A 144179-nucleotide genomic window follows, 5' to 3' on the forward strand; every position below is an offset into this window, starting at 1 on the left:
CTACAGCAGGTCTTACAGCCTTAAGGCAGAGTGCATCATATTAAAAGTGTGGTCATATCTGCACGAGAAGACATGCCCTTGTGCTGTCTAATTCAATTACTAGATAGTGAAACTGAACAGGTAAGCAATCTTAAGTACATGTACTGGGCTCTGGTTATTATGAGTTCCCCAGCCACACGATGGCTTCACTGAAACATATGGTGTTTGGTATCAAACACCTTGTCTTAATAAATCACTACTGAAGCCAGTAGCAGATTTATTAAGACATGCACCCAGACGGCACCTTAGAGGTGCCCCCTGAAAACCTACAAACCTCTAGAGTACTGGCGGCTGACTAATGTAAACCAGCCAGCCACCAGCCAGCCACCAGCCAGCCACCACAGATAAGTTTTTGACCCCCTGCAGGTGAGAGCGATTTGCTCTCTGAGGGAAGAAAAAAACACTGCCCTGGCAGGAGGTGTTGTCACCTTCTCCAAGCAGGATGGCTAGTAATCAGCATATCAAGGCAAGAGGCTTCAGACAGGGGAAATGCAACCCCCTGCCCAGGGCCCATTTGGCACCAGGATAGGTGGGTAAATTAGCTAGTCAGGAGGCGTGCTCACTATCAGGCTAGTTACACCCCCAAGACGGGCCACCTGAAGTAAACACATAATGTAGAATTCCCCCCATCTTGGTTTTTGGTGAAATTACATACACTGGGTGAGGGTTAAGCCACTCCCCACAGGAACTGGTAACATAAGGAGTGTAGGCATCCCAAAAGTAAGCAGTCCATTGGCTACTACCTTACACTCCCCTTAACGCCCCGAAATTGAGTATTTAGATGACATCCCTGACACCAGGGACTCACATTCGCTGGACACAAGGAGAAGAGGACAAAGAAGAGCAAAGAAGCGAGAAGTGAGGACCAACTGCAGACGTTTTGGAGCACCATCCCCGACAATCGCGACAAACCAACTGGTCCCTCTGCTGGGCATTTGCCAAGAACCCTGGTGGACTGCCAGCACTGCACATATTGACAGCAATCTTCCCTGGAGTAGAAGAACTATTGCCCTGCAACTTGCAGGCACCAAACAGCAAAGTCCGGCCCACCATTCTGCTGCTCCCTGGAGCAGTAGCATAACGAAAGTTTAAGGGGCCCTCCTGCAATGCACACGTTGGGGCCCCCCGCCAGATTTAATCTGGAGCGCTCAGGCCTGAGCACAGTGCTGAGGGGGGCCGCTGCAGCTCGGGGGATGCGGGGGCCTGTGTTACGCCCCTGCCCCGGAGTGGAGCTGAACAGCACCAATACTCGAGGTGCCTGACCCCTTGCAGCAACCAAAGTCTTTTTGAGTCCAATTCGGACTCCAACAACTCCATGACTGAGTAGCCGTCGAGGGACATTAGCACCGCAGAGACCCACTTCAATAGTGGCCCAGCAGTCCTGTTTTTGTCCCCTCAACCACCGAATCTGACAACCGTGAGTGCCTGTGACGCACAAGCCCTTCTGACCTAACCACTCTGCACCCCAGCGTCCCAGCCTGGGTTCCCAAGAACAGACTGTGCTTCCTTGCTCCTAGGTTCCTCACGAACCGATCCCCCCTTTGTGAGCTCCTGGACTTGTTCCCAAGTCCCCATCTGGAGCCTATTTCTAGGTGCCCCTCCACCTCCTTTGGTGTAGCTCGCAAAGCTACCAACCTGACTAACACCCCTACACCAGGACGCTCCAAGGCTGGTAAAGACTATCTGCTGGTGGTTCTTTGGACATTGGCCCCCCTACTACCTTAAGTCCTGAAGGGGACCCCCAGAAACCTCTTCCAAGTAACTGTATGCAGTATATAATTTTTCCCATACAAAAGCATTACCAAGTAAAGACGCTTTTAGTGAACATTTTACCTGTAAAAATCAATATCTTGGAAAGTACTTACTTATTACCGCAGTTATTGGTGTTGAAATTTCCATAGAAATATGTGCTGTTTTTCTAAATATTTCTTGTCTTTATTCTTGAGTGTGTGTCTCATTTATTGCCTCTGTGACTACAACAAATGCTTAGCACTACCCTCTGATAAGCCTAAACTACTCGCCCACACTACCCTAAAAGAGAGCATTTAGGTTTGTTACTATTGCCTCTGTAAAACAATAAAGGTTGCCTGGACACTCTCCACAGTTTCACTCGGCTTGGTGCACTATGTAGAGAGCCAACTTCTTAAAGAAGTCATGGTTAAATACCTTCAGTCAATTAGGCATGCCTGTTAGCCATCCACTTCTGGGAGCCATGCCTCAGTCAGTCACACCAAGTGAACCTTCACTTCCTTTGGCATCCAATTTCTTACATTAACCGTTTTACAGAAGGCATGTTTCATCACCTTCAGTCAATCAGGTATGCCTGGTGGCCACTTTTGGTAGCTGCTCCTTAGTCAATAACACCAGTTGAAACTTTACTTCCACTGGCCGTGCTTTAACATTAACCATCTTTCAGAAACCATGTTTCTTTACCTTTAGTTAATCAGTCATGCCCGTTGGCCCCTAGTACGTACTTCAACAGATGCAATCTTACGGCAGCCATGTGTAATTCACCTTAAGTCAATCAGGCATGCTGGGTAGTTTCCCATTTCTAGTAGCCGTGCTTCAGTCAGTCAGGGGCTCTAAGTGGACTCCCACTTTCAGTGGCTGTTCTTCGCTTACCTTTGCTCTGATGAGGCCTATCATATAGCAATCCCACTCCTTATTCATACACCCTATTCCCGCTGAACATTGCCTGGTATATTTTATCCCTCCCTCCATTTTTAGGTTCTCCCTGAGGCCGTGTCTGTCATGACCTCTTGCACAGCCATGTTTTCCTGGGAGCTGCCTCTTCCACTGAACTGATGGCTGACCTTGTGGGTTCAGTGGATCAACTTTTAAGTTGAATGTAGCAGCTGCTGAGACAAAAACAAAAAACAAGTTAGTTCATGCTTCCTTAAGAACTCTGTTGAATGGAATTTTCTTGTCATTGCGTTTGGGGCGGAAAGGTGGATTTCACACTACCTTTCTAAAATTGAATAGAGAGTTCCAGAGGGTGTTAGAGGCTTAATAATCTTAGCCTCCCCATTTGCCTCCCTGAGGTTTGGATGGAGTCCCTGGACCAGCCTGAAAGTTCCAGATGGGTGCTGATCCTTGCAATGACTGGAGGCATACCCTGCCGCTTCATATGTGGAGGGTACAGTTACCAAAGTAATATGGTTGCACCCTTGGCACCAGTCCAATTAACATGTTTCACAGACAGAGGAATAACAGTGAAACGAAAGCAAAGCAGAGACAGGTGTGTGCAGCCCCAAGGAGTCACGGCATGAGTGCAAAGGAGATTGGAGAAACTTATAATTGTTGAGATCAATCAATCAATAATTTTAAGTTAATAAAAACCGTTACAATAGTTCTGCGTACAAGCATTTTATAAAATGTATGAAACCTCAAAGTTCACACTGTATTTACTGTTAAAATTCTTTGTACAATACTTTGGAGTTTGTCAAAAAACATCACAATAGTGTTACATACAGTCATTTCATAAAACGAATAGGACCTCAAAGTTCGCACTGTATTTGCTGTTAAAAGTTCTTTGTAAAATACTTTAGAGTTTCTAGGTCGATCGTGAGTCGAGTAAGATAAAGTGCCATTGTGTGTACTATAAATGTCTTACTTGATGAGTTGTTCAGAACTTATTTCTAGGCGTCGGGTAGTGTTCTTTTAGCCTAAAACCTCACCTGGGAAGTCAAACACTGTTGATTTTATGGCACGACACGGAGGCCAACATTATGCAATTAATCCTTTATTGCTTCCACTCAGCAGCACAAGAAAAAAGGTTCTCAGAATATAGAATACAGAACCTTTTTACAGCATTCCAAAAAACAATAAAACTCCTCATCATCCTCTCTTCTTCCTTCTTTTATTGCTGCTGCTCAACAAGATAAGTATTTCTTAAACTTACTTTTTATTGAAAGGAAAGTTTAACTTTGGTGGATTTTTTAAGTGAAAATTATTATTATCCATTGAAGTTTGAGCGTAATTAATATAATTAATGTTTAAGAACGTTTTATTTATCTATTCTATTAGATCGATTTTTTAAATAAGTGCATTTATAGGCAAAATATCTTTGTAATGTTTTAGTAATTGAAATTTTCTAAAGATAGGAAGCATATATTGGTTTTGGATTTACTTCGGGGGTTAAAGTATTGGTTGTTGACAAGATAACGTTGAGTGGTTTTTCATTTTGAAATATGATTCCTGTAAAATTAGAGTGGAGAGAGCGTGTGAGCTCGCGCGTACACACGTAAGAGTTTTCACTTCGATTTTGAGGCTTTTGACTATCAGGATTCGCTGTACACACTGGTTTCCAGGGTGATGGCCTATTTCAACAGAAGTTTGTTTCTGAGAGGATCGGTTAATAGCGTATGCTATTAAGGATCGTGAGGGGAATTTAGGACGGTTTTTGTCAATTGCACAGGAGGTTTTTATGGTGGAGATTTATTTTATCAGGGAAAGTCAAAAAATATTGGATAGGTTAGAAAGCTTATTTTTTGGGTGCTTTGACTGAGTTAGACAAAATAATGAATTAATACTAGGTTTCAGTAGTATTTTAAGGGAGAAATTAATAAAATGGAGCAAGGTGAAGGATCATTTGAAGAAAAACTGAACAAGGCTATTGAGAAGATAACCTCTGCGGTGTCTATTTGTATGGAAAAGAAATTAGAACTTATTGCTGCATTTAAGTCAGGAAGACAAGAGGAAGAAAGGTTTTGGTCGGCAGCAGAAAATGAAATGCACATGGCTTTTCTAAGAAGGCATCTTGTAAAAGAATACAAATTGCATCCAGTGCGCAACTGGGAAAGAAAAGTAGATCTATTATGGTAGAACATGTTTGCTGTACAGACAGGCAAGTTGATGATGCCATGGGCATGCAAGAGGGGCAAGAAAGAGGCCCGCGTGATGATGCGTCAAAGAGGGGGCGCAAACATAAATCAGTTTATTGTGAGGAATCCTCTGGAAGTGCAGAGGTTGAATTAAGTTGCAGTTCTGATTTTGATTCATATAATGATTTTGTGCAATCTAAAAAATCTAAAAAGGATGACATCTCATGCTTGAAAGCAAAACGATTTTAGACCCACTGGATGGGAATATGTTTGATCCTTTGCTCATAAAGCAACCCCTATCAATAGAATGGTCTCCTTCTGATCATGTGGCAGAGTATCTTCAATAATGGGTCAGAAGGGAGATGCCAAAAGAAGTGCGTGTTAGGCTCAGATCTGAGTGCGCACAACCATCCATTGAAAACAAAGTGTTGGTAACTCCGGAGTTAGACACTAAGATGATCGCATTCATTGCAAAAGGGGGTCGGGACCCAAGAAAGGGTATTGACCATGGATTAAAGTCCTGTCAGGACAGATTATTGGATATTGCCGGGCCTTTGTCGAAGATTTTTGACATGGCAGAGGAGGCATATGTATGTAAGTCCAATATTGATGTGCAGGAGTTACGTGAGTGGATACAACGTGTAGCTTGCTTACTTGGCAATGCTAATACGGCGCTATCCATTGAGAGGAGGAAAAGTACTTTACTTAGAATAGATCCAAAATTGGTGGAATTAGCTACAAAGGAAGAAGGGCCTTCGGCAAGGGGCCTTCTCTTTGGTGAAGAGTTTATTAGGGATCTATCTAGATACGTAGGAGCGTTCAGCACTCTGCAAAAATCTCAGAGAGAGATTAGAAAGGTTTTCTGTGATAGTGATTTTGGATCGGCTGGAAGAACGAGGATTTGGTTCCCCATCCGAGGCCAGGGCATCACGAGAGGCTCCTTTTTACGTGGTTATGGATTTAGAGGCTATCAAGGACAGCAGTTTTTCCACTGAGGCGGATTTTATCCCCAGAGGCAACGTTCAAGGGGAAGATTCAACAGAGGTAAAAGACGTGGAAGAGGTTTGTCTGGTAAGTCAAGACCTTTCTGTTATCCAAATAAAATTGGGCGGCAGACTTGCCCAATTTATTCACGTATGGAGGTCAATAACAAGGGACCCTTGGGTTTCAGAAACCGTATAGGGTTTTCGGATAGAGTTTGTCGCACATCCAGTTCAGAGGATTTTTCCAAGAAAAATGTATTTTCATGAAAGTCAAATGAAATTAATAGACTTAGAAGTAGAACAATTTCTAAAGAAAGGAGCGATAGAAGGAGAGAGAGATCTGGTAGAAGGTTTTATCAGCAACATATTTTTAGTAGAGAAAAAGGACAAGGGTGGTATGCGTCCTGTGATAAATTTGCGAGAGTTAAATGATTGGGTGGTTTATCACCACTTCAAAATGGAGGGGATTCATTTGCTAAAGGATGTGTTGCTGAAAGGAGATTGGATGACCAGGTTGGATTTGAAAGATGCATACCTTACAATTTCTATATGCAAAGATCATCAGAGATTTCTGAGGTTTGTGTGGAGAGGCAAGATGTAGAAGTTTGTCTGTTTGCCTTTCGGCCTGTCGTCAGCTCCACGGTGCTTCAAGAAGGTGTTACAGCCAGTGTCTGCATTTCTGAGAGAGAGGGGTATTCGTCTGATTATTTATTTGGACGATATTTTGATTATGGATCAATTAAAAAAAAGACTCTTCTTTCTCACACAAGTTTAGCTGTGGAATTACTAGAGTTGCTGGGTTTTGTGGTAAACAGGAAGAAATCACAATGTATTCTGAATCAACAAACACAGTTTTTGGGATTGGTTGTGGATACAGTGGAAGCAGTTTTGAAACTACCAAAAGAGAAATTAAAGAGAATACGAAAAGAATTGAAAAATGTTTTAATGAAGGATTGTATTTCTTTTAGGATGTTAGCATGTATTGTTGGTCTACTTTCTTCAACAATACAGGCTATTTTTCCAGGCCCTTTACATTACAGGGCCTTACACAGATTAAAGGCTTTGCATTTGAGGAATGGTTTGAAATATTCAGAGAGTATATGTCTTTCTCAGGAGGCAAGACAAGAATTGATTTGGTGGCTGAGAAATATGGAAGCATGGAATGGGCGTGCAATTTTTGGAGTAACTGCGTATCTGATTGTGGAATCAGATGCGAGTTTGGAAGGCTGGGGTGCAAGGTGCGGGTATCAAAGTACTGGCGGACGTTGGACAAGACAGGAATGGAAGCTGCATATAAATTGCTCGGAATTGTTAGCTGGTTCTTTTGCAGTAAAATGTTTTGGGGAACAGGCTGCCAGATGTTCAGTGATCTTAAGGATGGACAATATTTCTGCGGTGAGGTATGTGAACAGGATGGGAGGTCCAAGATCGAAAGGTCTAGCGGATCTAGCTAGGGTGTTTTGGCAATATTGTCTGGAAAGGAACATTTATGTTTAGGCGAAGCATATCCCAGGGAATACAAATTCAGTGGCAGATTGGTACTCGAGGAATTTCTATGATTCCAGTGACTGGACTCTAGACAAGTTCGTATTTACAAAATTAAACCATCTTTGGGGTCCTTTTCTCGGTAGGCAGAATAAACACCCAGCTAAAGCAGTTTTTCAGTTGGCATCCAGATCCAGAAGCGTTGGGGATAGATGCTTTCCTGCAGGATTAGAGGGGTCTCCGTCCATATGCTTTCCCTCCTTTTCCGATGATCAGCAGAGTAACAGGGATGATTCGGAAATGGAGGAAAATGGTGGTGGTGATTACACTGTTTTGGAGTTCTCAAGCATGGTACCCAATGTTGTTGGAAATGAGTGTGGATTGCCCAGTACTTCTTCCGGATTTTCAGGGAATCTTAAGAGGTCCTGTGGGAGAGATTCACTGGTTGGTGAAATCGGACCATCTTCAACTAATGGCTTGGAAACTTTCAGGAGAGTCTGGCGAAAGCCAGGACTTTCTTCTGAGGCTTCGAAACTCATTGAGGAATCATGGGCATACAGGACTAGGAAGGCATATGAATCAGCATGGAATGAGTGGAATGGTTGGTGTATGGAAAGGAACCTGCATCCCGTTTCAGCAGATGTAGTTCAGGTGTTGAACTATTTAACTGGTTTGTTCACAAAAGGATTGGCTTACAGATCAGTGAACTTACATAGGTCTGCTATTTCAGCTGTTCTGGGGAATGGTATTACTGTTGAACAGAATATTATGGTTAGGAGATTGTTAAGAAGCATCAGGTTAGTAAAACCCCCAGGTCCAAGATATACTTCCCTTTGGGATGTGTCACTGGTTCTGTGTTTTCTAGAATCTTGGAATGACAATATGGATTTGAATTTGAAAGATGGACCCTACAAACTTACGATGTTGTTGTGCCTTCTTTCATTCAGGAGAGTATCTGATGTTCGTTCGTTAGAAATCTCAAGTAGGTGTTTTACTCCTGAGGGAATTTGCTTTTACGTTAAACAGAGAATGAAAACTAATTCTTCTACTATATTTTATCCATTCATGGTTGAAAAAGAAAAACTTTGTGTGATGCGTTGTGTGAAAGAGTATGAACGTAGAACGAACCCTTTAAGACCTGTTGGGGTGGATCAATTACTCATTGCTTTCAGGTATCCTTATAAAGCTGTTTCTTCACACACTTTGGCTAAATGGGTGAAAGATTTTATGAGGATGGTAGGTATTGATATAAGTATGTTTGGAGCACACTCTGAGAGGGGTGCGGCTGCTTCTAAAGCATGTGTCTTAGGTGGTAGCCTGCAAGACATTCTACGATGTGCTGATTGGTCTACTGATTCAATTTTTAGAAGGTTTTATTCTAAACCGATTGAAAGTGCAGCTAACTGTCAGGTTAATATGGGGGGCGTGGCTTGGCTGCCGAGCGGAATGGCTGCCTGAAACCGCAGCTCCGCCGATCGAGCACAGAAATCCTTCAATTATTTGCTGAACTGGGGTGCGAGCTCGGACCTCCCCGCCCGAGACGGTAGTCCAGGGTGTCCGCCCTGTGCTCTGGCTGTTCTGACCCCGTCGGAGACGCGTGGGCGGAGAGCGGCCCGCGGGAAGCACGGAGACGCGGCGGCCTACAACAATCGCGAGAGCCGGGGCCTTGCGTGTGGAGGGCCCGAAACCTGTTCGAGGGGTGAGGCAGAGGCTGTTCGATCGCCCCAGGAGACGCGCGCCCCGCCGGATGTTCACCCCCTTCGGCTGAAACAGTGAAGCTGAGACAGCGGCGGCTGGTGTGGAGGGACACCGAACGTGGACTGGAGGTGATCCTAGGAGAGAGGCCCGAACGCACTGCGGCGCTCTGGGAGCTAGCTAGCTACCGGGGACGGCGCGAAAGGTCTTGATGCTTGCGATCGGCAGGCGCTGCTGGGCCCTGCTCTGGGTCTGGGAGCACGTGTTGCCGAACCTCATGGTCTGAGACTCTGATCTGTTCCTTTCTCTCGCCTGCCCCTGGGTTGCATGCCGGTGAACAGTGACGGGCCCGATCGGATGATTGCAGTGGCGGCCATTTTCCCTGAAGCCGTAGTTCTATGGTCGAAGGTTCCAGGGCGACGATCGGGGAGTCGTGGTCGGCTGCCGTACATGCCCCGACCATACTGCAGTGATGTTGGGGCGTTGACCTGGGATGCGGACAGTGAACGGCTGTACTAGTGTTGGCCTGCTCCGACGGCCTGCGTTGTGACTCTCCCCGCTTGGTCCGTTTCTCTGTGCCCGGTGCGTGCCCCGCCACTGGGGACCCAGCCCTCTTACCTACCAACGAGGCCTAACCGCCCTGCTGCCCTTGACGAGACGCTGGTGGCTGGCGACTGGCGGCGACTGGTGCAGTGTGAGGAGTTCGCGGCTCGGCCGCCCACACATACTACCGGCGCCGGGTGGCGTCCGGTGAGCGGCCATGGGCAAACCGGACACGCGGCAGCCGAAAATCACCTTCGACAAGTCCAAGCAGAAGCCGCCGGACCCAGACCCAGACCTCCGTGAGGCTGAGTCTTCTCGAGCAGACCGGAGTGGTGCTCAGGATGTGGACATCAAAGCCATGTTTCAGGAACTGAAAACAAGTTTACATGGCATTGATGGCAAAATGGATGCGCTGGCGGCCCGTATGGACGGTATCACGTCTCGCATGGACAAACAAGAGGGGAGAGTGGAATCGCTCGAAACATGTGTGGCCGACACGGAGGAAAATCAGACCGGCCTTGCCGGCCAATTGCGGGGCATGGATAAGATCCTGACACTCATACAACAGAAAAATGAGGATTTGGAAGCGCGCTCGAGGCGCAACAACGTCCGCATCACGGGTGTGGCGGAAACGACGGACATAACCAACATGGAGCTCTTTGTTGAACACATGTGTAAGGATCTGTTTGGGTCGGGTTTGTCTTCGATGTTCCTGGTCGAGAGGGCTCACAGATCATTGGGGCCCAGGCCTAAACCAGGTGCACCGCCCCGGCCTATTATTGCACGAATCTTAAATTATAGGGACCGGGACGTGATCTTACGAATGGCAAGAGACATGTCAGACGTGCAATACAAGGGCAACCACATTGCACTATATCCAGACTATACGATGCAGGTTCAGGCCGCTCGAAGGGAATTTTTGCCGGCGAAGAAACAGGCGGGCACCAAATACTCCCTCATCTACCCTGCTAAACTCCGGGTCCAAGGTCCCGGTAAACCGTCCTTCTTTGTTGACGCGAAGGCGGCTCTGAAATATGCCAAACAACTGTTAAAGGACCAAAAGTCTCAGGCACCTGCAGATGACCCGGACCAGCGGGACAGGCTAAGTGATGTTGAATGACTGCTCCTGTATGCTTCTTGTTAAGTCGCTGGGTATTGCCTGTCCGCGCTGTGCTGGGCCATAGAGAATGTTTAATTCCCTGGAGTACCAATTTCAGATGCTGGTAGGGAGCTGAGCAGGACTGCGGGACTGGGGGGGGAGGGTCCTTGAGCTGGTACACTAGGCCCGCGCTCGATCACCCTGTCATGAGTACAGGGCTGCGTACCTCAAGGGATGATTCCCATTCATTGTTCACATCTAGGGACTGTAGTTACAGTTGTCGTAGTTGGGAGGGGGACCTGGGAGGTCATTGCACAACCTGATTGGGGGGTTGGAGCGGGTGGGGTAGGGGTTTGGTCGTGGTTGGGCGTTTTTGTTGAGTTCTATTTAAGTTTCAGAGCTGGGTCGGAGGAGGCGAAAACTGCTATTGAATCGCACATTGTGCACTGCACGCTGCCATGTCGACAGTCACCTAGCAAGAGGTGTTCTGGCATTTGCCGGGCAGGCTGCCCAGATGGCCGGGTGGGATGTGTGCTGTCTGTCAGAGAAGGGTTGCAGGAAGTGACGCAACGAGGAACAGGACCGTGGCCTGATCGAGCTTTATTCCAATGCTTGTTGCCGTGTGGAGGTTCCCTACCTCGTCGGCGGGCTTACGGATTGCTGAGGCATGGCCGCCCCCCTCTGTTGAGACCCGCTGGGTTGGAAATGCTTGCTTCGAGATTTGGCAGGAATTGGCCGGGTGACTGGGGGGTTGGTGTATGTCTGATGCTTGCCCGAACTTTGTTAACACGCCTGGTGCTGTGAATAGCATAAAGTGTATTACCTGGAATGTACGGGGCATGAATGATAGACGGAAAGTGAGACTGATACAGGCCTTCCTAATTAGAAAAGGTGCGGACATTTGCCTTCTGCAAGAGACGCACCTGACGGCCAATGCTGCGCAGCTGCTCAGGCACAATCGATGGGGTGAGGTAGTCCACGCTCACTATTCTAACTACTCTAGAGGGGTGGCGATACTTATCAAAAAGGGGCTTCACTGGAGGACGCATGAGGAAATTAGGGACGCAGGGGGCAGGTATGTTCTGTTGGTCGGTTCGCTGTGCGGCACGAGAGTGATTCTGGTGAATGTGTATGGCCCGAATGACGATAATCCAGAGTTCTACGAGGAATTGTGGCATAGGGTGCGGACCTGTGGACCTGCGGCGATATTGTGGGGAGGTGACTATAATGTGGTACTGTCAGATACTAAAGATAGGCAGGGCACAACTCGGGAACATCACCCCAGGGCGTCGGAGGCGCTTGGCCATATTATGCAAGAGGCAGGGCTGGTGGACTCCTGGAGGACACTGCACCCTGAGGCCCGCGCCGGTACGTGTATCACAGCTCATCGTGCGGCCTGGTCCAGATTGGACTTCTGGCTGCTGTCCAGAGATTTGCACTTATCGGTGTTAGAGGTGACTCACTTGCCGCGGTCTCTTTCTGATCATGCCCCGGTTTGCTTGACGCTATCCACGCCGCCGCAGTACATTCAGCCGTTTAGTTGGAGGTTCCCCTCCCGTGCGCTGCGCGACCAGGTCTTCCAGCATTCTTTGCGGGAAAGATTGGAGGAATACTTCGCACTCAACGAGGGCTCAGTAGATTCACCTGGCGTGCTCTGGGAGGCCTGTAAGGCAGTAACCAGGGGTCATTGCATGGCGCTAAAAACTGGGGTTCTGCGCTCCATTAGAGATACCCTGAGCAAGTTGGAATCTGAACTAGCCCAGCTTGAAGCTGCGATGATGGCGGCCCCTTCTGGTGGTGCGAGTGCAGCCTTCAGGACGAAACTGACCAAGCATCAAGAGGAGGCGGAGAGGGAGGTCGCGTTCTTGTCCAAAGATTCTCAGGCCAGACGTTACGGAGAGGGTGATCGAGCTGGACGAACACTAGCAAACATGCTGCGCCCGCCACGTGGGTCGGAGCATATTCTTGAGCTACAAGGGTCAGGGGGTGAAGTGATTCGAGATCCTCCGGCTATACTGACAGTGATGACAGATTACTATAAGGTCTTGTATACCTCTAAGGTGACACCTGATGACACTATTATTAGTGACTACCTGGACACCATAGCACGTGCGTGGTTCAGTAATAATGCCCGACAATATATGGACCTACCCTTCACGCAGGAGGACATTCGAGCGGTGATAGCCGCTATGCCACTCAGCAAGGCACCATGCCCCGACGGGCTGACGGCGGCCTTCTACAAGGAATATGCAGACCTACTGGTCCCGCGATTGCACAGTGTTTTTGAGGAAGCGATGGAGTTGGGCATCCTCCCTACCTCGATGCGAGAGGCCCTTATCATTACGCTGCTTAAACCTGGCAAAAATCCTGTTACCCCGGACTCATATCGCCCACTCTCGCTAATTAATCTTGACGCCAAAATTTACGCGAAATTACTTGCTGACCGTCTGAAATTTATGCTGCCACAGATAGCGTTGTCCGATCAGTCGGGCTTTGTAATGGGGAGGTCCACTTCCCACAATCTCAGAGTGCTGTTTGGGCTCCTGCATTATTTGGATCCCAAGGTACAAGCCGCGGCCGCATTGCTTGACGCCACTAAGGCGTTCGACTCATTAGAGTGGAAATTCCTACGGGCGTTATTCACTCGCATGGGTTTCAGCCCCTCCTTTGCCAGGCGTATTGGAATACTCTATAATCACCCGACGGCTAGGGTGCGGGTTAATGGTCAGACGTCTGCCCCGATCCCCATAACCAGAGGGACTCGGCAGGGCTGCCCCTTGTCGCCATTGCTGTTCGCCATTGCGACGGAACCGCTGGCGGCTCGTTTGCGCCAACATCACACTCATCGCAGTATTGGCTTCACATCGCGTGGCCTGTTGGTGTCTATGTACGCCGACGACATAACCATATATATGATGAATCCATCGGACAACTTTGACCCACTGATGCGCGAGGTGACAAGATACAGTGGCCTCACAGGTATCGATATCAACTGGTCGAAGTCGGCGATGTTCCCGCTGACGGACGGTACGAGTCAATGCCATACGGAATTCCCGATTGACTGGGTCACTGATGAGATTAAATACCTGGGCGTATGCTTTAGCCGATCGGTGCAGGACATATGGCTGGCCAATTTTGGTGTGGCCGTGGAGTGGCTGGAGTGTAAGGTGAGGCGCTGGAAGGCGCTGCCGCTATCACTGATGGGCCGCATAGCAATTGCTAAAATGGTGGTCGTTCCTAAGTTTCTTTACTTATTCGTTAACATCCCCCTGCCACTCACTAAGTCGTTCTTCCGTCGGCTTCGCTCCGCCTTGCTTGAACTGGTCTGGGCGGGTAAGCAGCCCAGAGTGGCCTGGAACCTCCTCACACTTCCCTTCCGTCAGGGAGGCCTCGCGGCCCCGGACATGGAGCTATATGCGTACAGTGCTCAGGCCCAATACCTGCACTTCTGGCAGAACCCGATCCCTTACCAGCCGCACGTGGCTATCGAGATGGATGTTGCGGCCCCCTGCCCCCTTCGTGCAGCGGTGTATCAGAGATACAGACGCTCCCGGGATGACATTGATACTGTTGAAATGGTCCGCTGGGCCTGGTCAAGCATTGCCAAACGTGCGGGCGTTGAGGATTTATATGCGCCGAGCATGCCCCTTGCGGATAATCCACTATTGGGGCCATTGACGGACGCGGCGGTGGTGCGGCGGGCGCAGGCCTGCGGCCTGAAGGTGGCGGGAGACTTGTACCCGGACGATACCTTCCTTGCATTGCGGGATATGGCGGCAGCGCCGGAACCGACGGCCTCGGAGCTTCTTCTCTACTATCAACTGCGGTCTGCATGCAAGGGCAGGTACCCTATGTTTCCAGATGCTCCGCCGACGCTTGCGGCCCTGGAGGACGTACTCTCGAATTCCTCCGCGCGCAAACTGATCACACGTATCTATAGAGCTACTCAAAACACAGCTCCGGTTGTCCACACTGACTCTAGATCCTCGTGGGAACATGAAGCGGGTATATCTATTACCGAGAAACAGTGGGAGTACTGTTGTTCCCAACTTGAAAACCTATCCCCTAATTATAGGCTGCGGTTGGTACACTTCAACTATCTGCACCGGACTTACTGTACGCCCATGCAACTGTGTAGGATGGGGCTGCGGTCTGATGCGAACTGTTGGAGATGCGGTGAGAAGGAGGCCGCGTTCTATCACCTTGTATGGGTGTGTAGTCCCATACGCGACTTCTGGATTGCAGTCTTCAATACCGTGGGGCAGATTGTGGGGGTAGAACTGGAGCCGGACCCACTTGTGGCCCTCTTGGGATTCGTTAGAAATGTGCCTAAGGCCTCACGTAGGCTTGTGGCCCTTTTACTATTACTTGCTAAGCGTCAAGTAGCGCTACACTGGAAGAAGGCGATGCCGCCGAAAGTGGCGGCCTGGATAAGATCGGCGGTGTACTGTAGGGAGCAGCTGACCTCATACTGGGACCAGCTGCCACAGTGCTCGCGGCCTGTAGATATATGGCAGCCACTGGTGGATTGGTTGGCTAGAACGACAGCGTTGGAAGATGACTAGGCGGTCTGATTGTGGCTTTGGTGACGTGGCGAGGTTGGAGTTTGACTGTGGTGCGCTGTACGTGGTGATCCGCCTGACATAAGTGATCTGGGGTTTGGGTCTCGCTTTCGGTGGGGGGTTGTCAGTCGATTGCGTTGTCTGGGTGGGCTGTGGGCGCAGTGTGAGGGTGATTATGACATTTCGATCATTCATTGTTTGCTTCCTTTCGACTCGGGCTCTCTGTTAGTTTTGTTTTGTTTGGTCCATTGCAAAATGTTGTATTGCTGTTCGAATGTACGACCTCAAATGCTTGGGCGGAGTTCCGCCTCGCAAACTAGCTGCCTGCCTCCGGGTTGTTGGCTGAATAGCAGTGTACTCTTCGATGGAACAATAAAGGTTTTGGAAAACAAAACAAAAAAAACTGTCAGGTTAATATGCTTTGAACTTGTATAATGTTGGCCTCCATGTCGTGCCATAAAATGTATTTTTTCCACAGCCACGGTGGGCTGAAAGTCTGGATTTTATTAAGGACACGGAGGCTAACAATGCAGGTCAAAACTAGGACTTGTTGGATTCATTCACATCTCATCATCTCTACGTTAATGGAAGCAAGAAGATTTCTTTGTTTGTTTTAATTGGAGACATAAAGACTGAAAAAGTTTATTTGTTAGATGTTTCTCCTTTTCGCAGGCAATGGAAAGAAGGAAGAAGAGAGGATGGTGAGGAGTTTTATTGTTTTTTGGAATGTTGTAAAAGGTTCTGTATTCTATATTCTGAGAACCTTTTTAGGTCTCGCCTGGCTATCGCGTAAGCGATCGCCCAGCGAGACTTATGTAGGGGCTTCAGAAAATGCTCCCAAAGGCTTCCCAGGCGGAACGGGTGGCGGTTACGCGCACAACCACGCGCATTCCATTTGCCACCAGCTACTTCCTGCGCGTGCGCTGCCTCACACATTCAGAGAGATTTAGTAAGGGGCACAAGACCTTAGGAATGCGGTTTATGGCCAGTGCATGTGAGGCATTCAAGCGCGAAGCTGGTATCTGGCATCGGACTTGAAAGCAGCAGACTGCTTTCGCCAGCGCGCACTCGGCCTCACTTCCTGCATCCCCTCTTACAACAATTACCTTTCGTTATAACTCACACCCCATATGCTCGTTCCCTCCCACCCTTCCTTTGATCTCCGCTTTTCTTGTTCTTTACAAACCACGCCACACACTGCTGCACGCCACACACTGCTGCACGCCGCACACTGCTGCACACCGCACACTACCGCACGCCACACACTGCTGCGCACACTGCTGCATTACACACTGCTGCATTACACACTGCTGCACGCCATACACTGCTGCACCCCGCACACTGCTGCACGCCTCACACTGCTACACGAAACACTGCTGCACGCCTCACACTGCTGCACGCCACACACTGCTGCACGCCACACACTGCTGCACACCTCACACTGCTGCACGCCTCACACTACTGCACGCCTCACACTGCTGCACGCTGCACACTGCTGCACGCCTCACACTGCAGCATGCCGCACACTGTTGCACGCCGCACACTGCTGCACGCCACACACTGCTGCACGCCGAACACTGCTACACGCCGCACACTGCTGCACGCCACACACTGCTACACGCCACACACTGCTGCATGCCGCTGCACGCCACACACTGCTGCACGCCACACACTGCTGCACGCAGCACACTGCTGCACGCCGCACACTGCTGCACGCCACACACTGCTACACGAAACACTGCTGCACGCCACACACTGCTGAACACCACACACTGCTGCATGCCACACACTGCTGCACGCCACTCACTGCTGCACACCACACACTGCTACATGAAACACTGCTGCATGACACACACTGCTGCACGCCACACACTGCTGCATGCCGCACACTGCTGCACACCACACACTGCTGAACACTGCTGCATTACTCACTGCTGCATGCTGCACGACACTGCTGCACGCAGCACACTGCTGCACACCGCACACTGCTGCACGCTGCCACATGAAACACTGCTGCACGCCACACACTGCTGCACGCCACACACTGCTGCACGCCACACACTGATGCACGCCACACAATGCTACACGAAACACTGCTGCATGCCACACACTGCTGCACGCCACACACTGCTGCACGCCGCACACTGCTGCACGCCACACACTGCTGCACACTGCTGCATTACTCACTGATGCATGCTGCACAACACTGCTGCATGCAGCACACTGCTGCATGCCGCACACTGCTGCACGCCGCACACTGCTGCACGCCACACAGTGCTGCATGCCTCACACTGCTACACGAAACACTGCTGCACGCCACACACTGCTGCACGCATGCCGCACACTGCTACACGAAACACTGCTGCACACCACACACTGCTGCACACCACACACTGCTGCACGCCACACACTGCTGCACGCCACACACTGCTGCATGCCGCACAATGCTACACGAAACACTGCTGCACGCCACACACTGCTGCACGCCACACACTGCTGCACGCCGCACACTGCTGCACGCCACACACTGCTGCACACTGCTGCATTACTCACTGCTGCATGCTGCACGACACTGCTGCAAGCAGCACACTGCTGCACGCAGCACACTGCTGCACGCCGCACACTGCTGCACGCCGCTGCACGCCACACAGTGCTGCATGCCTCACACTGCTACACGAAACACTGCTGCACACCACACACTGCTGCACGCCGCACACTGCTGCACACCACACACTGCTGCATGCCACACACCGCTGCACGCCGCACACTGCTGCACGCCGCACACTGCTGCACACTGCTGCATTACTCACTGCTGCATGCTGCACGACACTGCTGCAAGCAGCACACTACTGCACGCCGCACACAGCTGCACGCCGCTGCATGCCACACAGTGCTGCATGCCTCACACTGCTACACAAAACACTGCTGCACACCACACACTGCTGCACGCCGCACACTGCTGCACACCACACACTGCTGCATGCCACACACTGCTGCACGCCGCACACTGCTGCACGCCGCACACTGCTGCACACGCACACTGCTGCACGTGCACACTGCTGCACACCGCACACTGCTGCACTCCGCACACTGCTTTTATGCAAGTTTATGCTACTGACATTGTAAATGACAATGCCTTTTATTTGTTTTAAAACCAAAACATAAATAAAAGGCATTGTAATTTTACAATGCCAATAGCTCAAACTCTTATAAATGCGAGACGTATTGCATTGCAAATGATTGTTTCTTGTGCTGCTGAGTGGTGGCAATAAAGGATTTATTGCATAATTTTAGCCTCCGTGCCCTTAATAAAATCCAGATTTTCAGCCCACCATGGCTGTGGAAAATCTACATTTCTTTCTCATGCAGTCACAGAAATGTGAAGAGTTCGCTATTAATCTTAGGGTCCTTAGGGTCTAGGCACTTGATTATTGCCATCGCACATGTTCTAATCCCCCATTCATTGAGTGCAGGTTTCAACAGTAGAAGTTGCTGTTGTCCTAAGGCCGGGCAGAACCAGACTAGATGGATTATGTTTTCCTTCAAAGCACCGCAAATTCTGCACGAGGTTAAGCCTTTGTTTCTCCAAACAGGCTGATCGGCCAAGGATAGGAGAGCTCCAAATCGAAGTGTCATTACCTTTCTTTTTATGTATGCCGATTAAGTCGTACTCAGGTATTCAGCTGGCTTTAAGCTGTTATATGATTGGACCACAATCCAGGCATGCGATCAAGAGGTTAGTTTGTACTTATCCTCTATAAGGAAGTGCAATTTGGCTACTTTGTTGATGGCTCAGCAGAATGTAGAGTGTGGCAAAATCAGATCCCATAGGTTATTGGTGTCTGTTTCAAGTAATGAGGAACGCTTTACTGTATATTGAGTCATTGTCATCTTCCAGTGACTGCCATAACGCACTAACCAGTGGGTTACTTAGGTTAGTCCGTATTTTATGCCACGTTTTAATAGTTGTGTATCTTCTTGCAATGCCCGGTTTAATTAAGCCAAATTCCAGACGAACTTGCGCTGGAGAAGTACTCTGAGGGAGGCCAAAGATTCACTTTTTGGTGTTTGTTTGAATTTTCTCCAAAGTTGGGGAGTCTTTTCCATGCATGACCGCACTAGTGAAACACACTGATAGGTCCGTCCATTTTCTTTGCAAGCGCACTAAAGGAATATGTAAGCGCCTTGCTTTTTTTCCCTATATATTGTTTGTGCATCATGAAATTTAGCTTTTTACCTATGGTGAAACCCAAATATTTATAGCTGTTGACTTCCTCTAGGATTACAATGTTTCATTTGATCCGTAGAGGGGTTCCAATGTCGTAACCCATGGTCATTGTTTTTGTTTTAGTTGTGTTGGGGTGATTTCTAGATTATTTATCATGGCGAACGCCTAGAGTTCCTCCATCGATCTTTGTAGGCCCACTCTGGTGTGGCTACGCAGCATGATGTCGTCAGCGTATGCCAGGTGCGACAGGGGCAGGGATCCTAATCTTGGAGGATGCAAATTTACTTGATCAAGGCCCTGGGACAGGTCGGATATAAATATGTTGAAGAAGTGTGGTGCCAGGGCACAGCCTTGTTTGAAGCCGGTAGTTGTATGTATATGCCTGGGCAGCCGCGACCCTTCCACTAACTTAATTTGAATCCATATGTCTGTGTACAGTTGTTCTACTGCTCTGACAATACTCTCTTGAAGGCCCCACCGCCTTAGTTTACTTATAATTGTTGATAGCTTTTCATGCCCCACGTCGCCACCGGCGGTGACCAATGCCTGACGACTTCCAGAATATGCTCAGTCACGGGATTAGCTACCATAACATGATACTGTGCAAACATAAAAGGGTTCTGGCTCTTATCAGTAAGGCTAAGACCAATAATCAGGAAGCAACAACCAACGTGCCAATACTGATGGTTCTTTCTTAAATTACTTAGAAGTCACAAATTAATCACTTCATGTGACCTCAAAAACAACTTTGTTTCAATGTACTTTATTATATTTCAATACAAAACTATTCATATTCTTTTTAAAAGTAAACATCAGTATTGGCACGTCGGTTGTTGCTTCATAACGTGATACTGTGCAGCACTCCTGGATTGGCCAATGTCCCAACAAGGCTCAAATCTTAGGTCACATTCACATATTATTTACCAATCCATGACGAGTGCCAGAATATGTTCATCCATGGGATTCTCTGCCATGGCGCCGTGGCCATCGTAGGTGAGGGGAAACCCCTTTGAAGCAAAGTGTTGTACAGCAAGCACTCATTTTTTAGGACAAGCACACAACTTTTGCCAAATCAAAATATTGTACTCCTGTTCACCAACATGTAGGCAGAGACAACACCTCTATGTTGTACTAGTGAAAGCTCTTTTTTAGGTTGATCATAGGCCTGGGGATAACTTGGCATTCAATCCAGATCTAAAGAACTCAAGAAAACACCACAACAACACAATACACTACCAACACAATAAAATGGCAACAAACAGCACAGAACTCTACAACAACATCGTAACATAAAAGAGTGCAAATAGACAACAGAATGCACCACAAACATAATACAATATCACAGTGCAGATAATACAACACATTATTATCAGAATAACACAACTTAACACTGTAGCTTAACAAATAGACTATCAATGTGATCATAATAATATTTGCTTACAACACAAAAACTATGCAACAACACAAGGTGCCACAAAAAAAGACAACAAAAGTACAAATACCACACAGCACAATAAAAGCATAAAATAACAGGACACCACTCTAAGGTCCACATAAAATTTGTGTTTCTGTATTATGTTGCTTTGTCTTGTTTTTTTGTGCTGAATGTTTTTTTTAGAGTGCTGTTGAATTGCGTGCTCCCGTTTTTAGTGTGGTCTGCCGGTGTGTGGTTTTATTTTGTTTGTGCATTCGACTGTGTTGTGCTGTACACTTGTAGTTGTGCTGTGTATTTATTCTTGTGTTGGTTTATTGCGTTTTTGTACGGTATTGCTGTGGTTATTATGGTGTGTTATTGTAATATGAGGTTTTGTTGACATATTGTTGCTGTACCTCGTCTGCAGACCATATTCACAAACGTTGTTGCCACATATTACAGCTGCACAAGTATATTTTCATGATGTAGTGTTAAAAGGGTTTACCCAAATAACTGCACTATTTTCAAATAAAAAAACATATAATACCATGCCTAACAAATGCTGTCAGATCTAGGTCAAAAATATCTTTGGTTGAAGCTACTACATGTCCCTAAATAAGGCAATTCTTAGGGTAAACACGTTTTGCCACTATCTATTATGAAATCAGAATATGGAAGAGGTAATGTGTGACAAGAATATTTGTTCACATTTAAGCTGACAATCTACAATTGATGTACAGCATTGCAACACAATACCACATAACAATAACACACAACACAACAACACAACTCATTAAACCAACACAACAATGCAACAAAAATAGACATATAACACAACACGTTACAATGCACCAACAAAATGTAACGAAAGAACAACACAATTGCAATACAGAAACACATCTCAAAAACTCAGCAACCCACCTAATGTAACACATCATGCCAACATGATATACTGACAAAACTACACATAGAGACACCAACATAAAACAACAGCATAATTTGCCATTGTGTTGTATTAGGTGGCATTATGCTTTATGTTTCTGTGGTGTTACTGTTCAGTGCTGTGGGTGCGCTTTTGTTGTATATTCTTATGTTGTGTTGTCTTCTGGTTCCATGTTGTGAGTTGTAAAAGCATGTTATTGTGTTATTGCAGTGTATTTTGGTGGTGTGATTGTTATGTCACTGTCTTCTGTTGTGTTGTTATTAAACTGTTTCAGTGCCTTACTGTGTTACATTGTGTTGTGTTATTGTATTGTTTATACTTATGCTGCATTGCTGTTATATGTTGTTTCGCTTATGTTGTGTTGTTATTTTCCTTTGTGTTAAATTATTATGTTTTGCTCTTAGCTACTTAAAGTCATGAATGCATCCTGCTATACTAATGAACGGATAGTGAGGCTTTTAAGTAGGTATGGCACATAGACCTCAACGGTTGTGGGCTCAATCCCACAAAGCCCACTAGTGATACAAAAAGAAACTAGGTTTTGAGGTCACGTTAGGTACATAATCAATTCACCTGACTTGTTTTAGTTGATTGCAAAATAAGCAATACATTTTATTGTTTGGGTTGCGAGAATTACTAAAGAACAAGAAACATTGCACCAACACTTGTTTCCCGACACACTTTGCTTCATCAGAGCTTTTAACAATATCTAAATAAAAATATATATTTTGCAATTAATAACCACCAATTTGAAGACAAAGTGAAAAGGAAAATAAGGAGGTAACATAAATGAAACGTGGGGAGGAGAGATACAACATAGTTACAATCAGGAATGGTCCTACAAGTGACTGTTAGTCAATTCTTCACTTTTATTTTCATTTACAGAGAACGTAAAGAAGGAAGAGATAATGAACCAAGGTTTGAGTCAAAAGAACCCTTGCCTTCAATTAAAAGTAAATGCTGAAAAGAAAAATAGAGGTAGGAGAGACATAAGGGGGTATATTTAGGGAAAGATTTGTTTAGAAAAACCGTACTGGATTTACATATATTGTGCCTATCATGCATATCTGCAGTCTATTAGTCATTAAAAAAAACAAGGTTTTGCAATGGAAAAGGTCTCGCATTACTGAAAGTTTGAGCTATTGGTGTTGCATTGTTATTTGCAACGCCAATAGCTCAAACTTTTAGTAATGTGAGACATATTGCTTTGCAAATGCTTGTTATCTTAGCTGCATGGTGCGAGACAGAGAGAGAAGGAAGTTGGGCGAGCCACACCAAAGTACAGAAAGGCACAGCTGCCATTGTCAAAGTTGAAGGTGGTGAGCCGTGCTGTTTATGAAAAATTACAATATTGAAAAAATAGAGTTTGTCGAGCAGCGTCGAAGAAAAGAAAGGCATGGCTCGCCAAACTCTATTTTTATAATATTGTACGTTTTTCGTAAGCAGCGCGGCACACCGCCTGTGATGCGCTGCTTACTAAAAGCATATAATATTTAAAAAACAGACGTTGGCGAGCCTCACTGAAGAACAGAAAGGCGCGGTTCACAAAATTCCATATTTCCAATATTGTATGTTTTTCATAAGCAGCACAGTACGCCGCCTGTGCCGTGCTGCTTACTAAGAACATATAATATTGAAAAAATAGAGTTTGGTGAGCCGCACCAAAGAAAAGAATGGACTGTGAAGTCTATGCTGTGCTGCAACTTGGGGTGCACGTAAACAGGGGGGAAATATTGTGTCCCCCTAACTGCATCCCCCTGGTGGCGGGGACCTTTGTTTCCCCACTGACAGCCTATTCAGGGCAATGAGCCCACCATGAAAAGGTGGTGGTGGGGAAACTTGAAATATGCTCGCCAGACCGCAGCGGTCCAGCCTTGCATATTGAATCACTGCCAGGGAACAGTGGTTTCCTGGCGCACCAGGCGCAGTGGTGGAGGGTCCAATAAGCCGCCTCGTAATTCCACGGCCGCAGGACTGCCACAGGGAGTCTGGAGATCAAAGACTGCCAGATTTGAAATCGAGCCATACATTTTTCGTAAGAAGCGCAGCACACTGCCTGTACTGAGCTGCTTACTAAAAGCATATAATATTGAAAAAATAGAGTTTGGCGAGCCATGCTGAAGAAAGGAAAGGCGCTGTAGGAAGCTGGCTCTGTATATGCTATACCAAAGTGAGGTATAGTGTGCACAGAGTCCCGTGGAACCCAAAAAGTAGGCAGAGGTAAAATAGATAGCACTTCACTCTCTATTTGTGGTAGTGTGGTCGAGCAGTAAGGCTTTATCTGAGGACAGTGTTACAGTGTTAAGCATTTGTTGTACACACTCAGTCAGCAAATGAATTCACGCACTCAAAGACTAAACTTCAGACCAATTGTTTTTGGATAAAAATATTCTTTTAGTTATTTTATTTTCTAGAACCAAGCAAGCCTGGCACAGGTAAGCAATAAATACTTTTCAATAGTAATGCAGTTGTAACACAGTTTGGATTGCAATTGTAAATGTACTTTGAATTTATTTCAATAGTGTTACTGATAATGCAGTGCTTTTCAGAATACAGTACATATACTTTGTATAGGAGTTTTAGTAAAATATCATGTTACTTTTCAGATTGCTTTTCTTACACAGTGCAGTATGCCTGGATGCTGCTAGGGGACACCTCCTGTAAACGGGTAAGTTAAAGCGTTTTGGTTATTTAGTTACAGTTTTAAAGAATTTCTTAGATTTTCCAACTCCACACAGTCAATGTTATCCTACGGAGGAAAATAGTGTTATTGGTTCAAAGGTAAGTACTTTGTTGTGGGAGTTGGTATTCTAGGGTTAGACTCAGGGGTCCCCTGGGATCAAGGATGCACTCTTGTTACACCCTCAGCGGCACTAGGACGGCCGGGTGCAGAGTGCTGAGGCCCAATGTTATCCAATGGGGGATAGGGTGCCTCCGATCGATTGCTGCTGACAAGCAGATCACTGGGTTGTGGGAGCAAAGCTCCTGGACTTAAGCTCAGGGCAAATAAGGGTTTAGGCCAGCACAAAAGATGCCCCCTCAGTGGCACTGGGGCGGCCGGGTGCAGAGTGCTGTTTTGGCGTTGGCAGCCCTGTAGCTTTCAATGGGGAGTCTCTGGTTTGCAAAAGCACTGCAGACTCGGAGACGAAGGTCTTCTGGGTGTGACTACCACTTGGGGAGTTAAGTTGGGATCTTGCGGGCAACACAAGGCCGTGGGGCGTCGGGTGCAGGGGTGCTTTTTAGGGTCAGATCTTCTTACCGGCTCTTGGTCGCGATTGGGAGGACCTTCCGGTTTGAGGCTGCAGGCGTCAGCTGGAGGCTTGAGGCATGTCAGGGATCACCCGGATCTCGAGTCAGGATCACTGGGGAGACCTCCTCTTGGTGTTGGGCCACTCAAATTCGGGCGTCGGGTGCAGAGTGGTGCAAACTCGCGGATCCTTGCGGAGCTGGAGTCTGTTGTTTGAACAAATCCAGTGTTCACGGGAGACAGAGTCTTTGGGATTGAAAGCAGGTAGGTCCTCCGGGTTTCTTGAGGTTGCTGGCTGCAGGGCACACCGGGATTTCGTTGGAGCAGATTCGCGGTGGGGACATGCGGGTAGAGCTGGGGCCAAGTCAGTGGGCGTCCTCCTCTTGTTAGTTTCAGCATGGCTGTTCGGTCCTTCTTCTTCTTTTCTTCTTCTCATTTCTGGTCTGAGAAAGCAAGGTACAGGGGTGCCCCTAAATACTAGATTTAGGGGTGTTACAGGTAGGTAAAAGGTTGGGACTAACGGGTCCCTTCCCTGGGGTGGGTACACCCCCTATTATTCCATAATAGGGGGTGGGGGTGGGGGGCAAAAGCCTTTACCTGTTTGGCTGGGTCCCCCCATCTGCAAGATGGTGGGGACTGAGAGTTGAGCTTCACCTCGCCTCCCCCACCTGAGAGGTGGAGTTGGCAGAAGTGGGCACACCTCTCTTCCTCACTTGTTTTTCCTACCGGTTCTCCTGCCCAAAGTGGGGGTCAGAACCAGCAGGGACCAGTTGCTGAAAGCAGCAAGTGGCCTGGAGAAGCTCCCAAAGGTGGCAAGCCTTTGAAGCTTCCCCTTCGTGGACCCTGCCAATCCTGGGAGAGGAGGCTTGGCACCTCGCCCCAGGATGTACATTGTTTCAGGCCCCCGAGAGCAGCAGACTCTCGACCAAGGGGTCCAGAAACATGTCTGGTGGTGGTAGCTGAAAGCACCTACATAGCCTGGACACTAGTGGTAGGTCGTTTTTTCAGGTGGCATCTCTAAGATGCCCTCTGGGCATTTTTCATTAAATCCCACACTGGCATCAGTGTGGGTTTAATGTGCTGAGAAGTTTGATACCAAACTTCTCAGTTTTCAGTGTAGCCATTATGGTGCTGTGGAGTTCATAATGACAGACTCCGAGCACCATATACTTGTAATGGCAGCACTGCACTTACAATGTCTAAGAATGGACTTAAACACTGTAGGGGCACAGGGCTCATGCACCTGTACCCTCATCACTGGTATAGTGCACCCAGATAGAGGGGTGACTGATATATGCAAGGGCAGTAGGTTGTAGGCATGGCACATAGGGTATGCCATGTCGACTCTTCACTTTGTTCTGCACCAAAACACGCAGCCTGCAAAGGCAGTGTTTGAGTGTAAAGGTACAGGACTTCTAAGGGTGGCACAAAAAGTGCTGCAGACCTCAGAGGCCTTCACTGGTCACAGTGCACTGGGTACCTGTGATACCATTTACCAGGGGCTGGCCTGTGGCCAGAGACGCCAATTCAGTTTGGCTTAGCTTTGGGGAAAGAACACAGGCCCTGGGAACCTGATTGGCAGGGACGCAGGGCACATCAAGTCAAAGTGCATCAGTAGTCTGGCAAAAAGTGGTGGGTTACTGTAACAGAAACCCAGCTTCTCACAGGCGCGGCTGCCATTGTTAAAGATGAAGGCATGCCTCACTGCTTAAAATTAGGTTGTGTGCAGGGTGTAAGTGGGAGAGCTTGTCATGCCTGCAACAGCAGCTAGGAGAAAGTAATTAATAAAATTGTGATCACAGACTGTAAATAAAACATACCGAGTAACAAAACGTGTTACAGGGGCAGTCCTCATGGGAGGTTACCAAAGGAGAGAAGGTGGTAATAAGGTGGGACTACTAAGCCTATTCATGATTCAAAAGCCACCATATACAAAGGACAGTAAGAGGAGCCAATTGAAAAGATGTGGGGAAAATGGGCGGAGCTTCAAGTCTCAAAGAGACAGTACAATCGCTGCCTAGGCGAGAGCTAAAAAAGAGGAAGGAGTAAAAAGGGAATGGAAAATAATTGAAGACAGAAACAAAATTGAATAATAAATGTCAACCTTTTTGTGCTTAGAGTGTTGGGTAGTGAAAATACTGAAGTGATATCCAGGGGTGGTGCACAGGAACAAAGATTTGCAGGTGAAAAAACGAATAGAAAATATAAATTATATTTAAATTAACATAATCATTTCCAATTTATGAGAAGGCCTATGATTTTGTGAAAAAACATATAGTTACACAATGCGAAATACTATACTTACGACAGACAAAATTGTGCATATCCTAGAGCTTGTGAAGCGAAATATCAATCAAAAGATGCTGATGCCAGAACAGTGTTAATAATCAATGGGAGACTAAAAGGAAATTAAAGGAATGTAGTGTTTTTGATGTACAGGGCAAACCGAATTAGAGTGTAAAATACTGTTTACAGAAGTGGGTTTCCTGAAAATCTTACTGACTATTTTAAAATACTCAATGTAAAGTGTATAATCTAAATAATGAATGAAATTGTTACTATATTCCAAAGTGAGTTCAATGTTACGGAAATTATGGCTCAGAACGTTATGTAATTGTATTAAGGTTGAAGCACCACCCTTCCAAATAATAACAAGCATTGGCATAGCCAATAGGTCTCGCCTTTGGGACCTTATAAGTGTTTAGCCATGCAACAGTTGCATAACTAAACACTTATAAGGTCCCAAAAGTGAGACCTATTGGCTATGCCAAGCGGCTGCAAAAGTGAAAGTGATCGCTATTGCGATCAAATATCAAAGTAATCGCGGTAAAAGTGGCGTGCGCGCCCGTGCACATGCACTGTAGCTCTAGGCTGGCCTGGTAGCACTTTTTGGAGCCCTCTCAATAAGTCTCGCCAGACCAGCGCATGCAGCTGCAAATACCTGAAAGTCGGGTGCTTTTAATATTGCAGTGTTACATGTTTTCATTACATTCGGAAGAAGAGCGTTCCCAGGAGCAGAGCCTTGCTGATACTGTGATGTGATCTCACTGAGCTGATCTTTACGGTATGGGGTTCCCCATTCAAGCCTAGAGACCTTTTACTAGTCTAATAATAATACTATTAGTTTGCTAGAGAAAGGAAGGTGGCTTAGATCCACTGTCATTTTAGTATGATTACTCCTTTAATTTGCGATGGTATTGTAACTATGCTGATGGTTTTGATTTTAATCATTTGTCTGCTTATGTTAGCCAAACTGCTGCATCTTAGGACACGAGGTTTATAAAATAAACTCTTTAAACTTTTACCATGTCTCTGTTTATTCTGTTGTGGACTGATATGAGAATAATTACGAAAAGGTATTTCTGATTCCCACCATTCCTGAGATATACACTAAGTCGCTTGTTCTGGGTTGTCTATACTTTGGGACCGCCGAGCTAAACCTCGGATAACGAATGGGACACTGATACTGGTCGGATAAGGGGTTCTGGGTTCTGACGTGAGTTTTTGGTACACCACAATTCACGGAGGGTCCGGGTTCCTGCGCATAGTTCTGTGCATAAGCAGAATCCCTGCTGGTGAAATGTTGGCATAGCATTCCTACTAATCTAATAACTCAAAAAACAGACCAAACTGCCAATAAGTAAGTGCCTTCTCTGCTGCAAACCTTTCAGCTTTCATGTTTTTCCCACAAATTAGACTTTTTTCTAGAAATCGCAGACATTTAACTAGCAGTGTTTATTCATCATGAATCTGCACTATTAATAAGACAGTCTTCCTTCAGTGAAAAATACTTAATTGAAGTGTAAACCCTATTTGCATAAACAGTTGTTTGAAAATGCATCATGTGGCGGAGCAAGGATGCCAGATGCCCTATTGCAAACAAAATCATTCCCCATTACCCTGGTATTCTACTGAAATATAGCCATAATTGAGGTGCAGAGGGCCCCTAAGATCTCTAAGCCCTGGTGCCACTGCACCTGCTGCACTTTTGACAGCTACTCTCCTGCACTGAAATTCTTTTTATCAATTTACACAAGTGAGGGTTGCAATGCTCCTTCTTGCTCATTGAAATGCCTCTTAGCTCTGGGTCTTTTTCAGGAGGTTACGGCTTCATCAATTTGTGGGACCGTGAGTGAGAAGAGTGTAGCAATAAGTCTTATGATACACCTGTCTGCGTCTAGGCTTAACAAAGGATGCTCTCAACTGAGCCTTATTGGTCTCAGGAAGAGCACCAATCCCAATCTGGGTGCTCTCAGGAGCACAAACACCACCTAATACAGAGAAAGGACAATGCACTACAAACTATTCAGTAAGCCCTCATGTTCTGAATAGAGAAGGTAACTGTGACACAGAAACAGGCCAATCCACTGGGACTGAGAGTGAGGCTAGTGTGTGTTTTAATGCCACTAAGAGGGTAGACACTTCCTGCCAAAGAGCAAACATTTTAGTAGGAAATGTCAAGTTTGAGCTTGATGCCTGCAGGAGAGCAGGGACCATCTGACACAGAACAGGACATTCCCAGGGACGTAGCTTCAGGGGGGAGTGTTTGGGCTGTGACACCCCCCAAATAAATGCATATTTGGCTTTGTAGTTGAGTCTGGAGGCACAAAGTAGGGTCTGCTATGTCTGTGTCAGTTTGTATCGTCATGCACCAAGAATAAAAGACAAATAAGTGACCTTTGAGGTTAAACAGGCGAGAGACAGTGCTATACCTCTCTGTGGTATCTGGTGCCTGAATTTCATAATGTGAACCCAGATAGCTGGAATCAATACCACCTTCCCAGCTTGTCCAAATTGTGTGATCCAAAAGCATACGGGTTATTTCACAGAGCCTCCTTTTACTTTATCATCACATAGGAGAGCCCTTTTAAATATGTGAGTTCAGGATGTGCACACTACAAGCACCTCTTATATTTGATTTAATAGACTAGAATGTTGCTTCTTCTGTAATAAGAATGAAGGCTACGTTTAGACTTTATGCGACTACTCGCGTGCCACAGTTTACTAATGCCATTGTCATGTTTATAAGTTCATTTTTAAAATTTCTGTCTATGCAATGATATAATCTGATGTGCTAAGGTGAAATGCTTCCACATGTTAAAGAAATACACAATGTATCATATGTTTACATTATGTTTGTTGCACGATGTACGTGGCAAATGTTTTCATTACTTGGCTTATACATGGACTCTTAGACCCAAGCCAGACCCTTGGCTCAGCTCTCGATCTGCTTGCCCTTTTAATTTGCTGGCGTGACCACCTCTATTTGCAACTCGGGCTTAGTACATTGGGCCGTCAGTCACTTGATAAAATTATTTATAAAAGATGAGGACTGGAAAGATGGAGCCCTGCTTACAAGCATAATTATGACAACTCTACCATCAAGGCTTCTCGTAGCAGAGATGAAGAAGAGTGTATGCAGTGAAAATACATTTAAAATAAGTGATCCCAGAGCAGGGATCACTTATTTTATGTGCCCATTGTGTTGTAAAAGATCGTAGTCAAGAGTTTCCTGCCAGAACTATGAGGCCCAGGTGGGATGGGCAGGGGTATAGCTTTGGGTGGTGGATGTCTGCATTTTTGGCCTTGTAGTTGGATTTGAGGGCCATAAGTTGGCTCTCCTATGTCCGTGTCAGTTTTTCTTGTTCTCATTTCACTAATAGTTTTTAACTTGAATGTATGTAGTGACTGTTTTACCAAACAAATAATAAATCTTGAATGGGTGCAAATGTACTACTTTTTGGATTTCACAAACATTGGAAGTGGTAACAGGCTGGACCAGCTGTAGCGGGCATCTGGCGTTTCCCCCGGGAAGCTGGAAGGGTGGGGGAGGGGGGGGGGGGGGTTTAGTGGTGGGGACTGGTTTTGTTAGCAGTGCTGAACTATCGGCCCCAAGTAAAACAAGCATTTGCAATGCAATAGGTCTCGCATTTATAAGAGTTTGAGCTATTGGCATTGTAAAATTACAATGCCTTTTATTTATGTTTTGGTTTTAAAACAAATAAAAGGCATTGGCATTTACAATGTCAGTAGCATAAACTCGCATAAAAGCAGTGTGTGGAGTGCAGCAGTGTTTCGTGTAGCAGTGTGTGGAGTGCAGCAGTGTGTGGCGTGCAGCAGTGTGTGGCGTGCAGCAGTGTGTGGCATGCAGCAATGAGTAATGCAGCAGTGTGTGGCGTGCAGCAGTGTGTGGCGTGTAGCAGTGTGTGGCGTGCAGCAGTGTGTGGCGTGCAGCAGTGTTTCGTGTAGCAGTGTGTGGCATGCAGCAGTGTTTCGTGCAGCAGTGTGCGGCGTGCAGCAGTGTGCGGCGTGCAGCAGTGTGTGACGTGCAGCAGTGTGTGGTGTGTGTGGCGTACAGCAGTGTGTGGCGTGCAGCGGCATGCAGCAGTGTGTGGAGTGCAGCACTGTGCAGCGTGCAGCACTGTGCGGCGTGCAGCAGTGTGCGGCGTGCAGCAGTGTGTGGCATGCAGCAGTGTGTGGCGTGCAGCAGTGTGCGGCATGCAGCAGTGTGCGGCGTGCAGCAGTGTGAGGCATGCAGCAGTGTTTCGTGTAGCTGTGTGAGGCGCGCAGCAGTGTGCGGCGTGCAGCAGTGTGTAATGCAGCAGTGTGTAATGCAGCAGTGTGCGCAGCAGTGTGTGGCGTGCGGTAGTGTGTGGCGTGCGGTAGTGTGTGGCGTGCGGTAGTGTGCGGCGTGCAGCAGTGTGCGGCGTGCAGCAGTGTGCGGCGTGCAGCAGTGTGTGGCGTGGTTTGTAAACAACTAGAAAAGCGGACATCAAAGGAAGGGTGGGAGGGAACGAGCATATGGGGTGTGAGTTATAGCGAAAGTTAATTGTTGTAAGAGGGGATGCAGGAAGTGAGGCCAAGCGCGCACTGGCGAAAGCAGTCTGCTGCTTTCAAGTCCGATGCCAGATGCCAGCTTCGCACTTGAATGCCTCACATGCACTGGCCATAAACCGCATTCCTAAGGTCTTGTGCCCCTTACTAAATCTCTCTGAATGCGTGAGGCGGCGCACGCGCAGGAAGTAGCTGGTGGCAAATGGAATGCGCGTGGTTGTGCGCGTAACCGCCACCCGATCCGCCTGGGAAGCCTTTGGGAGCATTTTCTGAAGCCCCTACATAAGTCTCGTTGAGCGATCGCTTACGTGATAGCCAGGCGAGACCTAAAAAGGGCGGACACATTACACCAAATAAGTTGGCTAAGACATCTTAGAGTCACCCTATTGAATATGGGTATGAGTTCTCTATGGGAGGATCCCAAAAATACAATCTTTCCTTCAAATCAGATCTTGAAGGCAAAATACTGGGAAATGGTCCAGACCGATTTAGTGAGAAACTGTGAGCCCTCTTCCCTTACAGGGTGTTTCCTGAGTTGTAAATCCATACCTTAGCTAGAGCAATATTGGGACATTATTACTATGCCCTTTGAGCGGAAATTATATTTCCAGTTCAGGGTTGGCACACTGCCATTAAAAGCTTTTATTAGCAAATGGTCCACATCCAGTAATGATTTGTGTCCGGTGTGCCAGATCGGCAACGAATCATTGGCCCATGTATTGTTTGAATGCAGTGGTTATAAAGCTCCGTGGCGCACCTGTTTGTCCCCAGTATGCAAGCGTTTGGGAACAAGAAGGGCGCAAGAAGCTGAAAGAATCCTCTGAAGTGACACAATTGAAGCGATTGTTGTAGCCATGGCAAAATTCCTGGGGTGGGTGTGGGCAATTAGAGCAAGGTCCCATAAAGAGATAATGGTTTATTAACATATATGCCTGGCTGTAATGCATTTCGGTGTAATCAACTGCTCTTTAGTCTGACTGTTAATAAAGGTCGTTTGTATAGAAGTACACATAAAGTTTTTAGCTAACTAATTTTTATATAAAAAAAACATATTTACCTTGTACATAGTTTTTATGATATACCTATCTTTCCATCCTAGAGAGCATGCATTGATTCTGCAAAGACTTTCCATGAATTGTTTGTACAAGTTTCGTGTATGGTTTTTATATGTAAGTTTTGTGCTTTTATGACCTAATACGTCGAATAAAGCTTTTTGGATTGGATTGGAAACAAGGCTACAAGACATTGACAAAGCCAATAACTCTGAAATTGCCGAGGCCTATTAGCTTTGTCAATGCTTCTATGGCGCAGCTGTTGCCAGAAAATAATGTAAGCATCACTAGAGAGATGTTCGCTCCACCCACATGTTGTGAGCCAGGAGTACACGTTTTGATTGGGCAGAAGTTGTGTGCTTCCAGAAAAAAAAGTGCTTGTCCTCCACCAGCTTTGACCATTTTATTTATTTATCCATCTGCCGTAGCTTTATCTTTTAGGGGCACACACATTAAATTGGACAGCTTTAAAGTGTTTTGGTAATTTATGTTGTTTTTTCTGTGGCGGCAACAGGGATGGGAGGGTAGTAGTCATTCATCTACATGGATTTTTAGGTCTGGCTTGACAGTGCATGCGTCACTTGACCTTTTAAACTACACTAATATTCTACAGTTCTTTTCTTCCACACAAACACACATCTATGCCCATGCTATTTACATGTAATGCTTCACATTACCATGCAATTTACATTTAAAACCAGTGCTACTGGCATTGCCCATGCTTGTTAAATGATTGTGCGAGCCTTCTTCCCAAAAGGTTCTCTGCGTAGAAACAATAGATGTTCCAACGTCCAAATAGATGTTTGAATACTTATAAATGTTAAAAATTGTATTGTTCACTAGAAGTCATTTAAAATTGTCTCCAAACACACACAGAGCTCTCCAGGGTCTCACTTATTATTTCACTTTTGACAACCTCCAGCCAACACTTGAGGATGCGACAACAGCTAAACATTGTATTGTCCTGTAATTCTAGAACACTTACTACCTCTGAGAAGGCTTTGAAGCACTTTATTTTTGGTAACACGCATCTCCATACCCAAAGTTAGTGGTTAGTTCAGTGGTTATTCATTGTTGTTGTAAATGTGCTGGTTATTGTGCTGGTTATTGAGCTAGTCTTGTGCTCGGAGGAAACTGAAGTATTTCCTCTAGTTTCTATCGGCAGATAAAGTTAATAGGATGGGTGAAATTATTAGTGGGTTCATGCAAGTGGAAAAAAACCTTTTGAAGCAGTAGCTTTGTGTATGAATTTCAGCAAAGTAAAAATCAAAGGCTCCCTCCCAGCAAAACGCCTCCTGAAGTGACATCGAATGGGGCTCTCCTTGAATGGATAATGTTGTGTCAGGTGCTGGAGTCGTGGTGGTGGCGCGACGATGAGGATGGTGGTGGAGAGACAGTCATGGGTGGAACAGTCAGGTTCCAGCACCTGAGCGTTCGGACCATGCATCAAACCGCGCTGAAAAATAGTAGTGATGTTTTGACACCTGCGTGAAAACCCTGGCGCAGGAAGACGTTGTTGTCACAGTGACTATTCTGCTTTGCGCTCTTGATTACTGTGATGTGATGCCTGGACTGAGGTGAAGCTCTGATGTGGGGCATTAATGGAACACATCTCCTATGTGGGGGTAGCAGGAGGGGGGGAGGAAGCATGGAATTTGAGTTGGCGGGTCTTAGGACAGTGGTCGATTCTGAATCTGTCTTCCTGCTCTCTCTTCTCACCTCTAGGCCTCTGGCTGGGGTGGGGGGTGGTGGCGGGGAGGAATAACAATTTGGGTCAGGTCTACAGTTAGATGTGATTTGAACAGGCCTACCGATGACGTAGATCAATATCACACTGATATGTGACCAAACAAAATGAGAGTATGGTGACCGCAGGTTACACGTTATGCAAACATATTAAACCAGGTTTTGTGCGGTCCCTGAAAGTTATCGACCACAGAATCCGTCGTTTTCATGCAGCTTCGGAAGCTTCAGTGTTTAAGCTGCTTGGATACAAGGCAAGGAATTGAGGGTTCCGGCACTAAATGGAGCAAAATTGTATATATTTTTTAAGCTTATGCACATGGTGGCTGTGCGTACTATTTTCAATGCATAAGATGCTTCTACCGAAGAATGCAGAGTGAACAAAGCCCGGCGGGGCGCGCGCGCGCTTGGGGGCGGGGGAGCGCATTCCAGGCGGGGGAGCGGACCCTTTGAAGTGCTCCCAAAAAGCAGATTGCATGGCGGCACGATGCGCGTGATTGTGCGCGTGCTAGCCATGCAATCCGCTTCCATGCAGCACATTATCCCATGAGCTGTGCCACCACGTATTGAAGAGGTATACAATTGCTGCATGCTGTGTACCCTTGTAAGCATTATCCATATGCAAATGGTCTGATTTAGCACCGTGCCACAAAAAAATTGATTGCTTCTGACAATATTACAATGCCTCATCCATTTTCAGCCCTTCCCCCAAACACCTCATGACACCAACAAAAGACTGAATGAAGAAAGGCAAGGTCCAGCAATATTGCCCACCGCCGGTCCCCTCGCAAACATCCATGGAAAGGTAATAAAAAATCCACTTACGTTCCGTTTATTAAAATGGCAGAATCCCTGCGTCCTTCTTGTTTTTGCTGGCACTGGTGGCGTTGGTGTATAGGAGCATTTGTTTGATCTCCACACCATCCATCCACTGCTCTGCAGCTTTGGCTTCTCCGGTCTCATTTCCGCTTGCTGTGCTCTAATTTAGAAATGGTTTTTGTGATGCGGGTGGCAAAATATATCATGTTTAAGTGCTGCCGCTGACATTCCTGTGTGCCGCAGTCTGCGGAATGTCAATTATGGATAAGGAGGTATGAGAAGTAATTCAATGAGCCCAACGGAGCACAAAGTTTGAAGACCCAAATACCTGCAGCACGTGAAATGAAAACTTGGCAAAAGTAAACTACGCATAATAAAACTTTGCCTTTTGCCAGGTGTTTCGCTGCTAAAATAAACATTACAAAGGCCCAAACTATGTACTGAATGTCAGCTTTTGGCAGAAGCACAACTAGAGCCATTTTTTTGTGGGGTTTACTAAAAATGTGTGGGGGGGGGGTAGGGCAGGGCCGTATCTTCCAGAATATGCAGAGTGGAGCTGCAGGAGCTCTAAAGAATGAAAACACAAAGCCTCGTTAGTAAGTGAATGCACTTATAAAGACCTGTGAAGTACTCGGTGCGGCTGTGTGTGCCCGGGAAGCTGTCTCAGCCCGGACTGACACACACGACTTGGGGGGATGGGGGGGGGGGGGGCTGGCTAAAGCCCTTTGAGCCCAATGGGCGTTGCGCGCCTTGGTTTGGGATGTCCACTGCTGCCGAGTAGCTGCTGAGCAGGGAGGCAGATAGATGGGAGAGTTTGGAGCAAACTTCCAGACTTATAATGTGACGGGGAGCAAAGTCCTTAGGCCTATGCGGAGCATGGTGAGACCACCAAAGGACTGTTTCCTGCTGTGTTTGTGTTCAGCTGGCCACAAGAAAACAAAGCCAAATCACACTGTGATTATGGTAAACGCTTGGAAGTCATACTGTGCACTATATAATGGCGCCGCGATGCTTTACTAATAGCAGTGTGGGCGATTTACAGGTGCTAATTAATCAGAACATATCCTTAAATTATTCCTCACTCACATTGCACGTATGACAAAGACCGTGTAAGTGCCTGTAACAAGATAAACTTCTCACAAAGACCACACAAATACTGAAGATCCCCTCCCACCTTTTGGAAGACAGGGCAGCACATTGTGCATTGCCTGTTGTCCAGCCCCCACCCCCCCAACCACAACGCGTGGCCTGGACACGGCAGGCAGCAGCGCCCAGGGTCACTCCTTCCTTATTGGCACCTGTGCGTTATGTGGCTCACTGCATCTAAACATCCTGTTATCCAATGCATACACCGAGGTACGTCAGCTACAGGGAGCATGGGAGAGCGATGGCTGTACGAGTGTAGGAAATGCAGTAAAAGATGCAGCGAGCAAGAGAAAGTGAGTAAAAGAGAAAAACAACGCAAGGCAGATTTAAAGAAAAGGGAGGGAAAGAGAGCCAGGCGATGGAGTTTAGGAAGGCAAGGCTAAGGAGCGAAAGAAACGACAAGACCAGAGGGGTGAAAGAAAAGAAAGGGACTTAGAGAAGTAAGGTTTGAAAGTAAAAGTAAGACAGAAGGGGAGATAGAAAGTTACGGCAAAGTCAGACAGTAACAGACAACAAAAGCCAGGAAATGGCAGAAAAGCTAAGCGAGGAGAGAAAGAGAGGCGAGAAGTGAATGAAGATAGTGCGAGAATATGGAATTAGCAACTGCATGAAGACAAGGCCTGGTAAGGAAGTGGGATAAGGGAGGGGGTGGCAAATGGTGTGCACTTTCGCGGGTGCTTTGATGTTCTCAGTGGCCGCGCGGCTCACTGAGAACATCAAAGCGCCCGCGAAATGTACATGCAGGCTGCCAAATGGTGCGCGTGCCTGGCGCACATGCACTGTAGTTGGGGGCCTGGAAAGCACTGTTTGCACTTCCACATCCCCGTTTTCAATAGCTCTCGCCAGAGCAGCGCTAAAGCGCTGGCTCAGGCGAGACCTAAAAAGTAGCAGTGCCTCACACTCTCACACCGGCTGGTCTGACAAAGTTGCCAGAGCTGCTTGGGATCCCCAGTCCGCCCTGAGTAGTGGGCTTGGAAATTTGTCAGTCTCAGGGTTCCAGGCATACTATTGGCAATTAAATACCCAAAAGGTGATGGGATGGTGCTTGCAAATGTCTAACCAGTGACAATCACTCGGGTAGCATTCGACTAGATAGTGACCAGCACAGGTTCTGATCAGAGTAACACAGACAGTCATTGATAAAGAGATAGAGGACTTTAAAATTGGAAGTGCCCAAGAGATTCTGATACACCTGGAAAAGAAAGAAAACCCAGCACTATGCCACAGGCAGAGAGGCCTTGCTATGGGCGAGTGAACCCTAAATGTTTTCAAGATCCCCAGAATTCCAGAATGCTCCTGGAACATAGAGAATATATTCAATGAAGAAATCCTCATTTGGGGCCCTCCGTAAAAACAAACAGTCCCTGCTATACAGAGAGCATCTATATTTTGGTGGGTAAATTATGATGGAAAATGCTCCACCCGGAGCCCACCTTGTGCATGCTTTTTACGCATGCGCGCACAAGTGCGAAGTCAGAGCTATTGGCATAGCCAATGTTAATTTTAAAATTTCGTTTCCCTTTAAGACCCTCTTTGCAATGTCCGCACCTCCCCCCGCTGTCCCTCATGCAGCTCGAGCCCACACTGCTTCCCCTCCCCCGCCTTCCCACGCCTCTGCGCCGCAGCCGGCCCGCCCAGCGGCCTCTTTTCATTCCATTAATCACAGTGGAAACTGCAAAGATTAGAGTTCACGTCAGACGGCAGAAAGGGGAAACACGGGCAGACTGAAATAACAGCCGTTTTGTCGGTCAAAAGTCAGTGGACGACAAAGAAGCGGGATTCCCCTAAGAGATGAAACACTGTTCTACAATATTCCCCTTCAGCAGGGCGCAGCTCAGCTTCGTTTTCGTACTCTGACAAGACACAACATATAACAAAGAAAGCGCCCTCGTCCATGTTTTCAGGACAAAACTCAAGTCACAGCCTAGCAGGTGTGCACGTGGAAATATTGACTCAGAAAATACTGATTCCGAAATGCGTGTAGTGTCTTTTTTTGTTACCGAATTGCGTTTCAAAACCGCTACCAGCATTGTCTTTCAGTTCGCTTTTTCGTCCACGCGCATGGGTTTCCGAGTGCATGCATGAGATGCGTGTGCATGGCAGTGCCTACCAAACCTCCCATGGAGTGGACCCGTTACAAGTAACGAAAACAGGCCAGGACCGAAGTTACTACACATTTCTCGTCGCCAAAGCATAGATTTATACAGTCCTCTCTGACTCCCCCCACAAAACTTCCTTTATGTGCCGTATAATTCAAACACTGTTGCAAACTCCTGTAAAATACAGAGGTTGGCAGAGTGAGTAAAATGAACATTAGTATTAATTCCTTATCACCCATTCTGACCTGCAGAACTCGTACCGAGGAGCATCGCGTGGCTGTGTAACACCGAATACCATCCAGGGCTGGCTTTAGCCCTGGTGGCGCCCAGTGTGACAATGTTTGTTGGCGCCACCCAATGACCACTCCCGTCACACCCTTTAACAGTGCCCCTCAAGACTCCATAACCACTCTCTCTCAGATGCATTAAGTTTTATTGTGCCACTCATACCAGTGTAGCGTGTCAGAGCCCTTCACATCATAAGACGTACATTAGCCAGAGGACTACAAGGTGTGTTAGTCACATGTCAATCCGTATTGGTAGGCAGTATAGTTTAAGAGTGCTTGGTCTGGAGAAGCTCAAACTCAGAATTTAAAACGTACCACCATGGTTGAGGGTTCTCTTTAATACGAATAATTAATTTCTACCATAATGAACCCTTTTTGCAACATTAGGATAATGAGAGACGAGAAAAAATCATAACCTGAAATCTATTCCTTGCAGTTCGTGTGCAGCTCTTTGATGACAGTTAATAGCTCACCGTTCTATAGGAGCATTTAAACCTATAAACTACAAGTAACAAAACGATCTCTCAGACACCAGCAGTAACCCACTAACCTATTTACATTATCACACTAGACAAAACTCATCTCTCTCCAGGAAGAACATCAAACACCGGAGTTATCTTGGCATTTTTATTGTTGCCTGAAAATTGCTGGAGGCAAGGGTCTCGGCAGCAGGTGCTCTTAAAGCCATAATCTACTTGCAAACAGGGGCCCTCACTCGAAGTCAATGCCCGGTGCGGAAGCCCTGGTCGCATCGCTCTAGAGCCGGCCCTGATACCATACACCTTGGAATGAGCCTTAGGTTAAAGTTTTGCAACCACCAGTATGGCAGTGGCCCTGCCTGCCCCGGCGGCGTCTGAGATCCCCACTTGCTGGATGGGGGTTTGTTTGTTGGCTGTGTTCTCGCTGAAATGTCAGGAGCACTTTGGCAAAAATCTGATGCCAGCGGAGTGCTGTCATGGCTGCTACTCAGCATATTTTTTGATTCTTCAGAAACAAATGCTCAAGTGGGGATTTATTTTTGCAACCTAAAATTAAATTGCCCTGACACGCCTCAAGTTGGATGGGTGAGCCCTGAGGTTGGTCCCGCGCTCACTTGGTCACTCGAACCAAGCTGCACCTGAGTGGAAAGGGCCAAATAGGTCGGAATTGGCTTGTGTCCTTGTTCAAAGGGAGTCGGGCCTGGCAGCTCAGACTGGATGGGTAGCTTGGGCTGGACTGCTCCAGCTGGAGCAGGATCAGGACTGAATTGCATATGGCTGGTTCCTGTCTGAGTTGGCATGGTGGGCAAATATAACTGATAGATTGAAATGTGGGTCAGAGTAATTACCAGTGGTTAAGATTAATTCAAGCATTCCACCCATCACTTTTTGTGTAGCTCAGTGGGACGCCTTCATCTAAGCACTGCTGATCACCCTGATGGAAAAGCTATCTCAAGCCAGAAGGGTGGTGAAAGTTCATCATTTGTCAAAAAAAGGCTTGGGCTGTGAAGTGCTGAATCAGCACTGTGCCATCAGCGTGGCTCCGCAGACCCAGGGGAAGAGAAGAGCTGGGTCATAATCCACGTCTCTGCGTAGGGATCAAGGCTCAGAAGGAAGGACGGACTCTGGATGAGTGCAAGAAAAACACAAAAGTGATCCTGGGAGGAAATGCGAACGTGTACTAAGTGCAATGAGGGAGAAGCCCACTAATACAAAGTTGTCAACCAATGGGATTTAGTCTGAAGCCTTTAAGGATCACTGTTGCCTAGAGAGAACAAGTTTGGCGTTTTCCTATTGGTTCCAGGTTTGAGGACACAGAAATGAGATACAGATTTTCATTTTGGAAGGGAAGCGTACCCATCAATCATCCAAGAACAATGTCCTGCTCCGCCACTACAGACAGCACCCTCCTAGAGATCTCATACTGTGCAGCAGAATTATGTTTCTTCTATGACAGTCCTTCAGCCGCTAACTCTGCACAAGCTCACGGTGATAACCTACCAAGATGCAGACTCTTCTTTACAGCAAGGTGGTTCCTGACAAGTAGGCCCAAAATGGTGCACTTTTTAAAATGGGTGACTATTGTCCACATGACCAGACCATGACACAGCTAGCAGTTGGAGACAGCTTAGTAATAGTTGTGAGTTGAGGCTTTTTAACTACCCCATAGCAGGGAGACTGCTACCTAGCATCCCTGTGTATATCTGTGTAGCATATCATGACAGGATCTCTTATTACCCCTGGTTGTAAGTGTTGTGCCTGAGAGTGATTGGGTATGAGAGTTGGGGAGTTCCATGGTTGGAGTCCCCAATAAAAAAAATTATACAGTATATTGGTAGTAGTCTGCCTGCCTTCATGCACGGCTCATTTTTATTAGAACTAATTGTAAAGGCAAGCACACACATCTGGGCTGAAAGAATGCAACAGGAAGATTTGTTGTGACCCAGCCAGATCCAGCTGGTCAGCCTGTAGCAGGAGAGGAGCAGCACCTGAACAAAGGCTTTAATCAAAGAGTGGCTCAAGCTCCTCACCATAGGAAAAGAAGATGGGAAGGCCCTCCATCTCCTACGTCTTGTGTCCGGTCCAACTGAAGATGGCAGAACTCAGCGATGTCTAATTGGAAGGAGGTTGTTTGATTTGTAATCCACAACCTGAGAGAGACACTTCCCGGGTACGTGGTTGTCATGGAGTTGCGGTCAATTGGTTCACTGACAAAATATCGAAGTTAAAAATATAGAAGTAAAAAAATTGATGTAAAAAAATATAGAATGCAAAAATATCGACTCTCTATACTTAAACAGGTAAGTACAAAAATACTGAATTAAAAATATCGATGTAAAAAATATCGATTTAAATATATATATAAAATAAAATAATGTATATTAAATATATTAAATATTATTTTAGCAAAATAAATTACATTTAATATACATTTTTACAAAATATGACAAATGTAATTAAAACAAATAAAGGCACAAACATAATAATTTATACATATTCATATATTTACTTTAAAATAATTAATAAACTATTATCTTTAATTTATTAAAAAAATTAAATTATATAAAAATTAAATGTATATATAAATAATTTAAAACATTAAACTATAAAATAAAATATTGAAATTTAAATTGCCCACTACAATAAGTGCAACAGTTGGGAAAGTGTTGGATAGCAAAATAGTTAAATTTACTATTCTAACTCCAGTGAGTGCAACAATAGGGAAAGTGTTGGATAGCAAAGATGTAAAATTATAATAACCACTCCAGTGAGAGCAACAGTAGGGAAAGTGTTGGATAGCGGAGGGGAAACAATTACTATTCCCACTCCAGTGAGTGCAACATTAGGGAAAGTGTTGGATAGCGGAGACATTTTTTTACTATTAACACTCAAACACAAACAAAAAAATTCATAAAAATATTATTCATTCATTAATTATAATTTACTTTACACGTTTAACAATATAACATCTCAATCAAACAAAAATTATTAAATTAAGTTAATAAATATTAATAAATACAAATTAATCAATACATTTAATATAATAAAATTGCTTTCCACCCTATTCCCCTATAAACCCACAACCTGTTACGGAACAAAAACGCAAAATTCAAACAAAAATAAATTATTAAGTTTAATATAATTAAAATACTTCCCACCCTATTCCCCTATTAACCCACAACCCGCAACCGAACTAAAAACGCAAAATTCAAATAAAAAAATAAGTACTAAAAATGTAACACATATATTAAAAATACAAGCAATTCTTATACAAAACACATACATATAAAATATATACTAAAATACATAACAATAACAATGATATTAAACACTTCTATATTTTTTAAATCGATATTACTTACCTTAAATTTGATATTCTTGACCACGATAATCTTGAAGTCGATATTTCTGACCCACGATATTTCTGCCTCGATATTTGTGCAACTCAATATTTATGACTTGACATTCTGTCTTTGCACTGGCCAGTTATCTACTGAATATAACACGGCCACTTTTGTTTACCCAGTATTCACCCTTTTGCTACGAAGAGTTCTTGAAGCTTGTGCAAAGGAAGGACCAAGGAAAATGCTCTACTTCTCCAAGGCAAGGAAGGCAGATTAGATAGACTGCCCAAAATGGAGATAATCTGCCTTTATTTGGGACAGTTCCTGATCCTGCTGTTGTGAGGAGCTTGTGAGAATAAAGTCTACCAAAATGAGAAGCCAGCAACCAATGTCCACCCCTAGCAAGAAACCCAAAGAGCTACTCTGAGTGAGAGTTTGAGGGCCTCTGTGCCTCTACACCCACTGCTATAAATGTTCCCTCCTGCTGAGTGATGCTAAAAGACTATGAGAACCATTGTACCTCGCCACTCGGAAGTGGAACATTTTCCACACTCTGTGGCACCGCAAGAGGACAACACCAAGTGTACCTGAGCACCCACTGCTGGAATTAATTCCCCCCCTGAGCTGTGATGCGAGGATGTGCAGGTCCATGTACCTCTGCTCCTGCTACCACACCAGTTTTTTCCCAATGACCTGTGCGTAGAGATTGTGTGGTCCTATGGGCCTTCACACCCACAGTTACACCGAAGCAACATCTCCCGATTTGAGAGTGTGAGCCCATGTGGAACTGGCATCAGGTTTAATTTCTAAGTTCACTCTCCCTCATCAAGAACTGCCACTTCATCCACATGTCCTCTAAAAAGTAGACGTTGAGAAGTCAAGAGCCAAAGGAGCCACAATACCGCCAGAATATAGTGAACTATCAGCCTGCAGAATTGAACACTTTATGGTCTCATAATGTGATTTGGCTAAGAAGTTAACTTTACATTTGAAACTGTATCAATGCCAAAGATGCGCCCAGAAGTCTACACAATGCACAATAGTTACATTGTGAGCCCGATGTGTAGCAGGGCAGTGATTTCTGGTACTAGACTTCCTAAAGGTGCTAAGCGCGTCCCTTCATGTAAATAAATCTTATCACACTCTACATACAATGTATCACTTGCATCATATTTATTGCAAAAGGTACATGTGCTGACTGTAGTTGGCACTGAGTCCTACACCAGCCTCCAAGAGCAAGCCTCTCTGAAAACAGAAGCCCAATTTATTGAGCTCACAGTAGGGTATGGCTCCAGCGGGTCTCTCAGAACAATAGAAGTATGTGTTACTGGAATTAGGCAATTGCTTTCCAGTGCGCAAATCCCTTTGTGTTCTGCACTTAATTCCGATCGCCTTTTAGGAGGTTGTGATCTTGTGTCTTCCATGCAGATACTGATATTGCAATCACTCAACAACCTGTTTGAGTGTGTGGAGAATAGGTGTGCATTTAATAATTGTCTGTATCAAAGGGCTGTGGTGCATGGTATATTGCAGTTCACTGTCAGTATTTACGTTGATTGCATGTATCCTTCATCTCGGTCTGGCAGGAGGTGATTTGTTTCATGGTTCAGTGCTAGTCCCGATGTAGTTCAGAGAGGCACTGTAGATGTAGGCATGCCAGCAGGCTTCTAATCTCCTCCCCCCACCATGCAGAATGATGCTAGAGTTGCATTGTGTGCTGTAGTGATGGTTGGTACAGTATTGCTGTAGTGTGGTAGGGTGAGGGGAAATGAGTTGTTGTATGGAGTAGTGTAATGTGATGTATAGCGGTGCTTCTTAATGCATTGGTGTGGCGGTAGTTTGCATGCTGTCAAGTACTGTGGGGTAATTCCCTGTTTCCGTGTCTTGCAATGACCCTCTTATGTTGGATAGTAAGATAGGACCGCTGACCAATGATTAAGAAGGATCTGCACACACTGTTGTGCTAATGTCGAAGGGCGTCTCAGGAATACAAGAGCATGGTAGTATGGTGTGATGGAAGAGGAGGAAAGATGAGGGAAATTAATGCACTAAATCTGGAGCAGTTTGTTGTGGTACGATGGTAAAGATGTGATGAAATGCCAAATAGTTCATCATGAGATAGAGAATCGTGAGGGAAAGCTTTATGGAGGAATTGTAAAATTCTGTGTGGGCGGAATTTAGTTTGAAAGTGCAGAGGGTTCGCTTTTGTCCAGTTAGTGGGTGTCGTAAGTGCGATGGGAATTTAGATGTTGTGATGTGATCTTCATGCGCAGTGTGATAGCATATAATGTTTGGAGAGGTGAAATATCTTGTTGTCAGGTGTAACCCAAAATAATGTGATTTTGTTTGGTGTGGTGGTGTGGCATGGTGCAATGTGGTGCAGTCTTCTGTTGTATTGTGGGGAATGGTGTGGTACGTTAAAGTTGGGTGTAGCAAGTAGAGAGATTATGAGGTGTGCTCTCTACATACTCAGCTTCTCTTGAAGTCCTCATCCTTGCTTCCCCTTTCTCACCATCTTCCCCTCTTATCCTAAATTGGTAGGTGAGAGGGGACAACACAGGAAATCATGAATCATCCATGGAAACATTAACAGATCCATCTAAGATTCAGGTTGATGAACCCGATGAGATACATGGTAGTTAGTAAAAGTGTGTACTGTGTAGGGAAGAAAATTGACAGGAACATTTGCATAACAAATATGCATTCAATGTGCAAATACTGAGGTGGCAATGAGCAGTGTCTGCCCCACATTCAGCAAAATACTAGATAGAAACTTGAGAATATGAACAAAAGGCAAGAGTTACCAGACCATTTCAAGGACATGCATTTCAAAGTGAGCACTAGAGAGCAGCACATAATGATCACAAGTCATTTTTCACCCGGTATTTGCTGATACAGTCTTGGTATTAGTAGAGCCGTAAATTACAGATTTAACTATTAACAGGTGATAGGCACTTTAACAACCTCAGACAGATGAACTGTTGATTTTGTACTGTCAGCTCCCGCACCTATAACTTGAAGGCTGCCACCAATACCCCCAAGTGCCATCGATAGAGACAGCCAAACAACCCACGGTGTTCTACACACTCAGTCCGCTTCAATATGGTCACTGTGCTAGTGTTTTTTAAACATTTTACTTTACACTTTTAAATGCCTATTTTGTTGTAATTTTGGTTGGGTATTGATCTTATTAGACAACCACAATGGCCCTTAAATGGAAGTTTTATTCAGCATTTCTTTTGGTTTTATATTTTAATATAGTGCTTTAGATTGCTTGTATGCCTGAAACCAATGCCCAGTTCCCTACCTGTCTGTACCTGTTGGGTCTGACCCGAGTCATGTTTGAGGGTGCTAGCACAGGATAATATAGCTCTCAGCTAATCCATATGCACACTCCCCCGTCCCCAGTTGCTTCTGGACATGCCCACTGTTCATGACCAGCAGTATCCTCGCAGTGGTTGAGACTTTGGCCATGCCCTGTGCTCTCTCCTACACCCAGCGCATGATTGACATGACATTTGATGGTGTCCTTAACCCCTTCAGTGCCCATGACGAGATAGTCTCGTCATGGAGCGCGGTTGCGCTGTGCCCATGACGAGACTATCTCGTCATGAACCCCGCCCGCTAATTCAACGCCCGGCACAGGGCGGGGCACACAAGGGGTTAATGGTCATGCACATGATTGACATGACATTTGATGGTGTCCTTAATGGTCATGGCACTGGAAGTAGTCTTTCAACATGTGCTTTTTCTGTTCACCCTAGTCAAATAACATTTTTATGACGAGCAAAATCCGCCATCTTCACAGATCTTTCACCATTGTACGTGCACTTTATGGATTCACAAATATATGGATAGGTTTTGGCACAGAGAAAAAACAAAATAAGCTTTTATGTGCTTGTGACCATTTGCCCACCACTATAATTATGATCAGAGTAAAATTCAACAACTGGTTAACTAGATACATTTCTCTCCCTATCTTTAACTCAATTAGTCTCTTTTCTAAGGAAATGAAACAAAATTGTTTAATTATCCGAAGAACCTGCACCCCTCCTTCTAAAGCAGAAGGCTGAAACTCTGGAGGATGGTCTGCCTTCTTCCATCCACGCTTTATCTCCTGTCTCACTAATATCATCTATGGCAGCAGATAACTGTAGAATAGTGAGTTAAGCCATAAAAAAATGTTTTTTTAATAATTGCGCAATGTCTCTCCAGACTAAATGCATTCATAGAGTGCCCTAATCATATCTGAAATATAATTTAATTCAAGTACTCCTGATTGTTAATCGTTATGGTTTGAAGATCGCTTCACTCAATGGGGGATTGCTACTTGTTTGCACGTACATGATTTGTAGCATATTACAGAAAGGAGCGCATAATTAGGACTTGAAGTCCATAGGGTGCAAGCCACTTTCTGTAGTTGAAAGTTTCAGAAATATGAGTTCTTCTAAAAGTTTTTTAAATCATAGAATGGTATCAACAATTGATTCTAATTGTCTGAAAAACTCTGACCCAAAACATGGAGGCATACTACACAAAACAAGAATTTAGAGATGACATATTAAGATGACGTTACACATACCTATACATTCAGTTCCCTTGCGGCAACTCTCATCTCGGTCTTTAATATCTTAGGAGAACAACCAGCATAACATGGTATGACTGATTGCATGGAAGCCAACACAACTTGCTGGCAACGTATTTTCAACCTGATTGTAAAGCAAGTAAGGCAGGACTGTCCTTTTAATTTTAGGAGAAATTATGAGTAAAACATAAATATCTCCTTGTGTTTTTTAATTCAATAGCATTACAATTGATGCACAAGGACCACAATTCCATGTGGACTATTGAAGAGGAAACCGGCTCCCAAAAATGCTAGGGTAAGTGCCACACTACCCGACCAGAACATGCAAGCGGTTTGCCCCATATGGTGTACAATGTAGAGGTACTCAGTCATTGACTCACTACACCAATGAAAACTTGATAATATAATTTCCTCGTAAAGATGGAAGTTAAGAAATAGTGTCTTAAAATAAAGTCATGAAACCAACAGGGAGCAGAGGGTTGCGCTAGCAGCACTGCTCCACCAGGCTCCCCATATCACTCTACTTCTCCAGATTCCTTGCTCGACTGCTGTGGCGGCGTTGAGGAAGAACCCAAAAGTGCCAGTTCCTCCTGAGCAGACCTTTCCTAATGCCCTCAGTTCGAGTTCTAGGTTAACACTAAGGGGCCGATTCCAAAGTCGGACGGACTCAGGTCCGTCCGACATTGGTCAGGAGCCGTAACCAACCGATCTGCTGTCGTTGGTTACGGCCCTGCTAGTACGATGTGACCGAACAGGGTTCGGTCGCACTCGTATACAAGACAATGCAGGCATGCATTCCGAGCGGAATGCATGCCTGCATCCTTGAAAGCAGGGGTGCAGTTCATCCCTGCACCCTGTGGGCGGCACCCCAAGGTACCTTTACCGGGTGCAGGGATCCACAGAGGGGCACCATAGGTGTCCCCAGGCCGCCATACGGCAGCCTCGCACCCATGGGGGCCCTACTGGGGGCCCCCAAAGACAGTTTTTGACTGCCTTTTCGTGCCGGAAAAACCGGCACGAAAACGCAGTTAAAAACTGCCATCGTACTCCCTCGGTCGCAAAGAGGCAGCCGGGTGAGTACTGGGAGATTTCCGGACCACGGAGGGGCTCTCCAAACCTGTCGTCCGCAATCCGGAAATCCGTGTCGGATTCCTTTGCGACCGAGCCCATCGGAATGGCTCGGTCGGAAAGGAATCCGGCCGACATGATCCGAATCAGTCGGAAGGGCTCCGACCGTCGGGTTGGAGCCCTTCCGACCGAAATCGGAATCGGCCCCTATATAGAATGCAGCCGGTGACAAAATCTTGACAACCCTGAAGGAAGGAACTTTGATTGAGTGGGCCTTTGTCCTCTTCAGTCGTTGATTGCAGGGGCCCTGCACAGCCCACCACACTCCCTGCACTTCGGAAATCTCCCTCTTGCACCTGCTTATCACTACCCATGGCCTGTACTTTGCTTAATTGTGCTGGAGCTCTGCAGAACAGCAGTAATCTACTGCGCTCATCTTTATTTTAAAGCAGACCTTTGGATCCACCCTTACGTTCACTCTAATATCAACCTTCCTGACTCTGTTGTCCCTTGCGCTTCACAACTGTCTTTGCGCCCCCTGTGGAAAATCACTTTGTCCTGCCTTCCACATAATACTAGTACTTCACACACCACTTTCTTTCCCAACCATACCATCTTGGCATAAAAAATGCTACTTCACATTCCACCTGCAGATTTCAGGAACTGTTTTTGCTTACTTACTTTCCAACGCATAAAAATCGTTTGAGACATCGATGGTTCTGTAGTCGATAACTTGACTGGGTACAGATCTGGGGAAGACCTGTCTAGAACTTGATTCAAGTCCTAATCAAACATTATAATTTTTCCAACATCCAGCAAAACATATATAGCTACAGTCAGAACTGTATACAATACTACAAGTTTTATTGTTTTGATCATTGTTATATCTTCACATTTTCTACAAAGTGCCATAAAGATCACATTGTCTATAGAAGCACTCTCCAGCACAATAAGGTATATTGTACATAACAATCATTGCATGTCACATATACACAAGACACCCATATATACAATGCCATTTCAACTGAAAAATGCATCACAATTTAGGTGATTAGCTTTAGACATATTCACAGTTCTATTTCCATCTCATAGGATGTACAGGATTCTGTGGTTTACACAGAAAATAAAAATTCAAAACATTATGTTTCAAATGTATGAAGCATTAACAGGCACAATATGGGCTACATTTCCATGGGAACATGTATCGTTTCACCTTCTCACAAATTACATTTGGAGATGAATGGGTGTTAGTAAAACAGTGCATTGACTGTACAAATCTAAAATTATAAGATAATAATTAATTGATATTACTGTATATCCAGTATTAGCAAAGTTACAGCTCGGCAAGTTATGTACACGTTTTGGTATAGATTAGATATTCTAGGCTACTGAAACTAAAACCTGGTTAGGGGTAGTTACAAAGATTGGTCCTCAGTAGTTTGGCAGAGACTTTTTTTACAGTTGTTTTTACTATCTTAGTGAGTTCCATTAAGCTTGTCAAGTTTTAAGAAAAATAGTATAAGAAAACGTCAATTGAACTTAGAATTGAAAATAGAAAAACTAGGCAAAAACTATTTTAGGAGATTTCTCACAGTTGATAAACTTTGCAAACATTGCAAACGGTTTGAAGTGCAAAATTTGAAACTTCGCTCACCCCTTGTTATAGTACCCTTGCAACTCGGATAAATGAAATGTTAAGTCAGGGAGCGTGAAAAGTAAAAGGGCATGGCAATACTAGCGCTGATCTCTTTACTTTGGTGATGGCATCACACTTAAAGAAAATCTGTAATTACATAATAAAAAAGCAGCAAAGTGTAAGTGATCCTCAATCAGTCAAGAAGTGTGTGCTAAAAAACAGCTATTTCTTTCACATCATATCCTGTTCCCTGGATCCAGCCATGGATCGGAAGGGTATGGAGCACACTTCACAAAACACATACATTGCTAAAGGTGTGAACACATGATTATTTTCACTGGATCTACTGCACGCATTTCATGGAATGTGTGACAAGGTACGGATCCTGCTTGGCATGGATACAGTCCATGCAAAACATCAGCGTAACCATGGCAGAGGCCTCCAACTCTCCACAAAGTTGCATTATTAGCATCTGATTTTCCTTCCAGTGCCGTTTGATGCTGCATATCTACCGTCAGCCACTTCATATCCAAGGTACACATCTATATCTGTGGATGAGAATACAGACTAGATCTGAGAAATGAGGGAAGAATGCTGAATTTGTAGTCTAATGGGCCAAAGTCACTCTATTGCAATGTATACATCAATGCCTGGTAAAATACCTTAGATAGTTCTTGAACTGCAATATCTGAGAGGCATTGGTCCTGTTACTGTTCAATGCATGTGACACAGTAGACCATGCTGATGCTTTCATGTACTCCGTGGATGGGGCACACAGTTATTTTTAGGGATGAGCATACAAAATATGGTAATATTTCTCCTGTTTCAAACCAATGTGCAGTGTTCAAAAACATGGATTTGAATTGATTGTGCTCCCTACATTAAATCTTTGACAGTATTATGAGTCAGGCTATAAAGAAGAGACTGAGCAAAACCAGCTTGATCAATCTTGAAAATAAACGTAACACAATTGTAATAATTATATTAACAAAAATTAATTGTGGCAGCCCGGAATTTGATTCTACATTGATGTGCATGAAAAGTGTTGACATAATCGAATTCATCTTTATGGAACCCTGTTCCAGGAAGCTGCAATGCAGGCACGCTGCAATACAATGGCTGGCGTAAGACAAAATGAAGGGGCCCCCTGCACATTGTGATTAAGGGCCCTAGAGTCTTCCATATCTCAGAAATATTCATTGACCTTGAGTTGAATGGGGCTCCCTTTAAAGGGTTGGGCTACCCCCACACTTCAAGGGCCTGATTAAACCTCTGATGCAACATCTGGGAGGTGCCGAAGTACAGAGTGTCCAGCATTCCTTAGTTTCTTCAGTTTCCTAAATCCACCCTGGTGAATGTGTAACAATGACTTTCTCAGCAAATGGTCAATGTACCATTCATCTCTTCCCTCTTGCACAGGTGTGGAGCAAAGTGTGAAATGCATTTAAGGAGTGGAGAGCATAAAAAGTCTCTTTAGCTTTTGAACTTGTCTGATATGAATTAAAGATTTAGCTTTAAATGTTCTTATTTCTTTCATATCTTGTGGACTTTTGATTTGTCCTTCGTTATTATACAAATGTACGCATTTTAAAAGATTGATTTTCACTAGAATACAGATACCGGGTAACAGTATGCTTGTCATGTATGACAAATACAGTATCACTTGAATTAATTTGACTGTAGAAGGTAAAGCTTCCCTACATTTCAAACATTAGCCCTCTATGAGCACCGCTTGAATAGCTGTAAGGAAAACATTCTAAGTCAAGGACATAACATTAGCAGCAATAACAACAAGTTGTAATCTTTAAATAAGTTGCACATAGCTCAAGGTAGAGCCTTAGATACATGACAAAAGTGATTTTCTTAATGGAATTGATCCATTTCCATGCTTGTCAAGAAATATTCGTTCTTCAGCCACCAACTTGTGTGTCCTCCTTCTCGAACAAATGTCCTTTCACATGTGGTTACTTGGATAGTACATTAACCAAGACATCACAGACCTTAATCAAAAGTGCTGGTAGTCCAGAATCCTGAATTAACAGCATTGGCTACTGGGGCTTTGCTAGAAAGGAACCATCATGCTACAGGCATCTGATTTGTCCATAGCCCACAAACTTTGAAGGATCACTACAGGTCCTCGTTTTCTACCTCCGGAGGACCCCTGACAATGTTGAAATAGCCAGCTAGAGCTCCCAGGTCCAAAGACAAGGATCGCTGCCTCTTCAGAACATCGGACTCTTCGCTCATAAATAATGAAGAATCTATAAAAGGGTACAAAATATTTAATGGTTATATTTAGGGATGCATTTCTTCTGGACAATGTACAGCAAATTTTGCACATCAACATTTATAAAGTTTATAATTCCAAATCACATTTTTCTCCATGCTAAAAGCATATTTTAACACTATTCAAATCACAGTGGGCTTGACTTGTGCACCTAAATGTACCTTAGTTATATAAAAAGAAGTTCTATGCACTTCAAAAGTTTCAAAGTGTATGCATTAAGCATGGTAGAAAAGCTTTAGTACGGTGGGTTTCAAAGCACTTTACATTTTAAGTCAGAGGCGAGTAGGGGGAATCTGCAAAATGCAGTGAACATACATACGATTTGTGGGTATATTCTTGCAAAACAAGAAAAACGATTTACCAAGCAAGAGGCTGCCCCCGGAAGTATTCCAGTATCTGGAAAAGGTGGTGGGAATACTTTGGGCCGGAAGTGGACTGAGAAAGTGCTTGATAAGGAATCACAAACATAAGATATCACCATGTAACCTGTATGATGATGCCAGAATTACATACTTTATTTGGCTTTCTACAAAATCAATAGAATTGATTTATAGAAAAAAATAAGACTTGTGGGTATTCACAGTCTTATCCCAGATACACTTCCATCCTGTAAAGGCATGTACAATGACCCATAAAAGACACAAGTTAGTGCCTTTCAAGGTCAGAAACATAAGGACAACTCACATATTGCATGAGAATGTAGGGTAAGGAGTTTCTGCAGATGGAAAACAACATGTGCAAGTGTATGCTGCGCATTGATTCACTGAATGAGAGCTGCTCACTGACTGACCAACATATTTGTAAAGCACCCACTACCTAACTGGGCCTCACTGCGGTCCGGGAAATCTAGGAAAGCAGCAGATTTCTAGGTGTTTGCCCATTACACATTACCAATTTCCAATGATCATGCCATGATATGAAATGTCAGGTCCCTTGGGATTCTCAAATTGGTCCTGGCCTTGGTCACCTAAGACCACTTTAAGCTAGTCAAACTCAAATAGAATCAAATGTGTCATTTAACATGCAATGTTAGTTCTATGTCATATTAGTTACAAACTCTCTTGACCTCAATCCCCCAAACCCTAGACATTACATTTACACTGTTTGATCCTTGCCTGATCCTTGCAGCATGCTGTATGGAAAAGTGTTTGAAAGATTGAAGAAAGTCGTACTACCACTGAGAAATTCTAACTTTGCATTCAGGTGCTCATGGCCCTCCTTGAGTTTCCTACATCTTTTTAACACTTGTAGTCCATTCAGCTCTACTCCATGTTACAAGTGCCATTTGATTTCACACTATAATGCCAACCCAGTGGTAAGTGGCACATTACACAACAAACAAAATTAATGTAATTCTGTAAGCACATTCAAATTAAGAAAATACATATTGTACCAATAATATTTTCAGGCAATTCCAGCTCCTTCCTTAGTAGCCTTTTCCTTTCGAACAGGGCTGTGTCTAGGCTCTGGCACCGCGGCTGATCCTCTGGCGGTGGATGCAAAGCCTCGTGTCTCAGTAACTCGGTAGCAGTGGACCTGTGATTGGGATTCCTCTCCAGAGATGCTTTGATCAGATCCCTCATTGTAGGGCTGCAGTCCTCAGCAATGTCTTCCAGCGGTGGAGCCTGCTTGTGTATCTACAAGGCCCCACAACAAAAATCAATGTAAGTATGGACTAAACATCAGGTATGGCAGCTCCTAAAAAACAGATGCATCGTTCCTCAGCAAATCGTCATTAAGTGGAGTAGTAAGTAATCCAGAGCGTCTGTACATGACGAACCATGTGCATTATTGTTTTTTGCTTATTGTTTGTTTCAGTTCATTGTTTGCTTGCTCTCTTGATCTTTGGTTTTTGAAATTATTCCGGCTAGGGTAATTCAAATTTTTGATTCAATTGTGGTAATAAAATTGAATACTATTTTCATTGAATCTATTTATGGAACTGATTTTTGTCTCCAGAACAACTGTATTTCATTTCTTGCTAAGGGGCCGTTGTCTCTAGAATATACTTATGTGAACAGCATTTGTGGGTGCGTGAAGGACAATTAATACATTCTAATACATAGTCAAAGTGGGTCGTTTGTAGTATGTAAGGTGTTTTGTAATAGCAGGAAGAACGATTAGGGATATTTTTTGAATAGGTATACTTTGGATTTTTTTCACCAGTCTTTTTGTAGCCAAAATCTATCATCCATTAAAATAACATCCTGAATTTGTGCCTTAATCATGTACAAATAGGCTGTTTTTCAAAATTCAGATTCAGATTGGGTCGCAATAAGACCTGCCTCATTAATATTCAAGCAGTAGGTCGCAAATTGCTGCTTAGCCCGACTAGAGCACATGACAGGGATGGTAGCCTGCTGGAGGCAGTATACCAACACGAATGTGAGTACCTTTCAAAAGACTTTGTTTTTTTAATTCAACCAGTTTTCCCTAATGGAAACAGAGCTGCGTTTGAAAAGAAAAGCTTACTTTTATTTTGTTTGTTCTTTAACAGTTGGAAGTGCTACCATGGACCATGCCCTACTTTCCAAACAACTTTTTTTCCCACATTCGCAAAGTAGAAGTGGTTCCAAGGGGACCTCTTCCATTTTAAGAATGGGTTACTACCTCAACTTTGAAAAATATCAGTAGTTTACAATTTCAATTTTGGTCCTAATCAATTCAAAGGTATGGACAGGAATAACTATTTGGAAGGAAGATCAACAAAACGCCACTTCCAAATAGTGCTTTTTTATCCATTTCTAAATTCATTTAAGAATACAAAAAAAACGAACTCCTAAAATGGGTATAGTATAATTCAAAAACAATGTTGGGCCTGCAAACTCAAAATTGGATCATTTGCAAACACAGAAATGCTTTGTACATCTGGCCCAAAGTGCATTAGGCAGGGAAGGTGTTGAATTTCCCCCCTGCCTGCTGGTGTGACGGAAGGGTGCTACAATGATCAAAGTTAGATTATCAAAGCTGGCTCTGAGGATCCTGGTGTCTCTCTCTCTCTCTCACCTCCAGGAAAAAGAACAGACATATTGATTCTGGCTCAGAGAGTAGTCAACATTGACAAAACATTTCGGATTTTCTGATTCCTCTGGATGTAATGCTCTTATTGAATGTTTAAAACCTATCCCACTTCCCATTAAGCCCCCAGTGGGTACATTTAAGGATGCAAATGGTATGTGTCATATTTAAGTAGCATTAAACTACAACTAATCTATTCAGCCCTTCTTTATAACCTTTACAAGCACCTGCTTTACCAGTTTTTCATACTCGGCTCTGACAAAGCCATGCCGTTACCAAGAATTATTGGGGCATTGACCCTTTCCGAACTTCATAGCGACTAGGAATTACAGGCATTGGCAAAGCCAATTGTGCTTGACTTTTAGTTTTGCCAATGCAGACCTATTGCTTTTGCCAGTCGTTTTTGCCGATGCTCTTCAGTGTCTGCAAAAAGAAAAAAAATGGCTATTACTGATGCTGAAAAGCACTGGCAAAAACGGCATAAATATGTATACTCGATCATGCATCATCACGCTTGCACAAGCATGTCTCATGACCCGACAGCGCAGCCATGTGATGACGTACAAATATGCATCCATATGTCATGAAGTGAAAGACTTTGAAAAAATTTATTGACTGCTCCAAGATGACAGAACCCAATATTGGAGCAGTAAGTTAAAAACAAATATAAGCAAAAGCACATGAAAAACAAAGGAGTGAACTAGGAGTTAATTGCGGCTGCTAGGTCCGCCAAACAAGTTTAAGAAAATAAAGAACTCAGCAGCATGAGGTGGGGTACAAATGGCAGAGCAGGTGTTGGGAGAAGTCAACGGTGGAAGCAGCAATGAAAGCCGGTGGTGTCGGGGTGGAGGAATCAGGTGGTTTAAAAAGAAAAGAAAAAAGCCAGAGGGGTATAGCTATGGAGGAAAAGATTGCAACAAGGAAAGGAGGGGGTGGATTCTAACACATGACTATTATTATGCCACACTTTTCTGGGGAGTTTGCAATGAGATTTGTGGTGCATATACCCGCCATAGTGGTCTAAAGTTATTCTGGAATGATATGGCCTGGAGCACCTCAAGACAACTGGAGCTTGAGCAGTGCTTAATTTGAGCAGATGCTTTCCGGTGCTCAGCACCGGCTCCTAATCCTCAGCATCGGTGCTTATAGCACCAGTTAAGGACACACTCATTTGGAAGGCACATCCTTTTCTACAAAATCATAGTATTTTGAGCCACGGCGAACCTCAAACCGGGTTCCCCAGCTCCGAAATCGGCAGCTTAAGCCATTAGGCTAAGTCCTCCCCAGAATAATAAGTGCCAGGGTTCTAGTCAGGAGGCAGTTTGAACCAGCACATTTCTAATGTTAGCTCTGCCTCCGGAGGAGGGCCCCGGCACTTTTTATCTTACAAATTAACCACTGAGATACAAATCAGCAGAGTACAGATTCAACACCCAAATGTTGTCGGTCTATAAATACCTTTGGTGTCTCACCCGGCACAGTAATGCATATAAAGGATTTAATCTGAAATCAATGCACTGGGGTCTAGTGCAGCATGCTCATGAATGGGCTCGCTATAATAATACTTACTATATAAAGGTATGATGGATACGCTGAACGTGGATACCGTTTCACCCAAGGTGGGCTGCCAGTCTGCATGTGGATGATGGTTGCCCCCATGCTGTAGATATCGGTTTTAGTTGAGTGACCTCTGCAATGTATCACCTCTGGACTCATGTAAATCTGTAAAAGTAACACAATGTAAGAGGGCGTAATTCTCTGCCTTCACTAGTAAAAAATATATGATTCTAATGTGCCTGGCATTGCAATTACAAACTAATGGTCAGATGTACGAAGATACTGGTTGCAAAAGTGTGGTCTCAATTTGCAACCAGTCTTTTTGTGACCGGTATCTAATTTTGCAAACCGACCTACGTACTAATGGGTCAGTTTGCAATATTCCGAAACACAGTGGGTCGAAGTCCAAATTATCTAATTAATAATCATTAAGAAGGTCGCAAACTGTGACTCCTCCAATTGGCCAAAATCACAGGAATGGTGGCATTTAAGTGTCTGTAGACCACCATCCCTGTGATTGCTTTTAAAATTAACACGGCTTTTAAAATAATACATTTTTTTTTTAATCAGTTATAGTGAGAGCTTGCCGTCCTCTGGACCACTGCCTACTCCACCTGAAATTTGTACGCCTCAGGGGAATGGGTCCACCCTAACAATTAGTAACTTTCAGATGGTTTGTGACTTGAATTTCAATCTTTAACCACTGGTACTGAATTGATATGTGGACCGGATGCCCAAAACATGTCCCTTCCAAATACCATATCTATATGCAGTCAAAAACCCATTTTAGGAGTCAGTAAAACTTCAACAACTCAGGAAAAGGGTTCAGTATTGTATTATATTGTATGCAGTATTTATAAAGCGCAACAATCACCCAACGGGTACCTCGGCGCTACAGTACATGATTCATTAAATGTATATAATGTATGAACACTTTTTGCGGTTGCAAATGAATCGTAGTGTTTGCGATTGCAAAAATGTTTTATACATCTGGCCCTAAGCTGCTCAAAATCACCTGCAGAAATACATGGGTGCTTCATCAAAAGAGACTCTCAGGGACAAGCTCATCTTATCGCTATCTAATTGCTGGTCCTTTAAAAAAGCCAAAAGCATAACATTTTGAGGATACCACTAAAACATAAGGTGAGATGATCCGGCAAAGAACTCGGGTCGTCCACTGCACGTACCCAGATAGCTAAAATGGTTGGTTCTTTTTAGTGAGCTCATTCCTACTCCTCACAGATGTCCTGAAATATCTACGAGGAGCTCTGTAACACCTAAATAAATTAATTACTTAGCCCTTCTAGACTAGTTTATGCTTTACACGGTGATTGATAATTTTGTGTTCTTTTTCCCTTCCGATTTACCTGAACTATGTACTTTTTTTCCCTCTCTTTAATTCTAATGTACAAGGTTCTTTTATCTGAAGCATTAACTTTTATTGTTAATATATTGTTTTTTGAGTTAAAAACAATGTACTGTGTACACAACAAATATAGGAAAAAAATACAACACAACGATAATCCAAAACCAAGAAACTAGGCGACAGAACAAGGAACAGACCGTTTTTAAATGAGATCTTGGACAGTAAGCTAAGGCATCGTTGTTTGTTTTCAGCACGCTGACCTGGGAATGGAAAAAAATCAGTGATGCAATCACTGGGCAAATATGTTTTTCTTTCTGGTGTGTGGGTTTTCCTGTACAGTTTCGTTTTCCCTTTCATGTTGTGCACACAATTTCAAAGACCTACTGGAGGAAAGCAAACAATACAAGGAACTGTTTCCCTTAGAGGAATTAATACACGACGGCCAAATGCCAATGTTTTGAATTTGCCGAATGCATTCATTCCCCACACTGCAGTGGGAGCTTCTTTGTGCATCGCACAGCACAATCTAAACAGAGGGCGTCCTCCGTTCATGCGAGGAAGGGCAGAAAACCGACTGATGAATAAAATAGATGAAACAAACGGAGATCTGCAGGCCTGCAAAATACTGAAGAGAGCTGTTCCAGTCACTGGATGGAACGGTGGTACTGTTATATTATGTTATGTTTTTATGGTGAATGAATGAATGAAATGACATTTATAAAGCGCATGGCTACCCGGGGGCGTCCCAGCGCTAAGAACCGACACGGGAGGGGGCGGAAAGCTAAGGAAACAGAAAAGTCTTCAGTTGTTTACGGAAGGCCTGATGATTGGGAATAATGCAAAGGTGTAGTGGCAGGGAGTTCCAGAGTTTGGTGGCATTATAGGAGAAGAGCTGCCCGCCGCTTCTACCCTTCTATGGTGGTATGCAGAGTGCACTATCACCCAGGAGGGTAACCTGGCACTGAGCTGGTGTCAGTCTAGCCGAAACTAAGACCACATGAAACTACTCGAAAAGCCCTCTGCAATTCTCTCTTGGATTCTTGGGGTTCTTAAGCCATGTCCTGTTCTCTGAAATCTGTTACAGCAACACCCTGCACACTCTCCGTCTTGCAGGACCATGGACAGCTACCATGGGCCTTCCCACCAGTAGCCTGTGGTCGGTCTTCAGCATGGCATGGTCCCCAAGGTGCACTTGGGATATCTGCGGCCCCATCAGCTTGCTGTCTATCTCGGGCATGCCTCAATGCCTGCATCCCAGAGAGATATGATGGATGCTGGAATTGTAGGAGAAACAGTCAGAGACGAGTCCAGAGAACAGTGCTGAACTGGCTTAAAATATTTTGAGCCTCAGAGCTCAACAAGTGCCTATGTCTAACTGTACTTTTACCCACCAGCATCTGATTCATGGGATCCCGCAGGGATCAAGTTTGTCACCACTGTTATGGCACTTGTACGTCCTTTACGTTTAGCCTATCTCGTTGAAGCAGCTTGTGTACACTTTCATGTACACTGACTACACCCAAGTTAGCCACAGGACAAGAAATTATATACACACTACTATCATTAACAGGTACGAATGTCTTCAATCCTTTAACATCTGGATGTGCAACAAATATCTCAAGCTAGACAGCGAAACGGCTAAAATTCTGCTACCAGTGACAAAAACTACATTTTGGCAATACTATTTCTGGCCACTAGCCCTTGGAGATCTACCAGCTCTTGCAAACGAAGTGAAAAGTCTAGAGTTGAGATAGATTCCAACCTCCGTATGAACGCTCATGTTAATATTGTCAGAGATGCATGCTTTTTCCACCCTTGTTCTTTTAAAACTGATTCTGTACTTATTCACTTAAATGTCAATTTTGGCCTATTTTATTTCATCCAGAGTGGCATTTACAGGCTGCAACTCACACAAACTGCAGCTGTCACACTCCACTGCAGCCCGCTCATTTGGACATCAACCCGACACTAGCTTGCCTACACTGGTTGCCTATCAGCGGTTTAAGGTCAAGGCCCAGTGGTCCACAAAAGATTGCACTCCAAAGCTCTTTTGTAGCTGGTTAGTTGGTTTAGTTGATATCAACCCTTGCTCAAGCTTAGACTTTTGGATCAATTTCTCTTATTGATACCAATTTAAACAAACTTGCACACAAGACAGAGCTTCCTCTGTTATTGCTGCCTCCTTATGAAGCATGCCGGCCATTGTTATCTATAGGGAGACACATTTGTTTAAGTTCAGGGACTTTCAAAAATCTGCGCCTTACTCTGATAACCAATCTCTTCTTCTTCTAGCATCTTGCTTGCCAAATCATCAATTGGTATTTACAGCAAGTTGGTGCTTTGTAGTCATGCTTTAGAAACAACTAAAATACAAGGTTGCCGAGGCGAACAGTGTGTATCAAACTAATGAGGGCTGAATATTTGCTAGCCTTCATAATTCAACCATCTGCAAACAGGGCACTGCTGGATTTTCCCTTAGCATGCAAAATTCTTATAATGTAGTTCCCAGGTATAAGATTGTTAAATGTTTCCTCTTTCTTAATATGTATTTTGGGCAGAGTTTCTGGTCCAAATAGGAAATCCCTAGTAATGCAAATGCACGACAGATCACTCCTCGGAAGATGGCGCACATAAATACCTTAAATCCAACTATTGGGAAGTCATTTCCATAAACCAAAAAATAAGAGAATCTACATGTTTGCTTATTCTTGAGATATTCACATAATTTTTCTCATATGACAGGTATATTTTCTGAAAAATATTCATTAACAACAATAGTTTTATTTTAACAAGTGTTGACTTGTAATGCTCATTACCTCGGTGCCTCGAAGGTCTTTAGGATAGTACACATCCTCAGTGAGCTGAACGCTTAATCCAAAATCCACCAAAGCAGCTTTTGTTGACATAATTACAATGTTGCTGGCTAAAATAAAAACAAAAAAAAGATTCCTTATTTGTACGGGGCAATTTCTTGGGAGTGTTTGCTTCATCACAGAAGCTGAGCGTATCAGTATACCATATAAAACCGCGACGGCCATGACAAAATGCAACGGCCAAAAAAAGTGAACAAAAACTTACGTTTAATGTCATGATGGATGACTCCCTTTGAATGCAGGAATTCAAGTCCCTTCAGAACATGCTTAGTCACCCAGATGATTTCAAATTCTCTCATGGGTCCACATGTTTCCAGCTTCTCCATTACAGAGCCACCTTCTCCTGCTTCCATGAAGAGGTGGATCGTCTCGTCCCACAACACAGCTCCGAATAATTCCGCAATATTCTCATGCTGGAAGTGAGCCTGGATCTCTATGTCTGCTGGTTTGAACTGCTCCACTGGGATCTGTGAACAAGAACAGAAACATTTCCTAAGACTCTCCCTAAAGTTCAGATGACCATACCATCCCCCTGAATGAACAATGAATTTCTTTTAGTTTGTTTTTTTACTGTTTTTAACATTATCTTTTATTGAATAATTTATGGAATGTGTATCTCTTTTTGATGAACTTTTATAATCTGTAAACACAGTTTGAATAAAGTATTATCAAATCAAACAGAAACATTGATATTTTTAAATGCCACTAACACATTTGGTATAGACTACATTAGCTAAGAAAATCACTGCTTCGAAGCACACAAATTACTTAAAATATGGTTCTTCCACAACATTGAAATATGTCCAAATCCACATTGGAATCAGGTAGAATGGGCTTGGAAAATTACAACTGTTTGACATGTTGAAACATTTGAATAAAAAGTATTCATGTGCTGACAAAATTGTGTCCTAAGACTAGATACACAGCACTATTTGTGCAGGTTTCTCTCACTTACACGTGCAAATAGCAGAAATTATAATCGCAAAATATTCACAAAAGTTCAATTTGCACTAGTATATCAATTCATGCTCAATATTATTAATATTAAATAAGAGTAAATTCCACTGAAGGATAAGTAACCTTGGAAAGTTTGTGAACTCCTACAAAGTTGAGAGTTTGTATGTTTGAACTTTTCTCTAGACCATCTAATTCTGGAAATAGTAGTAGATTTACTCCTGTTGTCTTGCCAAAGGAGTAAAACCCTTTCCACAGACACTTCCAAAATTGGTTTGGGTGTGCGGGAAGTGGTTTAATCACAGGGAAAAACATTTTGGGGTCTCACAAAAAATATGTGTCAACATGGCAATGACATTTCACCATGCATAATCACACACCATCTACAATTATAAATGTGGAAATGATTTGCGTTGTCGAAAATACACATTTTCACACAAGTTTTCTCAGAAGTATTCCTGCTATTGCCACAGGTTTCTAGGCATACTTCGGGAACGTTTTGTGATATCCTGAAAGATATAAACGTGCACGCATCCGAGGTGGCTTCACTTGTGTGTGTATATGTTCAACTACAGTTGAATATCAAGCCCACAGAATTTTCTTTCACAGTTCTCTCAGTAGCAACACTATTGGCTGAAGTGGTGGCTCCTACACTAAACAAAATAATAATAAATCCACATTTGTAAAGCGCGAACAATCACCCGTAAGGGGCTCTAGGCGCTGGGGGCCGTCGGAAAGATTAAGCAAGCTATTGCCCAGAGTCACATGGTGCTGGGCTAACCTGCCACCGGCGCCGGGGATCAGCGCGAACAATCACCCGTAAAAGGGTCTCTAGGCGCTGGGGGCCGTCGGAAAGATTAAGCAAGCTATTGCCCAGAGTCACATGGTGCTGGGCTAACCTGCCACCGGCGCCGGGGATCAGCGCGAACAATCACCCGTAAGGGGCTCTAGGCGCTGGGGGCCGTCGGAAAGATTAAGCAAGCTATTGCCCAGAGTCACATGGTGCTGGGCTAACCTGCCACCGGCGCCGGGGATCGAACGGTGATCCCCAGATTCCGGAGTCAGTCGCCCTGACACCTCTTCCCTGTGAATACTGGTCACAGCTCTTGCCTCGGTTACAAATGCTTTTCTTGAAAACAAAGGCTATAGATCAAATGATTGACCTTGTTTACCTGCATGAGTCGAAAAGAGCAAAAGTAGATGTATAACAAGCAATGACATCTGTGCTGCTGCTAGAGAAAACCACCATGAACTATCTAGTTTTCTAGGACACTTTAATAGCATTACAATGTCGCGTGTGTGCCCCTGAAACACCAACCTCAGTCAGCTGGGTAAGTAAACAAAATGATCACAGCTGTGTGGAGGGCCAGTATCTCCTGAGCATGGCATCTGAAGAAAAGAGTTAGGTAGCACGGAAGGGCCTGGTGGCAAGAACAGAGACAGTGACACAGAGGTCACGGATTGGCTGAACTGGCACCACAGACCATACGAATTCAGATGAACTTGCGCTGCGTCTGAGGATGTTCACAGACCCGTATCAGTGAAGTCAATGATGAGCGACATTTCTGAAACCCCTCAGCGGCATTAGTACACATTTATTTATTTTATTTTGAAGTTTAACATAGCACTGGCTAGACCCAAAGGGTGCCAGAGACATTTACAAATGGAACAGTTCTAACTACACAGTGTTACATTTCGTTTCCAAACAGTTACAACCATTACCTTTACCATAATTAAGTTTTTTTTAAACTAAAGTAAAACCTTGTGTGTTGCATTAGACTCAGTTCCACTTTGATGTCAAGGAACAGAGGAAGTTCCGAAGTGAGACATTCTCAGCCTCCCTGTATACAGTAGGCTGGAGGCCATACAGATCTAGGCCGCCTAGGGCATTGTGGGATCGATTTCATCTCAGATTGCTGATGTAAAAGGTGGTGTAGAGATTCCGGTGGAAGCGAGAGGAAAGATGGCGGTCTCCTATGGGATGTTGAGACATGACTTACGGCCCTTTCTGTGTCGCAGTATCAGTCGATACCCGGCTTCATCCTGCACTCACTCCCAATGGTACGGGAGGAGGCTAGAGGATTTGGTGAACGTGGGAGGGGGTGGGGGCATCCAGGCATGATTTGTCCCTTTCTATGTCAATCTTCCTAACGCATACACAGGGAGAAACAGCCTTGCATGTAAAAGCGGAGTCAGAATGCACACAAAAGCAGGTTTGTACTATGCCATGTTGCTCTGCTTCACAAAGGACCTCGCTCAAAGTCCCAGGCCAGGCTGCACTTGGTCATGAAATGCTCATACATTACAAAGTCAATCCGGGTGCTTGGAAGGGAGAGTTGAAGATGTCACTCAAAACACCCAGTGTACCAACGCTGGAAATAGTTTTTTCTGCGAATTATAAACATACTGAAAACACAGTTTCAGAAAATCAATATGCATACCTAAAAGAGATTAAAAAGAGACTTAAAAATAAAGCGAATCTAAGGTAATAGCAGAGGACTTCATTCTCCTTTTGCGAGTGTATTTGAAGTTTTCAAACCGGTGAGCCAAAAGATGAACAATTATCAGCCAGAAAATAAATTTTGGAAACTCCATGCTGATGCAACTGCCTAGAAATACCAAGGCTGAACAAGTAAGCCGTGCGCAACGGTTAGATATTACGGTATTAATGTTTCGGTGATCTGAGACTGATCTAATAAAAAGAATGACTCACTGAGCGAAGCCTTGACCAGGGTCTCAACTTTAAAGCTACTAATCTTCTGACAGCTGAAGGATGCAGCAATGTTCACTGGTTCTTGATGAATCTCGGGCTATTAATACTCCAACACTTGTCAATGGTACAGCCATAACTGTTAACGTGGGATCTTGGCAGGGCAATCAAGGGGTTTTAACTCCGAAACTGCTGAGCCGATTACTTGTGTGCTTGGTGGTGTCAGAAGGCTTCCAGCAGACCCCACTGACTCTGTGAGTTAACCGTCGCCTCTGGCGCCTGCTGTAGTCTGCATGACTAAGGTTCGAAAACATCCAGCAAAACCAACTCATTCTTTCACATTCTGAAGATGTGGACCATTTACTTGGTATAATAATACCACCGGTTATTGGTAGTGCTTACAAGCTGCAGATGTGTGGCATGAAGTGCTATGCAAAAAAGTATTATATGTCAGTCTCTCTACTTTAAAATTGATTAGCAGGCCACAAAGAGTGGGGGGGGCCTTATAATGGCTACATTCCAATGTACCTAGTGTGACCTTCTTGCTGTTTTGTGTTTGCAGTGGATGAGAGAGCTGCATACTTGGCATGCAAAACCACACTGCCAATGACGGAGGAATGCTCTCTCACTTTCCACTTTGGAAAACTGCAGGCCGCTTTCTGATCACCAAGTTAGGGTGATCCAAGATGGCGTCTCACTTATTTAATTGCCTGTTGGATAATTGCATTTTTAAAGCTCTTATTCATTAAAAGCACATAAACCCTCAAACGGAGGACTTTTGGAATACCAGGAAGCAAACTGACCATGAGTTTTTTTTTACAATGCAATTTTACCTTCTCTTTCCAAGTTCCTGGAAGAAAGACTATCATGCGGTTTCAGTTTTCCTGCATGGAATGTCAAATCGGGAGCTCCTGATGAGACAAACTTGTTATAACCTTTAATCCGGTAAGAATAGCATCTGTTTGACTATTAGACACATTTGTATCAAAAGGACAGTTTCAATGAAACACGTAAATTCACTCAGGAACAGTACCCAAAAGGAGAGACAACGATATTGTCCAAAATGGCAATTCACACATTACATTGTTGTTGCTCCTTTGTACTGCATCTAATACTGCTAGGTTCCAGTTTCACTCACTACCTACTATGTCTTTGCAGGTGTTGAGAGATAAATGCTTAGCGATGCAGAACCCATTTTCTTGAGCACAGGTGCCACCATCGCCACGTGTGGCATAGAACTCACTGATGAGGTGATTAAAAACATGGGTGCTTTAAGACTGCTCTGTCGCTGCAACATCCGCATGGCTAGAGCATTTCTTTACTGAGGGGAGTCTCAACATTTTTGATCAGGATGAAACTATGTGTCAACTACTACTACGTCACACTTGAGGCAACATTATCATCTACTTAGATGTCAACAGTTGGTTTGTTCTTGACGAAGAACCTAAAAATCAGAACTATATTCAAATATTTCTTAGCTCGTCAACCAATTTCCAGATGTTATGTAGACACAGTCTGAGACGGGCTCGTAGGTGTTTGTGAGGTGAAGGATATGTTAGTGTCCAAAATACATTACTAAGGATCCCGAATACTGATGATAAAGAAGAAGCGAAAACGCTTCTCATTTTGGATGCATTTGCTGACTACTTCATAGCATTTCCATTCTTACGAAGTCTATCGTTTGGACAAGGGTATGGCTATTTTAATTAGCGATTCTGAAAGGGAAATTGCTGTTATCTTGTAGCATGAGCTATGGGATGGAAGCAGCCTTCTTAGTTAAAATGGTTGTGACAGGGGTTTGGGAGTCCGGAAGACAATGAACAAAGGCAGAAGTGACATTTCCAGTCCTCGTCTCTCAAATGTCCCGACTCCAACAAGAACAGAGAGGGCCATGAAGCAGAATTGCACCAATCAAAGGCAAGGACTTTTCCATAAAGAAAGCACTACAAGTTTAAGACTGCCAGAACTTGCAACTTCATCCTCTACTGCTAAAAAAATGTAACTTTTTAGCATTTGAAAGCAAAGGAAACAAATCGCACATGTCAGTGTTTTCTATATATTCTGTTCAAGCTGTGGTAAGTGGTTTCCATCCTCCACTGAGTTGGAATCCACAGACCAAAATCTAAAAAAAATCCAATGCTGGGTGCCTGTGGTCTCAATTACTGATTAATTCTCGCAGTACTAAAAGAACCTAAGCCCACTGCTTAGAGGAGGGTTAATTTACTTATTTGGATTCTATGTTAATACAGTCCTCGTATACAATGTAATGAATTTCTAAACCTTTCGTAATTTCAAATTTGGCTGTATAGAAGTCTTGGATATACGGCTTACAGGTATTCATATGAATGTTAAACAGATACAACCAAACTGTCAATGAAATATAGAAAGGGCTCCTTTGTCGAAGTTCATTTGTTAGATGCAGCAGGTCAGAAACAGATTTTTTTTTTTTTTTTTTTAAAGACCTGGAATACAGGAATCACAGTCAATACTTCTTTTCAACCTCTTTGTATGGACTCATCTTTTGCAAATCCATAATATGCATCATGAGGCTGTCACTGTGGGCGTCGCCAGGATGGCAACTGGAGCGGTCATGGAGTGGGGGAGCTCCAACACACAGGCCCATCAGACACAATCTCTGGGCTTCTCTACAGCAGGTTGGGGGCGACCACACACGCGGCGGACCCTGCCTGCATTGGGAACTGATCGGGCATGGAGCCAACCAATCAGCTGCAGCCAGGCAGTGGCCTATGGCCTCAACGGCTGGCATAAATATCCACCACTGAGATGATGATCTTGTTTAGGGGAACCCGGGGTAGTGATATGCAGCACGCAAAGCTCTTGCCGTTCTGAAGAGCTCTGCCGCTGTCACCCATGAGCAGAGTGGCTATTGCCAAAATGTTAATTCTACCAAGGATACTGTATCACTTCATGGATCTCCCAATTTTCCTAGAGATCTGGACTCTATACTCTCTGGCTTGATCTGGGGTGTGGCGGTAAGAGAGTGGTGCTCCGCAAATTATATGCACCCCTTAAATGAGGGGAATTTAGGGTGAAAAACTATTAATTTTACTGTGTGGTGGCCCAGCTGTAGTGGCAGACGCTTTGGCTATAGGACCGCTCTTGCCCCAAGCATGGGTTCATACAGAGGGCTGTGGGTGAGCATGAGATAATCGACTAGTTTTTGGAATCACAATGGACGGCCATGCACCCTAGTGGGCTGACTGAGGTAGCCAAGCGCTGCTGGACCAACGTTGCCAGGTCTGGGAGCAGCCCCCCCCGTACTTGCCAAGCCTACTGCTGTTTAGGCTATGCCAGCTATTCGAAGGTTGACTGAACATCACAACATCAGACCTTTGGCTGAGGCAGGCCTCACCATGCTTGGGGACCTGTTCACTCAAAACACTAGTACATTTTCAGGAGTTACAGGAACAAGATAGCATCGCGGAAGGGCAGTTCAAGACCTACAATGTGCTCGCAAACACTACAGGGACATTTTGGGGCGCAGAGTGGAAGGAACCAGAGCCCTACTGGTTGCTAAAGACACTACTCACTTACGGGAACGCTAGAAGAGTAATTACAATGCTATACATAACACTGATGGACACCCAGGTCACAAATTTCCCTGACCTTAGGGCTAAATGGACTACCTTGAGTAGCCATGAACTTACTGGCTGCCAATGGATCACAGCGCTCGAACAGGTGCGCAGGGTATCCAGAAATCCCTGCTTGAATACACCCATTTCAGTTGATGATTACTTACATGAGACATACCTACCACCTCTGATAATCCATTGCACGTATCCTGTGGCCACTCACAACTGCCCTAGATGCTCATTCCTAGATTTATACTTTTGCCACATTGTAAGGACATGCCCAGCCATCAGAAAATTCTGGACAGAGGTGATGTCGACTCTAACAGACCAAGAGGACGTTGCCTGTAGATGCACTACACTGCCTCCTGGGTTTAGCAGTGCACACTGGTAAAACAAACACAGCATCAGATTTGTCGACCTGGCATGCGAACTGGCCACAATTTGCAAATCCCCAGGTGATCCCCAAATACAGAGATGGGCAAGGGACCTGCTCAAGTAGACGACAGCGGAGGTCACATCCTGGCAAATGCAACCCATACACCAAGTGGGAGTATTGCTCAGTGATGCCTGGAATGCATAGCTAGAGGAACTCACACCTAAGACGGACAACAGATCTTCGTGAGGGTGGTCACTCCCACTGTTCTAGGGCGTCTGATGTGCTGCAATCCACAACTCTGACTGAGTCATAAATGCCTGAGACATGCTCTGGGTTGGGGACGGTCCGCTTCCTTTCCACCAACTCCCCTTATCATTCTGCCTCCCCTATGGTTCAGCCCCACTGTGGGTGATAACATCAGTCAACCAAACAACACTACGCTTCCTATACATTCTCAGTTGGGGCACAGAATAATGTTGCTTCCCTTTCTGAGGGTCCTAGCTCATGTCCGCAGACTCATGGTTACATTGATGTTGCCTCAGTTGGGCGTCTTTTATAGTTACCCCGATCACAAACAAGGGGTCTTTCGATATAGGGCACACTGTTAACCCCATTCCTCCTCATTCTGATGGAGCGACACAAGGCATGGGTGGTTGTCAGTACACCTGGGACGAGAATATTAGAGTCTTGCATTTAGTGATATCAGAGATTCTGCTCCCAATGTTATGTACTCAATACCTTGTAATACAGGCCAAGTTGCCCATTACTGTCTATTTTACTATGTTCCTGTTGCTTGGACATTGAAAAATACCAATAAAGATCCACTTGGGAAAAAAATTAGGCTGTCTCTGTCAAAATCCAAGCACAGCCAGCAGGTGTTGAATTGCTGGGTCAGAAGTTCAAACCTGGATAGCGTCCATACACACGGACAACTTGTTTCGTTGAATATATTTATACAGCATGGCTGATACCAAAAAGACCGTAAAATACCAGAAGCTGAATGAAACCTCTGCTTCAACCTCACCCTAATTTGATTTGAATACCACAAAGCCGGCAGTGCTCTTTACGTACCTCAGAAGGCGAGGCTCATAACAAGTGGATAACACACAGCAATAGCAATAGCACCACAATAAAAGGATCATGAAGTAGAGGCTAGTTCAGGCAGGCTTGGGGTATTACTAGTCTAAGCATGAGTGAGTGTAAGGGCACAGTCTTTAATGGGCGTCAAAAGGACAGCAGACTGGGACGTAATCTTATGTCAACAGGTGAGGAGGTTCCAGATTCTTGGTTTAAGATGTCTGGCTTTATGAGTGCCTTAGAACTGTTGCCTTGGGAACATTAAGACAAACTAGCGTAATACTCTGTTTCATGGACTCATATTTTAATGGAAATTTGCCTTTTTATCTATAGGAGCTAGGAGAGTAGAAGACGTCAATGACGCAATATTCACCTACTGGAAAACAATGAATAGAGATGTCGGGGATAAGACGTAGACTCCACTGCTCCAAGTGTAAGGTGGGCTGCATAATATAGCATGGCCTTCAAAGAAGCAGCGCTGAAACTTTTAAACCTCCATCAATCGAAGAGATAATAAACAAGCATTGGTAATGCATCGGTTTTGCCTATGTAATGAATAAAGAGCTGTTTTCATCAATCACCATCCGGGAGAAGGAAAGAGGTCCCTGACAGATAACATGGGAGTGTAGAGCATGTGGTGCAGCGGCGAGAGCTACTGACTCGAGAGCTGGGGATCCCGGTCACGCAACATCCTTGAATTCTATGCAAATCACTTAATCAAAGTTTGGCGGTTAAATTCAGATTAGTGTTTCAAGAGAACATTTTCTTTTTTCCACCCCTTGAATCTGTAAAGTATTTGTCACAGACTACATCCCTGTGTGCACCCCTGAAAAGTGACCTCTCTGGGAATTCCGAAGTGCAAATCCTACTCTGGAAATTCAGCGGCATCTCTTGCACTGTCCCACTGGAGACAATAATGAATTAAAATCAAAACCCGTGAAGGAATTTTAAAATATACTGCACGAAAATGAGATTTATTAAAAGTTAAGTTTACTAAATCTCGAAATTATTGAAACATAGCTAGTGCCTTCCTATTTAGTCAAGTCGGCAGCATCAGAGAAAATATCAAAGATCGTACGTAACTTTTGGTGCTTTTCTACATTTTTGCCATCACTTCACATTTTTAGGTCCAAAAAGTGCTACCAGGCCAGCCTGGAGCTACAGTGCAAGTGCGACGCGCTTTACCGCGATTACTTTCACTTTAGCGGCCGCTTTGATGTTTGATCGTGACGGCGATCACTTCTACTTTCGCGGCCGCACGGCCGCTTTGCATAGCCAATAGGTCTCGATTTTGGGACCTTATAAGTATTTAGTTATGCAACTGTTGCATGGCTAAACACTTATAAGGTCCCAAAGGCGAGACCTATTGGCTATGCCAATGCTTGTTTTAATACCGGCTGAAGGAGATGAAACTAAAAAAGAGAAACAGCAGCCAGTGGCAACGCGCTACAAAGACACATATTTTCGTGCGAAGCTGCAGGCTAACATACCAGTTTGCATGCCATCCGTGTTCTCGTTTCCCGGTCTTGGGCCAAGTGTACTTTTCCGAAGGCGCCTTGAGGAACGAAACCGGAGTCAATGTTCCGGTAGGTCAGCTTCCATGGAAACAGGAGCACGTCAGAGTGTATCCGATAGCGGCCACCTTTAACTGTAATCGTCTAGAAAAAGAAAAAAGAATACAAGAAACGCCTAAAGATAAGTCTTTCAGGGGAAGCAGTCGAAAGGCAACGGTGTTACAGCGAGCACTCAGGTAAAAATCACCAACATAATTAAGACACCTGAGCAAACACTTGGTAACAAGCACGTGAACCGTCACTAACTCCTTCCCTGTTGGGCAGGCTGATCTTAAAATACACGTAAAATTAGTCACTTCCTCCAGTCATGGGGCAAGTGGAACGGGCTGAGTATGCAAATACATTTTCTTTGAAACTACAAATTATACTGTCGCGAAAGAAGCTTGAGCACTGAGAAACAGGGAAAAAAACATAAGTTCCTTCAAGGTCAGCGCTCAGGAGGAAATGGAAGTAAATGCAATGAAAAAAATGTCAAATAAAATAATGCGGTAATGTGAAGAAATTATGACCCAAATAAGAGTGAACGTTAGGCGATTCAGCTACATTTACTATAGAATCGCGCACCAATGATGTCATCACCCTTAAAAAAACTGTAGTCTACTGGGATGCTAGGCAATGGCGCAATGCTGACACAGTGGCGTCTTATATGACACTCCGTGTAAACTTCATGACATTTTTATGTAGACGAAAATACATTTCACCTTTGGAAAGATCACACAATATTGTGTGTGCCCACTGTTTGCGCCAGATTTTCTTTGGTGCTAGGGTTTAATGGAAAGCCAAGGTGACGTCCTTTAGTAGATGAGGATTTCTTTGAGTGAAATATTTGGGATTTTTCTGATGTCCCCATCTGCGATGCTCCCTTTTGTGTTATAGGACGCCGCAAAGCCATTTGGTATGCACTCGTGTAAACGGAAAACTGATCAATTCTGACATTTGCACAGGTTTGAGTTAAATATGGGTCTTTGCAAACATTTGATAAATTTGTGCTGCCCCTTTTTAGAAAAGAAAAAAACTTGACAATATTAGATTTGGTTCTAGCGCGCACAGCGCTTCAGATGGTGTTTCACTATAATGGTTCAATCACGCTTCCACCTGTTAATATCACCAGCGCACAATGGAGATTCAGCGCAGGTCATATTAACAAACTCTTTTGCAGAAATCTTTATTACTCAGGGCCCTACTCTTCCTCATCAAGGTCTGTGTCGCCCTTCTTCATGATTGGCATTGCAGTTAGTTGCTGGGTGATGCTTTGATAGGCAACAGAGCATTTGGAATGGGTTGTGAAACAATTTATGTGGACCTTGGGTCCTGAAAAAGAAACACACTTGGGCATTTTTAGTAGATCAGCTCACTGGCGAACTCAAGGGAGTGGACACGTCCTACTGTAAGGACAATGATGAGCTAAGAGAGAGGAGGTAGTATACACAGCTAGATAATATTTATAATTCTGAAAAGAGTGGGTACCAGACATCTGACACACAACATGTGGTTTATTGTAGGGGTGGGTGGTAAACACCGCTCCGCTGAAGGAGTTTAGCCCGCTCTGCCTGGATGGTGGAGTTCCAGAAAAACTCAGCCAACCACCATGTGGCGAAGTTTTTCTCACACACCGCTCACTGTTAAGTTGGCAAGCGAGAAAATTGAGCGCTAGGATAAGTCCCGGCGCGATTCCTCAACATGGGCGGTCACTGCCAGTCGCTACTGCTCACGTTGAGAAAACTGCCGATTGAGTAGAAAATCTACTCAAGCGTCAGAAAGAAGCGGTGCCCACTGGCGCGCCACGTGGTGCCATTCACACTGATTGTACCTTGCGGGACAAATTCTAGGCGCTAAAAATCAGCACGCGCAGCGCAACATACCAAACTCCCGCTGCTCACAGGACTTTGTGGAATCTCGTTGAGTTTTTGGGGAAATCTGTGGAATTCCACAGAGTAAAACTCCACGATTTCTGTCCACCACTAGTTTATTGCATAGATTCTCATCTTACGAACACACAAAAGGAAGATCTGCTCTTAGCCAAACATTTCTACTACTGCAAGGAACACTAGCTCACTTCTTCACTGGAAACTGAACTGCTGAAATCCTACCATGATGCTGCTCACAGTGTTTAGAAAATGGAACCGTAAGACTGTAACAGAGGAAAGGTATTATCCCAATAAGCGTGCATTATGTGCCATCATTGAAATGTGGTGCGGTTATGCGTAGGAGTTGGGAAATATGCCTGATTATGGTTAGTTGGTCCAAACTGCATCTTAAACTGTGTTTTTTCTCCGATAAAAAATATTTTTCATGGCCAAGGATGTCCCTCCCTTTTATACCCCCTAAAATGTGGGGAGTTTGGATACTTTTAACACCTAATCTCAACACCTAGGCCTTCAAAACATGTGGCCCCTTAATTCTGGTGGGTCTGGTAACCGGAGTTAGCAGGCCCATCCGAATTAATAATTTATAGGACACCCCACTGATGAGAGGTATTCCAGGTGGAAAATGGGAAAGCAAGTGGAAGTGCTAGGCTTCAGTTTTAATTTTAGCACTCTCAGGCGGAGGCCTTTCTTGGTCAAGGAAATAAGATAACAGCAAGAATGTGAACAAATGTGACACAAGCAGTGGTATCTTTACAAAATAAATATAATATGTTGCTAGTTGCTGGCAAAGAGGGACTTCATTATGTCAGTTTGTATTGTCGTTTGGCTGACTTTTGCCTTTCTTCTTAGAGGCGCCTCATCAAGGAAGTGGTCTGTGCATTTGAGTACCTCTTCTGAGTTTCCAAACCAAAGGAAGAACATTACTGGCCTAGTACTAAGTATTCCAGAGTCCTTCAGTAGCAGCCACATGGTCATTCGGAGAGCATGATGATATATTCTACCTAAAAGAACCAATCCGATGACAGATTTTGCGTGATGGCCACAATATGCGCATGTCGCTGCGTTCGTTTGATCTCTTCTGGCCTGGTGTTCGCTCAGTGGTAAGATGTAACTTTATGCCATAAAAAGAAGTCCTTTTTGAGGAAACCTTTAGGAATCGATTCGCTTTTTCTGCCAAAAACGTGCACGCATTGCATTGCTGTTAATGGCAACGCGTGCACGTTTGGCGATTCCCTTGCGGGAGCGAGATTTAAAACCATCTATTTGTAATTAACAGATGGTTCCTGCTCGCTCCCGCAAGGGAAACAGGTGCAGGCCCCCTCCTCACTCCCCCCCCCCCCCCTGCTGCCTCCTCCTCTCCTCCTTTTTTTTTTTGTACTTTCAGCGCGAGCGCTTGTTGTCTGGGGGAGGGGGTGCAGGGAGTTCTGGGCTCATGTTTCCCCTTCTCAGTCGCTGCTCTTCACTCGCATGGGGGAGGGCGGTTTCAGACTTCGGGCCATGGAGACCAGACTCCTGTTCACAATGCGGGGTCTCCATCTTTCCCCTCGTTGTCTCGGTCCTTCCGGTTCCGGCGCATTGCCGTTTCCCCACGTTGCTCTACACCCTGTGTTATTCGTGTATTTTAATTTAAAAAGTATCATCAAAGTGCTAATGTCGGGTGGGTATATTTTTGTTTTGTGTGAACAACCTCAACTTTCTGATGCTGTAATTCAGTTTTGCTCTGCATATAAATAACATTTCGATAAATGTACCTGTTGGAACTAAATACAGTACTATATACTTTCTTTGGGGCAAAAATATTTTAAGTGTGAGATTACTTCTTTTACACTGATGCAACAGTTCACAATGCGATCCAAAATGTTCACTAGAGTAATTTTGTCCCAACATTTCCAGATTACATAGATCGTTCTAGTCAGGTTTCACCTTTTTAAACATACTTGCACTAAGATGCACGTGTAAAACCATGACATTTTACACTGGTTAGCCGTTCCAAATATCGTGGAAATGTTGGTGCACAATTGCACTGGCATCAGTATACAATCTATGCTAAAACAAAATCTTAACGCAAAGATGCACTGACACCAGTCAAGTAATCTCGACTTGTATTAGAAACTGAAAATTAACTATATTTTACACCGTTGTGATTAATCGAGCTATGTGCTTAAAGAGTCAATAGTCTTAGTACCAGGTGTGTGGAATATGTATAACTATTTTTGTACTGATTATTTTTCTGATGTTGTAATAGTGATTCTAGGAATGTCCGCAAGTTCTTTCAAGCCCATACACACATCAGTTGGGTAATTTCTCTGTTGTGATCTGCTTTTTAGCTACTAATGACTGGCTCAAATCCTGGCTGGGCCCATAAAGCCTGTCATTCTTCACAGGCAGATAAAATAAGTAAAACTGAGTTGGGAAAATAATAATGACTGCTCCGAAAATCTTTAATCCTGAAGAAGGGGAAGTTGAACCCTTGAACGCAATAAATGTTGAAATAATGTTTATTTCATAAGAATTAAACATTCATGTGGTTATCAACATTAAATATAATTAAAAGAATTTAACTGTATATTTGAGGAACAGATTAAAAATATACGCTGAAGAAATTGAATAAACTGACAATGGGAATAGATATTGTTAAGCACTATTAAAAATGTGTGGCCTGCTTATTCGGTAAAACATACAGACAGCAAATTGTAGCAAGCATTGGCATAGCCAATAGGTCTCGCCTTTGGGACCTTATAAGTGTTTAGTTATCCAGCACAATATCCTTGGTACAACAACATTAACTGTTGCGCGGCTAAACACTTATAAGGTCCCAAAGGCGAGACCTATTGGCTATGCCAATGCTTGTTTATGTTCAGGAAAAGATAATAAACCCTTTCAGTTAGGATCTGATCTTAATGTACTGCCACCTCAAGGAAACTTAGGTGCTGGGCGGAACATACTGCACTAAGGGTATTTTTGCAAAATATGTTAACTGAGCAGGTAACACAGTAATAATTATTTTGTGGCCTTGTGACCTTGAAAATCGATGTATCAATGCCCATTTTAATGGACTTTGTATCAGTTCTGAGACAGTCTGCAGGTTCTCTTACTGGAAGGCGGTGCAAACAAAATAATTTTTCCCTTTCTGATGTAAACACAAATAGGCTGTTTCTTAAAATAAATCTTACTTTTTGAGTAGAACTAGGGTATATTGTGCACCCAAAATCCTGATCAATAATGTCGGTGTCTTTTCATTTATTCATATGGAGAGCTCTGTTGACTACTGAAATTTTGCCTCAACTGCAAATATTTCCACAGAAGGGTTGTGGGAGTACGTGTTTCCAGTGGAGCAGTCCATGGAAATTTGTAGAAAACCCACAAAGTTGCAAGTAGGATCCACAGTTTTAACAGTTCAAGAACTGTAAATCACTGTTCCGTAAAGGGGAATAATGACAGTGTATAAGAACTCATGGGTGTGATTTTTTTTTTTAATCAAGTTGTTCGGCAGATAAAATGCTCCTGAAATCTACATTTCCTGTAAAAAATAAATAAAATCCACTTGTCCTACCTACTGCATAAATACATGGATTTAAAGGACTTCAACAGAGTTCATTTCAGCACAGCGTGATCTGGCACCAGGCACTGCACGCTTAGTCATTTCTCGAACAAGGTAATAAGCTGAAGCACTGGAAGAAGCATGAGAAGGGTGACTGGCAGGACAACTCTCCTTACAGACAGAGAGAGCCCTGGTGGCCTGATGGTAACACTATGAGCAAGATCCAGAATGTGCTCAAAACATTTGTCACCTCATCAGCTGGAAACTGGAAAGTCATCTGGAAAATGCTGGTGGCACGTTGAGGCTCTGGGCACAGACACAGGGGAGGAAGAAGATAAAGCAGCTAGTGAATGGTTCTACTCTTGAGCGGTGCATCATGCTTTTGTCCAGGAAGAATATCTCATGACTCAAGAGACTTGTGCTAAAAAGACAACGCAGGGAGAGATGGTGATGGAAATAGTGGAGATTTTAGGGCACTTACAATTGGAATTGAAATGAAAGAAAGAGAACTTAGAGTAACCGCTAGTTACCGTCACCGGTGGCAAATATGAGAAGGTTAAACCAGTTCACAACTTCCAAATATAGATAAAATCCCAATTATGGGGTTACTGCATTTGAAACCTTGAAATATGTCTCCCTTTTGCTAGTAGTCAGATAACATAGGTAGGTGTGCAGTCTGTGCACTAAACACATGTGGATGAATACATTTCTTTCAGTCCATAACATCCTCCCAGCACGCAATGCCACACAAACATGGGACACCCTTGCTATTACATGTCTGACATTACCAATCGCACTTGGAGACAATCCAAGCTGTGTTAGAGGTGGAAGGGGTTTTAAGTGGGACCTAGAGGTGAGAAAAGACTAATACAAGAAGCTGTTAAGGCCTGTGGGGTTCCTCTAATGTAGTGCTAGCTGAGGGGTGACACAGGGAGCCAGGGATGTCTTGGGGAAGAGGTTGCATAGGGGACCAGTGGTGGCGGAGGGATGGCAATGCAGTGATGGCCAATGAGTTCATAACTAGAGATAGTAGATGTGTAATATGGGCATTCATTAATGATTTTGGTTGGAGGTAACATGCCAAGCTAGGATTAAGCTGAGAAGAGAGAATGGTTGCTGAAAGGTAGACAGTTAAAAAAGAGAGCTGCCTAAAACAATGAACCACGTGCATAGCAGGGGTTTTGGACAGACAGCAAGAGAAGGGCTGGGGACGAGGCAGGATGGTGGACCTAGGGCAGGACAGCTGTGAAGGTTAGACCGAGACCAAGATAAGAGACGTAAGTCAGATGGAAAGTAGAGGGATGGCAGAGCCTGTATACATAGCAAGAAGAGAGAAGAATTAGAGGTGAGAAGAGATGGCTGGAGACTTACACGGGAGCAAGAGAACAGAGAGGGGCCAGAAGAGGAAACAGAGGTATGGCACAGGGTTTAGGCAGAGAGTAAAATAAGGGATATGTGTTGGGCAGGGAACTAGAGCCTTGTTAGAGGTTTTGGACATGAGCTATAGTAGGGAGTTCTCTTAGGAAGCTGAGGGTTTAGAAATGGAGCAAGATAAAGGAGATGTTGGGTAATTAAAGGAGTGGAGTAGGGTGTGACCAGAGGTTCTTGGCGTGTGAGGGGAGGGTCTACAGTTTTTCCCATTGTGATTTGCGACTGGAGACAGCAGTAGCTGTAAAGCACAATACTTTAGTGCACTCCCTCTTTGTTCTATGACTGCTACCCCACTTAATGCCTCTCCAGAGATGAATGCAGTGTTTGTTGCTGTTCCCATGTATAACTTTTGAACCTTCATCATATAGTCACTTGCTTTGCATGAGATTTCTTTCCCTTGGAAAAAAACTTTCATCCTGACTCCCTGTGGGTGAAAGCCATAGCACTTTGAGATGTATTCAACCATTCCACACTTAACCTTTTTGTTTTCTTCAATGCGTGTGAACATTACACAATTTGATTGCTTGGAATCCTTCCAAGGGATTCCCCACAATGCTATGCAATTCTTGAGAATGCATCACCGATGGACCAGTTGCTGCATTATGTAAGAGGTTAAGCCATGGGCCCATCCACTTAGGACAAATGTAAAATCAGAAAAACTGTTAACCCTCACCCCCAAGGCCTGACCTGTACTGGCAGGGGTGGGGTGAAATGGGAGGGTAAAACACATGGCCACGTTGGTATGGGTGTGAAAAAAGTTGCTGGCTTTAACACACCCGTCCGTCTTCTGTATACCCACACCATGTCCAATGTTAGGGGTACTGAAATTGACACTCACGTTTTAACTGGCCTTTACTGCCATGCCTAAGGCTTGATAGGGTATTCTGTGCCCCTCCTCCTTACATTTTCCCAAGGCTTAGACGGGATTCACTAAAAAAGCAGACAAGGGTAGCCAACAGTTATTACATATTCTTTGCCCCCACCATGGTCAATATGGTTATCATCTGTCATGCTCAAGGGTAAGACAGCTTCAGCTTCCCACCACACATCACCCTAGGCAGCAGAGTTCTTCAATCTGTGGGGGGCGTGACACCATCTCAGGGGGGGCGCGCACTCCACACTAAGATCTTCCATTTCAGAGTCTTTTACTGTCCCAATGTGTCACAAGTCTTCACCCATTTGAATAGGGAATTTCTTTATTGGCGAGCTCCGGTAACTGAGGGCTGGAGGGGGGAGGGAGGGGAAATAGATAAGGCAGGACTTGAGCTTTTGTCATGTAAAGAGCTGACAGTTAACCCTCCCAGGAGGGGGTTAATTGGTAGAGCTTGGATGCTTTAGCTGCAGTGGAGTCTCCTCTGCTAAAAACGAAAGCAATGGAACAGACAGTCCTGCTCCTTCACATTGGATTTCATAGCAGAGGAGACTCCTTGCCTCCCACTGCAGCTGAAATGACGGTCTTTCCTTGCTTTCAGTTTTAGCAAAGGAGACATCCTGCCTCCCAAAGCAGCTGAAGCATTTCAGCTCTACCAGTTTAACCCCCTCCTGGGAGGAAGCTCTAAGTAGAAAGGAGACAAAGTTTCTTTTAAATTTACACAGGCAGGCGCCCCAATGCCCACAGGGCTTCAAGTTACCAAAAGAAAAATGCCAGCCAGCCATGTGTTTTTTAAACAGCCTGCAAATTGCTTGTCTTGATACCAAATATGCTTATAAATAAGTATGTATACATTTGTAATGTAACTTTTCTGTCTTTGTTCCATTTTATTATCAGTCATGGACCATTCAGGCAGCCCTAGAACACAATTAAAAGTGCTACTATTTATATTTGCTGTTCAAAGTATGCACAGACAAGTGCTGACAATACAGCTTTGAGTGACTTGTTTATTTTTGTACCAACTGGACCATCAAAATAATGAGCTGGCAACCCTAACCATAAAACTGGAAGTTTGTTGCAAGATCAGCACATTTATTTCCTCCACCCTGATCCCTGGTTAATGCCACAATAGCAATCGTTTAACATATCTGAAACCCTATGCTGCCGTCAATAACATGCTGAGTTAGTTCAAGTGTCTGTGAATGCACCCTGCATTCAGACAACTCACTCCTCATTCTTGCCCTTCACTTTCATGCTCACCGTGCACTCACAGTGATCACCATGCACTCACACAGATCACCATGCACTCACACCATTCACCCTCTCACCCTGCACTCACACTCATCACCATGCACTCACACCATTCACCCTGCACTCACACTGATCACCATTCACTCACACTGATCACCATTCACTCACACTGATCACCATGCACTCACACTGATCAGCCTGCACTCACAGTGATCACCCTGCACTCACAGTGATCACAATGCACTCACACTGATCACCATGCACTCACACTGATCACCATGCACTCACGCCATTTACACTGCACTCACAGTGATCACAATGCACTCACACTGATCACCATGCACTCACACCATTCACACTGCACTCACAGTGATCACAATGCATTCACACTGATCACCATGCACTCACACCATTCACCCGCTCACCCTGCACTCACAGTAATCACTCTGCACTTACAGTAATCACAATGCACTCACAATGATCACCATGCACTAACACTGATCACCCGCTCACCCTGAACTCAGTGATCACTCTGCTCTCGTGCTGTTCACCCTGTGCCTCACCCTGCAGTCACACAAGCACACTACTCACCCTGCACTCATGAAACACTTCACTCACATGTCCCCCTTACTGCTCAATGTGCATACTCACTCAAATAAGACCATCACTAACCATACATTCATTTGTCCCACTCTGCACTTACATCCGCACCCAAATTCATATGGTCACCTCACTCACCCTGCAGTGACTCCTCTCACCCTACTCTCACACTGTTGCATCACTCAACGTGCACTCACATGGGTACTCCTGACACCCACACAGCGCAGAGGTTTAATATGCCTGCTACAAAGAACGTGTACCATGCAGATCAAAGAACTGAGTGTGGGTAAACTATGAGTATCGCTATAAAAAAATGAGATGTTTGCCAGAAAGGTGCTATAGAGAGATGGGGTGCATTGTTGGTGAGTGGTAGTGAGGAAATTCATGGAGAAGGAGGAAATGGGGGAGGAGCGCCAAAACAGACTGTTGCACTATGTGCGTCCAGTGCTAGGGCCAACCCTGGATGGGAGTGTTAGCCCCCTCCGAAGTTCGGGTCTAGTTGCGCCCCTGTACACAAGTATGGGCATGTCGTGCCCCATCAAGGTTTTCGTCCTGAATTACAAAAGGACATTTTTACATGCACGGCAATCCAGCCTTTCAGGGGGTTCCCTTGATAGAGGCAGCTCTGTTTTGGCCCTGATGGCCTGGAATAATTCCTAAACAGATTCTTTCAAATACTGTTTTGTTTCATTTCTTTTTAATGTTATTGATGTGAGAGAGTCTATTACTATTTGCAGAGAAATGTTTTTGTTTCATGCAACAACCATAACAAAGTTTATTTTAGATGAAAACGGGTCCACACATTTATGTTGGTGGTGTTATTATTAATCTAGGTCATGTGTAAAACAAAGCATCCTAGTAAAAATAATTTGTGCACCTTTTATCTTGGAAAATTGTGTTTTGAGCTGTGTAATAAGCCTCTGTCATTTCACCACACCCATTCACAAACCTGCAGTTTACTAAACACTCTTATTGTGTTAAACATTATTTGATGAATATTGCCCATGATATGCACATGGCAGTCGATTATGTAGTGTACCAGATTCCAGAAATTTCTGTCAGGTGGTGGGGGGGCCCGAACATCTAAAAAAATTTAGCTGGGGGGGCTCAACCTACAAAAGTTTGAAGACCTCTGCCCTAGGGTGATGAAGTTAGGAAACAGAATTACAGCAAGGTAGGCGAAACGGACACCTTTCTGACACTCTGTGGCCTGGCAAATGCAGTCACCCACAGAGGACCAGGAGAAGCCCTAATGCCCAGTTTACTATTTAAATATATGAAGTAAGAAGGCCATAAGATATACAAAAGTGTGGGTTGATTGTCATCACAGTAAATGCTACACTCATACAGTTCCTACTTTCGCATAAAGGGCACCGAGATTCCTTTGCAAATCAGTAACCTTATCATGAAAAATAATCTAAAAACAAGTGGCAGTCTGGATTCATAACCAGAGCACTTCACAAGGTTGTGCATAGCGGATCCTGAATTAACAAAAAATGTAATGTCCTAAAAGGTACACATTTAGAAGAGACAGTGAGGAAGTGGTATGGGTTAGGCACCAAGAGCAACCAAAATAATTAATTCAAAAGGAAACTTGACATGAGAGGCAGCTGTAAACCTCAGAGATGACATTCAGGGGCACGATGAAGAATCCCTTCGAGGGCAGACTGATAAACCATACTCCTCCCTTGTGAAGTTGTAGTTCTCCTTCCATCTGTGTAAGTGTGTGTATGTTGTAATGATGTCATTCATTTGTTAAAATTACATTATATATCAGTGAAAACATGAAATTATTACCAACACTTAGTCAAAATGTAGTTTACCTCCTTCAGTATGATTCCAGATTCTTGCTCCTGGGCTCTGCGCATCTGCTTTGTGGTGTTTGACACCTGATTGGCGAAGTCGAGCAGGTCTTTAACAGTTCCCCATGAGACTTTTGAAAGGCAAGTGTCTACTTGTCCACTTAGCAGCAAGGAGTCAGACCGATCCTCATTTTCATTGTTCTCGTGAAAGGTGGACATTGTGCCATCTTCAACATCAGGTTGGCCGCCACAGTACAACTCATCCATAATGTCTATCACTGCAGAAGTATTCAAATTTGCCAACAAGAGTTGAAGGTCTACGGTATCACTGTCCATGCTCATGGGCTCCATCACGTTTTGATTTCTTGAGGTTTATCTACTGTACAAAAACACAACAATCAACTGATGTGCATATCCATAGACAAGCATTTCATAACTATCACACAAAACACAGATGAGGCAAGAACAGTGTTTGCCAATTGTTGTAAATTTTTACTTGCAATTAAGAACTTCCATGAGTTTGTCAATAAAACTGATCATTCACCAATGAGAGAAGAGTCTGTTTTCTGCTAAGTTTAGTGCTCAGTTAAAAAACACATTAGAACAATAAAAATGTAAACATTAACTTAACACCAATAATATCTCAAGTAAAATGCATGAAAGTAGCAAATCTTGTACCAGCCCTCTGACCAGTTCACTCCTGCGCTCTTCTGTTTTTTCATACCTCATACTATTTCTGTACCGCAATATTGTGCCTGCACTTTCTCCACTTCCACTTACTCTTTTGTTCTCTAAGGCAGGTTTTCTTCTCTGGCCTACAACACATGCAATACTGTAGTACTACTGTACTGGCTTTTTCCAAGTTGATTGTAACTGTGTGCAGATTTTATTTATAAATGGTTTTTCACCCCAACATTCTTATATTTGGAAATACAATCGCCCTCAAAGTCAGGCAGTGGTCCAACACCATAAAATATAACCATGAAGAGGTAGAGACAAAAAAGCCCACTTGCATCTAGAGGTAGAAAGGGGAACATACTTTGTAACCCAACCACTTCACTTTCTCCCAAATGACTACACAATTATGAAAACGGAAATGAAAGTTCTTCTGAAACTATTTTCAGATAAAACCACACAAGACTCTACACAATGGAGACAACGTATGTTGTCACTTTTCCACTTCGTCCCTAGGGCAGATGGCATTTCTACGAACCAGCAATGAAATGGTTAATCAGGTTTAAGGCTAACTGGGATAGTGGAGTCAATAAAATGAGTAAGTTAAGCACTGTCCGCTAACACACAGCATCATCAATAGGCCTGGGCGGAGTTCACAGAGTTCGGTAACATGGAACTCCATGAAGTGCTGAAAAAACTCTGCCGCGTACCGCGGGTGTCCACAAGCAGCAGAGTGCGGTAAGTCATGCTGCTCGTGTGGATTTTTAGCACCAGCAGTTTGTACAGCACTGTAAAATCAGAACTAACAGCACCATGCGCAATGCAAGAGGGCGCTGCTCCTTTCTGCCACCAGAGTAGATGTTCTACTCGAGCCGCAGCTTCCTCAATCGGAGTGGCAGGTTTCTCAACACGAGTGGTAGTGATCTGCAGCGACCGCCCGCGTTGAGAAATCTCACCTGGAGGTGGTCTAGTATATGATTTTTCTCGCTGGTGCCCGCCAACTTAACATTGGCGAGCCGGCAAGAGGGAAAACTCTGTGCCACTTTGCAGAATTTTTTGGGACTCCACGCATAATGGGCAAAACTCTGGGAACTGCGCCGGCGGAGCGGAATTCGTCGCTCACTCTTAATCATCAACCAGGTCAAAAGTGAGTACCATTAAGCTTACCACTAGTATTGACTATTTACACTGCATAAAAATGTAAAAACAAAACTGTATTAAAACAAGTATTATTAATATAAAGGTGAAGCAAATGTTTGCCTGGAACATTCAATAAAGAAAATACCACTGACACTACATTCTCAATATTAACACAATTGTAGGGAAAACAGTTTGCATGTGAGCAGAGATCACATTACAGACAACTGAGATCACCAGAGAGAAACATGGACGAAGCTGGGAATGTACCTGATGTTACACATGGGAATGTAAAAAAAATAAAGAAAAAAAAATACAATAAACAAAAAACTCCTCATCTTTTTAGATCACCGGCGACGAAAACCCACTGCACATGCGTTTCAATATTACAGCTTTTCATAGAACCAGGCAGTACATAATACAGAATGTGAATAAACTGTACACCTTTCAATTAAATGCCTATACAAATTGAACCAAAATGTGATTTTTTTTCTTACGTGTGCCTTCCACATGCTACAAATAGAATCACTTTTATCATTACTCAGTATTTCGTTAGAGTTAACGCCATGACGTACAATCTACACAATCTGCTTCCGAGACAACCCCTTGTGGTTTTATTCTAAGCTGTGAACAGCCACAGACTTTCACACACATTCATGTTAACATTGCAAGTATGGCAATTCTCTTATTGGAATCGGCATGTGTTTCCATGGTAGTAAAAACCCCATGTTAGATCATCAAACTATTTATGCACTGAAAACTACCATTGATGACTTATATAATTGGCTAAAGCGGAGAATAGGAGGAGGCTGGAATAAACATGGGATGGGGTTATTTAAAACATTCAGCCTTACAAACATTAGCGAGCTGCATTTGAAGCAGAATAAGGGTTTTGGAAAAGTAGTTCAGAAACACACAAAAATGAATAAAAGCAAAACAGAGATGTGCTCGTTATGAAGATAAGGTCAGTCGTGAATATGGTCCGGTACGACCTACCGCCCCCTCCTCCATTCTATTGTGACAGACACCAATACAATCAATTTAGTTTGGAATAGGGGGTCGTTGACCCCCGAACGTATTTATTAACAAACACACATATTTGTACACAAATATATCATTGCGCAGAAATGACATGGTAAGACAGGATTCGGTACATTTGGTTCATTCCTAGCTTTAACCAAGTTCTAATACATAAAGTTCCTATCCTAGTCTAAACATATTGCTGATGACATTTCTGCGTCTTCCTATTGGGCCTACGGCAAGGTCAACACGCTGGCCCCTCCCCCTTTAATCCCGAGGGAGGAGGCACACGCGACGGGTGTGCTGCCGAGGCTTTATGCTACCGGACATCCACCAGCTGGAACTGGTTCTGGCTGAGTGAATCACTTCCGGGGCGCGGTGGAGTCTTCCAGGACCCGGAAGCGATCGCCTCCGGGGCACGGCCCCCAGCCAACGCGGGGGCCACCGATACGGGAAAGATACGGGGGCACGGCCGACCACCATAATGGCGGCGGGGCCCGATGCTGGCCCCGCCTTCCTCGGATAATGAAATTGGGCTGTGTCCAACAGAGTTTGGGGTACCTTAGAAATGTGTTGCTAAAGAAAAGAAGCACTGGCAAATCAAATAGGGCTGGCTTTATATATACTTACGTTTGCAATTACAAACACGCACAAACTGTTTCCGCGCACTGCGTGCAGAAATGCTCTTTAGCCCATTAAATTTAGATCTTTTACTTTACCATTCCTGAAAACAAGTAGCAAAAACGAGCTATTTCTGTATAGGTTGCATTTAAGAAATAAAGAAATTAACAAGGCACTGATTATTCAGTGCTTTTTTAAAGATATAAAATAGTCCCTCATGCATTTCGATGGAAGACCTTCCTAATAGGTAGAATGATACACCAAACCATCAACTCCATGATGTGATAGGGTAATATCCCTCTAGGAAGAGTCAAGTCCCACTCACTGTATAGTTTAAAACAGGGCTTCCAAGACTTCAAGGAACCAGACCCAATTTATAAAAGGACACATTTTTACGACACACCTAGCTTTCATGGACATGAGGCAGGCGATTTTTGTAATGTAACTAAAGAATCATGTGGTAGTGCACTGTCATTTACAGACAGCACATTTTCCTTTGAAATGACCACTACATTTTCACAGACACAGTTTTCCTGATAAAACTATAATGCACCCACATGATAATGTGTGAAAATCAGGTGTCTGTGAATATTTATAATTTTTGCATCACCATGTAAAGTGCTGTGATTTGTTTGATCCTATTAAAATCTTTCTTTCCATCACACTTCAGAATTATGAAAAATGTGCTTCATTTTTGCTTTCCTGACAGCTCAATGTGTACAGTTAGTTCATTTACAGGTATTACATTTTGTTAAGTACACAAAATGACAGCCTTTCCTTTCACAGTTTCTGCACTCCTACAAGATTGTCAGATAACTCACTTTGTTTTGCTTTGTCTGACTACAAAGTGAGAGGAGTTTATAAACTCCAATCCCCATGTTAAAAAATAATCAGCAATTTGCCAGAGTCATGGACTGACTTTTGACCTCTGTCTTTGAAGCACGGTAAATATGACAAGATAAATAGCTAATTTAAAGGCATCTTTATTTATTGCTTGGACTTTAACGACCCACTACAAATCTAAAGAATTAATAACAACAGATCAGCGTCAGCTGCACTGTCGTGTAAATCACAAAAATCTGGAGATTGCAGTGACTTGTGTGGACAATGAGACAGAGTTAGAGATCTGGTTAATCTTGGCTGAGGGAAGGATGTGGTTATGGGTCAAATTGCTGGGAATACTATGAAGTCATAAGTAATAGCATGATCTAAGCAGCAAATCAGGTGATTCATCCTTCTACAGCACATATTTTGGACTCTTTCATTAAAGGGACCGTTCTACAGTGCATTACTAGACTGACCTACTGCAACCCATTTCTTTAGAACATAGAAAAAAACATTTGAGGCGGGGAGGAGTCAGAGAAAAGCGCTACTAACCTTTAAATTGCCCTTGATTAGCTACAGATCTACGCCTTCAGGACCCCATATTTCCCTCTCCCTCTAAAACCACTCCTCCAGTTCACTGTGCCAGCAATACGCTGCAGGCCCTTTGTTGAAAAATGATGGTTTGTTGTCACGAGGTAAATCAAAGTAGATGTTTATTGGTAAGTTACAGGATGGTAGTTACAAGTAGATAAGTTGGTTAATGGCCCCACCAGGAGCTGCATCTTTGCTGCTCAGCCCACTCTCTCTAAGTGTCATTCCTCCAGTCCACCAGGCACACCAACATTCCACACAGTCATCAGGCATTCTAACATTCCATACACACACACACTCATGCATACTGGCTGAGCAGCAGGAAATGTAAGTACAACACCCTTCAGGCTGAAAGAAGAGGCAGGCAGTGTTGAACTGACCTAACAAGCAATCCGGCAGTGCCAGAAGGACTGAACTGACAGGTCAGAGTTTGGGCCAGGTTTTTTTTGGGGCTGTTTGTAGGTTTGTTTTTATGGTATGACAAAACTGTTTTTACTACGGATTTCCCTAATATTGCCATAAACATTGCTTGCAGCAAGCACAAATAAAGTTTCATGTGCCTTATAAAACACATATACAGCATCTTTACAAGTTCATAATCCCCCGATTGGCAAAATATAGGCCTCTAGTTTAGTTGTCGGATTGCCGAATTGGGGCACCTTTTATTCTGGTGCCGAGGTCTATGTGCTGTCCCAGCCCGACCTAAGACGCAGAGGTCGCTCACGGTCCCCACCCTACTCTGAGTGAGGGAGAGAGGCTGCGTGGAAACTATTATGGTAGTGATCAACAGTAGCTGTCACTAGCAGCGGCTCGTGTCAGGGAAAAGTGTGGGTTCAGGCAGAGACAAATAAAAAAAAAAAAAGAACTAACCTGCCGCCCTCCAGCCTCGTGCTCTTCTGCTACTCTCCTCTCCACCGCAGGCAGGCACAGGCTCCCAGACTGCCCCGCAGCCAATCCTGAAGCTGCTCTCATGCATGACAGCAGCTTCAGGATTGGCCTGAGCGCCGTGATTTTGGGCTTCCAGACTGACTCGGAGCCTGTACCTGCTCTCTCCAACCCGGCATAGCAGCTCGGATTGGAGAGAGCTTCAGTGCGCATGACGGTTTGGCTGGCCTAAGACGGCCGGACAAACAGTCAAGCACACTGATAACAGTGCCCGCCACTCCCCCTCTAGTATTGTCACGCCCCTGGCCTTGCCCCCAAGATCCGGCACAAGAAAAATAAAAATGATAATCAAATGAGTTTTACGCCTGTTTTATTTGTTATGTTTTTGAGGTTTGAGGGTGCGGTGGGGAGGGGCAACACTCTTCCGCCAGGTGTCACAATTTTAAGCGTAGGGTTTGCCTCTCGTGGACATATTTCTTTTAAAAATAGGTCCCATAATGGTTAAATGGCGTGTCACACCCTCACGAAGCAAAACATCAATGATTCATGGTGACCAACTGGCATTGGTGCAAATTCAGGACGGTGAGTGTAAAAATTCAGGACAAAGGGTCAAAATTCAGGACACAAATTCAGGACAGGAGGTCAAAATTCAGGACAAAACTTCAGGACAATAGGTAAGTTTTACAGACACATCAGAGGAGTTCGCGCAATAGTATATAAGTAAGCCCAGCCATATCCAAACATATTCAACCATTTGCAAACCTATCCATCATGTGTCCTTCCATCTATCATTTCACTCATCCTTTCACTCATCCATCCATTATCCATCCATCCACCCTTTCACCCTATCCATCTGTACACTCATCCATTCACTCTTCTACCCATCCATCCATTCACTCATCCATCCAGCCTTTTACCCTTTCACCCATCCAGCCATCCTTTCACTTACTCATCCATCCACCCAGTCACTCATTCTTCCACCCATCCACCCTTTGTCATCCATCCATCCTCCCTTTCTCTCTCCATCGACCCTTTCACTTAGCCATCCTTCCTTCCATCCATCCATCCACCCACCCATCCATCTACTCATCCACTGATGAATCCATACATTGACCCTATCACTCATCCATCAACTCTCTCATCCATTTAGCCTTTCACTCCTTCACTCATCTATTCATCCTTTTGTCTACCTACCCTCCCTTTCACTCACTCATCCATCCTTACATCCACCCTTTCACTCATCCGTCCATCCATTCACCCTTGCACTTATCAATTCATCAATCCATCCATCATTTCTCTCATCCATCCACCCACTCACTCACTCATCATCCACCTTTTCACTCATCCATCCTTTCACTCATCCATCCACCGTTTTACCCATCCAGCTACCCTTCCACCCATACATCCAGCTATTTACCTTTTCTCTCATCCATCCTTCCACTCACTCAATCCATCCATCCTCTCTCATTATCCATTTATTCAATCTTTCATTCATCCATTCACCCTTTCACTAATTCATCCAGCCATCCACCCATCCCTTCACTTACTCACTCTCTGAGGAACGTGGAGCAGCTTGTTTGACCTTGTAATCTCTTGAATTGCTAGGTGGAGGGACACCACACAGGTATATATAGTCGCCATTCGTGACGGCGAGGCGAGCCACGAGACACGCCCACCTCGGTTGGCCACACCCCCTCCAACGCCCCGACCAACCAACATAAATTATGTGCCTTGGCAGGAAGCGCAGCGGACGAGCGCAGCGGGCGCGACGATTGCGCGCCGAAGGCGCGCTTAAGGCAAGCTCGTCTGCGCTCGTCCGCGACCGTCCGGGGCAAGGGGCACGCCACTCTGCCTGCTTTACCACCTACTCACCTGCCCAACTGCGCTGCCTTCGGGGCCCATGGCCGTTACCTGCCTCCACCTGCTCCCACATCTCGTCTCTTGGCTTAGCTCCTCTTGCCCCTCTGACAATACCCTGGCCACAACCTCTGCCCCCGACTCCCTCTAGCGGTAGCGCTTCTCCAGCTGCTTCTAGGTCTCTTACGGCGTTCTATCTGAACACTAGGTCTGCAGTTGCCCACGCCCATGAACTGTCGGTCCTGCTGGATCTCCATGCCCCCGACCTTCTTTTCTTAACAGAAACTTGGTTCCGCGATGACTCCCTCCCCACCTTATTGGCTACTCTACCAGCTCCATATTATGCTATTCGTGCCGACCGGGCTAATGGCAAAGCTGGAGGTGGGGTGGCGGTCATCGCTCGAACCGACCTCCCCTTTCAGCCCCTGTCCCTTCCTGATATCGCTACTACGGAATTTTTAGCCATCCGTACCACCTCCATCACGCCCCCTCTCACCTGTATTCTCATCTATCGTCCCCCCCAATCTCCCTTATTGTTCCTTCCGGATTTCTTGGAAGTTCTGGCTACTATCACAGTCAACAACTCTTCCATTTTACTTTTGGGTGATTTTAATTTTTGGCCTTCTGACCAAGCCGAATGCCCATCTTCCAAGGAGTTCTCAGTTACCCTTTCCTCCCTTAACTTTACACCCCACATTCACTCTCCCACCCATGTCAAAGGTCACACTCTCGACCAGATCTGGTCCTCCAATTGTCCCGTTGAATCCCTTTCAATCTTACCCTGCACCTGGTCCGATCATCACCTGATTTCCTTTTCTCTTCCCATTCACCCTCCGATCAAGCCCCCGCTCCCCAAAAACACCTGGGTTCGAGCATGGGGCCGAGTAGACCCTAACAGTCTATCCTCCATACTCACTTCCTCCGCTCCCCTCCTCCAAGACCTATCTACCTGTTCCCAGGTCACGGCCATTGACCAATGGCTCTCTGCAGGCTGTGACACCATTGCTCCTCTGAAGCGGGTCTCAACCAAACGAGAGAAGGACGCCAACCAGTGGTTTAATCAAGATCTTAAAGCCACTAAACTGGCGGTGCGGCGTGCGGAGCGGGCTTGGAGGAAAAATTATTGCCCCTCCTTACGCTTAGAGTTTATAAACATCCTGACCCTATATAAGAAAAACATCCTTGAGACAAAAACCATCTACTTTTCCTCCAAAATCCTCGCAGCCGAAAGCAAATCTAAGGAAATCTTTTCGATTGTTCACAACCTAGCGTACTCGGACAGAACCTCTCTCAAACCCACCCCTTCTCTGGAACTCTGTCACTCCCTAAATAATTTCTTCATTCAAAAAATCGAAACCATTAAAACCAATATTCCCCCTCCTTCCCCTGCCTTTGTGGACCCTCAGTGTCCCCCTCCCAAGGACCATCTCACCACCCTCCCACCTCTAACTAAGGAATCAATAATTGCCATAATCCCACTTGTTAAATCAGGGTCCCCGCTAGACCCCTGCCCGGCTCATATCCTCCGTCATATCTTCTCTAACTGTCCAGATCCCCCCCTTCACCTTCTCAACAGCTCCTTATCCCAGGGTGTGGTACCCAACTCACTTAAATCTGCTGTAATAGTCCCTATCCTGAAAAAGCCTGGTGCCGATCCATCTATTCCAGCCAATTTCCGCCCCATCTCTCTCCTACCTTTCCTGGCGAAAGTACTCGAGCGTCATGTCACCTACGCCCTGAGTTCTTTCGTGGAGAAGAACGGGGCTCTTGCCCCCCGCCAGGCCGGGTTTCGCCCCGCACACTCCACGGAGTCGGTAGTGCTCTCAGTCCTTGATAACCTCAGGGAGGGAATGGATACCAACCAACCTCAGGCCCTGGTTCTCCTCGACCTCTCAGCCGCCTTTGACACGGTGGACCACTCCATCTTACTTTCCCGTGTCAGGGCGGCGGGGATCGGGGGTACCGCGTTGGTCTGGTTATCCTCCTTCCTGAGGGATCGCACCCAGGCTGTCCGCCTGGGTGATTTCACTGCAGACTTCCGTGACGTTCAGTGCGGGGTTCCCCAAGGTTCCTCCCTTTCCCCCCTCTTATTCAATCTTTACATCTCCCCCCTTATTTTTTCATTGCAACAAATGGAGGTCACCGTATTTAATTATGCGGATGACCTCCAGCTTGTGTTCAACCTCTCCTCTTCCCCCGATTCTGTCTCCAACTTTCAAACTATTATGATTCACATCCGAGACTGGATGAACCACAACCATCTTAAGCTCAACCCAGATAAGACCGAGCTGGTGTTGACGGGTGGTTCATCCAGCCCCTGGTCCCCCATTTTCTGGCCCCCTTCCCTTGGTGCCCCACCTGTTCCCTCCACCTCGGTTAAAACCCTAGGCATCAAGCTCAATTCACAACTCACTCTTCACTCCCAGGTGAGCTCTGTGGTTTCTTCCTCCTTTCTGGCTCTTCGCACCATTCGCAAGGTGTCCCGTTTCTTTTCTTTTGATGCCCTAAAACTTATCACTCTTGCCATGGTCGTATCCCGCCTGGATTATGGCAACGCCCTATATGCAGGTATCCCTGCATATAGTCTTCGGCGTTTGCAGCAGATCCAGAACCAGGCGGCACGCCTGGTGTTCAAACTCCCTAAATCCTCCCACACCACTCCCCTTTTGAAAGCTTTACATTGGCTTCCCGTCTGGGCCCGTGTCCAGTTTAAGCTTGCATCTATCACCTTCCAAGCACGACTGGGCACGGCGCCAGCTTTCATCTCCTCGGAGATCATTCCCTACGTTCCATCTAGGGAACTGAGGTCATCTTCCCAATCCCTTCTCACTGTCCCACGGTTCCGAAGAAAGAAATGGGGAGGCTCGAAGTTTGCGACTCTCGCCCCGACTTTTTGGAACTCTCTGCCTGCAGTACTCAGGGCTTCAACCCCATATCTGTTATTTCGGAAACAACTCAAGGCATACCTTTTTGCCAAATCCTTTAATTAATACCTTAGTCTCTCTTTTTTCCACTTACCCGGGACTTCTTCTCTGACCTCTTTCAGTTTTTAGCGCCAAGAAACCGCTGGTGTACGTGCGCTGTACAAATAATTTTAAATAGAAATAGAAATAGCTCACCTTTTCATATTAATTTTGAGCTGAGCCTTTTTGAGAAGAGGCCTATCAAGAACTTCACCCTAACTGCAGGAGCCATTCCAGGACTGGGACAAAAGCCACCCAGGGCAGAGACAGGATCCACCACAGGGGGGGACAGGAGCCATAACAGGCGGAGGGGGGGGACAGGAGTCACCACTTGGGGGGACAGGAGCCATCACTGGGGGGGACAGGATCCACCAGGGTGGGCACAGGGGTGGGCATGCAGTATTCTAGTATCATCTTGGTCTCTTCCAGAGTGGGTCAGGGCTCCTCACCTCCTCCTGGACAAGACAATGAGACCACAGGCTCTCTTTCTAAAATGTTCGTTTTGCCATCCCCCACTGTGATGTACAGTACTTAAAGGAGATACTCCAAGAGAACTGATTTAACTGATTGTCCTCCATACTTTGTTAATCAGTGTGTGTGCGATTGTGCTATTTCTTTATTTTATTACATTATAGACTGCATGTTTGAAGAACGGAGGTTTGCTTACAATTTAGTAACAGCAATTGTAATCAGGGCCGGTTCTACGATTTTTGGGGCCCTGGGCAGGAAGGGAATGTGTGAGGCCCCTCTAAATTGCAAAGGCATGAGGTATTCAGGGCTGTTTGCATCTGAATAGATGCCCCTGTGCCTGAAGCTGCAGCCCCTCCCTCTCAGTCACCTTCAAGCCCCTCTTAACAGCTCATCAAGGGCGGAAGGTGTGAGGGTGGCCATCCCGCTGTGTCTCTCCAATGCTGCTGGATATCTGAGCTTTGGTACTGCATCGGAGTCTATTACACCCGACCTCAGCAGCATCGGAGTCAAGCCGGAGGTGGGTGGAAGCTGTGCCGGCTTTAGGGTGGTGCGACCGGTGCCCGGTTAAAATTACGGACAAATGGCGTCCGTTAAAGAATCCTTCACGGACAACGGACAGACGGCCGAAATTACGGACTGTCCGTGAAATTTACGGACGGTTGGTCACCCATGTAACACAGAACTCTGACCAAGCGCCTAACGATCAATGGTGCAGCAGGTGCAGTGGGATCGGGGTCCAGGGATTTGAGGGGGCCTTATCACTTCTTTGGGGGCTGGTCTTTACAACAAAGCCATGAGAAGGGGGCCGGACCTCCGTGCTTTCATTAAGGCCCACTGCGTCACGCAATGCTAATGTGGGATTTGCGCTTGCCACAGTGCAGCAGCAAAGACAGGGCCTAAACGTGGCGTTAAACTGCAGTGTAAGCGAGTGCCTCCTTTTAAAAAGCAATGAGACGAAAGGTGTCAATTTACGCCTAAAAAACAAAACAAATTAAATGTCATGTCAAAAAAGAATCTATTGTAATTTTCTTATTAATGCAATTATGTATTATATCGCACAAAAGAACAGCAGCTTTGACTGGTGCTCAGCAAAGGTAGTTTGCAAACTTACTGTGGGCTTTGTAACGCTGAGAGGTTTTGCAATGTGTCCCATAGCATATGCGTGATGATGACCTTTGCACTTTATATTTGTAACATCGCAGCGTTCCCCTGTGATGACGCAGCTCCATTGTGACTCGTGCTAGTGTTCTCAGCCAATCAAGGCACGAGGGTTTGGCACGAGGGTTCTCGCATCAAACCACCCCACGTTCTAGTAGCTCATGGCAGCATATATTTGTACACAACACTCTCCGTTCGCCCGGTTAAAAAAATACAAAATATTATATTGCACTGAAACAGACCGATCTAGGTTTTTTTTATGGGGAAGGGATATTACGCAATGCAACAAACACCTACGGAGGAGGTAAGGATGACTTGACAGATGGAGACAGGAAAGGGGCACGGACATGAAGATCCCAGTGCAATGTGATTGCTAGCTATAGAATACAGGGTATACCGATATTCTAAAAAACGAAGAAGAAAATGCAAGCATTTGGAAGACAGAGGCGGAAAACAGAACATGCAAATATTACATGACGTCAGAAGATTGATTATGTGATCTGTGCCCGCTGAAAGTATATATATTACTATTCATTAAGCGCAAATGCACCTTAGAATTGTGACACTAGGCACTACAAAGTAAAAAGCAGAGGGAAACAGACATGACACACTAACAACATGGCGAATGGCTGAAGTTCGTTCAAAAAGAGTAATTTCTACTACACGTTTGAAGTTGTGTAAGTTTATGATCTTCCAGGGACTAGGCAGGGTTTTTTCTGAAGCTTGGGGTTGAGCACTGGACAGGCTCCGACTCCCATTATGAGGAAAACAAAAAACAGTGATGGTTGGGCTGCTTGAAATAATCTCAGACAGTAGTTATTACTCTGCCCTGGAATCCGGTACAACATTTTTAGCCCACCATCCGCCTCAGACAGGAGCCAGCCATATGCAAATCAGTCTTGGTCACTGAATAGTAGCCGTCCAGCCCAGTCCAGCCCAAACTCCCAGGCCTGGTTCCCTCCAAGCGGAAACACAAACAACCTCAGAACTCTGAGTGTGTCACATGCTGTGGAGGTGTATAACAGCAACAAACATGTCATTTGACCCATTTCCTATCCATAACGCAGGTGATCCAGAGTGGAGACCTGGATTGCCTCAGTGGTACATCCTATCCGGAAACCTGCCTGCCGTACATCTCCCTTACCGGAGGACACAAGATCATTTCTCAACCATGTTGCCAGAAGTTGTATCCATCATTTTAGACACAGCAGGTTCAATGGGATGGGTTATTATTAAGATCCGTCTGTCCAGCTCAGATTTTTTGAGAAAGGGAAAGATGACACCTTTTTAACGCCTCATTAACTGATCCTAAGAATAAGGATTACTGATCAACAGCTGAAGAGGAGGCCTAATAGCTGATATCTGATCCTAAGGTAAAGAGACTGAGGAAGGCTCACCGGGAGTCGGGAGACCCCGACTATAGTGTGAGCAAAATTGCCCATCATCAGTGGGAAATCTGCTAAACCTAAGGCACACAAAGAACATCTTGGTTGAAGAGATCGGTTGGTGGTGGATTAGCAGGGCATTCTATCATTCCTCTAATTATATCAGAAACGGTGGCAATGTGTGATCGAAAAAAGTATCACAGCAATTGGGAGACCGCAATATTGGATCCGTTGAAGTGGGACGCCTTCACAATCTTGAAACAAGTTGTGAGAGAAATTATGTGATCGCTGATATTAAGAAGAAATACAATTAGTCTTACCAGTAAAAAAGCAGTGTTTTATAATGCCTTATTGGCTGTCTGTCAGGATCATAACACTGCTGTCACCGCGTTTTGGCTAGCCTAACTTTCAACCTCACCATCAATATAGTGACCCTCTTACTGTTTACAGAATAGTTATGCATGACAGTGTGCATTATTCTCTACCCAATTACGTCATCAAATCGATGAAAGGTTCCTTTTATACATGTGCAGTAACCTTTGCCCGCTACAATATTAAAGTAACATAAGGATTCGGGGACAGTGATATTCTGGTTTTCCTGTGAACTTTCTTCATCATGACTCAACCTAAAGATATTAAGGAATGAACAATCCTGGTTTGCCACCATGCCCTAGGACGGTGCCACGCACAGCTACACACAATCAAAGATTCTAACTGCGCACGAGATGGAGAAGAAAGCGCCATCAGGGTACGTTGGTTTAAACTCAACCACCTGACTAAATTGATTCAAATTAAAAGAAAATTACATGAATGCTTGAAAGCGACGGAACTGAAATAAAGTCCGTTAATCTAACATAACACAGATGAGGCAAGTAGGAAGTTGCAGATGTGGGACTACAGAATAAGATGGGGAAGAGAGGCCTGAACGATGGAGGACCTCAACATAATGCAAGGTAGACATGTGCACTTAGTAAGGTGTGGGGTGGGCAGACCAACCCGGGCACTGCCCCTGTGGGCTGCGGCTAAATGGCTAATTTCAGGGTAAGATGAACTGCCGTGATCCAGGCGTGAAAACTCTCAAAGCTTTCATTCTAGCCTAGTGCCCAATTCTGGTTGAGCCGCCGGCTTTTTGGAGTGCCTGAAGCAACACAACTTTTCCAACGGTGATACAATGCATATTAATGCACATGCGTAGCTTTTGTCCAGTAGGCCCAGAGTACCACCACCCAGGAGCAAAAACAGAAATACAGCAGAGGAAGAAGGTAGGGTAGGCTTCCGTCTATCTCTGCAGCAGCATTCAAAGCAGCGTGCATTGGAGCCAGTGAAGTCTTGTAGTTCCAGGTGAATGCATTTCCTGCTCAGAAGTCCTCGGGAACTGTTGCGTCACTCTCAATGCGAGCACGTGGGTGAGGGGAGGAGAGGCCGGTAGAAGACGGAAGATGGGAGATGGAGTGGGCAGGATGTTGGCAAAGGTAAATACCATGAAATGGGGCATTGTGTAACAGGTTTTTTATAGCACAGCATTGATGCTGTCTATATCATCACACGGTGGAGGCACTGACGCTGAATACAGCTGTGCTATGGGGTTTTTGTCTCAGGAGTAGTGCTGTGCATACTAGGCAATGCAAATGCATTAAGTGTGAGGTTTATTGCATGACTTCGGTGTTTTGCATTTTGGACTAATCAACAAATGCCATATAATATGTAGTTTTCTTACTGGGACAATGTTTTATACTGTCATCATAGGAGTATCTGTAAACCAACGGGCAATTCAAATTGCTCCATGTGATTTTCTCTGGTGGATTAATCACTTTGAGATCAATTACAGTGATTAATCGTGGAATGGTTAATGTCAGATTACAATTTTTTTATTGTATTTTTCCAAAATTCTTAGGCTTTTTGTTTTGGGATATTAGATGCCCTTGTACCTACCCTCTATTTCCTTCAACCTTTAAGTTCCGCCTTTCTCCTATGTATTCTTCAAATTTATTTTGCCTCTTTTCTTTCTTATTTACGGATGGTGAGCGACACCCCCACCCCCAAAACGCTCACCATTATCCTTTGTCTCCCGACATAAATCCTTGTCTTATGCTATCACATTTTCCATAATCTTGAACTTTTACCCTTATAACTCAATACTACCCTTATGTCTTACCTGAATCCTTCCTGATGTTTTTCCGACAAGTAGTTCGGCACCTTTACCAACACTCTTGACAAGCTAACATATTGTTATGTTCTGGTTGGGTTCTGATGTAGAACCCTCTATACAGAACCTTATGTCCACCATTCCAGTGGTGCGTTCGAGCTCTGGTCAGTTGGCGAGAGCAGGAACAGACTGCAGGAGTAGGCGTGTGCTGTACATTATATTAAACGATTCAAGCCTTTTCTACTTGTTGTCTCCTGCCTCGTGTTGTTCCCCACGACACATATAGTGCACTTTACCAGCACTCCTGACAAGCTGGCATATATTGCACTTTACCAGCACCCCTGACAAACTGGCATATATTGCACTTTCCTAGCACTCCTCACAAGCTGGCATATATTGCACTTTACCTATATTGCACTTTACCAGTACTCCTGACAAGCTGGCATATATTGCACTTTACCAGCACTCCTCACAAGCTGGTATATATTGCACCTTACCAGCACTCCTCACAAGCTGGCATATATTGCACTTTACCTATATTGCACTTTACCAGTACTCCTGACAAGCTGGCATATATTGCACTTTACCAGCACTCCTCACAAGCTGGCATATATTGCACTTTACCAGCCCTCCTCACAAGCTGGCATATATTGCACTTTACCATCACTCCTCACAAGCTGGTATATATTGCACCTTACCAGCACTCCTCACAAGCTGGCATATATTGCACTTTACCTATATTGCACTTTACCAGTACGCCTGACAAGCTGGCATATATTGCACTTTACCAGCACTCCTCACAAGCTGGCATATATTGCACTTTACCAGCACTCCTCACAAGCTGGCATATATTGCACTTTACCTATATTGCACTTTACTAGTACTCCTGACAAGCTGGCACATATTGCACTTTACCAGCACTCCCGACAAGCTGGCATATATTGCACTTTACCAGCACTCCTGACAAGCTGGCATATATTGCACTTTAGTAGCACTCCTCACAAGCTAACATATGTATTACACTTTCTTACAAACAGCAAAGAATACTCTTAACTGGCACTGGAATATTGAGTGGCATCATGTCCTGCTACCGAATGTAAAATGTAGACCATTTATTGGTGTAGAGGTTTGTGTCATCATTTATTCACAACAACACACTGCATCAGATAGACAGTGCATCTCCAGTGGCACAATTCTTCATCTACTGTGAATTTGTTTTTAGTATCCGACACATAATGTCTTTATACATAAGTACATGATTTTTTCTGTTTCTTGTCTCGTGCAGATCGTGAAGCATTTGACTATTTGTTTCCTATTGTGAGTGACTGTTTATAAATCCCATGACCTGCAGGAAATATATTTAAAATCATGCTTAAACATGCTTTGATAGAAACCCCTTACAAATATCTTGGGGGAGAACCCCTCCAAATTGCCTGGAGAAGACCAGGTTCACTCGCAATGCTCGTCCACATGTTGCATCATGGGGCTGGTTTCCAAATGTTCCCAGATCTCATTTAGTTTCCTGTCTGGCTTTGTCACCATGGTAAGACATTATATGAATATGGGGGTGACTTGTGGTGGAAAAGTACAATGCTGGATACAGGACAATTGGTTGTGTTTTAAGGCAAACAAAATGGAGGTCTTGATCCTGGGATGGGATGAAATAAACCGTCCACCTTTTCAATAGCCTCAATAACTTCATTGTAGGGGAGAGTGAGGAACTGGGGGGCTGTGTTTGAGAGCCCACATCCCTTATAACCCCCACCTTTGGCCCGGTCAAAGACAGCTTCTCATCTTTTGTAGAATATGTCAGAAATCTGCCCTGTGATGGAACAAGAGAAAAGCAACCATCACTACATACGAATATCGACAACTTTAACTTCAAAACGGCAGGAGGTGCAACTTTGTGCAATTACAGGACAGACCTGTTCATTGCGTAGACAAAGCATCAACCTATGTGAGTAATGTGATGACCATATCTGCTTCATGTCACCCACTCGTGTCTACTAGCAAACGGCACATACTTTTCAAATGAATTAGTAAGCGAGAGAATGGGGAGGTCCACTGGTGTAACATTAGATCCGACAGCCCCTGCAGTGCGGGAGTTAGGGGGTGAGCGCCAGGGAGCCCCCTCAGCACAATACACTGACTGGGTCTGGGACCAGTTAGCGTTAGTTTGATACGCTCAATTTTAGGGCAGTGGGGCAAAGTGGTAAGTGATGAGCCGGGGGGAGGGGCCCTCCATGGACTTTGCAGGGGGGACCACACCCCCTCAAGTTTCTTTACTCCACTGAAGAGATCACTGAGAATTATTGACGAGAAAGCGCGGTATGTGTCTCACAAGGAGTTACAGTATCCAGCTTTTGTGGTGTGGGACGTAAATTCTTTACAAAACATCTAACAGTGATGCGCTAAATTTAAAAGAACAGGAGGATTGCTTGTTTGTCAATACTGTTTTGCTCGATAAAAATTCTCATAATTATTCCATGCTTCTGTCACTGTCCTAGTGATCAGCAGCTGGATATGGCATGGGTACAGAAGTAGTAACATTAAAATCAAATTAGGTCATGGAGGCATCGGATGAACTCCTGATATCAGCATTCCGAGTCACGTGGGCGATTCTGAATTGTGGGGAGGAGAGGATTGTGTGGGGGGGGGGCTTGGTAGATGTAGTCCCTGGGCACAGACCCCAAAAATAACATTCTGGAGCATACCTCGGAAGCCTTGCTGCTGCAGAGGCACGAGGGTAAAATAAGACCCTCTTGAGGTGGACACTTACTTCCTGTCAGGACAGGATGAGATAAATTTGTGGGCCAGAGGCCAGGAGAGTGCACGCTGCAGTCTAGGGTTTTCTTTTTAGAAACAAAAAGTGTTTTTAATTTATGAAAGAATAAGCGCCGGGCCAACGCTTTGCTCGTTAGCCCGCAGCCAGCGCTATAGAATCCTGGGGTGCTAAATACCAAGGTTGCTGAGTCTGGATTCCACCTCCTGCTTCTTTCAGCCAACAGCAAACGCTTTCTGCCACTTCACCTCACTCCTGCAGGTTTTTTCATCAATGCTTTCTCCCTTTCTCACTGTTTTTACGTCTTTCTTTTTCACCTTCTTTCTCCTTTTGTGTTTTGCTCTCTCTTGCTCTAGGTCAATGTCTGATCCGGCAAAATACGTGACGGACCCAAAAAATTTGTACCAGTGGCCAGGGTCGGACTGGGACAGAAAACAGACCCAGGAACCAAAACAAAAGTGGCCCCAATTAGCAAACCAGATAGGTAAAAAAAATGGCCTGTGTTTGTAAACCAGGCCAGTTTTGAGCTGGTAAAGACATGCTGTGTGGGTATTTTGCAAGGTATGGGAGGGAGATTGCTTGCATTTCTGCTTGCTGTAGACAATGTTTGTGGTGATATCAGGGAAATCAACAGTAAAATCAGGCCCACCTGGCTATAAAACAGCCTTCCTTCATCCCTCTCTGTCGAGGACCAACTTTTCCTCCCCCCTGCTTCCTGGTGGATCGTCCCCTAGCAGAGCCATGGGTAGGTGATTCATGGCATCGTTTCCCGATTAGTGCCCCCCATAAACTCCGATATTGACTCGTGCTGGGGCTAACTCCTCTCTTTCATGTTTTTTATTTATTTCCAGACACCGTACCGTCCAGTGTCTTCTTCCATTACTAGAAATATGCCATCCCTTTGAAGCAATGACCCATTTGTTTGGTTGGCGCATCTTCCCTTGACCGATAGGTATGGGCGGGCATCTGTATTTTGAGAACGCTTATTAATGCTTCTACTGTTGGCTATACTAACTTACATAGGCCGCAAGTTATTTCATGCCACCTCATTAATGGCCTATATATATATATATATATATTTTTTTTTTTTGCGGTTGGTGCTCAGACCTCCAATAGTCCCCCTATTGAGTTTTATTATCCCTTCAGCACTCTGTGTATCTGAAAATGCTCTCACTCCAAGAGAAGCTTCCCCATTTCCATTTGTTACATGATGACCTATATTATTTGTACACCTTGTATTATATGTTTAGTTTCTTTCTCTGCACTTTATTCCAATTTTTAGATTTAATCTTCTTATTCAATATCTAAACCCCACCGATTTTTGGCAAACCTTGTATGACCTTCTACGTTGTATATTGGATTAGTTATTCATTATTAGACCGTCTTTGATACCTTAACTGCAAATTTATACATCTATGTTTTTATGTTGTTCTCCAATATTTCTTTATTCTTTATATTTACAGGTGTGCCTGTCCCACCATCCCTGTTCTCCTTCGCCCTGATGAAGGTGCAGCCCCGGCTGGGGCTTGTACACCGAAACGCGCGTTGGCACTCTCTAGCCTAACTTGGCATTCGTTAGCCTAAAACGTGCTTATTGGCGTTTCTTAGCCCCTTTGGGCTGTTTAAAGTTTATCTCATTGATTATGAACTGTGGAACGACTATCCATTTCCATAATTGTTTTTATTAGTGTGCATTAATTTAATATGTTGTGTGATGTCGTTGCTGAATGAGAGTTAGTATGATTGTGTTGTTGTGAAGGAGTTCGTTGGGACTGTCAGCTATTTGTTATACAGGAATTGTATTATTGTGTTATTCACCTTGGCTGTTGCTGTCAATATACACTTTTAAATGTTTGTTATCCTTTCTATCTAAAATGATGAAATAAAAAATAAGATAATTAAAAGATTCTTTATCCTTTTATCCTTTTTGCTTTCTCCGTCATGGTTTGCCTGTTGGTGGTGGTTATTAATTATCCGGACCCTTTTAGGGCCTTGTTCTTCATCAATTTGTGGCAGGTATTCTCTCCTTCTTATGGTATAAAACAGCCCACAAACTGCTAAAAAACATCCTGCACACTGATCTGTCAGACCAGCCCATCGGGCACTGCCCAAAAGCCTATAGGCCAGTCTGACCCTGCCAGTGGGCCACACCTACAACCACCGGCTCAAATTAAGCAGTGAGAAAATGTTATATTTTACAGTAATTGAAAAACCAGCTTTACATATCATAATTAATGAACACGGGTATGACTCTCTGGTGTGGTCTGTATGCTGCATGTACAAACCACTTTTATATAACTCCAAAGTAGTCACCCACATACTTCTATTTTCAGGAATATGTCGCCACTGTTATTTTCACAGCTTACTATTAAATAGTGCTTTGCATCAAACTACTGCACCCCCTCTCAGGTTCTGACAACTTTACAGGATTACTTGTATCCATAAATCAGAAATTAGTAGTACACGCTTCCCCTTTCAGAATGATTTCAGCAGGTGTATTAATCCAGAGAGCTATCTTGCTAATCAATTGTAGCTAAAAAAGGATCCAAAACCTTCTCAAGTTGCCTACAATCAGCCACTCAGGTGGAAAAATAGCAACCAGTGAAATTCATGTGGTTGCCAGATAGGGACACATAGGCTCTTTGTCACATTCTCAGTAAAGCCTCATCAGCTTTCACTCAAACGTTTGAGTGCCACGGTTTCCTGACACGACTGCCAATCCGGTGGTAGGGCATCCCTGGATTGCTTTTCTATTCCACATTATGTGCAATGCTACTTTCTGACTCCTAGCAGATCTCACATTGAGTTGTTATACAAGTTCTAAAGCCAGCTGAACAAACACCCTATTTTAATTAGGTTATCAAGTTCTGTTGAATCATTCTTTACAGTGAAAAACTGAAAAACAAAATACTCATAACATGATGTTGGCTGATTAGTGCAGTTAAATGTACTGAGAAATAAACCGCTTTTGTGTAATATCCTATTTTTTTGTTTATTTTTATTGGTATTACATTAATAGAAACGTTGCATGTTAATAAAAAAGTACAGGTCCAAGCTAATTCACGAATACTTTTTGAACATTTTTTTGTCATGGCTTTAACAATCATCAGCAAAGACAATCAGTCTTGCTTTAATATGCTGCTTCCTTCACTCTCACAGGCACATAGTTCACTCTGCTTTCACCTGGGCAGAGTATTCTACCTCTGATGCACTGGGGACAAGAGGAACAAGCATTGGCATAGCCAATAGGTCTCGCCTTTGGGACCTTATAAGTGTTTAGCCATGCAACAGTTGCATAACTAAACACTTATAAGGTCGCAAAAGCGAGACCTATTGGCTATGCCAAGCGGCCGTGCGGCCGCGAAAGTGATCGTGATGCCATCAAACATCAAAGCAGCCGTGAAAGTGAAAGTAATCGCGGTAAAAGCAGCGCGCGCACCCGCGCACATGCACTGTAGGTCTAGGCTGGCCTGGTAGCACTTTTTGGAGCCCTCTCAATAAGTCTCGCCAGACCAGCGCATGCGCTGGGTCAGGCGAGACCTAAAAACAGAGAAGGAGAGTCAGCCAGGTCTGGTGACATGGAAGATTGACAGTCAGGATCTGGAACAACAGTCTAGAATCCATCAGGACCGCCCCAACACTACTCCAATTTAGGAAAGAGTTGAAGGTGTACTTCTCTAAAGAACACCACAACACACCACAGTCACAACACACTTCTCCCAGAACTCAGCTCCTCTATCACTTGTTGCTTGCCTCTGACCCTGTACAGCACTCTCCTACCTTTTGACTAGGTTTCTGCTGTACAAATACCATATACATATATAAATATGTGATAACAGCCAAGAGTGCATGAGAAGATGCACAGAGCGTGTGAGAGGGCATGTAGAGCTGATGCCCCAAGTTGGGATACTACAACTAATGCCAGTAAGTAGGTCTGGTACCATGCAAACTGTCATGAAACAATATCAGTTCACTGATAACCTTAAAAGACGACCGGCTGGGATTTAACAGAAGCACACTGAGCTAAATTAGATAACAGAAGTGGCAGCTGCATTTTGCACAATCCAAATATGATACAGAAGGGGTTTACGTAAGCCAGGAAGACTGCATTCTAATAATCTAAACAGATTGAGATAGATGCCTGGATCACCAAATGTCTCCCTTCAACTCAGAGGCAAGGAACAATTTCCCACAAGCCCTTCAAAAGGGAGCCACATGCACCAGCGCGCTTGTTGACATGCGGGCAGAAGGTAAGACCTGAGTTGAGAGTAACACCAGCATTTTTGGTCAAAGTAGCAGGGCAGGGAGTGGGCCAGAGCCAGCGACCATAAAACAGAGGCCCATATTTAAAGATGTCTCACTGGGAAAAAAGCTCAATTTTATCACCATTCAAGGGTTACTAATCCTCAAACTTGAGACTGAAACAAGACATCTCTGAAGTTTAAGGGGAATGTAAGAGTTACTACAACTTGTTACACCAAGAACTGAATGTCAACAGCTGAGTTAAAAAAGGATTTGTCAAATCATTCACAAAGTAAAATAAGAGGCCTATTTTGCTAGGACACTTAAAAATCAATAAAGTAAGCCTACTGGCTTTAAAATGAAGATAAACATGGCCATGCATGCAGTTGTCAGTTTCAGAGGAGGGATTGTTCTGTTAAGACACAGTTTTACCCTAGGTTATCAACTTGTCACCAGTAGGACATCAGGGGGCAGTGATACTGATATCTAAGAACAGGGGGAACGCGAGGCAGTGTCATGCCTCGTGTGTCCGATATCAAGACGAGCAGAGAAGCTAACCCCGCACCATCCAACAACTGAGCGTGGTTCCTGAAAAAAAGCTGAGTTTCGACTTGTGCAGCACTTTAATGAGTGTCAAGCCCTTATCATCCTAGATACACATGCCTGTGTCCCGGACGTCGACCTGCTGGCCAACACACCTGAATGAGCAGGAATAATCAAAATATGGTTGGTTTTGGTGACCAACAGAGTAAACAAAAAAGCAAAAAAAAACCAGGCACGGGTTCTCCCATATCAATCGCACACACTACAGCTATACCCTGCATCCTTTGGCATTTAACGGTGCCTTATCAATCTACATACCAAGTCAGCAGCAAACTCAAGAGGTTCATGAGTACTGTAAAGAAGGCAGTGGTTACAGCAAAGAAACAAGAGGGTCACCTACAAGGTACATGCTTTCCCACATCACGAGGGAGCACTGGTCCACTCCTCACCAATCGACTTAGAGTATCGCTGCGACAGTCATTATGATACAACCCGTGACCGGCACCATCCCTGTTGACTCCAACCGAGCTGTCCTAGTTGGCGCCAAATCCAGACAGACAGATGTCATGCGGGCAGAAGGCCATCAGAAGAATGATGTCAGCAACAGGCTTCGAAGGGTGTCAAGACGATGAGCATTAGAGAAAAAGACTCAGTGTTGGTCAAAGGCAGTCACCCAAGCCAGAAGTGTAGAATAGCTTTTGACCCTCAGTCCGTGGCTATGATGACGGTAAAAAGGCAAACACTGACAACTGTCATAGGAGATGACATCATTCATCAGCCTTAACTGTGATGTGCCAGTCATCAAGAATTGGGAGACAAAGGCAAACACGCTTTCAGTCAACTCCAGACTTGTTTGCTACCAATGCGAATGATCCAAGTGTGAGCATGGGAGTAACAGAAGACGCGGAGACAGCTCCTAATGCGGATGCCAATCCCTGACCAAGTCAATGAGACGACCAGCGAAGCAGCTCGGAAAATGGGACAACGCAACCTGCCAAAGGGGTCCTAGTACCACTAAAGACTGCGCTGTACTGCCTCGTGCAGGCTGGGTGCTGTGACCCCTGGCACAAAGATGCCTCTCTGGGACACTTGAATTGTTTATTTTGCTTTTGTTTGCCCGATTGACAAGGGATGTAATAATTGTAGTGGCAGCGCTGTTTATTAATCAAGAAGGGCTGTGGGGAGTCTCGGTTTTGTTCAGCAAACACATGAGCCATAAGCCCAATAAAAGGAAACACTCGACTGAGGCATGTGGTGCCGACCAAACAGACCTTATCTCTCCATTGCGCAACCCCTGCCAGTGTCAACATGTAAATGGCCCCGCTCATAACAATACAATGAGTCAGTGCGGGTTTTATTGCCAATCATGCCTTCGTGCACGTGCTTTGTTGACAAAACCTCAATTGGGGCAATTTAGTGTTTGAAACGTCACGACTGGCTTATTGCATCATTTAGGACACAGGTCTGGCAAGTTGTGCAGAGAATGTGCCCACATTCAGACTATATTGGTGGCAATATGCGGAATGTTGCTCTCCTACACGTGTTGTCAGATTTCATGAAAGAGTGATTAGTGGGTACAGCAGCGCAGATAGGGCGTTTCAACTGCACTCAGCACACAGCTCTCTACTGCTCTCATCTCAAATAAGATCCCACTATAGGGGTCGATTATTAAAATGCAGTTTGAGAATACTGTTTTTTTCAATAAGTGACCTGATAACCTTGAAAAACTATAAAAACATATACGGAATAGAAGCGCATATGGTAGGAACGCCCCTTCACCCCCAACCCCCGCTTTCTTTCTGGCCGCTATTTTCCATGCGTCAGAGGCAAGAGATTGAAAATCGGTCCCCCAGCAAACACATACCTTTTCTGAAGAGTTGTTAATTTGCATTGAACGAAAATATGTTCTAGTCTCTCTTGCAGGGCTGGGCCTGGAAAGGTTTTAACCCGTAGGGCTGGATTCTAGCAGCGCTGAGAGAGGGCAGCCCCGGGGGAGCTGCAGGCACCATGGCTCCCAGTCAGGACAGGATAGAGTCAGGGCGTTGCCATGGTACTGGTTGTCCAGCCTCCTCCAGTCGCAGCAGGAAATGTCAGGCCGTGTCCGGCGCAGGAGCGTAACTTCCACTGGTGCAGCAGGTACAGTGGCACGGGGGGAGGGGTGGCAGAGGGGCCTCTAGTCCCTGATGATTGATGTATTTTATAGTTCAAACAGTGGCAGGGGGGAAATTCCTTTCCCTTCACTAGGGCCCCTGCAAGGAAACCACGGCCAGGGCTGCTTTAGCAAACCACTGCAAATGAAAAGTCTACGCTGCAGCCGAGCAAAAAGGGAAATGGAAAAAAATGCACGTCAGTGAAACAGAGTTTGTGTGAATGAAATGCGGCGCGTTAAACAAAATGAAAGAAATTCGAATTGCACCGCACAAAACGATAATAGTGTGATAGGAATCGAGATGGGCGCTTCGAGTCCAGCGGTTTTCATCTGTAACTAGAATGTGATGCATTGCACTCGGGGTGGCTCATATAAAAGAGGGATGGACTGTAACTGGAAATCCCCTAGCAGAAACAACACGCTGCTCGACGGGCAGGTCTACTGCGCTACAGATTCTTGGGACAAAATAGGTTTTCTGTTTAATCATGGCCACACCCATTGGACTCAAAGGGCTTCAGCCCCCATCCCCCCCCCCCCTTGTGTGTGGCAGCCCGGGATGAGACAGGGATGAGCACCCACAGCCGCACCAGAGCACTTCACAGCTCTTCAAAAGACCATTTGCATGTTAATGAGGCCTCGCTGTTGTTTCACCCCTTCTAAGAGCCCCTGCAGCTCCACTCTGCCTATTGCTTAAAGATTCAGCCCCCCCCCCCCCCGAAATCAGCTCCACTCTGCCTATTGCTTAAAGATTCAGTTCCCCCCCTCGAAATTTTTTCTTAGCACCCCCCCCCCCCCCCCTCACACATTTGGCTCTAGTTGCGCCTCTGGCTCCCACCCGTTCTTTTCAAATCGGACCCAAGATGTGCTAAGAAATGGGAGAAAACAAACAATAGGACGCACTCCAGCCTTTTATTATCCCAGTAATATAAAATACGGTGGGGGGAGGGGGCTAGACAGCCTACCTGTACAGTACGGTTCGGTTACATCCCAAGGCGGAGACAGCCGGGTTCGATGTAGGGCTCGCACCTCACAGCTGGTTAGAGCTACAAAGATCGCCTGCACACTGCTCCTGGGGATCCCCACGGGGCCTCCTGCAACTGGTACAGGGGGCTCCTCAGAGTGCCCCCCTGCAGGATGCAATATGGTCTGTCTCTCACAGCTCCTCCTGTAGACGGGTCACATCACTCCTCGCGGAAGCCCTCCTCGCGCCGGCCAAAGTAGACAGCCCCGCGGCTGGTTCCCACAGCTGCCGTGACGTCCGCGGGGCACCACGGAGGGCCAGCCAGAATCGTCTCGCTCTCTGTACTGCTGCCCTTTCTTCAAGCAGCTTCGATCTGCCCTTGCTGTTTGCAGACAGCTTCTGGGGTCCGGGTTCTTCTTGCAAACCTTTCTGCCAGCGCTTTACAGACCCTTCAGCAGACCCTGCTTAGAGCTTCCAGGGCTGCACGCTCCTCGTCGCGCCCTCCTCAATCGCTTTCCTCTTTCGTCAGGTCGGCCGTGCGGTAGCTCAGCCTCCGCCGGGATGTCCCCTGTTTGCCAGTAAAGGGCCCGCCCACCACGGGACGGCCAAGCCAACTCACAGACGTCAGCAATAGCATTTCGCAAGCTCATTTTCTGCTCGGGGTTACGTCGCCGGTCAAACCTCTTCCCCGAATTAATAAACTCAAAGCAATTTTTCCATATCCGCATCAGAGAAGTTGACACATAGGCACTTCCGAGCCTGGCGCGCTCGCTTCATCCACGAGCCAAAAGATGACACGGAAAGAAGTCTGACTAGCTTGTGTTTTCCCGAGATGAGCAAAATGCTAACATGTAATTACTGTACAAGTGGCATGCTCAGACTTGTCTGCAGACTGATTATGATTGATATAAATGGCTACCATGGAAGATGGGCTCTCTACAAATGGCATGCATCACCCACCAGTTCTACGCCCCACCAGCCCCGTTACCATGCAGCGAAACGGAAAACGTCTGGTGGGTTCAGATCCCTGTGCAGCTCAGAAATACCAATTTTTTTTGTTTTGCATATTTATATAGCGCTAACTCGACCCGAAGGTATTGGAGCGCTTTACATAGCACCGTATTTACAATTACACATTCAGGCACGGGGAGATTAAGTGATTTGCCCAGAATCACAGGATGTGGACGCGATCCCGAGGCTCCAGCACCAAAGTCGGCAGCGTAGCCGACGGACCACATCCTCTCCCCTACATTAGACATTAGACCCTTCAACTTCCAAAATGGAACACACAATGGCGCAGTCCTGCACTTGGAGTGCATTTAGAATTTGGAACTATCCCCCTCCAGTTCTTTTACCTAGGGGTGTGCAATATTCGCGTAGTTTGCTTTTTTTTTTTGTAAATTCGCGAAATGCAAATCCATAATTTTGTGATACATTATAGTGCAAAATGCGCCCCCACATCAATTTTCCCCTTAAGAATCCATGTAAAAGCACTATGAACTGCAGCAGTCCGCATTCTGTTCCTGTGCGTTTACAGTAAATGTTTGCAGGGAATGTTATCTTTGCTGTAAATGTTTACAGCGAAATGCACATAATGAAGTAAAGCAAAGTATTGCCATAATTTTGTGTTTTTCATATAAGGTGAAAGTCCCTAAATTACGAAAGCGTAATTTCAAATTCGCCTAGGCCTACCAGGAACCACCACCTCTCTGGCCACCAGTAAGAGAGAGCTGAAACTTCTCTTTCAGAACTACTTCTTAATTCGTTCCTAGTTAATTTCAGATTTCTGATAACTCCCTCTTTCGGTTGCTACCTTTCTTTCTTCTCTACTTCCTGTTTTAGCAGCTCCTCTAATATCTTCTTCCCTCCTTTCTCTTCTATGTTTCTTGTTCCTGTTTTGCCTACCTTGAACCTTCTTCTTTGGTTTGCATCACACATGCGTAATCCACTGGTCTATACTTATATGCATATCCCAGTTGTCTTGCAGCTTGAGTTGATGTTCTGTAATTTGCTCCCTGCCAAATTACACACCCCATTCTTGATTCCTTTGTTATTTTATTCTTCACTTGCTTGTATAGTTCTCATAATTTTTTGCTCATGCTCACATATTCTCGATTCCAGAGCTTGGGGTGGTCTCCCAGTACATCCTAGAGAGGGAAACAGCTGAAGACCTTGGGACATCAGTTAAAACTGATGCAGGGTGGGGAGTGAGAGGAGGGACGACAGTATTAAAGAGACACTTTATAATACAGTCTTACTGAATACTGCTACTTATGTAGCTGCTCTCATAATATCTATTTACCTAAGAATGACAGTGAGTGACGTGCACCTTGAGCCATGCACGAGGCCTGTGGTGTTATACAGAAGTGCTGGGAAGACAGTATCTTTCCCCTCTTCCCATTTCCAGGGTGCTCATTTTCCCCTCAGGAGATTATGCTGACCGTGGTGTGAATTGTTAAAGAGACCAGTTCATTAGTCTGCTTTTTGACTTTGGCTTTTTTGATTGGAGATTATCTTAGTAGATCCTCTCACCACGTCCCCATGCTGGCTCAGGGTCGTGACAGATTGCAAGGCCCACCTTATGATATCAACTCCTATGTTAATCCTGAGGAAAATAACATTTCTTCTTCCTGAAGATAGCCTCAGGACAGTAGTCACTGCTCTCATTTTGTCTCGACTGGATTATTGCAACGGCCTCTATCTCAACCTTCACAAATAGACATCTTAACCGACTCCAGGTCGTACAAAATGCAGCAGCTAGGGTGCTCTTGGGCACCCCAAGGTTTGTTTCAGTGAAGAAGGAACTTCGAAACCTTCACTGGCTTCCGGTGAAACAACGTGTAGAATTCAAGGCTCTTTCTATGGTCTTTAAGGCCCTTAAGGGGTCTGGTCCTGCTTACATGAGGCAACACCTGCAAAGGTATGTGCCTGGCAGAGCATTGCGCTCGGCCGAGGCAAAACAAATAATAATTCCACACGTCAAAAAGGCCAGTTGGGGAGGTGGGAGTTTTTTCTGTTGTGCCGCAAAGGCCTGGGACATGCTAATACTGCTACTGTTTAAACCTCAAATAGACTTGTGAGGAGACATTTTGAGGAATTACAAAATGCCTGGAATAATTTCTTTTTCCGATTTAATCAATAAATTTCATAATATCAAAAACACTTTAACGTCCTTCCAAAAGACGGACAACAACAACATTTCTTATATAAATCACATAAATGAGACAACATACGTGAAGTGGACAACAAACCTTTCAGATACACGTTTCAAACATTCTGGGAAAAACACTCATCTTTATGCCAAACATACTGGTACCTATAAAACATTCACTCACTCAATCAATTCGTGGATTATTTTTTAAAACCATTCATCTTTGAAATACCCTCGTTCTTAGGTGACACCACTGATTTCATCAACAGGATGGCACAAATACAATTTGATCCAGAGAACCACTACCTCGTCACACTTGACGTTGTCTCGTTGTTCACTCAAATCCCACAGGATAAAGGACTTTCAGTCATTAACTCTTTTTTGGAGAGCCGACCTAACCCCAAATTCTCCACTAAATTCCTTATGGATCTGGCTAGTTTCGCTTTAAAGAAAAACTACTTCAGTTTCAATGACGACTTTTATTATCAAGTAAAAGGAGTGGCGATGGGGTGTCCTTTTGCGCCGGAGTTAGCCATTCTTTTTATGGCAAAATTCGAAGAAAAATTTGTCTATAACAATAATCCTTATTCCCAATTCATCGGAAACTGGATCCGCTATATAGACGATATTTTCATGACATGGACCAATACAGAAGAAAATCTCCAAATCTTCCATTGCTGGCTCAACAACCGTACTGAGGACATCAAATTCAGCATAAACTACTCCAAAGTAACAATCCCATTTCTTGATGTGGAGGTATATCCATCTGACAACGGTTTAGCGACAACTTTATTTAAGAAACCAACAGATCGCAATAAAACGTTACATTTTACAAGCAACCATCCCAGGAATTTGCGCGAAAATTTACCTTTCGGACAATTTTTACGAGTGAGACGTAATTGCAAATTTAAGGACGAATACGTTTTTCATGCTACTAGATTGTCCAATAATTTAATCACAAGAGGGTATCCCAGGAAACTCCTGAAAAAGGCTATGAAAAGAGCCTGGTGGACACCAAGAGAGGAACTCCTCCAAAAACATGAAAAACCTCCACTAGACAGGATTGTCTGTGTCTCGACGTACTGCCCCAATTCAAACAACCTCAAAAAGGTTATCAACCAAAATTGGCATCTGATAAAAAATCTCGATGCCTCACTTAAACAGAACCCACTTTTTGCCTTCAAAAAGGACCGGAATATAGCTAACCAAATCGTACGTGCATCCATGCCCAAAGAAAAACAAAGCACCTTGCGTGACTATGTCGGCCTCCCTCCAGTACAAGGACACCACAAATGTGGTACTTGTATCTGCTGTGACTCTACAGAAGAAGGCAATCTATTTGAACATAACTCCACATTTTGGAAACATGACTCTTTTACTAACTGCAAGAGCAAATTCGTGATCTATGGCATCCGCTGTCCCTGTAATCTATTATATATAGGGAAAACTACCCAAGAGATTCGTACAAGGATAACACAACATAAATCACGGATCAATAAAAATGTTGAATCAGCTCCACTGGTCACCCACTGGAAAGCCAAAAACCATCAAATTAATGATCTAAAATGGACAGTTATCTCTAAGATAGAACGAGATCCAAGGGGAGGTGACTTAGAAATGAAATTGTCTCACAGAGAGGCCTTCATGATATTAAAATTCAACACAGCGTTCAATGGATTGAATGAGATCTCTGAACTTTATAAACTGGGCTAATTTTGCTCTTGCGGTAACCTTCTCGTTGCCACATGTGGGACTCTCTCACGACCAACTTGCCTCGAAGATTTTCCTACTTTGTAGCATGTCATAAATGTGCATATCGTATCACCAATGCGGCTTAATCCCCATACATACTGTTCACATAAATAAAAGTTTCCATTACCAAAACTTAAATCACCAGAGTCCGCCATCTTGAATTGGGCTTCCCAGATATTATTAGTCCTTCATCGATGTTATGCACTTGATAAACAACCTCGCGTGAACTCACCCTTCACGTGACCAGTCCGGCGTTGCAAATCGATCGAGGATACGAATAGAGTTGCATAAAGGTAAGCCCTAGCCCGAGTTCGCCCATTCTTTCTTTGAGAAACCTCGCTTCAGTCTTTATTAAACATTACGCGTCTCCTCAGCTGTATTCCTTCCTATCTTGCAGATTCCTATTGCAATTGACTTCTCAAAAATACTGGCGACGTTAGCTCCATACCACTTCCTCTTTGCTGATTATACGCAGCACTACGCCGTTGTGAAGTACAACACGCCTTCCTGAGCCATTTAAGGTACTAAATTCAAGACACGATATGGAACGATTAATCCACAGCCACCACTATATTCGAACCTAATCTGATCTTTTCCATCCCACAGTATACGATTGACTCGTCCCACATGGCAGCCACTTTATACCTGAACATATTCTCCTCTACATCGAGACTCCATTGACGCGCTACTTTTCATGTAAGCACACGATGACTTATAGACGTTTCTTCTACACTTTTTTGGTTTTACTATCACAATTAGCACCATCTGTCCCACTGATTTAGTGCCCCATTCTTTTCTTCTTTTTTTAGAGCCTTCCTTATTAGATCGGCTGATCTTCTTGCATTTGTCAGAGGTAACTATGGTAGCACTGAGCTTTGTAGTATGCAATCAAAGGTTTTTTGCCCCTGCCATTCTCAATTTTGGCTCTCATTTTGATTTTCAGGTCCTGATGAGAGAACCCCAAACTTAGGGTTCTTGAAACGCGTAGACCTTGTTCTACTACCACAAGAAGTTGAAATTGGTTTCAAATTGATTTAATAGTGATATTGAAATCTTGCAATGTGATTTTCTGTGGTTTTCTAAAATAAGAGAACTAAGTGTTATTGTCTTTATTTGTTTTTTCACGAGCTTGATTGAGTGAGTGAATGTTTTATAGGTACCAGTATGTTTGGCATAAAGATGAGTGTTTTTCCCAGAATGTTTGAAACGTGTATCTGAAAGGTTTGTTGTCCACTTCACGTATGTTGTCTCATTTATGTGATTTATATAAGAAATTTTGTTGTTGTCCGTCTTTTGGAAGGACGTTAAAGTGTTTTTGATATTATGAAATTTATTGATTAAATTGGAAAAAGAAATTATTCCAGGCATTTTGTAATTCCTCAAAATGTCTCCTCACAAGTCTATTTGAGGTTTAAACAGTAGCAGTATTAGCACTTCTGTTGTTCACTCTAATACGGGCTCGGCTTTACTGCTCTAGGCCCACCTCCTAATTTGGTTTATGCAAAGGCCTGGGACAGCATTCCCCTCCACCTCAGAAGTGCAACTGAGCTCCTTTCTTTTAGAAGGGGGCTGAAAACCTGGCTATTTCCCTGATCAGTCATCCCTTCTCAGCATCCAAGCAGGCAGCTTCCAGCGCCAGGACACCTTTGGGTATCAGTGCGCTTTACAAGCTTCACTAACATAACATAACAATCCTCTGCAAACAATGGTTCACGCAATCGCAAAGACTGAGACTGACCTTGGGGTCACCAGGCAAGAAAGTTGTTTTGTGTTGACAAAAGTATGCCGGCAATCCACAACAGTTTCAAGCATTCATGGCTCAATGCCGATTCCACTTTTTGATGCAACCTCAGGTGAATCCCACCAACATTTCAAGTGTCTTTCATTCTTTCTTATTTGAACAAGGAGGCCATGACTTCGACTACCCCTATGAACAACAATAATACTTTTAAACTCTCCAATTTACAGGAGTTCAGAGATTTCTTTTTTCTTTGAAGATCTTTGACAGTCAGCATATTTCAGATTTTATTAAGTTAGCACAGTTAATTAAAACCATTGCAATAAAAATGTATCCATAGCGTCTTTACCACATTAAAAACAAAGTGAAGCAACCCATCAAATTCATAGCACATGTTTCTAACAAGGCAATCTTGTACTGTGAGCATAACAGTAATTATGAGCTTCAAAATCAAGTATAAAATGAGCCTTGTGGCTCAGTTTGGTGAAGAGACACTAGGATAAAGTGCGAAAGTAGTCTGTGATGAGTTTTTGGGAAGGAGGAATCGGTTGGGAAGAGACAGGAGAGGGAGAGAGCAGGTTTTCCAAGAGTCTCACATATTTTCCAGACCTTGCGAGCATTTGAATATCTGTGCAAGTAAAACAGAGAGCAGATGCCTCCCAACAAGTGCTGATGCCCCTTTTTAGATATAATGGTTTTAGGAGAAGTCTTCTAGGCGCGTCTAGGGTGGGACAACAGCACATAAGATGCAGCCATGATTCAGACACAGTCGACAAGCCCCCTCCTCACCAGTTGGAGCCCATCGGTTGAAGGCAGTAGAGCACAGACCTAGAAGACGCATAAAGATTATATTTTTGCGGGCCACTGCGTTCAAACTATCAAAAAGGTATGGTTGCGGTACCCTGGGAACGTAGTAAGCATATTGCACAGACTGCTCATATGGGTCTGTTGTCCATGCGTCAGGACACTGGAGAAATTATATTTTATTTAAGTTATTTCTAGCAACTTCGAGCAGAGGCATGGTAGCTGGCACTTTCTATAACAGCCTGCATGATGAACTCAAAGATGCCCTCTCTTGTAGTGAAAGGAGATGATGACCTACTAAGTAACTTTTCTTCACGTATCTATTTGGTAACGGTTCAGGTATCAATAGCTTAAACAACATTCTGAGCTGGTAGTATTATCAGGGTTGGGTAATCTGGTCAACCATGGCCTTGGTCTTTCTTAGGTCTTTCTATGAACTTTTCCCAAATGCACATGTCCAGATAGCGACACGATCTGTCTCAAAAGGAAACCCAAACAACAAAAAAAGAATCAGCTCACTTCTCACCATATGCCACCACCATGACGTGTGTTTCTTCTTCTCTGCATGCACTTAGACAAACTATTCACCCTAGTGCAACCCCAAGACCCCTTGTGGTCATTAGGCTGTTTGTGTGCCCCACCACCCCCATCATAGCTAATGCAAGGCTCCCAGCACATGCCTTTAGCCACAACCCGCCTCCTGGGCCATGGCGTTGGGACCCAGGGCGTCCGTGTCACTTCCCTGGCCACTGGGCATACTGGGAATGCACTGAACAAATGGGTCTCCTGCAATCTCCTCCCCTCCGATCTTGAGTGGGAAGCAGACTGCTTCCTTCAATCCGCCTCTTCCTGCGGTGTCCTTTGCTTGATCGGCGAGGCAGACTGCCTCACACTCTCTTCACACTGCTGTCACCTCTCTGGCGGTGCCTCCTCCCACGAAGCCGATCGCTGCCACTCTGTTCCTTGTAGCGTCCTCCTCTCACCCCTTGTCTGATGCTTGTAGTCCTGGACCTGGACTGTACGCATCTTTCCTCCTCCTCGGCTACTCAGACACTATGCCGTTCACCCGACTCTCTTTTTCAATGTCAGCGGCGTGTGGCCACTTACCTTGCTTGCTTCCATATATCAGAGCAATCTAACAGTGACCAACTCCAATGCCAATGAAGCCAGGATTTGTAAGGCTAGCGATACGCAAAAAGAGACCTTCATTATTCTTAAAGAATTGAGTAAGCTTCCCGAACAGAATCCAACTCCCACTCAAGTCGACTGTGACAAAATCCAGAATTATTTCTTAACTAAAGTTGAAGATATTATTCTGGCTATTAAAAACACATGTGTCGCTCCGTGCCCATTACCAGTGGTGGAGGTGCCCTCTGACCTATCAAAGACCCCTTTCGCTCAGTTGCCGCGGCTTGAACCAGAGGCCCTTGCCCGGATAGTGTCCAAGGTAAAGTCAGGGTTCCCGGAGGACATCTGCCCCCCTAGGGTGTTCAAAACGCTCTTCCCCCTGGTTGAGACCGAGGTTTTGGCTGTTTTGAACCTATCCCTTAGCTCCGGACTGGTCCCCCGGAAGTTCAAGGAAGCCATAGTACATCCACTGCTGAAGAAAGCAGGTGCTGATGCAAAAAATCTGAAGAACTTTCGCCCCATTTCCCAACTTCCGTTCCTGGCTAAAGTTTTGAACAGCATGTACTCAGAGCCCTGACTTTGTATACCGAGCAACATAACCTATTGCATCATCGGCAAGCAGGGTTCCGTGCACATAACAGCACCGAGCTGGTTATGCTTTCAGTTTTGGACGACCTGCGGCTCGCAGCTGACAGAAAGACTCATTCTGCTCTGATCCTGCTTGATCTCTCAGCCGCCTTGGATAGGGTGAATCACGGGCGACTACTTTCCCGTATGCAGCGGCTGGGAGTAACAGGTACGGCTCTCCAGTGGTTTACTTCCTTTCTAGAAGACCGCCAGCAGAAGGTCCAGTTAGGGGCTCTTCCGTCCAAGCAGGGCCCCTTGCCTTGGGGGGTCCCGCAGGGTTCGGCGCTGTTCCCCCTGCTTTTCAACATCTATCTCCAACCCTTGATTGAGGCCTTGGCTGGGTTAGACTGTCAGGTGTTTAATTATGCGGACGATACTCAGTTAATAGTTCGTATCAACCACTCTTGTGACTCACAACGGAATGTTCAGAACGTCCTTAGGTACACCATGAATTGGATGACTCTGAACTCGCTAAAAGTTAAACCTGACAAAACTGAATGAAGTCTTGGTACTCTTCCCAGACTCCTCCCCTTGGTCTGATCTGTTCTGGCCTCAAGAGCTTGGCCCTACCCCCATTCCAGTACCTACCGTGAAGAGCCTAGGGATCATATTAGATTCCGGAATGACCATGAAGAACCAGGTTTCCGCTGTGGTGGGAAGCTGTGTTGGATTACTGCGTCAGCTCCGGAAACTATCGGCCCTTTTATCATTCACTACCATGCAAACGGTGGTAACTGCATTGATATTGTCTCGACTTGATTATGGAAATACAGTCTATATTGGGCTCCCTGTATCACTCCTGAGGAAACTCCAGGTAGTCATGAACGACGCAGCTAGATTGATATTTAAGCTGCCTCGTAAAGCACATGCCACCCCTTTGCTGCGGCATTTGCACTGGCTCCCTATTAAACAAAGGGTATGCTTCAAGGGCTTGTGCATTGCTCATATGTCCCTATTCGGTGAAGCCCCTAATTACATCAAAGACCGTTTGAAGCCCTACACCCCCGGTCGCCACCTTCGTTCTTCGCAGGCCAGTCTTCTTACTTGCCCCCGCTTTAACCTGTCGACACTTGGGGGTCGTGCCTTTTCTGTCTGTGTCCCGCAGCTGTGGAACAAACTCCCTGAGCTGCTACGAAAGGACACACATCTACTTTCATTTCGGAGAAGGCTGAAGACCACGCTATTCTCGGAGGCCTTTGCGTAGGCTTATGGGATGGGGCCTGGTTCAGAGTGTTACCTTGATTGTCTGTTGTCTAAAGCAAGCGCTTAGAGACCTTGGGTGATTATTAGCGCTATATAAATTACAACAAACATGAAACATGCCCCTGCACTACCCTCCTGTGAATACCTTTGTGTAAATATCTCTAGTAATAACAAACAAATATTCTCACTACACACATTTTACCACCCTCCAGGAGATAACCTCACATTCATAGAACACCTCATGGATATTCTAGCTACAAACGACGACCAACAAAATATGCAAATATTACTGGGTGACTTCAACTTACACTGGGATGACCAAAACAACCCAGGAGTCAATAGCCTCAAAGCTTTCCTATCAGACCTTAATCTTAACCAAATATGTAACAGCACTACACACGACAAAGGCTCAACCCTAGACCCAGTAATCTCCAAAGCTGACTCCACTCAGCTCGACTCAATCCTCCCTTGTGATTGGTCTGACCACCACATTATCACTTTCCACATCCTGGAATCAGTTAAACAGCGTTCGACACAACCCCCGAGAACAAAGATTTGGAAGAGGAATCTAAAAAACATAGATTCCGACCTACTCGTAACCTCTAGTACTAACATCCTACGTCCCCCGGAAGACCTAGCCGATGTACAAGGTCTGACCAACCACTATTCCCACTCCATGAACAACTTATTAGACAAAATAGCTCCTTTACAACTGAAAAGAACCACCACAAAAGACTCACAACCCTGGTATGATGATAGGCTAAATGAAGACAGGTGATCACTAAGAGCAATTGAACGTCGATGGAGATCTGCACCGTTCTCTGACCACCTCAAATTACTAAGAACAATAAAAGCCGACCTAAATAACTATCGCCCGATATCCAACATCCCCACTCTAGCCAAGCTCTTGGAAAAATGTGCTCACATGCAGCTTAGCAACCACATTGAACAATTCAACCGGCTCAACCACTACCAATCAGGCTTCCGGGCAGGTCATAGTACGGAATCAGCCATGACCCACATAATAGACGCACACTAAAAATCCTTGACCAAAACGAAGCCTGCTTACTAATCTTACTCGACCTTTCATCGGCATTTGACAGCATCAAACACGACAACCTGCTAGAGCTCCTAAATCACAGAATGGGACTAACTGGATCTGTGCTTACCTGGTTTACCTCTTTCCTCCAAAATAGATATCAAAGATTCAAGGTCAATCAATCCTTGTCCAACCCCATCCCAGTCACGTTAGGAGTACCGCAAGGCTCTTCCCTTTCAGCCACACTTTTCAACCTCTTCATGGAGCCACTCACCGAACTTCTCAGTCTTTCCAATGTCCATTTTCACATGTATGCAGACGACACCCAACTCTACATCAAGATCTATTCACTTGAGGACATCAAATCTCTCAACTCAATGCTACAAAAAACTCAAACATGGTTGTCCGAAAACCATTTGATACTAAACTCCCTCAATTTGGAATTCCATTTAATTGCCCCCCCCCAACAAATCGTCAAGCATCCTCGACTGGATGCAGCACCTAAAAGCACTCAAAGGACAACCTCTCATTGTCGAATCAGCAAAATCACTGGGTGTGACACTGGACAGAAGCCTAAAGATGCAGAAACATATCAGCTCCTCCTCAAAAGGTGCACATTTCCACATGAACACCATGAGAAGACTGAAACCCTTCCTGCCAGCAAACCACTTCAAACATGCAGTTCAAGCCCTAGTAATCCCAAGAGTGGAATATGGGGCTGTAGCCCTATGCGGCCTCCCCAGATCGACGATAGACCCGCTAAGAGCCGCTATCAACTCAGCCGCAAGACTCATCACGGGTTCAAAAAGAAACACTCACATCTCCCCAGACCTTAGAGTCCTCAATTGGCTACAGTTCGAAGCTAGAATTCATCTGAAAATCGTATGTATGACGCACAAGGCCTTACATCACAACACTCCAAGCTATCTAGCTCAGAAACTGGTGCTCTCTGCTGGTAATAGAGCCTCTAGGAGCTCAAGGAATCTTCTACTGAAACCACAACGATTTGTCAAGAAGAAAACTTACAACCGGACCTTCTCGGGAATGGCTCCTAGGATCTGGAATGCTTTGCCTACAGAAACAATGCTGAACCCTTCTACTGCCTACTTAAAAAAAGAAGTGAAAGCGATTCTCATGGCTAAATTCATTTTAACTACTTACTCATCACTGTAATATAATTATTAGTCTTTATTAATGATCACCTGTTATCGGAATCACCTATATTTTTATTTTTCTATAGCATGTACCTGTGTCCAACATCTTCCTTGTAAAGCGCTCTGATACCCGCAAGGGTCTTGTTTGCGCTATATAAAACCTTCAAACAAACAAACCTTTCTCCACCCCCAGAAGCAGTGGTGCACGGTGTGTCTCACTGTGCTGTCCTACATTGTCGGCCCTGATGGAGTACATCTAGGAACCCCTTCCCTCCTCACACCCTCTTACTGGTTGTTTATTGGCCCACCAAGTGTGACGCTTCAGTTGATGTTAGCACTCAAAATTAAGAATACATAATCCTGTGATTAACTGGACAGAAGAATACATAACCTACAGTTCTGACTATTGTCATCAGAACTGCTGACTTCAACCTGAGATATGGTTTAATCAACCTTTCAACCATTTTTCACTCTGCATATACATCTAAAAATGTCAATGGTTTTAAAGAGAAAAAGGCATATTTCCTACGCTGGGAACCTCCACAATATTAGCACGTAGTATGCAAACACTTATGTTAATGACTACTCAATCTCAATCCCCTAACTGCCACAAGGATTTGAAGAGGCCAAATACAGTGCAACAATTTTTTGGAGAGCAATGATGCCTCAGACAGATCCTGGGAACCAGACTCATTTGTACCTGCCTCCAGATAGTTAAATCATTCCATACCTCTTTTCCTCATAGCAGCATCATCACTCCATTTTAGATGGGTCTTAATTGTTTTTATAAAAATGGAATGCAAAATTCCTTCTAAAAACAGAAAACACGATTCTGGGTCCAGGCCTCAACATGAAAAACCATGAAACTCATCACTGGTTTTGCAGCATAGTTTTTCAGTTTCATTGATGCATTAAATTGTCACAGTTGATATTGTGACCATGAAGCTCTCTCAGATTAGTTTCGCCATGCCAGAGGCCACACAGAACCACAATCTGTAGTCTGTAGTGGGATTCATGGACACACCGGTACGTGTTAGCTTCTCGCCACTTCATGGAATTCCTTATCATCTTGGTCAGCTGACTCATTGGTCTGATCCACTTCATCAATTATTACCTTGCCTCTGAACATCTCGAAAATTGATATGTTTCAAAGGCTTGTATCCTCCGTTTGGGGTGCCTTCAACATTATGCTACGTTGTAGAGTCTACAGAAAGCTACAGAAACTCAGAGTGTCTAGATATGCCAAAATCCAATGGTGCGATATTGCAATTAAAGGCAGAAAGTGATCACGGATATGGACCACAGAAGATTAGGTGCGTTTGTCTTTCATGCATAAGCAAGACCCAGCAGATGCACATCTTCCACCTGTCAGAAATAGCTGCAGAACAATGTTAGAATATTAGGTTTTCTGGCCATATGGAAGAATTTCCATGTGAGCAAGTGTGTTCTCAGGGGTGGGTTTGGAAGAGTTGTTGGGTGTGTGCCCCTACCAATGTTAGTGAACACCTCAATCTAGTATGTTTGTGGTGATTCACCAAACCTTTGTAGGTAGTCTCATATCTTGAAAAGTGTTGGAGATTTAGTCATGTTAGAGGCATAAGCTAAATCAGCTTTCAGAGTGTGGATGTGTAGGGGACACTGCCAAAAGTGTTGAAGATCTAAGAGAAGAGAGCTCTGGAATTGTGTGTCAATGAAAGGAAAATTGGAAAATTATACAACGCTTAACTGTGAACTTACCAGTCCAAAATTCTGAATATCCTTCCTTATGTTTTATGAATCAGAAAGTAACCATTGCTACAACTGTAACTGTAGGCATCAATTTTTATCATATGTGATGGCAAAGACAACATAAGTTAATCACCCGTAAGCTGCAGGGTTTGAAATCCATATTTCTGGATTTGCTCTATTCATACAGTTTACCATAAATCACAGTGGGACAGTTGATTTTCTGGTAGCTTAAACAGCACCTTTAAATTGCTGACAAAGGAATATGTGTGACCTCAAAATAGAATGTAGAAAACATTTACATACAACAAAAGATTTACCATCTTCACAATATGTTTCTAAAAATTAAATTCATGTGTCAAAACAGATGATGTAAGCACCAATAGAAAATGGAGTAATGGTGGCTAAACATATATATTTCAAACATTTGTCCATATTTTTTTATTCCAGCCTACTATGGAGATGGGAAAGGACTGCATAACTTTGGTGGTTAGTTTTCTGTTTTAATTGGCAAGGTGCTGCTCTCGTTTCCTTTCCTGCGCATCAAAGATCTAATTTTAGATGCAAAACATTTTTTAAAGTTTACTACATTCAAGATAATATCTTTGTTGTACTAGATGTTGTACTTGTGCACCTAGCAAACACGGAAGCAATATGAACCCTCCATTATCTACATGCCTTATTCTTTTTCACTGTAGCCTACTCTGTCACATGCCTGTCTGTCTTACTCTCTAGCACTGAATTTCTGCAAACAGCCCATACTCACAGTTCATAATCTCCCTTTTTAGGTCTCGCCTGACCCAGCGCTTGGGCGCTGGTCTAGCGAGACCTTAAGTGAGGGCTTCAAAAAATGCTACCGCCGGCTACAGCTTGCAGTGCATGTGCGCGGGCGCGCGCAAGCTGTGGCCGGCGGTAGCATTTTTCCGCCAGCTTTTTAGCCAGCTTGCTAGAACGCGCAACAAGCACGTGCGCTTGCGCGCACATCCCTTGCATGTTTTAGCGCATCATCGCGATCACTTTCGCTTTCACAGCGATCGTGATCGCGATGACTTTCGTGGCCAATGCTTGTTTCCTCCAGTTTCCTCCTTTTTAGTTGTATTTATTCCAGTTCGCGTGTCGCCTCTTTCTTCCTTTGCCCATCCAACCTCCGTTTTTGTTCTTCCTTTTTCGTTATATCTCCTGCCCCCTTTCCACCTAGTGTGCTTCCTTCACCTCCCTTGTTCCTCCCCTCCTTCCCGTGTGCACCATGCAGTCCTTCCGCGTCTCACCTCTTTCCCCACATTTCTACCTGCGCCGCCTCTAATCCTATAACCATCCTCCCCACTTTGCTGTCTCTTTCTACACGTGGTCTGTCTCATTTCCCTCGTTCTCTGACTGCCTTTGTCCCAGTTCCTCCTGATGCACACCACCACATGTCCCTCTCCTAACCTCTCCCTCACGCTCCTTCTCTCCTACATCACTCCCCCTCATTATACCATGCCATTGCACCTACTCCTCTACCCCCCCATCTCAGCCTACGTCTCACTTCTTCCACATCATTACTTCCCCAGCCCTCCCTTTGCTCCCTCTCATCACCTTTACGCATCTTCAGGTGCACACTCTTAAGTGTGCACACACCCTTTTCATGCCCTGTACTCCCTTTCCTCGTGTCCCCTCTAGAGCAGCACTCTCTTTTAATGTTCTCTCCTCCACTTTCTTCCTTCCCATCACTTCTCTTTGTCACCCATTTCTTACAATATCCCACCCTTGAGCCCCCTCCCTCACTTTCTTTTCTTCCCTTATTACGCTTCCACATTTCATTCTTTCACCTCTTCCCTCTGCGCCTCACGGCCTTCCTCTTCTCCTCTCCACTATTCCCTCAGAAGCCTTTTCTCTTCCTTTTCCTATGCTCGCTCCCCCACCCTTCTCCTGCCCTCCACGCCCTTCACTTCTCCAGCCTCCGTCTCATCCTCTCATCCGTATCTCATTGTTTTCGTCTCCATCGCCATCGTCTCATCTGTATCTCGTTATCTTCTCCACTCTTGGCTCATTGTCCTTATTTTCTCTCCCACTGCCTATCCGTCCTCATCTCCTTCTATTCTCCCTCACCCCTCTTTTTCATCTTCCGATGTTCTTTTCTCGCCTTGCAGCGTCCTTCTACCCCTCTACCTGCGTAAAACCCTTCTCTTCTCCACACCTCTTTTATTCTCTCCCTGCTTGCTTCTAGCATGTTTTCCGTCCCCACCGCCACATATTCATCTACTCTCCCCCCTCTCCATCCTCCCTTCTCAACTCTTTCTGGCCTCACCCCGACCTCGCTCCTTATTTCCTTCAGGACAGTCTGGATGCTTCACAGCTCATCTGACCTCGCTAACCCCCCCAACCTCCTCATCTCTTTCTTGCCCCCTCTCCAGCCTCCCTCTCCTCTGGCCTCACTTCCCTCCCTGCCCTCCACATCTCTTTCTTGCCTCCCTCCTCTCCAGCCTCCCTCCCCTCTGGTCTCGCCCCCCCCTCACCATCTCTTTCTTGCCCCTCTCCTCTCCAGTCTCCCTCCCCTCTAGCCTCGCTGCCCCCCCCTCCTCATCTCTTTCTTGCCCCTTCTCCAGCCTCCCTCTCCTCTGGCCTCGCTTCCCCATCTCTCTTTCTTGCCCCTCTCCTCTCCAACCTCCCTCCCCTCTGGCCTCCCCCCTCCCCATCTCTTTCTTCACCCCTCTCCAGCCTCCCTCTCCTCTGTCCTTCCCCCATCTCTCTTTCTTGGCCCTCTCTTCTCCAGCCTCCCTCCCCTCTGGCCTCCCCCCTCCCCATTTCTTTCTTGCCTCCTCTACAGCCTCCCTCTCCTCTGGCCTCGCTTCCCTCCACATCTCTTTCTTGCCTCCCTCCTCTCCAGTCTCCCTCTCTTCTGGCCTCGCCCTCCTCATCTCTTTCTTGCCCCCTCTCCAGTCTCCCTCTCCTCTGGCCTTGCTTCCCCCCGCCCTCCTTATCTATTTCTTCCCCCTCTCTTCTCCAGCCTCCCTCTCCTCTAGTCTCATTCCACTCCCATCTCTTTTTAGTTTCTTTCTTCCACCTACATCCTCACACTTTCTCTTCTCTCACATTCTATCCCCACTGAACCTCCTGTTCTCTTTATCTCTCTCTTTGCCTTCCTGGCACACTTCTCACTAATTTTATATCCCCTTTCCTCTTCTTTCCTCCTTCCATTCTCCTTCCCTACTTCTGCCCTCCCCAATCCCCCCAACCACAATCACACACACACAACCACACACACAATAACACAAACACACAACCACACACACCACCACACACAACCACAACTACATACACAACCACAACACACAACCACAACCACACACACAACCACAACACATAACCACAACCACACACACACAGAACCACACACACAACCACACACACAACCACAAACACACACACAAAACCACAAACACAACCACAACCACTCACACACACAAAACCACAAACAAACAACCACAACCACCCACACACACAACCACACACAACTACAACCACACACACACAACCACACACACAACCACACACATACACACACACACAACCACACACACACAACCACAACCACACACACAACCACACACACAACCAGACACACAACCACAACCACACACAACCACACACACACAACCACACACAACCACACACACACAACAACCCCCCCAACCTCCCCCCACACACACACAACCACACACACACAATAACACAAACACACAACCACACACACACAACCACACACACACAACCACCCACACACACACAACACACACACACAACCACAAACAGCTTTTTTGGCTGTCAGCATAAATACGCTGTCACCACAACAACACACAACCACAACCACACACACAGAACCACACACACAACCACACACACAACCACAAACACACACACAAAACCACAAACACAACCACAACCACTCACACACACACAAAACCACAAACAACCACAACCACCCACACACACAACCACACACAACTACAACCACACACACACAACCACACACACAACCACACATATACACACACAACCACACACACACAACCACAACCACACAACCACACACACAACCACACACACACACAACAACCCCCCCAACCTCCCCACACACACACACAACCACACACACACAATAACACAAACACACAACCACACACACACAACCACCCACACACAACCACCCAAACACACACAACACACAAACAGTTTTTTGGCTGTCAGCATAAATACGCTGTCACCAAACACGATCAACACCTCGGGAAAGTTTGGGAAGTCACCCCAACTTTGAAACCACTTGCTGTTGCAGAGTGTGTGCTGTACACATGGCAATACCTTGACACAGCGGTCTGTTGCAAGGAATGCTTTGAGCCTCGGAGGCTGACAGGCCTCAGTCTGTGCATTAGTTCACCCCGTCTTGGCGCTGCATAAAAACAGGGTGTCCACTGTCCAGCATGAAGTGAGACATTGTCATCGGGGCTGGAGATGCTGTTTAGCAATCTGCTTAGAACATTGTGTTTCATTTAGGGCATTAAACATAAAGGAGCACTGGCAACGCTGATAAAATGGATTTCATTTTGAGTGGTGACTAAAACTTTAAAAAAGCCTGCAGTACTGAAACAAGCCTTTGCAATGCAATAGGTCTCGCATTTACAAAAGTTTCAGCTATTGTCATTGTTCATGACAATGCCTTTTTTATCTATTTTATAAAACAAACACATAAATAAATGGCATCATTTACAATGCCAATAGCCAGTGCTAAATTATTATTAGCAATGCCAACTGCTCACACTTTTATAATGCGAGACCTATTGCATTGCAAATGCTTGTTCTTGTTTGATACTGTATCCTTGCAAACTAACAATACCTCATCTCCTCAAGCCTGCCTACTCTCCCCACCAACCATTTAGATGAATTTACTCTAACGATCACGCTTAACTTTTTGATTTCTTCTTTCACAAAAAAGCTGGAGTAGTTGCATGGAATTATTTCTTTGATAGTTTAAGAAATCCAAATGTGCCATCTGCTGTAAAGTGCTTCAACGCTTCGTTAGGGACATAATCACTACATAAACACAGATGCTGAACAATACAATTGTTCTTGAATCTCTGCTGACCTTGCTATTGCATATTTTTTTCCTTTTAACGTCTCACAAGATAGGATTCCCTGGGAATCTTGCTGTATGTCACAGGAGTATTCTCAATGATTTATTCCAGCTGCATGTTGGTCAGTGCCATATTGTAGATTACTGTTGGTTGGCCTGATATTTCCTTAAAAATCAAAACGCGACAGTGACAGCAGCACCCTTAAAGGGCTGTTTTGACTTTAGCTCTAGGAACAGATGAGCGAAGCTGGCTCGTATGCAGTGCAGTGACGTCCATCCGAATCACCATATGCCGAGGGCTTGGGCGACAAGCAAATATCGATCAAGGAGTGGTGATGACAGTGCAGGCCTTCTGCCAGAGAGACCTGAGTTGGGGGGGGCTATTGCATAGTGAGGAGGTCTTCCTGTGAGCGTGCATGCAGGTGGCTTCCAGTTGTAGTGGCAGGAGGTGAAGCTGCATTTAGAACATGCAGCAAAGACATATGAGTACTCTAATGCAGCAATGCGTGACAGCAAGCAAGATGGTGAGAGCAAGAAGGAGTAGGGCAGTCCTACATTGCTGTACACCGGCAAACCATTGATGTGAATCCCAGTTATAGAACAGCAGCCATCTAGGAGTGGTGAAGGATCCTTGCTGTGGTTAAATAGGAAGGTCTGTACATAGCAGCCAATTTAAAGTCGGGCATAGATTACTATTTGCTTTAGACCAAATGTATGAAATCATGAGGACTAAAGTAAGTCAACTTAAGGTCAGGCACTTGAATTTAAAGCATATATCAGAGTGGTTTTGGCAAACTGTGAGCCAACAAAGATCTGGGTATAAACTAAGAGGAAAGCGAGGAAGAAACTTAGAAATAAACAACCATATTAGTTCCAGGTACACAGGGCCGACAGGGAACCAAAACCGGCCCTGGCAAAGTGCTCGTCCGGCCCCCTGGCGGGTTGGGGGTCGGCTGAGGTGTTTGCCACTGCCAGTTTCGGCCGATTTCGATACAGCAGCCGATATTGCAGCTAAGCTGCAAAAACGGCCCTGTAACAAAATCGACCCCCAGGGGCCCAAAACCAGCCCCCAACCCTGGCGGCCCACCGGCGGAATGCCCGGTGCCCGTTACGGCCAGTCCAGCCCTGCAGGTACACTTCTCTTGCAGCATTATCATGCAGGGACTGATTATCTGCCAGCTAACACAGATTGCAGATTCCTCTTTCGAGCATTTGTGACAACAATGAACATCTTTAATAATAATAATAATACAGCATTTTGTAGAGCGCGAACAGCTACCTCACAAGGAGGTGTCCCGGCGCTGAAGACCGCTGGGGAACCCGTCCTGGCTTTCCCTGTGAGATGGTCCCTTTCTGGGTGTCTCCAAGGTGAAACCAGGCATCCCTGGCGTCTGTGGGGGGCCGTTGTAGAGATGAGGCAAGCTTAATGCCCAGAGTTGCCGAGTGTGTTCCTGGTTAGAGTAGGTACCGAGGCGAGAATTAACGAGTCCATTTTTGACCCTGGTCCACGACCCTGCCGCGTCGGGATTTGAACCCTGGTCCCTGGCCGAATCTCTGCTTACGGGTCTGCCACCTCTAACCAGTGAGCCACACCTCTCCACAACAATAGTGCAGCAATATTGAGTCCTTCAGGCCAAGGAAATTAACTTCAGTCTGAAGCGGATCCATTTAATCTTTGAGGCTCTTCATTTAAACAGGAACACAACCAGAGCTCCCCTCTCCTTCAGCTGTGGACCTGGTCCTGCTAGTCCTGGGTGGGATTGAAAAGTGTGCTGTTAGCTATGAGGATACATTTTATAAACTAAATAAGAGTGTCTCACAGTTAGAAGGAATTACAGGCACTCTTCGGGATAGGCTAGATGGAGTCACCCAACATCAAGGACAGGTGGCCCAAGGAATTATTAGACTGGAGAGGAAAATGTGTAATTTGGCACTGGTGGATAAAGTCCACTGCAAACAAAATGGAAACACTTGAAAACTTGTTTAATCAGAAATTATTCAGGATCATGAGGATCCGTATGGAAGTTGAAGGCAAAAACACACCCGTCTTTATTTTAAACTGGATAATGGAAATTTTGAAATTTGGACAAAGAGGACGACCCTATCTTTGTGGAACAAATTTCATAGTAGTAAGTCTGGCAGAGTCTCGACTGAAGCACAAAAGATGTAGGTCTGAGACTGAGCTTTTAGTTGAATAATATCAGTGACATTGAGAGTACATTGATGGAAGGTCACGTGAAGCATTAAGGACATATGTTTTATTTTATTCCTTGACTCATCACCAGAAACTGTGTAAAAGAAGAAAAACATGTACACTCTGAAAAAGAATCCCCAGCCAAAGGAATACAGGCTCGTCTGCTCCACTCCAGGAAGCTAAGAGTTACCCACAATGGGACTGAATATCTATTTTGGGGGTCAGACACTACAGAAGTTTTCCTGAACGCAGTTACAAAATAATTTTAAGGGGACGAGAGGATGAGGATTGAAAAGGTTTGGGAGAAGGGAAACCACTGTGCTATTTCCTGGCACTACAGACTGAGACATCAGTAAATTCTAGGTATGCGAATAAAATGCTAGGGTTTGCTACAACACAAACCAGTCAGGTGAAAACAATAGTATTCTGCTGATGTCTAGACAACACTGTGTATTTTGTTACATCTTTCATGGTATCATTTTTCAACTTGTTCTCTCCTTTTATAGTATACTACAGTGGAAGTGGACACTAATCTAGACTCTTATATTAAAACTTTTTGATGGCAATGCAGTATATGGTGCATGCAAGTTAAGGTCTCGTCCAAGTGGGTTTCACCTGCCATATGTTGTGGATGTTTAAGGTACAATTAAAATAATAAACAATATATATAAAAATAATCAGCCTGATAAAACTCTGTTTTTTACTCTGCATAATGTATAGTTCAGTATGTCTTCTATGTGAATCTTACATCTACTTTGGGCGAGGCAACAACCAGATTACTCAGACACTGCTGAAATTGATTTGTTGAAAAGTGTCCACTTGCCCGTCTTAATATGTGAGGGCAATCATGTATGACTAGCAGTTTATTTAGTTTGGATATTATATTATCTGAAGATGGTCAAAATTCTACTTCCACCACAGGATACTTGGAAAAACTGTTTGCCCCCACTGGGAACTGTCATCCATCCAAGACACTCTAGCAGTCTGAATTGACCAAAGCACAGTATTGTACACTTCCATGAGAAGGGGGGCTGGTCAGTCCTGTTGCTCTGCAGCATGAAATTTTAAACACTGAGATATATTTTATCAAATGATGCTAGAAAATGTGAGGATGTTTACATCCTAATCAAGTAATGCCATTGCATGTATTTTCAAATAGCTCCTTAGATATATAGAACATTAGAAGTTCTAGTCAACACATGTGTCGCCCAGTTGTAGTGCTCAGATCTAGCGATCTTGTAGGCTGGAAAATATCCTTAATCTTTAAATCAATGAAGAAGGTACAAAATGTGAAAAAATGGCTTACAAGCTGGTCGACATGTGATATAGGTGTCTTGAAAATCTCTGTATCCCTTAACCAAGTGTATTCACACTTGTGAGTCACTGCACACTCGTGAGAAGATGCAAGCAAAAAAGGGAAGGACGTGTGTCAGAGGCATGGGTTTACTATAAAAATAGATGTCTAGTGTGGTGCTCTAGGTGGAGAGAAATTTGTGGTGGGAAATTTGGGTGGCATCACTGGTAAGAACAGAAAAAAGTGCATGGGTAATAAGGTATGGACCTAGAGTGCAATGTGCAAGCCAATAGGTTACTCTGTAACTGTCAGTCAGTCTGTCCTGGAGAAAATAAAAATAGAAACAGATCAGAGTAACAGAGAGGTGATCTGTGTCTAGAATGGACAATTATAGATCCGTCATAGAGAATGGGGAAATCATGCAGGTATTGATAACTCTCAAAAAACAACATAGTCAGGGGGGAATTGTAGCTGAAAAGGAAACAAAAGAAATAAAAAGGTCAGTATCAGGCGAGACTGATCGAATTTTTAGGCTGCAACCAAGACCAGAGGGTAAACCATGAGGTAGGAAAAGAGTCATACCTGTCCTGTGGTGCAAAGTACTGTTCAGAGCCCTGTACTGTGGATTATCGCGTCGTCTGTTGCTGCAGTTACTGGCACATCTATAGTTGTAAATCATATATGGTAGGCATGGAATAGCTGGAAGTGGAAATGAAAATTACTTGTGAGGTCCGCGGGTGGAGTAGAGGCAAAATAGTCAGTTTGGTGGCCATATTGAAGAGATGTGGGAGTCCAAGGGCACTAGTATTATTACATTGTGCAATCCGTCTCAGTGTAGGCCCAAAAACTCTTGGGAGGTAAGAATAAAGTGTATAAGTCTGTGGGATATATTGTAGTAAAAGAACCACACATTTGAACATTTAGAGCTTTGAAAACAACACAGTGAATACATTTTAGGGTGTATTGACTATGTTACTCCTTATGAGACTTCGTTTTATTCTATTATTTTAACCATGGAGTTGAGAGAAATAATTGCAGTGTTTCTGAGAGTACCGACATACATATTAAGGAGTGTTAGTTTCGTGAATCTATAGAGAAACTGATTCCCACTCAAGGATCTAACTCCTGTGCTTGAGTTAGATGGAATTGCAGTGTTAAATGGATGGTTGCTGGACATTTCAACTTCAATTAATACAATATACAAGCTAATTACATTTCCAAAAGTGTTTTCAGATTACTAATATCATGACAGACTGGAGTAGTAATGTGGTCACCTCAAATTATTAAACAAGAAAGGTACAATTGGTAGTTTATGCAAATTGGATCTGATTAAAAACAAATAGAGCCTAATGTAAGTCAGCGATTTCCAACCACAAATATCATAAAAACATGATTGCCAGAGGTTAAGTGATTTAATAATTCCGGTTAGCCTGGTTGTAGCAAATACAATGAATTACAATATACAGAGTCACAAGTGAGAGACCAACAACAGAAGAGAGCTGGATTCACAAACACTGTTAGGTCTAATCAGAAATTTTATCCTGGGACTATCTGGTAAAAAGTATACACAAGGAGATTATGGACTGAGCGCTGAAACTTTTCAGACATTCACCCCCAGTCACAGATCTGGGTTGAATCCATCATCGTTATTTAGCTCACTTCGCCACCCCAGTTCAGACCCAGCTATATGCAAATCAGTCTTGACCCTGTGCCTCATGGGAACAGTCCAGCCGGACCTGCCAAATGAGGTCTTCCCTGGACCGGAAACAAGTATCTTGAGACCGGGTTCGGGGTAACACCCCTCATCAGTCACGCTAGCTTGAATCCAGTGGCAAAGTGAGCAAGGGATCCACGTCTGGGCATACCCTGCCAACGTAGGGTGAACAAAGCAAACATAAGGAGATGAAGGAGAGAGCACTGAAACTTTTCAGACACTCATTCCCAGTCACAGATCTCGGTTGAATCATCATCGTTCTTTAGCCCACTTCGCCACCCCAGTTCAGACTCAGCCATATGCAAGTCAGAATTGACCCTGTTCCTCATGGGAATAGTCCAGCCAGAATCTAAATGAACACACATGTGATTGCAAATACTACAAAGTAACGTTAACAAAATAGATTATAAAGCAATTTCATTATACGTGCTGTGCTTCAGATCATGGTTTGCATTTTAATTACACAAACTGCAGGCAGATCAGCCCAGAAGATACCTTATTGTTACTTACTGCGTCATCTACTCCCTTTCAGCCATTCTTTTCTCTACACATAAAATGGAATGCTGATAGTGCTGGGCCTAACTACAATATCCCCAGTGTCTCTATCAACATTTCTCATCCAGTTAGAGAGAGAGAGAGAGAGAGAGAGAGAATATGCTGCTCACTGAAAGTATACAAAGTATGTCCTTTGAAATGCAACTCTGGTTTCAAGTTTGACAGAAACATCCACTAATGCCGAAAATTTAGAAAGACCAATAAATTGCTCGCTTTTTTTGAAGTTGCGAAGCCGGGGCCTTTCTCAGAAGTAAGTTAGGGGCATCTTAAGTAGCAATAAAGTGGATAACTCTGGTGATTAATGCACTTGCTAGAAACATCTGTTCCCATTCGAAAGTATGACATCCAAGGAACCTGAATGTATTGTAGTATTTATCAGAGCACAGATGTCACATAGTGGTGACTCGTTATGGATTATCATAATAGCATGAATTCTAGCGGTTAAATAATGGAATAATTCCTAGTAGCCAGGATGTAGCATATACAGTACATTACATGAAGACAATGTATAGATGTCACAAAGAGAGAGCAACAACAGAAGTGAGTTGAATTCACAAACAAAGTTTAGCTCACATAGTCCAAGTGGGATTATTATTCGAGAAACCTCAATGTAATGTTGTCTCTATCAGAGATCAGATGACTCAATCACATTGTTGGAATGGAGTGCCCAACTGTACTGTTGTCTGGATCCAGTGGCGTTGTGAATCCCCCGCTTACAGTTATTTATGAGACTTTCCTGTCTGCATCTCTGCAGACAATTGCTCTTAAAAATACAGGAAAACGATAACAGAGGTCAATCAAGCAAAGTTAATTACAACAAAGAAATTAAGAGGAAAAGAGAGGGAAAGAAAGATAAAGAGAGTGCTTGAAGGGAGAGTAAAATGAAGAGCATATGAAAGTAAAGAAGAAATTATCGCAAGTCGGAAGGGTAACAAGGGTGAAAGGATGTATGCAAGGGTGAAAGGAGTGATGGATGTAAGGATAAAGCAATATTTGCATGAGTGAGGGAAAGAAAGTGGTTGGAATGATGAAAGTCTGGATGAATGGGTGAATGGATGAATGGTTGCCTGGATGGAAGTGTGGAAGGATGGATTGCTGGACTGGTAAAAAGAAGGGTGAAGTGGTGAATGGATGAACAAGAATGGATGAATGAACGGATGGGTAGAAGGATGTATAAATGCTTAGAAGTATTAGTGGAAGAGTGGATGGATGGAAGACTGTAATAATGAAAGGGTGGATGGATGGAATGGTGAAAGCATGGAGGAAAGTATGAAAAGATGGATGGATATATGAAAGGTTTAAAGATGAACTAAAGGCGTTAAGAAGGGACGCCTTCTAGAGTGGGTAGGGCTTACTCGCATGCCCTCCCAATGGCATTTGAGGTATGGATCAAAGTGGGGGGCATTTTAATTTTCAGGCTACTCCCTTATCTGAATCCCTAATGCAGAATTTTGCTTGTGTGCCATGACATAGGCCTGTCTCATGGATTGCGGTCTTGAGTTAAGCAGCACAAGCACCGTGGTGGCAGCATACTGTGTAGTTATCAGTAGGAGTGAACAGGACATTTTTGCCCTGTGTCTCTAGAGTGAGGCCTACAGGCTCACTAACCTTTTTAAAAGTTCTGATGCTGTGTGCTTAACTCACCATTTGCCTACATTAGGTAGATGTGGAGTGCTGAGCAGCACAGGAAACTGACACTGAGGCAAAATATCAGAAGAAAACTGAACCAAGGCCTTACAGGAATGCCCTCCCAACCACGCCGGATGTTGACACCAAGTTCTTCAATAAATGGGTCGCCAACTGCACCAACTGCACCACTCCCACAAGAAAGAAGACCTACAAAATCACTAAACGAACCAGCTGGCACACATACAACCTCAGGGAGTCCAAGTGCCACTGCAAACAACTTGAGAGCAAATGAAGGCTCAACAAAAAAACCAGCACAAGATCCACATACAAAGCCACCCTCAACCTCTACCACCGACTATGAGATCGAAAGAAAAAGGCCCTAACTCTCAGACTCAAAGCCAGCTCCATCAACAGCAAAGAACGCTTCACCATTGTCAAGGAGTTCTCCAATCCCGCAGCTACCAACAACGACATCATCCCATCTCAAGCACTCTGCAAGGACCTCTCAAATTTCTTCGAACAGAAGATTGCCAAGATCTACAACACATTTGACCCACAGCATACCAATATGAGCTCCCTCAACCAGCCAAACACCTCTTCATCGCCAAACAGCAGCTAAGCAACTGGAAGCCCCTCTAGAAGAAACCACTGGCATGATGAACACTATCCATTCAGCAGCCCCCTCAGACCCATGCCCACACTTCATATACACCTTTGGAAGAACCATCATCTCCCCTGTGCTCACCACTATCATCTACACCTCCATAACCACCGCCCTCTTCCCGTCTTGGTGGAAAAATGCAGAAGTCAATGCCCTAAGGAAGAAACCAACATCAAACCCAACACTCTCAGCAGCCACAGAACCATATTGCTTCTGCCTTTTACAGCTAAAGTAATTAGGAAAGCCATCAATACCCAACTCAAAGACCACCTTGAATGCCATCAACTTCCAGACAGCTCTCAAGCAGGCTGTCACACCAACCACAGCACAGAGACAGCCCTCATTGCAGCAACCGATGACATCAGAAGCATCTTCGACTGAGTTAAAACAGCTGCACTCATCCTCCTTGATCTTTCTGCAGCTTTCGATATGGTCACCCCCAAGCCTCTCATCAGAAAGCTTCAGCACTTGTGTATCTGCAGACTGGCCCTCAAGTGGATATCCTCCTTCCTCACAGACAGAACTCTATGAGTTAGACTTTTCTCCTACACCTCAGAACCCAAGAAACTCCTCTGCGGAGTCCCTCAAGGATCGTTGCTCGCCTAACACTCTTCAATGTCTACATGACGCCCTCGCAGACATCGTCAGAACCCACGGCATGAGCATAGTATTCTATACCAGCAACACCCAGCTCATCCTCTCCCTTACTCACCCAACCAGCACCGCCAAAGCAAACTTCACCCTCTCCATGAGCAGACCGATCAATGCCATCTCATCATGCTTCCACATCCTGCGAATGCTACACAAGATCCCCAAGTGGATCCAACTAAACACCCGACGAACCACCATCCAGGCTTTTATCTCAAGTAGACTTGATTACGGAACGCCCTCTATGTCAGAATCCCTGCCAATGTCCTACAACGACTCGAAACCACCCAGAACGCCGCCGCCAGGTCATCCTGAACATCCTGCGAAATAACCACATCTCTCCACACCTCAACAATCTCCACTGGCTCGCGGTCAGGGAAAGATGTAAGTTCATGCCACTCACCCACACCTACAGGCTCTCAAAAACACTAGTCCAGCTTACCTCAACCACTGCCTCAACTTCTACCAACCCACCAGACACCTTCGATCTACGTCCCAAGCAAGAGCACACCTCCCTCGCATCAAGAAGACCAGAAGCAGAGAATGCTCCTTCTCAAACCTCGCAGCCAAGACCGGAATGACCTCCCGAAACACCTTAGACCCTCCTCATTCCACATGGACTTTAGAAGGAACCTCAAGACATGGCTCTTCCAGACGAAACAGGCATGATCTTCCCCTACCCCCTCAGTCCTGCCCCACTCAGCACCTGGATACCCTCACAGGTGATTAGCCACACTTTACAAATTCACATAACATAATGTAACATAACATGCATGCTTGCAAGGAATACATTTCATAAGAGATGAAGTGCTGTGCAGTGCATGCGCAATTAAAGCATGTGCTGGGTGTATGTGTGCCTACGTCTTGTACAATACATGAAGGGTAAAGTGTTGTGCAGCTTGCAGATGGAAAATGTGTGTGTTTATCAATACAGCAAAGCTCCAGTGCTGAACAGTGTGCACAGACTGAATGTGGTACTAAATGCATGTGTACTTGCAATGGGAATCATAAAAAGTAGGGCTGGGTGCCTGGGATTAACCGTTTGATGCACATATCACTGTGACTCACATCAAGGTGTGAGCTCTTGTCACTCCCATGAATTGTGTTGTGGGTCAATCAGCTTTGGAGTCCCGCCTGCTGTAACAGACATCCTTTCAATGGGAAAGAAGAAAAGGAGAAGTTAACACTTCTAAAGAAGCAGAATCCCAACATAAAACGTCAAACACTTAGGGCCAGATGTACGACCATTGGATTTAGCGCCTCGCAATTTGCGACAACTTGCGAGTCGCTAAATCCAATGAACAACAGTGTCTCAGACACTGTTTGCGATTCCCTATTGGGAATAACTGGCCCTCCCAGGAATGGTGGCCTGATGGGCTCAGCAGATCACCATGTCTGGGACTGCTTTTCAATAAAGCAGGGTTTTCCTTTAAATGCAACCCACTTTTCTTAAAGGAAAACGGGATGCATTTAAAATTTTTAAAAATGAAACGTTTCATTTTTTGAGGGCAGGTAGTGGTCCCTGGGATCACGGCCTGCCCTTAAAAAATATTTTTAGAGCTAGTCACAAAGGGGAAGGGGTCCCCTGGGGACCCCTTCCCATTTGCGACTCTATTACCACTCTCTTGAAGAGGGTGGTAATTTGCGAGTGTTTTGTGACCACAATTGCAGTCAGAAAATATTCATACATGGCTAGGGACTAGCTATTAAGAAGGAAACGCCCCTTCCTATTAGCGAGTCGCAAAACACTATTTTGCGAGTCGCAATTTTTTGCGACTCACAAAATAGTGTTTGTACATTGACCATGTAGGATTTTGGATGCGCAAACTGGTCGCAAACCCATTTGCGCATGCAAAAACTGGTTGTACATCTGGCCCTATGCCCCTAAATCACATTTTGGTGTTTACAAATGAACTATAAGAAGGGGAGGTTGAGACCCCAAACTTAGTCATCTGCCAAGCAGCCAGACAGGCTGTGTGAGGAGGGAAAGCACTGCAAGACTTCTGTTTGTGACCAGGACTGGGGGCCAAGGCCTGCCAGTCTCCCCACTTACAAAAAACTAAGATCACCTACCCTGGAGCCCAAGGCATCAGCGCCTGCCTGCTTGCGAAGACCAGTGTGTCCTGTGTGGCAGATGAGAGCATTAGAGGGACGGGATCCAGTAGTGAGCACTACCGTGAGGACTCCCTGTACAAGGTGTGAGGATTCGGCTGTGCACCGATCATGCCGTAGCCTGTGTGCAGGATTGTTATCAGTGACCCCTGTATGCAAGGATAGGGCTGCTGTAGACTTAGCCATGCAAGAAATGCTGTTTGGGGAGTGCCAAGACCTTACCATCTCATAGTGGTGACCCTTTATGTTAGAGCGGGCCACGTTGGAAATAATTGTGTTACCAGCATGCCAGGACTCGTGAACATCTTACCGGCAACCCCATGTGCCAGGAGGGTGTGCCATGGTGTGAGCGATTCCCATGGAGTAGTCTGGATTGCATCCGGAGTTACAGCTGCAACTGCGTATGCCAGGAGGGGCTGCTGGTACTAACTTCCCAAGAATTTAGGGCCATCGCCAACATGGTAACTGCATTTAGTGTGGGGCCAGATGTAACTGATGGTACTGTTGGAATTCATTCGAAATATAGGTGCCTATGCTTGACAAGTTATTAATGGTATGGGGAAGGGCGCTCAGCGGCTGGAGTTGCTGCCGGCGCATTTCCCCACCTAATAGTTTCTCGTGGGAGGGGGAAGGGGGAGGGATTTCTCTCTCTCCTTTTTGGGGCGAAAGGCGCTCTGCTAGTTGGGGATGTGGGTCGTTGTAAACCTACGTGGCAGGGTTGCAGGGTGGGGGGGAGGTGGGGGGGACAGCGGTTTCATTGTTCTTTATGGATGATTGGTTATGCTTAGGAAGAAGGTTGGGGCTTACGGTGGTCTGGCGAGGAATGTAATTATGGAACGGTGTGGTGTTGCAGGAGCTTCTGATTGCATACTCAGAGGGTTTCCAGTAATGGCTACAAGGTGGGATAAAAGCCTTAAGATCCTTAGTTGGAACGTCGGTGGGTTAGGGGACAAGCTCAAGAGGAGTATAGTTCTTCAATTTGTTAAGCGACACCTCCCAGATGTTGTCCTCTTGCAAGAGACGCACCTCATCGGCAACACTTGTCACGCACTCAACAGATGGGGATATACATTGGTGATACATGCTGATTTCACATCAGGATCCCGCGGGGTGGGCATTCTGTTGCGCCGTAACTTCCCATTTGTCACCAAATGTTCAGAGACTGACCCACTGGGGCACTATGCGGTGCTCTCGGGGAGGTGGGAGGGACGCATACTCAACTTGGTGACGGTCTATATTCCACCAGGTCTCCAAACCCAGTTGTACCATGATCTCGGTAAACTTCTCCTTTCTCTTCCTGAGGGGCAGCTTCTGATTGGTGGGGACTTCAATGCAGTAGTGTCGGGAAGAGTAGATAGGCACCCACCCCGAGACATGGCGACATATGTGGCTATCCAACCTCCTGGAGGCGTTCGGACTAGTAGATCTTTGGCGTATGCACCACCCTCACATACAACAGTACACATTCTTCTCTGGACCACACCACACTTTTTCTAGGATAGACTATATCCTTACACCGCTGCAGCACGACACTACAGTTCAGGAGATTAAACATCTGGCACGGGGTATAAGTGACCACTCCCCTATATGGGCACACTTCACTATTTTGGAACAGAAAGTAGGCTGTGTGGCACCCATCAACCCCTGGCTCTTACGTACTCCTGAGACCAAGAAGAAGATCGGCCACTCGATAGACCAATACTTCCAGGAGAACGTTGGGATGGTGGAATCCCCTGCTGTCCTCTGGGAAGCCTTTAAGACCGTTTTGAGGGGTGAAGCCCTCTCAATAACTGCCGGCCAGCACAAAGAAAAGGAGACACAAATACTTACCATCGAGCGTGACCTCCTCGCTCTGGAGGGGGAAGCGCAAGTTGACGTGAATCCAGGGGCTTTGCATAAGATGCAGCTCAAGGCAGCCGAATATAAGGAGCTAGCCACCGACGCCGCTAAAACCATAGCAAGGGACAGAGACGGCCGGCTGTATGACCAGGGTACAAAGCGGGCAAATTAATAGCCTGGTTGGATAAAAAGCAGAAAGCGCAGAGGGTGGTGTCTGAGCTTCCGATGGAGGCGGGTGCCCTCCTTACTGAGCCGTAGGAGATAATTAGCGAGTTTGCATCACATTTCAAAAAAGTATACAGTAAGAGATCTATGCTGCCGGAGGAAGATTCCTCCGAGCTTTTAAAAGATATTGGGCTGCCCTCCCTTTCAGACGAAGATCGGGAGACTTTGGAAGGTGTACTCACCTTGGAAGAACTGACCAAGGCAATCAAGGATCTCCGGCCTGGGAAAGCTCTAGGACCCAACGGTCTCCCTATCGAGCTGTACCAGCTCAAACCAGACTGCCTGGGTCCACACCTTAAGAATATGTTCGAGGACAGTAAAGCTCTGGGGAAGCTGCCGAGGGACCAACGTATCGCCCCACTGGTGGCCATCCCTAAAGAAGGGAAACCCAGGGAGCTGTGCGCCTCTTATAGGCCAATATCGTTATTAAACGCTGAACCCAAAATCCTTGCGAAGCTCCTGGCAAATAGGGTCAAGCCGATCATCACCAAACTGATCCACCCTGGTCAGTCGGGCTTTATGCCGCACCGAAACACAGCGCTCAACTTGCGACGCCTCCACAGAGTGTTGGGATGCAGCCATACGATCCAGGAAGATGCGGTTGTGGTATCTTCGGATGCCGCTCTACACTGAGCCACTAGCCCAGGTGGTGGTAAATAACAAGATCTCAGAGGTTTTCACTCTGGAGAGAGGTACGCACCAGGGCTGCCCCCTCTCGCCCCTACTTTTCGCCCTCTCCCTGGAGCCTCTCGCGGCCTGGATACGACAAGATCTCTCACTACGGGGGATTAGATGGGCAGATGGGGGGGAGGACCGGATCTCGCTCAATGCAGATAACATCCTCTTATGTCAGGCTCTCCAGGTCCGAATCCTCAGGGCTGTGTCGATGCTCTATGGGAGCCCACCTCTGAATCGACCCAAGTCTGGCTATGTAAGCATACGCAGACTTTTGGGGCAATTGAGCGGGGGAAGGAAAGGGTGGGGACTGCGGGGAGGGAGACCTGTGGGCGAGAGACAATAAACACAATGAGCACTTAGATTCACCCTTAACTCCCTTGCTCTATTTACTACCCCCTCTCAATCCACCCACTTCTTACCTGCAAAGAAAAGATTAACGGGTCATCACTTTACAGAGGAGATGCAGGGGCAGCGGGCCTTGTGTGTCTGGCTCTCTGATTTCTGTCTCTTACTTTCGGTGTGACTATAAAAGAGAAACACACACACACACCACAAAGGAAAGCGAGAAGAAACACAAACTGCTATCACTGCAGCGATGTGATTTTTCAGGTATGAACAGTTCTTAGGTTTAGAAGCAGCTGGGAACCATTAAGTATCACGTTCCTTTTTACCTTATGGTATCTCAATTCCCAAAAGGCTGATGCTCTAGGATTGATAGCAAATGAAACATGTTCCAGAAACAGTCACGATATATTAATGGTTAAACGGGCATGTACACTGTCATGGGACAAAACAATATGGTATTCGCTGCCTTTGGATGCCCAGAAAGATATGAGCACAATCATCCATCCATTCAAGGTTGCTAATCATACCATTCGCGGGCGCGTATTCACCCCGCATGAAACCGGGATCGGTTTCTCCAATGGGGTCAATATAGCTGCCCAAGCGCCTCTAGGTGCGCAGACGCTCCCCTGCACGGTGAAGCTATCACCTCCAACAGGGGAGTCACAGATTTCCGGCAAATATGTATGCCAGGGAAATTCTAAGGATGCGGTCGTAGGTTGTGTCCTTTGACACTCTTACCGCCCACTGAAATGCAGAGCGAAGCGTACTGCTCCCTCGCGGGTGAAGTCGAATAATCGGCACCGCGGTCCGGGATGCAGGGCCTTTATTTCCTGCTTCCGGTCCGCCGCCGTCAGACGCGCAACGTGCTCGCATTGCCTATCGGGTTCTGTAGTTTTTACTTCCGCGTCTCGTTTGCTCCAACGTAGGCAGCGAGCGAGATCACGGAGAGGTAAATCCTGACAGCACATCCCCCTTTACCGGGAGCGTGAGCTGCAAGCGGGTCTTTCTGGGTGCAGGCGATGAAATTTGGCAACCAATTTGGGAGCATGCACCGCCTCACTGGGTTCCCATGAGTTCTCTTCAGGGCCGTACCCTTTCCAGGCCACCAAATACCACAACTTCTTACCTACTCTCTTGGAGTCTAATATGCCCTGAACCACATATTCTAGATCCCCTTGCACTACCACAGGCGCTGGGCGAGACCGTGTCTTACCCCGAGCGGGTTTTAAAAGGGAAACATGAAATACGGGATATATGCGCATATGGGAAGGTAACTTAAGCCGCACTGCCACTGGGTTAATATGTTTCTCTACCTGATATGGGCCTATGTATTTCGGATTAAACACGCTGTACCTTCGAAATCTGATATGTTTCGTGGATAACCAGACCCAATCCCCCGTGACATATGTAGGACCAGGTCTACGCCGTTTGTCCGCCTGGGTTTTGTATCTTTCCTTGGCCTTGATTAGATGATCATGTAGTGCCCTGAGTGTTTTGCGCATATGTTGCAGCCTGGTGTGCACTTCAGGGATGTGAGTAGTAGA

General features: G+C 44.9%; 1 protein-coding gene across 2 annotated transcripts; it reads right to left on the reverse strand.

Moving 5' to 3' along the window:
- Positions 1-49364: 49364 nt before the first annotated feature.
- MAP3K8 (mitogen-activated protein kinase kinase kinase 8) lies at positions 49365-109891 on the reverse strand. 2 transcript variants are annotated; one of them, XM_085631787.1, is made up of 8 exons: positions 109315-109891; positions 82924-83281; positions 71455-71622; positions 61460-61721; positions 61198-61304; positions 57028-57180; positions 53834-54077; positions 49365-52414 (listed from the first exon to the last, which is right to left on the reverse strand). In XM_085631787.1, the coding sequence occupies exons 2-8, from the start codon at positions 83251-83253 to the stop codon at positions 52281-52283; spliced, it is 1398 nt and encodes a 465-aa protein (XP_085487913.1). In that variant the 5' UTR covers positions 83254-83281; positions 109315-109891; the 3' UTR covers positions 49365-52280. The 2 variants fall into 2 exon arrangements, with proteins under 2 accessions (XP_085487913.1, XP_085487914.1); XM_085631788.1 differs by having other exon boundaries at positions 82924-83278; positions 109315-109831.
- Positions 109892-144179: the final 34288 nt, after the last annotated feature.

This window comes from Triturus cristatus, chromosome 10, assembly GCF_964204655.1.
Source record: "Triturus cristatus chromosome 10, aTriCri1.1, whole genome shotgun sequence".
Classification (NCBI taxonomy): Eukaryota; Metazoa; Chordata; class Amphibia; order Caudata; family Salamandridae; genus Triturus; species Triturus cristatus.

Bases quoted from the DNA above. Each gene is read 5' to 3' on its own strand.
- MAP3K8 (XM_085631787.1), bottom strand. From the start codon at position 83,253: ATGGAGCCCATGAGCATGGACAGTGATACCGTAGACCTTCAACTCTTG. The intron at 71,623-82,923 runs GTAAACTACATT...TTCTTTTTCTAG, and splicing joins CTGGAATCATACTGAAGGAG to ACGATTACAGTTAAAGGTGG. The intron at 52,415-53,833 runs GTACAATATGTA...ACCCTTTTATAG, and splicing joins ATTGCCTGAAAATATTATTG to ATTCTTCATTATTTATGAGC.